The following is a 144179-nucleotide window of genomic DNA, read 5'->3' as shown; positions in this document are numbered from 1 at the left end:
TATTAAAATACGTAAAAGACAGAAACCTAGCCAAAGTGATAATACAGAAGAATTCTCAAAAGAAAACCCAGGAAGAAATGACAGCCAGAGAATTGCTCAAAACAGATATAAACAATATATCTGAATGAGAATTTAGAATAACAGTCATAAGACTAATAATTGGGCTTGAAAAAAGCATACAAGACAGCAGAGAATCTATTGTTGCAGAGATCAAAGACCCAAGAAATAGTCACAATGAATTGAAAAATGCTATAAATGAGACCCAAAATAAACTAGATACAGTGACAGTGAGGATGGAAGAAGCAGAGGAGAGAATGGCTGATATAGAAGATAAAAGTATGGAAGATGATGAAGCTGAAAAAAGAGGGGAAGGAAATTAGACCAAGAGGGGAGAATTAGAGACCTAAGTGATTCCATGAAATGAAATAATATCCGTATCATAGGAGTTCTAGAAGAAGAAAGTGAGAGATAGGGGCAGAAGGTTTATTTGAACAAATTATAGCTGAGAACTTCCCTAATCTGGGGACGGTAACAGGCATTGAAGTCCAAGAGGCACAGAGACTCCCTTCAGAATCAACAAAAACAGGTCAACACCATGACATATCATAGTGAAACTGGCAAAATACAAAGATAAAAAGAGAATTCTGAAAGCAGCTAGGGACAAACGGGCCTTAACCTATAAGAGTAGACACAATAAAGGTAGCAGACCTGTCTACTGAAACTTGGCAGGCTAGGAGAGAGTATCAGGATATATTCAATATGCTGAATATGAAAAATATGCAGCCAAGAATCCTTTATCCAGAAAGGCTGTTGTTCAAAATAGAAGGAGAGATAAAGGCTTTCCCAGACAAACAAAAACTAAAGGAGTTCATGACCACCAAACCAGCCCTGCATGAGATCCTAAGGGAGACTCTGAGTGGAAAGCAACAAAGACTACAAGGGACCAAACACATTACCACAAACATGAAACCTACAGATAACACAATGACACTAAATCAATATCTTTCCATAATCACTCTGAATGTAAATGAGCTAAATGCTCCAATCAAAGACACAGGGTTATCAGAATGGATAAAAAAAAAAAAAAAAAGAAACCAGGATTCATCTATATGCTGCCTACAAGAGACTCATTTTAGATTTGAGGACACCTGCAGATTGAAAGTGAGGGGATGGAGAACCATCTATCATGCTACTGGACATTAAAAGAAAGCTGGAGTAGCCATACTTATATTAGACAAACTAGGTTTTCAAACAAAGACTGTAACGAGAGGTGAAGAAGGGCATTATATCATAATTAAGGGGTCTGTCCATCAAGAAGAGCTAACAATTATAAATGTCTATACACCCAACATAAAAACACCCAAATATATAAATAAACTAATTACAAACATAAATAATTGTATAGATAATATTACCATGATTGTAGGGGACTTTAATACTCCACCAGATCATCTAGGCAGAAAGTAAGGAAACAATGGCTCTGCACGATATGTTGGACCAGATGGACTTAACAGATATATTCAGAACTTTTCATCCAAAAGCAGCAGAACACACATTTTTCTTGAGTGTATATGAAACATTCTCCAAAATACATTACATACTGGGTCACAAAACAGCCCTCAATAAGTATAAAAGGATTGAGATCATACCTTGCATATTTTCAGATCATAATGCTATGAAACTTGAAATCAACCACAAGAAAAAATTTGGAAAGCCCTCAAATACATGGAGGCTAAAGAACATCCTACTAAAGAATGAATGGGTCAGCCAAGAAACTAAAGAAGAAATTAAAAAATATATGGAAGCAAATGAAAATGAAAACACCACAGTCCAAACCCTTTGGGATGCAGCAAAGGCAGTTCTAAGAGGAAAACATTGCAATTCAGGCCTATCTCAAGAAGCAAGAAAGGTCCCAAATACATAACCTAACCTCACACCTAAAGAAACTTGAAAGGCAGCAGCAAAGAAAGCCCAAAGCCAGTGGAAGAAGAGAAATAATAAATATTAGAGCAGAAATGAACAATATAAAATCCAAAAAAAAAACCACAGCAGAACAGATCAGTGTATCTAAGAGCTGTTTTTTTAAAAATAATAAACAAAATTGATAACTCCCTAGCCAGACTTCTCAAAAAGAAAAGAGGACCCAAATAGATAAAATAATGAATGAAAGAGGAGAGATCACAACCAACACCACAGAAATACAATTATTATTGGAGAATACTACGAAAAATTAGATGCCAACAAACTGGACAATCTGGAATAAATGGACAAATTCCTAGGCACTACAAAAACTCAAACGGGAAGAAATAGAAAATTTGAACAGACCCATAACCAGCAAAGAAATTGAATTGGTCATCAAAAATCTCCCAACAAATAAGAGTCCTGGGCCAGATGGCTTCCCAGGGGAATTTTACCAGACATTCAAAGCAGAGTTAAAACCTATTTTTCTAAAGCTGTTCCAAGGAAGAAACGGAAGTTTCCAGACTCATTCTATGAAGGCAGCGTTACCTTGATTCCCAAACCAGACAAAGACCCAACTAAAAAGGAGAATTACAGGCCAATATCCCTGATGAACATAGATGTAAAAATTCTCAACAAGATACTAGCAAAATGAATTCAACAGTATATTAAAAGAATTATCCACCATGATCAAGTGGGATTCATTCGTAGGGTGCAGAGCTGGCTCAGTATTCACAAATCAATCAGCGTGATACATCACATTAATAGAAGAAAGGATAAGAACCATATAAGCCTGTTAATAGATGCAGAAAAAGCATTTGACAAAATACAGCATCCTTTATTAATAAAAACCCTCCAGAAAGTTGGGATAGAAGGAACATACCTTAACAACATAAAGCACCTCAGTGTCTCAGTTGGTTAAGCGTCCAACTTTGGCTCAGGTCATGATCTCATGGTTTGTAGATTCGAACCCCGCATCAGGCTCTCTGCTCTCAGCACAGAGCCTGCTTTGGATCATCTGTCTCTGTCTCTCTGTCTCTGTCTCTCTCTCCCTTTCTCTCTGCCCTCCCCTGCATGTGTTCTCTCTCTCTCAAAAAATAAACATTAAGAAAAAAACCAACAACAACAAGAAGAAAGACCCACAGCTAACATCACCCTCAATGGAGAAAAACTGAGAGCTTTCCCCCTGAGATCAGGAACATGACAGGGATGTACACTCTCACCACTGTTGTTTAACATAGTGTTGAAAGTCCTAGCCTCAGCAATCAGACAACTAAACGAAATAAAAGGCATCCAAATTGGCAAAGAAGTCAAACTTTCTCTCTTTACAGATGACATGACACTCTACATGGAAAACCCAAAAGACTCTACCAAAAAACTGCTAGAGCTGATACATGAATTCAACAAAGTTTCAGGATAAAAAATCAATGTACAGAAATTGGTTGCATCTCTATACACCAGTAATGAAGTAACAGAGATATCAAGGAATTGATCCCATTTACAATTGCACCAAAACCCATAAAATACCTAGGAATAAACCTAACAAAGAAGTAAAAGATCTGTATGCTGAAAACTATAGAAACTTATGAAAGAAACTGAAGAAGACACAAAGAAATGGAAAAATATTCCATCTCATGGGTTGGAAGAACAAATATTGTTAAAATGTTGATACTACTCAAAGCAATCTACACATTCAATTCAACCCCAATCAAAATAGAACCAACATTCTTCACAGAGCTAGAGCAAACAATCCTAAAATTTATATGGGACCACAAAGGACCCAAATAGCCAAAGTTATGTTGAAAAAGAAAACCAAAGCTGGAGGCATCAGAATCCCAAACTTTAACCTATATTACAAAGCTGTAATCATCAAGACAGTATGGTATTGGCACGAAAACAGACACATAGACCAATGGAATAGAGAAACCAGAAATGGACCCACAAATATACGACCAACTAATCTTTGACAAACAGGAAAGAGAATCCAATGGGGGGGCGGGGGAAGCAGTGTCTTTAGCGAATGGAGCTGGAAGAACTGGACAGCAACATGCAGAAGAATGAAACTGGACCACTTTCTTACACCATACATAAAAAAAATTCAAAATGGATGAAAGACCTACATATGAGACAGGAAACCATTGAAATCCTACAGGAGAAAATAGGCAGCAACCTCTTTGACCTCAGCCACAGCGACTTCTTACTTGACATGTCTCCGGAGGCAAGGGAAACAAAAGCAGAAATGAACTATAGGAACCTCATCAAGATAAAAAGCTTCTGCACATGAAGAAAACAATCAGAAAAACTAAAGGGCAACCTATGGAATGGGAGGAAATATTTGCAAATGACATATCAGATAAAGGGTTAGTATCCAAAATCTATAAAGAATTTACCAAACTCAACACCCCAAAGAACAAATAATCCAGTGAAGAAATGGGCAGAAGACATGAATAGACACTTTTACAAAGAAATCCAGATGGAAAACAGACAAATGAAAAGATGCTCAACATCACTCATCATCAGGGAAATACAAATCAAAACCACATTGAGATACCACACCTGTCAGAGTGGCTAAAATTAACAATTCAAGAAACAACAGATGTTGGCAAGGATATGGAGAAAGGGGAACCCTCTTGCACTGCTGGTGTGAATGCAAACTGGTGCAGCCAGCACACTGTCTGGAAAACAGTGTGGAGGTGCCTCAAAAAATTAAAAATAGAATTACTCTAGGACCCAGCAATTGCATTACTAGGTATTTATCCAAAGGATACAGGAGTGCTGATTCGAAGGGGCACAGGTACCCCAATGTTTATAGCAGCACTGTCAACAATAGCCAGATTATGGAAAGAGCCCAAATATCCACCAACTGATAAATGGATAAAGAATATGTGGTATATGTATACAATGGAATACTACTTGGCAATGAAAAAGAATGAAATCTTGCCATTTGCACCAAGGTGGATGGAACTGGAGGGTATTATTCTAAGTGAAATAGGCAGTCAGAGAAAGACAGATATCATATGATTTCACTCATATGTGGAATTTGAGAAACTTAACAGATGACCATAGGGGAAGGGAAGAAAAAAATAAGATAAAAACAGAGAGGAAGGCAAACCGTAAAAGACTCTTAAATATAGAGAACAAACTGAGGGTTGATGGGGGTGGGGAAAATGGGTGATGGGCATTGAGGAGAGCCCTTTTTGGGATGAGCACTGGGTGTTGTATGTAAGTGATGAATCACGGGAATCTACTCCTGAAGCCAAGACTACACTGTATGTTAGCTAACTTTAAAATAAAGAAAAAACAAAACAAAACAAAAAAGACAAAATCAACATACAGAAATCCATTTTTATATACTAATAATGAAGCAACAGAAAGAAAAATTAAGAAAGCAGTCCCATTTACAAATGCACCAAAGATAATAAAATACGTAGGAATAGACTTAACCAAGGAGGTAAAAGACCTGTACTCTGAAAACTATAAAACACTGATGAAAGATATTGAAAACAACACAAACAAGTGGAAAGATATCCCATGCTCACGGGTTGAAAGAACAAATATTGTTAAAATGTCTACACAACCTAAAGCAATGTACACATTTAATGCAATCCCTGTCAAAATACCAACAGCACTTTTCAGAGAACTAGAACAAACAATCCTAAAACGTGTATGGAACTACAGAAGACAACAGATAGCCAAAACAATCTTGAAAAAAAGAACAAAACTGAAGATATCACAATTCCAGACTTCAAGTTATATTACAAACCTATAGTAATCAAAACAATCTGGTGCTGGCACAAAAATAGGCACATAGGTCAATGGAATAGAATAGAAAGCCCAGAAATAAACCCATGTTTACATGGTCAATTAATCTTTGACAGAGGAGGAAGGAATATGCAATGGGAAAAAGACAGCTTCTTCAACAAATGGTGTTGGGAGAACTGGATGGCTACATGCAAAAGAAGGAAAATGTACTATTGGCTTGCACCATACACAAAGATAAACTCAAAATGGATTAAGGACCTAAATGTAAGACCTGAAACTATAAAAATCCTAGAAGAAAGCACAAGCAGTAATTTCTCTGGCATCAACCATAGCAGCATTTTTCTAGATATGTCTCTTAAGGCAAGGGAAACAAAAGCAAAATAAAATATTGGGGCTACATCAAAACAAAAACTTCTGCACAGCAAAGGAAACAATCAACAAAACAAAACAAAACAAAACAAAAACAACCTACTGAATGGGAGAAGATATTTGCAAATGATGTATCCAATGAAGGGTTAGTATAGGTGTATAAAGAAATGATACAACTCAACACCCAAAAAGCAAATAATCCAATTAAAAAATGAGCAGAAGACATGACCAGACATTTCTCCATAGAAGACATATAGATGGACAACAAATACATGAAGAGATGCTCAATATCACTCATCATCAGGGAAATGCAAATCAAAACCACAATGAGATATCACCTTGTCAGAATGGCTAACATCAAAAACATTGAGAAACAGTAAGTGTTGGAGAGGATGTCGAAAAATAGGAACCCTCATGCACTGTTGGTGGGAGTACAAACTGGTAGAGCCACTGCAGAAGATGGTATGGAGGTTCCTGAAAAAGTTAAAAATGGAACTACCTACCCTACAATCTAGTAATTGCATTACTGGATATTGACTAAAAAAAAAAAATACAAAAATACTAATTCAAAGGGATACATGCACCCTTATATGTATTGCAGCATTATTTACAATAGCCCAATTATGGAAGCAATCCACATGTCCATTGATAGATGAATGGATAAAGATGTGATATATATATACCAAATGGAATATAATTCAATCATTAAAAAGAACGAAATCTTGCCATTTGCAACAAGGATGCAAGTAGAGAGTATAATGCTACGTGAAATAAGTCAGAGGACAAATACCATATGATTTCACTCATATATGGAATTTAAGAAATAAAACAAATGAGCAAAGTAAAAAAAAAAAAAAAAAAAAAGGAAAGAGACAAACCAAGAAACATACTCTTCACTATTGAGAACCAACTCATGATCACCAGTGGAGAGGCCAGTGTGAGGATGAGTGAAATAGGTGATGGCACTTAAAGAGTATACTTACCATGATGAGCACGGAATAATGTATAGAATTATTGAATCACTACATTGTATACCTGAAATGAATATAACACTGTATGTTAAATATACTGGAATTAAAATAAAAAAAATGAAAAAATAAAATAATGTTTATGGTGTTTTAGTCAGCAATTTTGAGTGTTTTGTAGCAAAGGTTTTTCAGATGATCTAGACTGAAATATTGCTGGAAATATAATGCCAAACATTTCTGTACCCATCAAACCATTCCTTTTCCTTTTCTCAGCTCTTTACAGTCCCTTGGGAGAAAATATATAGTAAAGATATAAGGGCTTCTCGAGTCAACAGACTTTCTTGGAGTTTGCAAAATCAAAACTGTGTAGCATAACTTCCTTCATTAAGATTCTGCTTTAATCCCTTGGTTGGCAGAGGGGAGGTGTGTGGGGAGATGTGTGAAATAGGTGAAGGGGATTAAGAGGTACAGATTTCCAGTTATAAAATAAATAAGTCATGGAGATGAAAAGTACAGCATAAGGGACACAGTAAATAATATTGTAATAACACTGTATGGTGACAGATGGTGACTACACATATCGTAGTGAGTGCTGAATAATGTATAGAATTGTTGAATCATTATGTTATACACCTGAAACTAATATAACATTGTATGTCAAATATACTTCAGTAACAAAAATAAAATAAAATTAGTTTCCAAAAATTTTTTGGTAACTTGAAACCTTAAAGTTATATTAAAGGCAAATGAAAGTTATTTAATATCTAGATCATTTCCAAATAAAATAAAATATAAAAACAATAATTGCCATTAAAAAAAGATTCTTCTTTAATCCTTGAGAATTTTGGTAACATTTGGTTTTGCTTAATTTTATCCACATCCTCATTTTCTCAGAAATTGGCATTATGGGGGTTCTAATGGCATCTGGAACATCAAATAGCTCTTAAAAGTAAAATTGTGATGGATTGAGTGTGAATGAATCAAACAGGGATTAAATTTCCCTTGAAATACATATGGATTTAATAATTAGCAGGAAAATTCTTTGTAATTAAAAAAATGTTTAGGAGAATGTTTGACATTTTAGAGAAGGCAAAGTATTGCTAGATTGTACTGTTTCAACTTATAGATTTCTTCTGAAACACTGATATCACTGTCATAGACCAAATAGTCCCAATCAAGATGTGAAAAAGTCTAGTAATTCTTGGCACATAGTAAGCATTTAAGAAATTTTAGCTTAATCTCTATTTTCCAACTATTTTAAACACCCCTAAACTTATTTTGATGGAAGAAACTTCTTTCATACCTGTCTTTAGTTAGGAGTTCAGAGTCTAGGAGAGGAGTCAGTGTGCAAACAAATGAAAGCAATAGAGTGTCTATTGTATGGTGCAGAGAAAAGGACGTACTATCTGCACATGCTACCTAAAGCAATCTACAAAGGCAGTGCAGGTGATGCTGGGTGAATCCTAAGAGAAGAATTGTTTGCTGGCTGAACTATTATAAACTATTACAATAGTGCAGAGGCACAGCATGCATAAAGACTCAGAAGTAGGAAAACAGCTTAGAATTTTTAGGAAACTAAAATTAATTTGAGATGCCAAAGTGTAATCTAGGAGAGGGCCACAATGAGGGACAGGGCTGCAGGGACAGTTAGAGGTCTGACTAAAGAGGAGTTGGGGTTCAAGGATCTTGGGTTTTGTACTGAAAGATCAACATTTGATTATTATCATAGCAGCTCTGCACTCACATCATATATATATGTACATATATATATATATATGTATGTATATATATTTATTAATATCACCTTTTTCAAGGCATAATTTATATACAGTAAAATGCACCCGTTTTTAGTGTACAGCCTGGTGACTTGACAAATGTATACACCTCTGTAACTACCACGAACTCAATCTTTAAAATTTTATCATTACCTCAAAAAGTTCCCTTGTGCCCCCTTCTCAGTCAGCCCTACACTCACACTCCTAGGCAACCACTATAGATCTCTGTCATTACATGTGTGTGTTGCCAGGAGTGAGGGAGGGCAGCATGGAGAATTTTTCTCAGACCTGGACATCATAGCACCTCATTCTCCTACAACAGTAACTGGTCCGAGGAGCAGACATTGGCCAAAGAAAGAGTTTTTTTCCCAGAATAAATATAATCTTTTTTTCCACTTGGGATGCAAAAAATGCGACTGTGTAAACTTGAAGCTGCCACACTTTTCTTCCCTGGTGGCATAGAGGAAGTCTTTTGGTGGGAGAGAATAAGAATAATGCATAGGGGGAAATTGGAACAGAGCAAGAGAGAAAGAGAATCCCTACGTCCTCCAGGAATTACTTATGCCTGATAGAGACACCCACATTTAGACAGAATTAGGGCTCTGAAGAACCTAATAAAGAAGGAACTGGAGGCTAGAGAAGAAGGACACAGTGGAGAAAGCTGAAATTCATAAATCATGTCCTGAATTCCAGTGTCAGCTTTTTCTTATGTTGAAATTAGACATGGAAGCTGCCAGCCACACAGAGGGGAAATTGACTTCTCACCATGGAGCAAGGAGATCACTAAGACGGAGAGGTGTTTCCCTACCACTCTTCTCTCTTCACTCATCCTCAGTTCAGGTCAACAGATATGTATTGACATCTGCCTGTGAACAGACCAGTGTGATGGAGTTTGGGGACATAAAGATAAACTAAACAGTCTCTCCCTTCCAAGACATTACATTAGTAGAGGAGAGATAACTCTTTCAACCTGGAGGTAAGGGCAGTAAGAAGCTAAATCTTAGAGAATAAAATGTAAAAGAGATAAGAGCACTATAGGTAGAGGTACAGAGACAAGAAACATTAAGTGTTCCAGAGTACATAGTCAAAGACAGGGAGTAGCCAGAAATAACACTGGAGAAGCAGGAGTTGGGTCAGAAAGGAACTGGAATACCACACCAAGGTTTCCATTTTATGTTGTAGGCATCAGGAAGTTGTATTCGTTTTTTAGAGATGACATAACAAAGTATCACAGACTGGGGGGCTTAACAAATTTATTTTCTTATGATTCTAGAGGCTACAGGCCCAAGGTCAAGGTATCAACAGGTTTGGTTTCTTCTGAGGCCTCTCTTTGGCTTGCAGAAGGCTGTCTTCTCCCTGTGTCTTCACATGGTCTTTCCTGTGTCTGTGTCTAAATTTCCCCTTTTTATAAAAGACACCTGTTAGATTGGATTAGGGTCCACTCTAATGGCTTCATTTTAACTTAATTACCTCTTTAAAGACCCTGTACTCAAACACTGTCATATTCAGAGGTTCTAGAGGTTAGGATTTCAACATATGAATTTTTAGGGGACAGAATTAAGCCTATAAGAAGCCAATGAAGGATTTTAAGTAAAGAGGGACATGAACAGATCTCTACTTTAGAAACATTATTGGTAATAGTGTGGAAGATGGACTGAAGGAGGACAAGAATAGAGGTATAAAGGTTTGTTAGGAGGCTTTTGGAGTTGTCTAAGCAAGAGTTGATAAGGGCTTGAATTAGAGCCTACTTTCAGACTGCTACCTGATTAGAATATAATCCAGATATAGTGGCCTTTGAGCAGTTGATGACTCTTCCCACTAGAACAAATTCTACTATGTAGGATGTTTATACAAATTTGCTTTGAAGGAGAAGGGTAGGTGGAATGAGGCAGTAGGGAGCTCTGTGAAGGATTCTTCAATCATATTATGGTTTTATAAGGCTCCCTAAGTTTGGATCACATTCCTTTACTTGTCACTGTTTCTATTCCTATTATTGTTGTTGTTATTATTATTATTATTATTATTATTATTATTATTTTAAGTAGGCTTCATACCCAGCCCAACACAGGGCTTAAACTCACAACCCTGAGATCAAGAGCCAGACATTAAACCAACTGAGCCAACTACCCCTCTATTTTTAGTCTTACTCTTGTTATGGAGATATATTTTTGATGTGGAAGAAAGACCACAAGTTATGGAGTTGGGATCCTACTTGGACCCTTAACTCTGGCAATTACTAGGTGAGTAACCTTGGGAAAGTCATTTTGTCACTCTGAACTTCAGTTTCCTTTTATGTAAAATGGAGATGATAATAATATCTACCTCACAGATTTATTGAAAGAATTAAATGAGATCATGCATGAAAAGTAAAGTATTTTTTAAAGAGCTGTATACTTATTATTTATTCTACTTGTTACCCCCAAAGGAGATTTTTATGACTGTAGGTGGGAGTGGGAAGCAGATACTCATTACAGAGCATAGTGGTGGCTATGATTTATTGAGTTACCTGATATGAGCTTTAGATGTGAACCCTAGACTATATCTTTCTTCTAGAAGAGGAGCCCCCAGTCATAGGATTTGTTGGGTGGTAGTTATATCAACATCTGAGAAAAATATGACTCTTCTCTGGGCTATTTGGATCTGATTCCCAGGAAAGAAAAAAATGCAGTTTGATTTCAGTAAATGATAGAATTTGAGGGACATGTTTAATATCACTAAAACAAAGGGAAGGAAGCAAATGGACAAAAGCAGAGAAAAAGAGGTGATAGCCATAAGAGGGAGTATGAAAACAAAAGATAAAATCAGGAAAGAAACTAGAAAAGGAAAAAAACAAACACTTTCCCCAAAATGTCTCCTACTTCTACTCCTATTTATTCATGTTTCATTTCTTTAAGTATATGAACCTCAAGGGTAAGGAGAACTATTATTTTTAATATCATTTATGTATGTGTCTGGTTAATGTCAACTCACTATTAATCATACCATTGTTTGCAAGAGATGATTCCTGGAAATTTTGACCTGGGGTTGCTTTTATATATAATAATTAATATTTATGTGAATTATATACCTCATGCAATGCAAACATAGAATATATATCCCTTGATGTAAGATTTAATTTTTTATTAAAAAATTTTTTTTAGATTTATTTACTTTTGATAGAGAGACAGAGCACAAGTGGGGGAGGGGAAGAGAGAGAAGGAGACACAGAATCTGAAGCAGGCTCCAGGCTCCGAGCTGTCAGCACAGAGCCCGACGCAGGGCTCAAACTCACAAACTGTGATCTCATGACCTGAGCCGAAGTTGGACACTTAACCGACTGAGCCACCCAGGTGCCCCTAATTTAATTTTTTTAAAAAAGACAATTTACCCTAGGACAGAACTGTGTCTCTGATAAAGGTTTTGAAGTGAATAAAGTTTTAAAAGCCAAAAATAAAATAAAAAATAAAAAATTATTTAGTTGATCAAACATGATGCTTCTAAAGATGATACCTCAGAGGGGAATGTTTCTTCAAAGAAGTCTGACATGTTTTCACATAAGAAAACTGTTACTTAAATTTGATGCTGAATACTAACCATCTTCCTTGATAATCCATGAAATTCTTATAAACTAGAATGCATGGCAAGAACTGGTCACCAGGTGAGACCAGGGATTCATTTTTCATTCTTTCAACAGATATATATTGAACATAGGACTTTTTGTCGGGTGGTAGGTGGAGTGGGTGAATAAAACAGACATAATACCTGCCCTCATGGACCTTACCTTTATGTAGGAGAGTTGAATAGTAAATAAACTATAAGTAAACATATAAGTAACATATAATTACAAGTTGTGATAATTTTTATGAAAGAAAAGGACGCTTTGCTATGAGAATAATAGTGAGAACTTCAGTGTGGGTGGCTGAGGAAATGACATTTACACTGAAACCTGAAGAATGAGTAAGAGTTAGTCCTGAGAAGAATGAAGACAAAGTAGTTGAGGCAGAAGAAACAACATTTTTGTAGCCCTGAGACAGGAAAGAGTTCATCGTGGAGTTCATCAAAGCTGCCTTGTGTGGCAGATCTTGAGAGTCTATTTCAAGTAAAGCTCAGTAAATAAGACCCTCTTTTTGTTTGTCCCATTCTTATAGTTCATGCTAATTGCCAAGTGTCTTGTGTATGATTAAGGCTGAAATAACTGCTAACAGTTGAAACTGAGCTACCCATGAGAGCAGGGCTAATTCTGTCTCTGATGAGGACAAAGATTGGGAGTGGGTATCTAACTTAAGGATTGTTTTTTGTGCTGGTCTCAGCCTGTCCATAACCAATGTTGTGGTTGGATGGGCATTCTGGTTCTTATGGTTGCAAATGCCCTTCAGCAACAACCATCAGGAAACTGTGAAAAAATAGTTTATAACTTACAGAACCAGGAAATTATACAGCACACCTGGGGTCATGCAGCAAGGTTGTGCTCAGAGAGAGAGAGAACACACTGGCCTGAGGTTCTGCTTTTATTGGGGTCTTGGATGGTGGCTTAGAATTCATAGTCTCCTGCTTTACTGGTGAATTTAAAACATAAGAATGGGAGTTTAAAGTGTGGGAATAGATGGGTGCCTGGGTGGCTCAGTCGGTTAAACATCTGACTCTTGATCTCAGCTCAGGTCTTAATCTCAGGGTTGTGAGTTCAAGCCCTGCATTGGGCTCCATGCTGGGCATGAAGCCTACATAAACACACACATACCTAAATTACCTAGACTGATAATAAGGAGATTTGAAAAAGATCCTTGTTGGAATCTTTTTCCATACAGCACTACAGTACCCATAGGCAATTAATTATGAATGCAGTCATATTACACTAGCTTGGCATGGATTTGCACACACATCATGCTTTTATGGTTATTTCCAAACAACCTCCTGTCCACTCCCAGCTCATATCAGAATCCCACGTGTAGTTCTTCTAATTACAAGAGAAGTAACAATTTCCCAAACTACATTCCATTGCTATTCTTCTGGGTTTGAATGCCCTCTCCAGAGCCTCTTGAACATCAACTACTAACATAACATTTGAAACCAGCCTACAAAATGTCTAACTTACCATTTCCTTCCCTGTCATACAACTTAGCACATGTGTTCCCACCATGCTCAATCCCTTTTCAAGTCTTCTTTATAACTATCTTTGTGTGAGAGAGAGAGAGCATGATAAGCCAGGCAGGGACAGGGGAAGAGGAGAGAGAGAATCCCAAGCAAGCTCCATACTCAGCATGAGATCATGACCTGGGCCGAAATCAAGAGTCAGATGCTCGGGGTGTCTGGGTGACTCAGTCTGTTGAACATCTCACCTCGGCTCAGGTCATGATCTCACCACTCATGAGTTCAAGCCCCTCATTGGGCTCTGTGCTGACAGTTCAGAGCCTGGAGCCTGCTTCGGATTCTGTGTCTCCCTCTTTCTGTGCCCCTCCCCCACTCTCACTCTGTCTGTCAAAAATAAACAAACATTAAAAAAAAAAAGTTGGCTGGAGGGTATTATGCTAAGTGAAATTAGTCAGTCAGAGAAAGACAAAAATCATATGACTTCACTCATATGAGGACTTTAAGAGACAAAACAGATGAATATAAGGGAAGGGAAACAAAAATAATATAAAAACAGGGAGGGGGACAAAAGAGACTCATAAATATGGAGAACAAACTGAGGGTTGCTGGAGGGGTCGTGGGAGGGGGGATGAGCTAAATGGGTAAGGGGCATTAAGAAATCTACTGAAATCATTGCTTCACTATATACTAACTAATTTGGATGTAAATTTTAAAAAATAAAAAAGTTAAATCAAAAAAAAAAGTTGGATGCTCAACCAACTGGATTGAGCACCCCATTTTTTTTTTGTTTTTATGTTGTTGTTGTTGTTGTTGAGCGTGGAGCCCAACATGGTACTTGAACTCATGACACTGAGATCAAGACCTGAGATGAGATCAAACGTCAGACACTTAACCAACTGAGCTACCCAGGCACCCCTATGACTTTTTCTAAGAAAGCTTCTTTGTATCACCTAGGAAGCACGGAGCTTTATATACTTTGTTGTTCTTATTGTCACCTCCATTCAAATATTAGGATAAATACCAGTTAGGACAAACACCTAAAACACAGTTATATTTTAATTTTCTTAGTCTTAGACTAGAATTAGACATAATCTATACATAAATCATATATGATTAGGACAGTAAGGTCTAATTTCAGCACAAGAAGAGAGGCAGCAGAAAAAAGGATAGAATTTTGTCACATTCCTAAATTTAGGCTTCTTTTGCTAAAACTGCATAAAAGCATGTGTCAAGAGAACTCAGCATGATTGTCCTAGAACTTGGCAGCAGGGCTGCACTTGATTCTGGGTAGCTCACATCTGGGAATTACTGTTGGAAAAATGTCTTTGTGCTGTTCCTCTTCTTTCTCACAGACATCTGCTTTAGAGGAGAGATTTGGATGGTGTAAAGTTTCTAAGCAAGTGGGGAAGGCCTAGAAACACAACACTTCAAAGTGAAGATCATAGTTTTTTCTCTTGATGTAGAGAATTCTATGAGATTTAAACTTTTTCCTCTCTGAAAGCTGGTACCAGTTTTTTCCTTCGTAGAAAAGCTGCAGCTCTTTAAAAAGATGAAGAAATTCATTTTGGAAAACATCTGAGGAGAGAACAGCTGGTCTTCAAGATAAGAAAAACATTTGTCAAATGTTCTTTTGCCTCCTACAGGGTAACTATGAACGTTTGACAATTTCCTCTTTCCTGCGGCCAAGTCAAATAGGCATTACAGGACAAACACAGTCCTCCCAAAAGAAGGCCCAATAGAAAGGCTGGGTTTTTCTTGCTTTCTAAGTTGTTCTTGTTTGTTTTCTCTCCACAGGCTTGCCGGAATTTGACTTCTTTGGGGTTAAATGTAGTGGGTGGGGAATAAGGTAACTTGAAGTTTCTACTATTAAACTCTTTTTTTAAAAAAAAATATATATACACAATGGAATACTACTTGGCAATGAGTAAGAATGAAATATGGTCTTTTGTAGCAACATGGATGGAACTGGAGAGTGTTATGCTAAGTGAAATAAGTCATACAGAGAAAGACAGATACCATATGTTTTCACTCTTATGTGGATCCTGAGAAACTTAACAGAAGACCATGGGGGAGGGGAAGGGGAAAAAAATGTTAGAGAGGGAGGGAGGCAAACCATAAGAGACTCTTAAAAACTGAGAATAAACTGAGGGTTGGTGGGGGGTGGAAGGGAGGAGAAAGTGGGTGATGGGCATTGAGGAGGGCACCTGTTAGGATGAGCACTGGGTGTTGTATGGAAACCAATTTGACAATAAATTTCATATTTAAAAAATTTTTGTAATGTTTATTTTTGAGAGAGAGAGAGCAAGCGAGCATGCACATGCATGATTTGGGGGAGGGGCAGAGAGACAGGGAGACACAGAATCCAAAGCAGGCTCCAGGCTCTGAGCTGTCATGTCAGCACAGAGCCTGAGGCAGGGCTGGAACACACAATCTGTGAGATCATGACCTGAGCTAAAGTCAGACACTTAACTGACTGAGCCACTCAGGTGCCCCTAAACTCTTTCTTTTTAAATTTGCTAGAATTGAATAGCTGCTCTTTTATGCAAAAAAAAAAAAAAAAGTCTTTGAAAGAGTTTGTTATTCGAAAGGTATGCTCATCATATTCTAGGAATAGTTTACATTTTTCTCATACCTTCATCCTTTATTTTTTTAAGTGTTTACTTTTGAGAAAGAAAGAGAACATGTGCACACACACTGGGGAGGGGCAGAGAGAGGGGGGGACAGAGGATCTAAAGCAGCTCTGAACTGTCAGCACAGAGTCCAACTCAGGGCTCAATCTCATAAACTGTGAGATCATGACCTGAGCCAAAGTTGGTCACTTAACTGCCTGAGCCACCCAGGCACCCCTACTCTCATCCTTTAATTTGCAGTTTAAAATTAAAGAATCAATACACTCATATTTCTCAATAAAAACTATCCTTGCCAAGTTACCAATACTATGTAATGTTTTAATTGAGAATGACTTAAGCCATACGAGAAAAATATTTTCTTCTCCTTTTACTCATATAGTGAGATATGAAAATCAAATTGGTCCCTTAAGAAAGATGAGATTAGAATTGACAAAGTCATCACCTTTAGATTTAGGAGGTAATGTTCTAGGACTGGAACAAGGTTAGCATTTGGTCCATTCAAGCAAGGCAAGGACTTCAGAACAGAGAGAACAATCCAGGGACTTCCCAGGCCATTTATTTAAGAACTGCATTTTTGACCCTTTTCATCGTTAGCTGTACTCTTCCCTTAAGGTTTGATCTTTCTCAGTTCTTTTAGAGTATAGTTTTATTTCTTGAAGATCTACCAAGAATCCTAGTCACACTAATTCTGTTAGCCTAATATATAAGGATTCAGAGGGTAAAGCATATTTACTTCTTTGGCTTTTACTCCTCATGTTTCCTATTCTCCAGTCCCTCTCTGAGATGATGAGCCCCTCTTCATCTTTCTGGATTTCAATTCTAGTTTCTCCTCTGGGGAAGGTTCTCTGACATTCCCCCTGTGCTATCACTCAGTCCTTCATACTTCACTCTATTTTAACACTTATCAAGCTGTAGGTCAATCATTTATTAGACAGGGATTTTCCTCAGGGTAGAGTCTCTCATCCCTATTTATGTCCCCAGACACTGGTACTGGAACAGTTTTGGTTCCCATCAGGGGATAATTTGCTCTCAGGGTCTTTGCCTGAGTGAAGAGATAAATTGGAGAGAAGAATTTATCAATTAGAAAGTTTGAGGTCAAAATGGAGGTAGCTGAAGTCCTCTTTCAACTCTACACTTCATGCCTCTGAAATCCCCACCTCTAATTCATTTATTCCCCTTGGTCATGAGAAGGATATATACAGCTCTATGCCCATAAAGACCTCATCTTTAACATACCCTAAACCAAACTCCTTGTCTCCCCTGTCCTGTCCAGCTCCTAGTCTGTTTTTGTTCATGAATCCCCCAACTTGGGGAATGACACTACCATTCAGATTGTCAACATCCTCCATTCCTCCCTCTCTAATTGTTTACCAAGTCATGTTGATTTTATTTTCATGGTATATTTTGACTCTAAGTCCTGCTATTGTAGAGAGAACCCAGATGGAGCTCAGCAATCTCCATGAACTAAGAAGATGGAGCTGGAGATCCAGGAAGGCCAATGCAGCTAGAATTCACAGAGCAGAGTTTAGAGAAGAGAAGAGAAGAGAAGAGAAGAGAAGAGAAGGGAGGGGAGGGGAGGGGAGGGGAGGGGAGGGGAGGAGAGGAGAGGAGAGGAGAGGAGAGGAGAGGACTACACAGGGAGAGAGCACTCCAGAGATCTACAGAGAGTCTCCCTTGAGCCTTCAGCTAAATACCGATCAGAACAGGATTTGAGGAAACTACCTGAGGCTGGGTAAAGTGCCACTGGAAAAGAGCAAAGAGAATAATCCTCAGAGTACCAGCTCCAATAAGATAAAATTCACAATGTCTGGCATCCAATAAAAGTTACCAGCATGCAAAGAAGCGTGAAAATATGATGCATGATGAGAAGAAAAGCAATCAATATAAACAGATCAAGAACTGCACAGGAGATAGAATTAGTAGAAAAAGACATTAAAACAGTTGCTATAGCTGTATTCCATATGTCTGAGAAGCTAGAGGAAAGATTGAAAATGTTAAGTAGAGATATGGAAGATATTTTAAAAGACCTAAATCTAACTTTCAGAGATGTAAAATATAATATTGGATATGAAAAATACATTGGATGGGATTAATATCAAATTAGATATTACAGAAGGAAAGATTAAAGAACTTGAAGACAAAGCAGTAGAAACAATATAAAATGAAACACATAGAGAAAAAAGGCTTAAAAGCAAAAAAGAACATCAGTGAGCCGCAGGACAACTTCAGGTGACCTAATCTGTATATATTTGGAGTCCTCAAAGGAAAGTTGGTACAGAAAAAATATTTAAAGATATATTGACTGAAAATTTTTCTAATTTGATGAAAACTATAAAGCCATAGAGCCAAGAGGTTTCAATGAGCCCTAAACACAGGAAACGTGAAGAAAACTATACCAAGGTGCATGCTAATAAAATTGCTTGGTGTTCGTGTTAAAAGAGAACGTGTTAACCCATATTCTTCATCCCCACTGCTTTAGGTTGGGCCTTCTTAATGTTTTAGCTGGACTTTTACTATAACCTCCAACTAATCTCACTACCTCTAATTTCCTTCCATACTAGTCTTTTCCTTTCAACACTATCAGAGAGTTCTTCATTGTTCCCTGAATTAAAGCCAAGCTTCATAGTAGAAGGCAAATAAATCCCCCTTAGCATGACATACCTGACCCTTTTTTCTCTTTCCAACTTCAACATCTCCCCAAACTACATTTGCTCCCATCTTCTAGCCACATGGACCTATTTGTGGAAACAGCTGTCCTGTCTCTAGCCTCTGTGCCTTTGCATGGGCTGTTGCCTCTGCCTGGGAATTCCTTTCCTATATTTGGTTTATTAATCTGTAGTTCCCTCTAATCTATAAGCTTTTGGAAGGCAGGGACTATCTTTCCTCTCTACAGTGCCTGCTACATAGCTCAGTACATATTTTCCAGTGAATGGAATTATCAATTAAAATTATTTTTATTTAAAAACAGCCCAACACTTGGAAAAATCTGTTATTATGTACCTATACATTGAGACTGAATAGAAACTATCTTTATTTTCAGAAGCCAGAAAAGTATCTTTTCAATACAATATGTTGCTGGTTGTTGATACATTTGTCTTTGACTTCATTTAATTTTTTAGCTCATTGAGGTTCACAGAAGATTTCAATTGATGATTGTGTTTAGAAGGAAGACTGTTAGGTTATTGAGCACCAATATTACTAACATGCCTATGAATGGCTATATTTTCTGGATGTCTTAAATACATGGCAATTTCTTTTATGAATGAGCATCTAACATGACTGATCTCCATAAAAAAGACAAGTGCCCTTTTGATAAGCACCAGAGAAGAAAATCACTCAGTGTGTGTGTGTGTGTGTGTGTGTGTGTGTGTGTCTGTGTGTGTGTGTGTGTGTGTGTGTATATATATATATGAGTATATATATATATATATATATATATATATATATACTCCTACAAACAGGAATATTTTTACACACATTCAGAGACTTTCCACATAGGTATTATGGCTTAAATGCAGAAACTTATGGCCCCTTCACTGTCAATGGTCTTATGAAACATACCCATGTGGAAGAAGGCATAGATTAGGGTTTTATAAATTAACAAAGTTAATATTTAAGACCAACTGTATTGAGGCCAGTAGCAATATGGTTTCACTAAATTGCATTTAAGCTTACTAGATTGGAATTCATAAAAAGTGTTATTTTATTAAATTTTTTTAAGTTCCAAGTCTAGCTTTAATTTTCTACACACAGAGGGTTTGGGAACACATATAAACTAGTTTTAATTTCACTCATTAATTTATTCAGGAACATTCAATAAGTACCCACTAAATGTTAGTCACCATGCCAGGTGCTAGAGATGCAGAGATGAAAAAAATAATCCCTGACATGAGTGAGCTCCCAGTCAAGTAGTGATTCTGAAGTGAGATCAGGAAAAGCATATGCCCTTATGAAGATATACTGTAGTTTTCAAGGGCCAATTGTCAAAGTACCACCCTATCCACCCTGATTCTGATGGTAGGGGAGAAGGGTTTGCTCTCTGATGGGAATGTGTTGCATATGAAGACCCAATGGTAGTGAGAAAGACCAAGATGTTAATACAAAATTATAATATTAATGGCCATACAAAGGCTACTATAAGAGTACCCAATTTTACCTAGTAGTATTCAGGAAATATCTGATAGGCAGAAGAAAATATGTGTTTTGAAAGAAGTCTCAAACTCTGGAGATACTGACTTAAGGGTCATCAATTTGTGAGTGGGAATTGAAGCCCTGAGAATGGATGAGATCACTTAAAGAGAGTGTATGAACCTGGAAAATAATGAAGTTGTCGCCGTCGTCATCATCATCACCCTAACCACTTACTGAGTGATTTTTACTATGTGCCAGAGTACTTTACATGTGATATCTCATTTAACCCTCACAAAAACCTTACAAGTTTAGATGCTCTGGAACTTTTGGCAATGCTAACATTTAGGAGGCTGGCAGATGGGGATGCTATCAAGTGGGTCTAAAAAGAGAGCAACCAGAGAAACAGAACGAGGAAAGGGGTGATGCCACAGAAACCAAAGCAGGATAGTATTTTGGGAGGGGAGAGGTCAGCAGGGCCACATGCTGCAAAGATGCCAAGGAAAATGGGTGCAAAGGAGCTATAGGTTTCCCAATTCAGAGACTGAGGTGACCTTATGGGAAGCATTTTCAAGAGTGGTTAGGGAGGGATGAGAAATACATTATAAAGGGTTGAAAAAAGTATGGGATGTGCAAAGCAGAGGCAATTAGAGGAATAAATTGGGCTGGAAAGGGAAAATGGAGTGGAACTTGAAAGGGGAGTGGTACAGAAAGGGAGAAAAGAATAATAGATAAGACTGAAGAGCTTAGCCAAAGTGTCCTATATCCAGAAAGAAGGTAAGAATAGAAGAGAGAGAAAGGATGAGGCAAGGCATGACTAAGAGGTCTAGTGGAAGAATAGGCCTTGAACAGGGAGAGGGGACTCCTAGTGAGGTTGAAAGAAAGGAGTTAGAAGACATAGAGAGGGGCACCTGGGTGGCTCAGTCCATTAAGTTAAGCGTCCGACTTCAGCTCAGGTCATGAACTTGTGTTTCATGAGTATGAACCCCACATCAGGCTCTGTGCTGACAGCTCAGAACCTGGAGCCTGCTTCAGATTCTGTGTCTCCCCCTCTCTCTGCCCCTCCCCTGCTTTCACTCTGTCTCTCTGTCTCTCAAAAATAAATAAAGATTTTAAAAAGTTAAAAGAAATAAAGAAAGAACTTGGGGGAGTTGATAACTAGGGGGTTCTGTTTTGGTCTTAAAAGTAGGAGGCAAAGTCGTCTGCTGCAAATTAGGTGGGCAGAGTGCTTGAAGACAGCAAGGCAAGTTTGTGATGTGGGACATAACTACTTCTATCCAAAACATAGTGTATGATATTCTGAAGACTCTCTGCTGAAGACTTTAATCAGAGTTGGAAATAGTGGTGAATATATCCTAATAGCTCCTCCTTCTCTTTTGCAAAAAACGTGAACCCAGACTGTCTAGATGAATCCCTGCCTTAGATTTTGGGTATGGGGTTTCCTCTGTGGAGGGGAATGGGAAAAGGTGGTATATAGAGGAGTAAAGGATGAGAGCAAAATCATGAATGAGTGTTGAATTCTATTTAATTTTTTTGGATACATACTGAGATGATTATGCAGTTTTGAATTACATTAATAAAGTTTCTAATGTGGAACCATTCCTGTGGTAATATCCTTCTTGAACATGAAATTGAATTTGATTTGTTTATATTTTATTTGGAATTTTGGCAACTATGTTTATGGATAATATTATCCTGTAATTTTTTTTCTCTCACTGTCCTTGTTTTTTAGCTTAGAGGGTATGCTAGTCTCACAAGCTAGCATGATGTATCAACATGTGTAACAAATTTTTTTCACCATTGCTTCTTGTACTCCCCTATTTCCTTCTTGTTTCACTTTTATTCTGGTTTGAGTACATTCCTTAATAGTTCTTTCAGCAAGAGTGTTTTGGTGGTAAATATTCTAAGTCTCTGTAGATCTTTAAATACATTTATTTTGCTGCTACTTCTAAATTGTAGTTTGTCTAGGTATAGACTTTTAGGTTTACCCTGTCCATGAGCATCTCTGGATTTCACCAGTTCTAAACCCACTTTCATGTTCATTTTTCAGTTCAACATTTCTGAACTACATAGATAGTATGAATTTGAACCACATGGATAATTTAATGCATGCTTGGATATCTAGTTTCTCTCCAGTATCTATTTTCTTTCCACAGTAGTGGCTAATGAACCATAATTTCCTTCCGAACCCAGGGTCCCAGAAACAAAGAGATAGGGGTGCAGCTACTTCGGAAAACAGTTTGGTAGCTTCTCAAAATGTTAAATATAGTCCTAGTATGAACCAGCAATTCTACCTAAGAGAAATGAAAACACATGTCCACATAAAAACACCCAAGTATAGTTTACAGTTGTGCCACTAACTAGCAGAGTAAGTCAGTTAAATGCTGTGGGTTAAAGTTTTTTCTTTAAATATGTAAAAGGAAATATATATACTAAATTATCTCAAATAAATATTCCAATAATAAAGTTCTGTGAAATGGAAATGGAAATAAAATTGGAGTGCAGTGCTTAGTAAAGATCTCCCATAATCATATACACTCAAGGATAGAAGATAGAAAGTACTTAGCCTGTTTATTTATCTCATTGTTCTTAGAGAGAGAACAAAGCCTCCCTGGAATATGTCCTCTGGTGTCTAGAAAGCACCTTGGTTGGTGAAGGAAATGACACTGTGAACTCCAGAATACTGTCAGGACAGCTTTCAAATCCAAAGGAAAGACTATACAGGTTAGTAAAAGGAAGATAACTTACAGAGAGAAGAAAATTCTTTTGTGTGCATCGTGCTCTGTGCTAATTACTTTATATACCTATCTCATTTACTCTTTATGTATGATGTAGATTTATTGTCCCCATTTTTTAAATGTAAATTTTTGGATAGAGGGAAAATTGAGGCTCACAGAGTTTAAGAGATTTGAAAACCCATATTCTTATATTTCATCCCATCTCCATACAGAGAGTCAAATTCTTCCATGGAACTTTCTTACTCCTTCCTTGACCATCTTGATCCACCATGATTTCTTCTGCACTTCTCTAATGCATATTACCGATATGCCAATTTCACACCTATAACTTTTTGCCATGTTGATTATATTTGATTCATTTATTAATAAGTAAGCATTTATTGAATAGCCACCATGGAACCCCACTAGGCAATAGGGATACACAGATGAGTGACACAGTCCCCGCCTTCAGGAGTTAAAATCTAGTTGGGGAGACAGCCCCATTAGCAGTTTACTCACACCCCAGTGAATTCTAGGATTAAATCACTCTCTATACTTCTGTCTCCCCCAGGCTAGAACACTCCCGTTTTAGTTCTCAGGACAAAAAAAAAAAAAAAAAAAAAAAATCCTAACAGTGAGCCCGAAAGTAGCAAAACTAAGTTTTAAGGGAAAGGGAAATTTTTTAAATGTTTATTTATTTTTGGGAGAGAGAGAATGCAAGCAGGAGAGAAGCAGAGAGAGAGGGAGAGAGACAGAGACAGAGACAGAGACAGAGAGGCGGAGAATCCCAAGCAGGCTCTGCACTGTCAGTGCAGAGCCCAATGTGGGGCTCAATTTCACGAATGCTGAAATAATGACCTGAGCCAAAATCAAGAGTTGGCTGCTTAACCAACTGAGCCACCCAGGCGCCCCAAAGGAAAGGGGAATTTTAATTAATGAATTACTGTAACACATACTCCATAAGCTTCAAAGCTCCTTCACAGAGGAGGTAATGATTGACTGAGAAACTTAAATTTTTCTAAGTTAATAGAACCTGTCCCAGGCAGAGGGGATTTGAACCAAGCTCCTAGCCTCATGGCAATTCAAAATGGCTGGTGACATACTGTTTTAACCCATCCCATAGTAGGGGGAAAAGGTCTTACTTATCATTTGCTGGTAACTAGGAGGTACCCTTCAGGAACAAAACTATTTCAGCCACTGTTCTAGCCAGTTATGCTACTAACAACGTATTCCTAAGGTAGTCTGCTTGAGTGCAATGATAACTTTCTAATAAGTGGTAAAGGTCCACAAAATAAAAGTTATGTGAGCAAAGTCTGGTATATAGAAAAGTTTCTGCCCAGCTCTGGTTTCTTCCTAGTTCTTTTAGTCAAGTCTGGATCTTGCTCTCTAGCAATGTTAAATTCCATTTTTTTCCCCTTCAGTTTCATGTTCTAGGATACTGAGTCAATCCAATTTAATGAATGCCTTCAATGTGCAAAGCAATATGGTAGATACTTAAAGGAGATAAATATGAATAAGAGAGGATTCCTGCTTCAAAGAGTTGTGAGTCATGTAAATAATCTAGAATATGGACCTGGTAATGTCATGTTCTTGGGAAAGTACTTTTGCTCTCAAGAGGCCTATAAATGAGCCAGATATATGACCTAGTACATTCCACCCCATACTATAAGATAAAAATCACTGCCATCTTCAAGGTACTAGACTGGGCTGTGTTAATGACTAGGTATACTAATAGGCTTGTCCCAGAAATGAATATTGCAAGCATTTTCTGAAGTGGAGCCGAATTCAGACAGAGGATCTCTTGGTCTTACCATGTAATCTGAGAAAGAGAGAGGTCAATCCTTGTTATTTCCTAAAGTATTCACCCCATATTCTTCCTAGAAGTGCCCTCAAGGAATATTTCAACCCAAGCCTCATACCACCTATGAAGCAACAGATGAGGCAGGTAAATAGATTCTCTCTAAAATGCAGAACGTGGGGTTAAAGGAACTGGAATTTACTGAGCATCTACCGTGTGTTACACATATCATATCTCATTTAAAGTTCATGTTAACACTGTGGAGTATCATTGCCCCTATTTCAAATTTGAGGAAACTGAGGTCCAGAGAGGTTAAATAATTTGTCTAAGGTCACATAGTTAGTAAATGGTATTGATTCAACTTGGAGAATGGCACTGGATGAAGTGCTAGTTAAGCAATCTATTAGGGGCACCTGGCTGGCTCAGTCAGCAGAGTATACAACTCTTGATCTCGGGGTTGTGAGTTCAAGCCCTGCATTGGGCATAGAGCTTACTTAAAAAGAGGGGGGTGCCTGGGTGGCTCAGTCAGTTAGGGTCCAACTCTTGATCTTGGCTCAGGTCATGATCTCATAGTTTGTGTGTTCAAGCTTTGAGTTGGGCTCTGTGCTATCAGCACAGAGCCTGCATGGAATTCTCCCTCCCTCTCTCTCTGCCTCTATTCCACTCATTCTCTCTCTCTCTCTCTCTCTCTCTCTCTCTCTCTCTCTCTCTCTTTCTCAAAATAATATAGAAAGAAAGAGAGGGCGCCTGGGTGGCTCAGTCGGTTGAGCGGCCGACTTCGGCTCAGGTCATGATCTCAAGGTCCGTGAGTTCGAGCCCCGCGTCGGGCTCTGTGCTGACAGCTCAGAGCCTGGAGCCTGCTTCGGATTCTGTGTCTTCCTCTCTCTCTGACCCTCCCCTGTTCATGCTCTGTCTCTCTCTGTCTCAAAAATAAATAAACGTTAAAAAAAAAAAGAAAGAGAGAGAGAGGAAGGAAGGAAAGAAAGAAAAAGAAAGAAAGAAAGAAAGAAAGAAAGAAAGAAAAAGAAAGAAAGAAATCTGTTGGATTCTGGTTGTACCAGGGATCTATCATGGCTAAGTGATGTTTCAAATTATCAAACTGCTCCAAAACCATGGACAGGAGGCCCCTTCACAGCAGGCTGAACTCCAGGGAGACCTAGACAATGCCTGAAATTCAATTGCACCAAATCCTTTTTGGTGTCCAATATTAAGTTTTGTGCATTTTAATTTCAGGCTGCTTCCATATTAGAAATGTGTTAGAAAAGTAGCCTTAAAGCAAAATAACTCACACCAGGGAAACTCCTGCTGAGTTGGTAACACTCTGGGAGGTAAAGATCCTTGAAGCAGAGGAGGGCAGGAACAGGAGAATATAGAGGGCCCTTAGCCCTGAAAGCTCTGAAGATCTGGAAGGCCAGATAAAGGGGTCAGAGGGGTAGCCCCACAGCTTGAGATCATTAACAGTCCAGGGTTGCATAAAAAGGAGTGGGAAGACGGGATAGTTTTGGTCAGGCTACCAAAGTCGCTGAACCAGAGCTTGGTCTCTGAGTTCACTGACTCTTCCCACTCAGCAATTTCCACAGGTAAGTCCAAAGGAGAATTACTTCAGGAATCTGATAATTTAACTCTGCTCAACTGATAGAATGGTTTCATCACCAAAATTGGAAAGAAAATGGGTCAATGGTGATGACATGATTTACTGATGAGGTCAACTTATTTTTCTGCAAGGAGCTTGGCAGGAATTCTCTAAAACAATAGACAATCCCCAAATCATTTATATCTAACTTTGGGATTTAGAGTGGCTCTTGGCAGTAGTAGCATTCCTCATTATGTTTAACTTGGGTTGAAAATCAAAATGTGTAGTCTTTGGGAATGCACTGATTAATGAACAAGGGGAACAAAGGGGAACAAGTTGGTTATTTAGAAGTTGCCCTCGATGATCCATTGATAGTCAAAAATGAATAATTCACAGAAGCTGGTTCTTTGTTAGAATCCGGGAACAGAGCCTCAGCACTAAACTAGGGTGGGCAGAAAGATTGATTGGACAGAAGATTTCTGAAATCTTTCTATAGCTGGTTTATGCCCTTTCAGAGAGGAGGGTTTTTTTTTTTTAATATTTATTTATTTTAGAAAGAGAGAGAGAGTGTGAGCGTGGGAAGGGCAGAGAGAGAGGGGACAGAGGATCTGAAGCAGGCTCTGTGCTGAGAGCAGTAAGCCCAATGCAGAGCTCAAACCCACAAACCTGAGATCATGACCTCATGACCGAGCCAAAGTTGGACACTCAACAGACTGAGCCACCTAGGTGCCCCGAGAGGAGTTCATTTTCTTTTTCCTTCTTTCTTTCTTGCTTTCTTGCTTGCTTTCTTAATGTTTATTTATTTATTTATTTACTTATTTATTTAAAATTTTTTTTTCAACGTTTATTTATTTTTGGGACAGAGAGAGACAGAGCATGAACGGGGGAGGGGCAGAGAGAGAGGGAGACACAGAATCGGAAACAGGCTCCAGGCTCTGAGCCATCAGCCCAGAGCCCGACGCGGGGCTCGAACTCACGGGCCGCGAGATCGTGACCTGGCTGAAGTCGGACGCTTAACCAACTGCGCCACCCAGGCGCCCCAATGTTTATTTATTTTTGAGAGAGAGAGAGAGAGACAGAGCATGAGCATGAGCATGAGCAGAGGAGGGTCAGAGAGAGAGGGAGATATAGAATCTGATGTAGGATCCAGGCTCTGAGCTGTTAGCACAGAGCCCAATGCAGGGCTCGAACTCACAGACCGTGAGATCATGACCTGAGCCGAAGTCGGACACTTAACCGACTGAGCCACCCAGGTGCCCCGAGAGGAGTTTATTTTCAATCTTTGTTTTCCTTTGGCATCTAAAGTCCCTTCTCAGAAGAAAAGTAAATTCCCTGCTGTGGACTAGGGCCAGGTATGTAAGGTTTGTCAGTTTCATCTCTGTCTACAGGCCTATTAACTTTAAGGTGGGTTTCCTCATGGCTGAATGTCTAATGATGGTGTTTTCACCTTTCTTTTGGAGGGCCTTGAATTTCCTAAACTGACTTTGAGAAACTCAAATATTTATTTCATAAGTAGTAGATACAGATTTTATGTATCCGTCACTCACGTTATCTGTGCAAAATCAAGAAAATATACTCAAATGGATGCAAACTTAAGGTACCAGTCCCTTATATACAGCAGATAAGGAGGGTTCCTTGATGGTTTAAATGCAAGACACATCTGGAGCACTTCATTATGAGAGGGAACCTACTCTGGAGTTTTTTGCCACTTGAAAATGGGATAGGACCACTTTAAGAGTAAAGAAAGTTCTGGGGTGTCTGGATGGCTCAGTCGGTTGAGCTTCTGACTTCGGCTCAGATCATGATCTCACAGTTCGTGAGTTCGAACACCACGTCAGGCTCTGTGCTGACAGCTAGGAGCCTGGAGCCTGCTTTGGATTCTGTGTCTCCCTCTCTCTCTGACTCTCTCCCATTCATGCTGTCTCTGTCTCAAAAATAAATAAACATTTAAAAAAAATTTTTTTAAAGAGTAAAGAAAGTTCTTTATTAAAAACTAGATCCCCAGGGTGCCTGGGTAGCTTGGTTAAGTGGCGGACTTGGGCACAGGTCATGAACTCACGGTTCGTGAGTTCGAGCCCCATGTCGGGATCTGTGCTGACAGCTCAGAAGCCTGGAGCCTAATTCAGATTCTGTTTCTCCCCCTCTCTCTGCCCCTCCCCCACATACACTCTCTCTCTCTCAAATAAACAAATCTTTTTTTAAAAAATGCTTTAAAAAAAAACCCGGATCTCAAAGTTCAAAAGAGGAGAAAGAATTATTCTTTTCAAGGTTCAGTCCTTAGAACCGATTTTACTTTGCTAATTTATGGCATTTCCATACCTTGCTTAGGCTTTAGGCTGAGCCTGTATCTGCTGGTGGTGGGAGATAAGGGAGTACCTTTCAGAAAACCTGTCTTTCTCTTGGGTTCCTAGGGTCCTATTTGGACAATTTGTTCTAATAATACCATTTTATTCAGTCAGCAGCTCCAGGTATTTATTGAGCATCTTTTATGCATGCCACCCTATCCTAGGTGCAAGAGAGGATGCAAAAAGAGAAATCTGATGATATTTACAAAATGTTGCAAAAGGGTTTACATAAACTTGTAAAGGGAGTGAAGGTGGCCTTTGAAGATCCTGTACTTGGTTATGTTGATTCACTTCTAGTATCTAGTAGCCCCAGTTTTAGCTCCCACATCCCAGGCCTGATTTACTCTCATGCATCAAAATTTTTGTTTCTAAAAGTTTAGGGCTTGTACCAGTGATAGTACATGAGATGATATTGAGTTATATAGGACATGATTTTAGGTGGTAAATGGACAAACGTAAAACAACAAAGAATCACATCATGAGAAAGTAATTCCCTTTGTAGTCTTCTTTGAAGCCTGGATTACAGGTGGAAGAAATTCTCATTTGGGCCTAATATGTCATTAACATTATCCAACATTTATCAATCTCCTTTAAAAAAAAAATAGACCAGGAGGTTTTTTTCTGGCAACAGTAGCTATTTAGAACTTAATGACACTGCTTTATTCATTCATTTTCTTTCCTAGGGTTATATTCTTTTTATGACAAATGAACTGATATGATATAAATTTTCCTTCTTACATCAATGTATTTAAGTTTTGGAAAAGATAGTTGATTTTATAAAAAATTAAACAATAATATAGGTGATATGGGGATGTGGTTGAGATACTAATGCTATTATCGAAATGACTGAAGCTTAGAAACATTTCTTTTCCTCAACTCCAACTCAACCAAGATTACTGTTCTTGACCCATTCCTGCCCTCTGCTTGACCTAAACCAACTCAGGATTGAGATAAAGACTGTTGGGGTGCCTGGATGGCGCAGTCGGTTAAGCGTCCGACTTCAGCCAGGTCACGATCTCGCGGTCCGTGAGTTCGAGCCCCGCGTCGGGCTCTGGGCTGATGGCTCAGAGCCTGGAGCCTGTTTCCGATTCTGTGTCTCCCTCTCTCTCTGCCCCTCGCCTGTTCATGTTCTGTCTCTGTCCCAAAAATAAAAAAATTAAAAAAAATTAAAAAAAAAAAAAAAGACTGTTACTGGGTCAGAATCATATTTCTCCAATATAAACATTACAATAGGGCTTTTAGGTCTTGGGCCTAAAGAGACCATTATAATGGTAGGAATTTTTGAAGAGATAAACAAGATAAGATAGTTGTAGTAAATGAAACTTCCACAATGACAGTATTGAGTGCCACTCATTTGGGCTAATCCTCACAACAACCCTATGAAGCATTTATCAGATGAGGAAACTGAGGCATAGGGTGGTTAAACAAAACATTTTCTCTGTCACTCAACCAACAAGAATAGGGGTAAGATTCAAAAGCCAAGGTTTTTCCACTATACCTTCTGTCTTGGTGCCCAGAACCTCTGTGCGTACCTCCTCGTTCCCCCTGAGTGTAAGATAAAGCAAACCCTAAAAAAGCCACATGGATAAAGTCTGAGGAAATCAAGGAAATGGGAACAAGTATACAATACATGGTGAAACTGAGAGATGTTATGGAAATATGTTCAGAGTGGCAAGGCCACTTAGAGGAAGTGAGGACTCTGTCAGAGTGATACTGTCCTTGTATTCATCTCTCTGCCCTGCCTTCTGCCACACTGGCTCACAAACATCCTTGTAGGGTCACCCCAGCTTTGATGCCTTCTGCTGCCCCCAAGCACTGAGGAAGGAGAAAGTGCTCTTACTACCTTATTTCTGTACCTGGAAAAGATACCTCTCCTCCTAGCCTGCAGTCCTTCCTCAACTGGGGCTGGTGGACTGCTGTTTTAGGGCACATAGAAGCAGACACACTACATCTGCTTCTGGAGACAAGCTACTTGCTGAGCTTCTGTCAGCTCTGCCACTGTCCTTCCACAGCCTTTCTAACCCAAGGTCACAGGTCAGCTGTGCTCTTAACCAGGAGTCTTGGCAAGAGTTTCAAGTCCCTTGGGACCCCTGGCTGGCTCAGTCAGTAGAGCATGTGACTCTTGATCTTAAGGCTTGAGCTCAAGCCCCATGTTGGGCATGTAGCCTTCTTAATTTATAAACAAACAAACAAATAAATAAGTAAAAGTTCCAAATCCCTTCAGGAATCCTACTCTGTCATGTTAACTCAGAGCTTCGAGTCAATAGCTGGAAATTAGAGCTTCGAGTCAATAGCTGGGAAAGACACAGTGTCAGGGAGAAGGGCTGGGGCCCATATCCTGCCCATCCAAATATACTGAATCTATCGCAGCCTTGGCATCATCACAATCACAACGGACTTAGCCAGTTAGTTTACAGAGCCCCTGACATGGGAATTGAGTAAGGTATAGGTGTGAAGGCAGCTGGTAAACTCCGAAGCCCCAGAAAAATGTATATGATGATACTACAAAAGGTTTCCTAGCCCATTCCAGAGTTTAGTCCTTGGATCTCTTTCCTTTTCTTTATTCCTACTCTCCTTGGGTGATTTCATCTGTTTCTCTGGTTTTAATTATGATCTATAGGCCAGTAACATCCAAAATTCGCATGTCTAGCTTACATCTCTCCCTAAAACTTTACCTTTTATTTTGAATGGATTCCTAGATATCTCTATTTCAGTGTATACCAGAGATACTTTAAAGTAAACAGAACTCACCTCCTTCCTCACTAAGCCTTGCTCTTCCTTTGGAATTTAGCATCTGATTGGTAATTCCATCAGCCACACAGTCACCTGAGCTAGACACTGGAGAGCCTTCACTGATTTTTCCTTTGCTTAATCCCCTTGCATGCAAGGCCCTTAGATCTGTTGTTTCTTCCCCAAACTCACTAATTCAGGTGCTCATTTTTCTTTCCCCTGTATGATTCTGCTTTAACTTAGATTAGTTTCTCTGGTCTCCTGTCTCCAGATGTGTCACATCAATCTCCCCTCCACACATCTGCGAGCATATTTGTAAAATTAAATCTGACCATTTGTTTCCCTTGTTTAAAACTCTTCAGCAACACTATAGGATATGATCCGGGCTCCTTAATCTGATATATTTAAGGCTCTCTCTGTCTGCTTCTTCTGACCCTTAGGGCCCTTCCTGCCCCCACCTTTGTTTCCCTCCTCATTACCTTTGCTATTGCTGGCCTTTCTGTCTTAAAGGTGGTCTCCTTCTGTCGTCAACCTCCTATCCCCACATAGATAATACTATTCATCATTTAAGATTCAGTTCAGACATCACTTCTTCCAGGAAAGAAGACTTCCCTGTCTAGTCCCATCCCCTGGTCCATCAGGTGCTTACATATCTTATATGTACCTCTATCAGTGCACAAACCTCATTTATTGTTGTTATTTACTATCTCTTATAATTGCATTATACTTCTGTGTCTCTTCTCCTGAACTGTAAGCACTTTGCAGGCAAAGACAATGTCTTTATATCCTCCATTTCTAGTATAGTGCATAGCATAAACTAGCTCCCCAATAATTGTTTGAATGATTGAATGTCAGAAAAATATTCTTAGGTTTAAAAAATCTCTATTTAATAGGGCACCTGGGTGGCTCAATTGTTAAGCGTCTGACTTGGGGTCAGGTCAATTTCTCACAGTCCGTGGGTTCAAGCCCCACATCAGGGTCTGTGCTAACAGCTCAGAGCCTGGAGCCTGCTTCGGATTCTGTATCTCCCTCTCTCTCTGCTCCTCCCTTGCTCATGCTCTCTCTCTCTCTCTCTCACTCTCAAAAATGAATAAACATTTAAAAACAATTTTGTAATATCTTTAATAGTAAAAACAGAAAATATTAGCTAAACCTTAGTTACCTGGCATTCTCTTGCCCCAAATCCCTGAGCATTTTAGCTAGTGAACTAAATCAAATTTTCTGAATATATTTATGCCAAAAAGTACATAGTGCCACTGCAAAAAAATATTCCTTAAACATGTCCGTGCCCAATTTGGTGATTACAGGTCTTGGCTTTTCCCCTTGTCTTGGCACTACTGGGTCTCCAAAGAGCTCCAGCTGGAAGAGACGCACACATCTCAGATAGTCTTCTCCCCAAACCAGGTGGGGGGCAGAACTCTGGTGTGGCCACCTGGGGGCAGTGCAGACTTGCAGGTAGGTTTCACAGCAGAGCTTGGGGAGCCCTAGTCCTGAGCAATCCCAGTTTTGTGTGCTATTCTGTCCAGCAAACTTTCCTCCCACTTCCAAGGGACCTTGGCCAAGTCTAAGCTCCCACTTTGACTAAGCTCCCACTGAATTGGTAAGAGAGGGACTGGAATAGGCAACTTCATAGAGTAGCATGCACACCCATACGCACATATCCTGGAACACTTCCAGCTTCCAACTCCTGAGAGGCAGGTTAACAAATCAAATTAGAGGTTTCTTTAAGGCAAGAAACCTAAATACTTTAAAGGAAAGGGTGAAGGCTGGTGTTAAACACTGTTAACAGGTAACCCTTCGTTCCATGACATACAGTCACAGAAACATTGCATTTCTTAGTTTTCTAGATTAAATATCCTTGGCTCCCATCCACCAGTGGGTAGACAGTCCAAAACTCCAACCTTAGTCCTTTTTCAGGGGCTTATAGGTATTTGGGGAAACTCTCTAATCAGTGCCTGCCACCTTGGAGCTCTTTGCCCAGGACAATTGTCTATTCTAGGACATTTTCGCTAAGCCTAGCTAGGGGCATGGAGACTTCTGCTATGGCTCCCAAATAGCAGTGCCTTTCCTCACCTCCCTGAGCACACTCATCCCCATCACTCATGGTTCTACCATCCCAGGGGTCTGTGGGAGAGTAGGAGCAGGACCTGGCTGCACAAGGAGACTGCAGTGCCCTTTAGCACCATCAGCTCCAGAGCCAGACTCAGGAAATTCTCCTCCACCCTCCTCTAATCCTAAAAGCACTTCTTACTCTCAGAAAGAAAAAAAAAAAAAAAAAACCTTTTGTCACCTCTGAGACTCTGGACTGATTTCAAAAACAAAAACCTATTGAAGTTTGTTTGTTTGTTTGTTTGTTTGTTTGTTTCTTGAGATGAGAGAAGTCCTGGTCTTCAGAACAAAAGGACCTGGTCATTCTTTTGGGATGGGGAGTATAGAGAAAGGTAGGAAAAATTCGTTCTTTCACAAAGAACAAAAATAGCTGACACCACAGAAAATAAGACCATAATTCATCAAGCAGTGTAGCCCATCAAACACTGAAGAAGAGCCTATCTCATACCTTGTTCCAGAGTGTGGGGCCTCTCCAGGAAGAGGCAGTAGGCCAAACTGTAGGTGGAGATCCATATTATCTTGTTCCAGCCTCAGACTGCTTCAGATTGGAAGTAAGCTGCAAACAGGCTCTGCCATCTTCTGCTAGGTTCTGGATTAACCGGGGAGGGCGTTGCTGGTACATCCAGGTTCCAGTTCCCAGGAGCTGGTCTGGTTTAGGCCATCTCATTTCCTGGTCTGAGGAAGGACTTTGAAGAGAGAGACAGAGACAGAGTATGAGCAGGGGAGGGGTAGAGACAGAGGGAGACATAGAATCTGAAGCAGGCTCCAGGCTCTGAGCTGAGGTGGAGCTGTAACTCACGAACTGTGAGATCATAACCTGAGCTGAAGTCAGACGCTTAACTGACTGAGCCACCTAGGTGCCTCTAAACTTTTTTTTTTTTTTAATGTTTATCCATTTTTGAGAAAGAGAGAGAGAAAGACAGTGTGAGTGGGGGAGGGGCAGAGAGAGAGGAAGACATAGAATCCAAAGCAGACTCCAGTCTCTGAGCTGTCAGTGCAAAGCCTGACACAGGGCCTGAACTCACAAACTGTGAGATCATGAGCTGAGGCAAAGGTGATGCTCAACCAACAGAGCCACCCAGGCGCTCCTGAATTTTACAGTCTTGATGCATGTCTTGCTTATCTCACCCTAGTTTGTCCACCGGCTGCCCCTGCCTGAGCTATGTGGAGCCCTTGTAGTTCAAGGGAAGTGGGGAGTGACCCACTATGTGTGAGACAGTTGATGGGACACAATCATCTCACCCTAACCTTGGGTGAGAGTTGGGGGCCCAGTATCCAGTATCCTGGCCTACCACTTCTCCCAGGCCCTCAGCTGGACTGTATTAAAGCTATACTTGTGAGGTGCATTGAGATCTCTGGGCATCAAGCCAAGAGTCCTTTGATTGATTTTTGTCATAGATGGAGAGAATTTGCTAACATAACTCCATTCATTAGGGTTCATAGAAAGATCAGTATAGAATCTTGGTTGTTTTGGTATGACTAAATCCACATCCTTCAGCATGGCCCATAATAAGACCAGCCCTTCACCACTTCATTTCATCCATATTTCTAGCCTCATCTCTGGCCATTTCCCCATGTACACTCTGCTCTCATCTCAGGAAACAATTTGGTCTGCCTGCTGTTTTCCAAGTATAACAAGTACTTTCATGCCTCCATGTCTTTGCTTGTGCTGTTTCCTTGCCTGGAATACCCTTTTTCTTCCTCTCTGTCTGATGAATTCTTTACTTATTTTGAAGACCCAAATCAAATGTCATCTCCTCTATAGTTTCCCCTGATATGTTCCCCTTAATGAATTTCATAACACTTCTGAAAGACCCATTTTCATGTAGTTGTTTCTTATGTGTCTCCTTATCAGATGGTGAACTCAGTGAATGGCTTGAGAACTCAAGGAAGAGCAACTCCTGATTTTACTTCCTCTCCTCTTCTTCTTCAACCTATGATTTCATTCATCTTTGTACCCGCAGCTCTTAGCATAATGCTGGGCACATAGGAAATACTTAACAAAGGTTTGTTGACTATGATGAAAGCTGGAAGGCATCAGACAAAATGTGGTTGTTCTTTTATTTTCACTTTCTATTTCCCCTTCTCAGAAGATTGGTTACTGGTCCCAGTTTCCTCTCATGATCATTTCTGTTCTTTCTGGCCTATGCATACCATTCCAATTTTACCTAGCTTTCCTTGGCTAGCTCTCCTAGTCTCAACACTCCACTCATGTATTCCATTGTTCAGCACATATTTATTAAACACCTTCTGCTCCGCAGGCACTATTCTAGGCACTGAAGATACAGCAGTGAACAAGATGGAGGGGATATTTTCATGGAGTTCGCATTATGGTTGTATAACTTAGGCTGAAACAAGTAAACAAACAAGATACAGGTATACCTTGGGGATATTGCAGAGTCAGTTCCAGACCACCACAATAAATGAATATCTCAAAGCAAGTCAAATGAATTTTTTGGTTTTCCAGTGCATATAAAAGACTCTTCATTGCAGTCTATTAAGTGTGTATTATGTCTAAAAAAACACGTACAGGGTGCCTGGGTGGCTCAGTAAGTTGAGCATCCAACTTCGGCTTAGATCATGAACTTGCAGTTTGTGAGTTTGAGCCCTACATTGGGCTCTGTGCTGACAGCAGCACAAATAATAAATAAAACATTATTATAAAAATAATCTCAAACATAAATAAAACATTAAAATAATTCAAAGAAATAATAATAAATAACTAATATATAAGTAAATAATAAAGATAAATAAAACATTATTAAAAATAATCTCAAAAATAAATAAAACATTAAAATAAAATAAAGTAATTCTACATGGACATACATTATTAAAAAATATTTTGTCTGGTCTCATGAGTGGCTCTGTTGGTTAAGTGTCCAACTCTTGATTTCAGCTCAGGTCATGATCTCACAGTTCAGGGGATCAAGCTCCACTTTGGGCTCTGTGCTGACAGGACAGAGCCTGCTTGCTATTCTCTCTCCCTTTTGCTCTCTGCTCCTCTCCTGCTCACACGCCCATGCACACGGGCACACTATCCCCCTCACTCTCTCTCTCAAAATAAAATAAATAAAATAAACATTTTGTTGCTAAAAGGATGCTAGCCATCATCTGAGCTTTCAGCTAGTCTTGATCTTTTTGCTGGTGGAGGGTCTTGCCTTGATGTCGATGGCTGCTGACCGATCAGGGTGGTGGTTGCTGAAGGTTGGGGTGGTTGTAGCAATTTCTTAAAATAAGACAACAGTGAAGTTTGCCATAATTGATTCTTCTTTCACAAATAATTTCTCTGTAGCATGCAATGCTGTTTGATAGCACTTTACCCACAGTAGAGCTTCTTTCAAAATTGGAGTCAATCCTCTCAAACCCTGCCACTGCTTTATCAACTAAGTTTATGTAATATTAAAAAAAATTTTTTTTTTAATTTTAGAGAGAGAGAGAAAGTGGGGAAGAGGGGCAGAAGGAGGGAGAGAGAGAGAGAAAGAGAGAGAGACAGAGAGAGAGAGAGAGAGAGAGAGAGAGAGAGAGAGAATCTTAAGCAGGCTTCACACTCAGTGTGCAGCCTGACATGGGGCTTGCTTGATCCCATGACCCTGGGATCATGACCTGAGCCAAAATCAAGAGTTGGATCCTCAACCAACTGAACCACCCAGGCGCCCCACTTTGCTAACCAGTGCAAGAGGCCTAGCTTTCAGCCTATTTCAGCTTTTGACATGCCCTCTTCAATAAGCTTAATCATTTCTAGCTTTTGATTTAAAGTGAGAGACATGTGATTCTTCCTTTCACTTGAACACTTAGAGACCACTGTAGGGTTATTAGTTGGCTTAATTTCAATATTGTTGTGTCTCAGAGATTAGGGAGGCATGAAGGAAAGAGGAGGGAAAGAGATGAGGGAACAGCCTGCTGGTGGAACAGTCAGAGCACACACATTTATCAATTAAGTTTGCCATCTTATATATAAGCATGGTTGGTGGCACCTCAAAATGATTACAACAGCAAAGATCACTGATCACAGATCACCATAACAAATATAACAATAATGAAAAATCTTGAAATATTGCAAAAATTACCAAAATGTGACATAGAGACATGAAATGAGCAAATGCTGTTGGAAAAATGGTGCCAATAGACTTGTTCAATGCAGGGTTGCTACAAACTTGCAATGTGTAAAAAATACAATATCCACAAAGCACAATAAAGTGAAGCACAAAGAACAATAAAATAGGGTCTGCCTGTAATATCAAATAATGATGAGTCCTAGGAAGGAAATAAAGTGATATAACAGGGAGTGGAATGGGGATCACATGAGAGAGGTTGGTCAGATAAGCCCTCTCTGAGGAGGAGACATTGAAATCTAAGGACAAGAAGGAGATAATTACATGGGGATCTGCTAAAAAAAACAAACAAACACAAAACAAAAAACATTCCAAGTGGAAAGGTCAGCAAATGCGCAGGCCAAGACAAGACCAGATGACTGGAAATTATAAAGCATGATAGAAAAACACAAAATATTACTTACAGGTTTTCCTTAGCCTGTCACCATCCCTTCATCCCTTTCACATAAGAGCATCTTTGATCCCTTCTGAAAAGTGATTGACTTCCTCTAACCTTCACCTTCCTTACTGATCAAATCACAGAATTTTCTTCTAGCAAATCCCATTGAAGCTCATCTGACGTTAATTTGACTATAGCTATCTTGGTGACTGAAGCACCAATCTATGGGATTAGAATTTTGTGTGATCCCTTCGGTCAGATACTACTTCCCTTCCCCATCTCTTCCAGAAGGACTAGGTCCTGCGCTCTTATCTCTGGGGAGGATTATCTCACCAGAGATAGAATGAGGCGGAAATCTGGGGGTAGCATGGAGGGGGAAATGTCAGTTCTTTGGACAGACACCCACAGGTGCCTGAACCTGCAGTCCACCTCTTTGAATTTAGGAACGTACCCCCCCCCTCCACACTGCATGTTACCATTGGGCTGTTATGCCCAGCTGGGAGAGAATATCCAAAAGAGCTGGCATCCTCTTTTAGATGCCAGAGCAGTTGCTTAAAGAGGCCAGAGTGCTTCCTGCCACCGGAGACATGAAATGCTCTCAGTAAGCCAGGAGCCAGAATCAAAACCATATGGTTTGCTTTGCAGTAAAGATCACAGGGCCTGGAAAACTAGAGGAAGGAGGGCCAGCCAGGGGACAAGCTTTTTGGGGTAAGGGGGGAGGGTGCCTACCCTAATCCTGGCAGACCTGTACTCACAAGTATAGCCCTCCTGCCTAAGGGGCCTCCTGTCCTTGAACTCCTGGCCCATTCAGACTCTCCTCATGTCCAGACTGGTAGAAGTTCAAACAATAAAGGCTGGAAGAATGGGATTACTACTCCCTGGAACATCAGGATTCCCTAAAAGCCTCCTGACCAGATGCCCCCAAAATGGAAACTGTCCCTGTTTGTTCTTGTCTCTAATTAACTGACATATCCCACATCTTAAAAATATTTTTAAAAAGCAGCCCTTATCTGCTTGCTTACCATGTATCTAAACAGATTCATATTCTTTAAGAGGGGGTCTTAGATTTTTCCAAGGTGCTCCTGAGGGAGAATCCATAAGCATTCAAAGAAAGCCATGCTAATAACCCCTTCAAAAAGGATAGACTACATGGACCCAGTGTGGCAAGACTGGATTTGGATCTGCTTGGGACGTTAAATGTGAGAGCTTGTGTTAGTCCAGTGGGTTCCTGTCCTTACTGATTTATGAGCAGGGATTGTTTATGGACCAACTGGGGAGAAGGTGCTGCATGTCTGAAACTGGGGTAGCCAGCAGTGTCTTTTCCTTTGCAGACCAAGACCTAGGCACCTGAGGAAAGGTTGAATCCAATTCCCACTGTCCGCCTACTATCTCCCTGTTCCCCAACCCAACCCATGGCTTCAGTGGCTCCATGAAAAAAGCATGCCCATTTGCGTGAAAAGTTCTATGTTCACATGTTCACATGTCCCCATGTGAATGCAGAAGAGTTTGATGGAGATGCCTTTGTTTTAGGGCCCAGGCTGACCCATAAATGGGAGGAACATTCCAGGTAGCCCATTGATATAGGAAAGGGGTAGACCCTAGTGCCTTAGAGTTGATAGCCTGCCTCATAAGCCTCTCTCATAATCTCTTCACCCAGGGCAGATCTGCAACTTGCTGGGTCATGGAAGAAAAAGCAGAAGCAAAATAAATAAAAGAAACATTGGGTTTTCCTAACTTTCTTCTACAACTATTTTCTTGGATGGGAAAGGAAACAAAAAATCTGATAAACAGGATGGTTCTCCTTCTGGGCTTCTGTTGAAAGTGAGTGTTTACAAGGTTCTGGGTGATGAGTGATTTGAGGGTAGGACTTTGTCTTAAGCTTCCCAAAGTTATAAGGTTGACCCCTTCCCTGCCTGCCAAACTCCCTGACTTGCTCCCCTATATGTTAAGGAGCAGACAGCAAGCTTCTGGAGCCCTTGGGCTCCAAACATGCCCCTTGATACTAGCCATTAGGGGCACCTGGGTGGCTTAGTCAGTTAAGTCCAGCTTCAGCTCAGGTCGTGATCTTAGGGCTCATGAGTTCAAGCCCCACATTGGGCTCTCTGTGGTCAGCATGGAGCCCACTTGGGATCCTCTGTTCTCACCCCTGTCTCTGTCCCTCCTCAGCTCTCTCTCTCTCAAAAATAAATCAACATTAAAAAAAATACTAGCTGTCAAATACATGGGCCTAGAAACTTCAAACATGTACTTACAGAAGATTTAGAAAAGCTGGAGCCAAGGCTTTGCTCATCTTCTGATATTATTTCTCATTGCCCTTCAAGGACTACACACAGAACCCAAGGGACTGGCTATTTGGGTGAGTTCAGTGAGGCATTGCCAGTCATATTCTGGTCAGCCACAAAAACAGTATTAAATTAAGTTTCAGACAAGCTCACTAGAGTGTATTAGCCACTACTGGGTTGGCAGCATTCTTTTGAAGTTTTGATCCAAATAAGTTATATTTTTATTTTTATATGTTTAATATTTTCTTGTATAGACCCCATCATATTTATTTATTTATTTATTTATTTATTTATTTATTTATTTATATTTTTGGGACAGAGCGAGACAGAGCATGAACGGGGGAGGGGCAGAGAGAGAGGGAGACACAGAATCGGAAACAGGCTCCAGGCTCCGAGCCATCAGCCCAGAACCTGACGCGGGGCTCGAACTCACGGACCGCGAGATCGTGACCTGGCTGAAGTCGGACGCTTAACTGACTGCGCCACCCAGGCGCCCCAGACCCCATCATATTTAAACTTCACAATAATACTATGCTTTGGAAAGGGAAAGTTGAATATCACAGTTATATACATAAGGAAACAGACACAAAGAGATTTAATGACTTGCCCAAATTTATCTAGCTCTGTTGTTACCAGAGTCAGGACTAGAACGTTGATTTCCTAACTTCCAGTTCAGTGCCTTTTCCATTCTGCCTTAAGAGCAAATATTCTCAAAAAAGTTGCATTAAGACAGCGGGACTTGGCAATCATTGGACCCCTTCCCTGGGCTCCCATTATAATTATGGGGTCTTCCTTTTTCAAGGCAGTGTTCTCCTTTGCCAGAATGTGCCACCCCAGGTTCATATGCTGTTCCTGTGCATGGAAACCCACAATCAAGTTACATACCATTATCTCAATTCATTCCCCTGTATCTCCATTGAGGATATTATTTACCTCATTACTGATAAAGAAGCTGAAGCTCAGAGAAACCAGATAGATTAGCTTAAAATCCTAAGGCTTGTAAGTGGCAGAGCTGGCATTCTTTCCCTTTACCCTAGAGATACAGAAACATTAGCCATAAATGTAATCAAACATAGATCTTCTCCTCAAGACATGAACATGTTTGTGGACTTGACTGCATGAGTCATATTCTAGGGATGGGACACCAAGCAATTAGTAGAGAACCTCCAATTTCTCCAGAAGTGGCAAATACTCCTCCCACTGGGTATCCACACAGAAACATGTAAGCATGCTCACGTGGCATATGCTGCCCCACCTCCTCCTGCCAGGGATTTGGTCACAGCTACAGCATCTTGACAACCTATTTAAACCAACTTGCAGTAACTGGCAGCAAAGTATCATTCCCTGGCAGGCTGAGTCATTGAGCCACTGCAGACTTTGGAAGAAAGAATCATTAGCTGAAACATTCAAGAACCAGGGGGTCCCAGAGAGGTATGTAATAAATTCCATCCAGATGTTGGGATTGGCTTTTTTCTTTCTTTCTTTCTTTTCTTTTCTTTCCCTCCCCCAATCACACTGAAAGAGTGAACAAGTTGTTTTCACCTTATCAAACAAGGTGGGAAGAACATCATTTCCTTTATTCTTGGGTGGGTCTGCACCAAAGGATCAAGAGGGCTAACAGAATCTGGGTAATTCAGGGTGGCATCTGAACTATCAGAGAGCACTGTGTACACATGAAAGAATTATACAGATAGGTAAATGATATTGCACATACTTCAGCAAAATCCAATTAGAGGTCTCCAAGTGCATTGCAATTTAGAGCTTCCACACTATTTTACCTATGGTGTAGGCAGCCTGTCTGTTTAAAATCCTTCTAAGAAATTATGGCTGTACAAACTGGTCCAACAAATAGCTGAATATGGACACTGCTCTGTTAGGGGAAGGCAGACCTAGCTGTAAGTATTATATTTTATCTCATGGCCTGGAAGCTTTGTCATGCTTTATGGCTAATAATCGGGTTATTAAATAACTCAAAAAGTCCTCTCCAGCAGTCCAGGCTCTACTGGGGTTAACTTTTGCTGTGGGGCTAGGATGAGGAAAAACAGATCTTCCCAAGCTGCAGCCTCAATTGACATCCCCTTCACCCCACACCTGAGCTCCTGCTCCCTGGAAAAGAAACCTGAGTAAAGACAGCTGTGGCAGCAGAGAAGGGTTCTTCTTGGCAGTGGCTGCTTCTGACTTCAGAGATGTGGACATTAAACTAGAAAGCAGTGCTGAGAGAGAGGACCAGGAAGTAAATGACACTGGGAAATGAGAAACTCAGGGAAGAAAGGACCTGCCTTTCCTCCTCTCAAAAAGGTATGCTTTGTAAGGTTCACCTTTTCATCTGGACTGGTGAGTCTTGAGAGTTTTAGTCCTTACACTACTTGAACAGAACAAAAGAATCTTACCTGTTTAATGGATTAAATAAACAAGCCAGCAAACAAAAGAAAACATTTTTGAGGTGTTTTTGCTGAATTCCTGTCAATTATTTATATTCCTTTATATTCCTTTAAACATGCTTGTTTTGGTTCTTTTAAGTTTTGATTGAAATCCGCAGTGGAAAGTATGTTTCAAAGGGGGGAAAAAAACACCCAACACACTTCTGTGTCTTGCATTTTGACCCAGCCCACAAAACTATTGGAAGAATCTTGCAGACCCACCAGAGATCCCCGGATTCACTTGGAGAATCATTGATCTATAAACAACGTCTTGATTTCAGAACCCTTCTTTTGATCTGGAATTATCTGTTATTGACCACAGAACTGCTACTGACGATTCCTGGGACAGGGGCCTGTATAGTGAGAGGTGAGCCCCAGTGTGGGAAGAAGAAATCTCTTTCTCTTTCTCAGCGGGTGTTTTGGTACAGTACGATATCTATACTTAGTATATCTATGGACTCAATTTCTTCTCTTTTCCTCCTCCTTCCTTCTTCTTTTATACCTTCTGGTTTTTGTTTGTTCATTTCTTCTATAGTAAAAATTTCCCCCAAGCCTTGGTGCCTAGGTGATTTTTGCCTGGCATGTTCCACTAATTGGAGTTTTGGAATCAGTTTCTTATTTGGGTGCATAATTTTTCTAAATATTTAAGCACCTAAATTATTGTAAAAGCAGCTGGCCACTGCCCATGCCTTGTAGGCAGATAGGTGAGATGGCACCAGAGAAGAGAGGGCTTTAGGTCTCTACCCTTCACTGTGCCAGAACTCAGAGCTCTGTTGAGATACATGTGGGAAAGAAGAACCTTCATGGAGGGAGCGGCCATGTTGCAATGAGCCGACAACACAGACAATGTGAAGAGCAAATCCAGGGAGAAATGGAACCCTGGAAGCATGAAGTTACAGATCTCCTAACCAGGCTGTGCCCTGAGAATGCGATAGTTCCTTTGGTCAAACTGCTCTGAAAATAAAGGAAAAGACACTGACTCACGTTGAAGGTAAGGAGAGTGTCTGCATCTTCTCTGCTTAAACCACAGGGATCTGATTAAGGATCGGGACACTAAACACTGATGGCTTCACTTTGGGCACAATCGTCGGCAGGAAGGCCCCATGCAAAGGTAATTATCAGGAATGGGGGCCCATTATAGCCTTTTGATTTGGTCACTCAAACATCCTGTCAGACAGATGTAGAAAGGAGATCGACCCTTACCCCAAAAGAAGTAAATCATAGGTTGAAGTATTTGGTTTCAGTATCTGTCAGGTTGAGGCTTTGAAAGGCAGACCTGTGGTCTAGGAAACTACATTCGGGATTCTATTACCTTGGGGCTCTGAAAATTCAAGGATATAAGGAAATGTATAACCCAGATTGAGACAATTACTTTTAATTGGCTGTTTTGCTGTCGAGTGCAATAACCCCCATTTTGTGTAACTGGCTCTGAGTTAGAATGCAGTCTTTCTGGGAGAAGGGCTGTTTTTGGTTCTTCAAGAAACTCTGGAGGAATCTCAAAAGTTAAAATAACCTAAAATTTGCCCCATCTCTTGGTTACACCATGCATGTTTGTCTCTTCCAAGCACTTCTGCATATGGATGGGTAAGCATTCTAACAAAGATGCCGTTAGAGTCCGGGAGAGGGAAGCAAAGAAGCCAAGTATTCAGAGTTGAGCAAAAGACGTAAAGAACCAGAGCCAGGACACTAGTCAAAAAGAGAGAGGGGTTCTTATAAAAGAGAAATAGAAAATAGGAACTAAAAAATCAGATAGGGGGTGAGGGATAGGGAGAGCCCAGGGTCTCATCTTTGATTGAAATAAGAAAGAATATAATTCAGAGAGGAAAATATATACAAAGAAGTAGATTATGATTTGAGAGAAAGCAGACTTCAGTTGGATAGGGAAGATTTATTGAGACTTTGGGGAGAAAATTGGAAAGAACTGTAAAGCTATAGTATATCCTATTTAAACATCTGCGTAGCTGGGTCTGGGGGCCAAAATAATCCCTCTAGCCCCTAGAGGTCTGTGTGTTGCTCATAGGGCAGCTATCTTGAGGAAAAAGAAGAAAAGTGGGAATGTGGCAGAGGGTGGAGAGTTCCATAAGCCCCTCTAATGGCCCCCACAAGGCAGGGTTCAGCCATAAATTGCCTGCTAGGCAGCCACCAGTTTCGTCTCCATCTGTTCTCCAAACCCGTGCTTACAGATTCTTTCTTTGTATTCAGGTGTTTTTAAAAAGAATCAGCTTGAAGCGAAAGTACTAAATTCAAAACATTCTAAACCACAATTTGAATCTTGTTTAAGAGAAGAAAGGATGAGAAGTGTGACTCTATTCATTTGTTTAGAAATAGTTGTTGCAGACGGAATCCCAGGCGTTACATGTTTTAATCTTCCCTTGGTTTATTCTGCTCTCAAGTGCCATGGGGGCCTCATTCAGTTGTCAGTAATTGGGCTTTTAGAAGGGAGAAAAGCAGTTATTTGAAATTGACTCCTTATGTCCTATAGTTGCACCACCTGACATTTGCTTCCAGGGAAGTGTATGCAGTGCTGACTGGCCATCTGCTTTAAGTGGGTTCAACTGTGAAATAAATTAAGAGGCCATCTCCATCCTCGCCATCACTTTAAATTAGGGACACAGAGAAAAACTCACTAGACCCTAGTGAAGGCATTCATGGCTTGGAGCCTAGCCTCAGAGTGGTCAGGTGGCCTGGCTCACAGGGGTCCTCTTTCACAAAGCTCAGGAGCAGAAATGAAGGGACCAGTTTCTGGTACTGCATCTACCTTAACTGCCTGTGAGGCTTTAATCTAGTCATTGAGCTGCTCAGGGCTGCCATCCTGTGCATCCAATGGGAAAGCGAAGACTAGCCTCCCCTACTTGCAAGGATGCTTGTGGATAAGATGACAACCAAAACTATCTGCCTTAGCTGGGGTAGAGAGAACCAGGTCAGAGAGAGAGAGAGAGAGAGAGTACATTGTGGTAACTGACTTTATCACTTCATTGCTTGCTTTTTAAAATCCTCATCTCCTTCTCTGAGCTCCTGAATAGTCTGGAAATATTTTTATTTTCTTTTAAATAAAGTTTTCATTGAAAGTTTTTCTGTTTTTGTTGAGCAAAAAAGTCTTCACCATGTGAACACACCCAGGAAACCAGAACCTAGATGTAGAAATAGGACATTATCAGTGGCACCTGGGTGGCTTAGTCAGTTAAGCATCTGACTTTGGCTCAGGTCACAATCTCACAGTTTGTAGACTCGAGCCCCACATCAAGCTCTATACTGACATCTCAGAGCCTGGAGCCTGCCTTGGATTCTGTGTCTCCCTCTATCTCTGCTCCTCCCCGGCTCGCACTCTGTCTCTGTCTCTGTCTCTGTCTCTCTCAAAAATAAATAAACATTAAAAAAAAAAAAGAAAGAAATAGTACATTATCAGCACCCAGAACACCCTCAGGCCTTTTAAGTCCCTTTCTTTCCAAGGGTAACCACTAATTTGACTTCTAACACCATGATTAAGTTTTGCTTGTTTAGGGGGCTTTATATATATATGTGTGTATGTACTTTTTAAATGTGTGACTTCTTTTGCTTAATACTGGGTTTATAAGATTTGTTTATTTTATGTAGTAATATTTTGCTTATTCTCTTTGTATGGTATTTCATGAATTAGTATGCCACAATGTGTTTATCCATTCCCTTATTAATGGATGTTTAGGTTTCCAGTTGAGGGCCATTATGAACAGTTCTACTGAAAACATTCTTGAATAGTTTTTTGATGAATATATGAATATATTTCTGTTGAGTTATCTAGAAGTGGAATTGCTGGGTCATAGGACATGTGTAAGTTCTATATTAACAGATACTGCCAGTTTTTCAAAGTCATTTTCCCAAGACCAAAATCATTTTACACTCCCACCAGCCATGTCTGAGACTTCTGTTTTTTCTACATCCTCACCAGCACTTGCTATTGTCTCTTTTACATTTAGCCATTTTGGTGGATATTTTGTGGAATGCTTTTGTTTGTAATTTTAATTTTCTTGATGAATAAAAAAGTTGAACATCTTTTAACATATTCATTGGCCATTTGGATATCTTGTTTGTGAAATATTCAAGTCTTGAGCCTGTTCTTCTGTTGGATTGTCTGACATCTGTATTGGTCTATAAGAATTCTTTAAATATTAGATACTTGTGTACGTGTTGCAAATATCATTTCCCATAATGCTCTCAAGTCACATTGGAGCTTGAGGCAAAACAACAGAGAGGTGCCTGGGTGGCTCAGTCAGTTAAGTGCCTGACTTCAGCTCAAGTCATGAACTCATGGTTTGTGGGTTCAAGCCCCATGTCAGGCTCTGTGCTGACAGCTCAGAGCCTGGGGCCTGCTTTGAATTCTGTGTCTCCCTCTTTTTCTGCCTCTCCCCCACTCACAGTCTGTCTCTCTCTGTCTCTCAAAAATGAATAAACATTTTAAAAGAAGCAAACAATGGAAATACTGATCCTATCTTTATTTAAAATTTTGATATTTTGGTCATCATGGGGGTTTTTTGGCATTAATTTTTATTTGTAAAAATATTACATTAATATCTTGCTTGTCTTGATTACTGAATTTTTGGCACCTCCTTAAAAATTTGTGTCCACACCAAGTACTTCACTTGCCTCACGCTAGTCCTGGCTCTTATTCCATTCTGCATCTTGTATTTTTACTCTCTTTATAGTGTTACTTGTTGAAAAGGAGTTCCTAATTTTAATGAGGTCCAATTTTTCATAGTTTTATAGTTTTCTTTTCCTTTATAGTTAATACCTTTTATTTTTTAAAATGTCTGATGTCTGGGGTGCCTGGGTGGCTCAGTCAGTTAAGCATCTGACTTCAGCTCAGGTCATGATCATGATTTGTGGGTTCAAACCCCATGTCAGGCTCTGTGCTGACAGTTTGGAGCCTGGAGCCTGCTTTGGATTCTGTGTCTCCCTTTCTCTCTGCCCCTCCTCCACCCACACTCTGTCTCTCAAAAATAAATAAACCTTAAAAAAAAGAAATTATAAATTTTTAATGTTTATTTATTTATTTTGAGAGAGAGAGAGAAAGAGCAGAGAAAGAAAGGGAGAGGGAGAGACAGAGAGGGAGAGATAGAGAGAGAGAATCCCAAGCAGACTCTGTGCTGCCAGCGCAGAGCCCAAAGTGGGGCTCCAACTCACAAACTGTGAGATCGTGACCTGAGCAGAAATTAAGAGTCTGATGCTTAACTGCCTGAGCCACCGGGCACCCAGTTAACATCTTTTTTTTTTTTTTTATTCTGTTTAAAACATTTTTCTTACATAAATTCATGAAGATATTCTTCTATGATTTCTTCTAGAACAGTTCTGTCCAATAGAACATTCTGCAGTGATGGAACTGTTCTCTAGATGTGCTGTCCAGTATGGTAGCTACTAGCCACATGTGGCTCCAGAGCACTTGAAATGTGGCTAGTATGTCTGATGCCCTGAATTTTAAATTTTATTCACTGTTAATTGAATTAATTAATTGCGGCTAGTGGCAAAGTAGTCTATGTTGTCCACCTGGAATTGATTTTGGGGTATGGCATGATGTCAAATTACCTTTTTTTTCCCCCTCTGTATAGATATTCAGTTGACCTAGCATCATGTCCTGAAAAGGCTGTTAATTTCTCAGTTTTATAATTAACCAATTGTTTGCATGTGGATCTGACTCTGGAATGTCCATTCTTTTCTATTTGTCTATTAGTATGTCTTTCTGCCAATTCCATACTGTTACAATTATTATACATGATAGAATAATTTCTTTACTGGTGTTCCCCAAGACTGTCTTAACTAGTCTTAAACTTCTGCATTTCCAAATGAATTTTAGAAAAACTTTTCAAATTCCACCAAACCAAACCAAACCAAACAAAAAACCCTCCTGGGAGTTTTTGGGGGGATTGTATCAAATCTATACATTAATATGGGAATCTTTTTTTGTTTGTTTTGAGAGAGGGTGCAAGTGAGCAAGGGGCAGAGAGAGAGGGAGAGAAAGAGAATCCCATGCAGGCTCTGCATTGTCAACACAGATCCCAAAGCAGGGCTCGAACTCACCCAAGGTGGGGCTTGAACTCACTCAGTGTAGGGCTCAAACTCACAAATTGTGAGATCATGACCTGAGCCGAAGTTGGATGCTAACCAACTGAGTCACCCAGCAGCCCCTAATAAGGGAATCTTTATTAAAATTTCCTATCCATGAATATGGTATAGCCCTCCATTCACTGACGTCTTATTAAGATTTTTTGATAATGTTTCATAGTTTTCTGTGTAGAGGTCTGGCAGTTCATTCACTGGGTTTATTCCTTATTTTATATTTATTATAGTTAGGTAAGTAGCATATTTTAATGTCCAGCTTTTTTTAAGTTGTTTTTTTTTTTATTTTAATTCCATTATAGTTAACATACAGTGTTACATTAGTTTCAGGTATACTATAGTGATCCAATAATTCTCTATATTACACAGTGCCCATCATAATAAGTATACTCTTTAAAACCTCCCCCCACCTTCTCTCTGGTAACCATCAGTTTGTTCTGCTTATTTTTTTTAAGAGTCTGTTTATTGTTTTTTTTCCTCTCTCTCTTTTTTTTCCCTTTGTTTGTTTAGTGAATTCCACATATGAGTGAAGTCATATGTATTTGTCTTCCTCTCACTGACTTATTTTGCTTGGTATTATATTCCACGTCCTCCCATGTTGTTGCAAATGTCAAGATTTTATTATTTTTTATGACTGAGTTATATTCCATTGTATATATACACCACATCTTCTTTATCCATCCATCTATTGATGGACATGGGGTGCTTCCATAATTTGGTTATTGTAAATAATGCTGAAAAAACATAGGGATTCATGTATCCCTTTGATTAGTGTTTGTATATTTCTTGGGTAAATACCCAGTAGTGTGATTACTGGATCATAGAGTAGTTTTATTTTTAAATTTTTAAGGAACCTCTGTACAGTTTTCCAGTATGGCTGCTCCAGTTCATATTCTCACCAAAAGTGGACAAGGGTTCCTTTTACTCCACATTCTCTACAACACATGCTGATTCTTATGTTTTTTATTTTAGCCATTCTGACAGGTATGATGTGATATCTCATTGTAGTTTTTTTTTTTTCATTGTAGTTTTGGTTTGCATTTCCCTGCTGATGAGTGATGTTGAACATCTTTTCATGTATTTGTTGGCCATCTGTGTGTCTACTTTGGAGAAATACCTGTTCATGTCTTCTACCTATTTTTAAATTGGATTATTAATTTTTGGGGTTCTAAGTTTTATAACATTTTATGTATTTTGGATACTAACCCTTTATTGGTTATATCATTGCAAATACAGTAAAACCTTGGTTTGTGAGCATAATTTGTTCTGGAAACATGCTTGTAATCCAAAGCATTCATATATCAAAGCAAATTTCAAGAACCATTGGCTCAGTTGTGATCATGTGACATTCAGCATTAGGGATGACTCATATTGCAAGACATCTCTTGTTTATCAAGTGAAAATTTATCAGAAATATTTACTCATCTTGTGAAATACTCACAGAACAAGTAACTTGCAATCCAAGGTTTTACTTGGATTTATCTTTTCCCATTCCATAGGTTGCCTTTTAGTTTTCTTGATTATTTTCATCACTGTGCAGAAGCTTTTTATTTTGATGTAATCCCAATAGTTTATTTTTGCTTTTGTTTCCCTTGCCTCGGGAGACATGACTAGAAAAATGTTGCTATGCCCAATGCCAAGAAGTTACTGTCTATCTTCTCTTCTAGGATTTTTATGGTTTCAGGTCTGACATTTAGGTCCTTAATACATTTTGAATTTATTTTTGTGTGTGATGTAAGAAAGTGGTCCATTTTCATACTTTTGCATGTAGGTGTCCAATTTTCCCAACACCATTTGTTGAATAGATTATCTTTTTCCCATTGCATATTCTTGCCTCCTTTGTCAAAAATTAACTGACCATATAATTGTGGGTTTATTTATGATTTTTCTATTCTGTTCCATTGACCATTGTGCCTATTTTTTGTGCCAGTGCCATACCGTTTTGATTACTACAGCTTTGTAATATAACTTGAAGTCTGGAATTATGATACTTCCAGTTTTGTCTTTCTTTTTTTTATTTTTTAAAAGTTTATTTATTGGGGTTTCTGGTGGATCAGTCGGTTAAGCATCCGACTTTGGTTCAGGTCATGATCTTGTGGTCATGGGTTCAAGTCCTGTGTTGGGCTCTGTGCTGACAGCTCAGAGCCTGGGGCCTGCTTTGGATTCTGTGTCTCCCCCCTCTCTCTGCCCTTCCCACAATCACACTCTGTCTGTCTCTCTTTCTCAAAAATAAATAAACATTTTAAAAATTTAAAGTTTATTTATTTATTTTGAGAGAGAGAGAGAATGAGAGAGCATGCGAACATGAACAGGAGACGGGCGAGAGAAAGGGAGAGAGAGAGAATCCCAAGCAGGCTCTGCATTGTCAGCGCAGAGCCTGACAAGGGGCTCGATCTCACAAACCATAAGATCATGACCTGAGCCAAAACCAAGAGTAGGATGTTTACCTGACTGAGCCACCTAGGCACCCCCAGTTTTGCTTCTTTTTCAAGATTGCTTTGGCTATTGGGGGACTCTTGTTGTTTTATACAAATTTTAGGATTGTTTGTTCTAGTTCTGTAAAAAATGCTGTATTTTGACAGGGATTGCATTAAATCTGTAGATTGCTTTGGATAGTATAGACATTTTAACAATACAGTAAAACCTTGGTTTGTGAGCATAACTCATTTCAGAAACATGCTTGTAATCCAAAGTACTCGTATATCAAACCGAATTTCAAGAACCATTGGCTCAGTTGTGATCATGTGACATTTGGCATCCTATACTAATATTGCAAGACATCGCTCATTTATCAAGTTAAAATTTATTAGAAATATTTGCTCGTCTTGCTGAACACTCACAGAACAAGTTACTCAAGACCCAAGGTTTTACCATATTTTTTTTCAATCCATGAGCATGGAATATTTTCCATTTGTTTGTGTCATCTTCAATTTCTTTCCTCAATGTTTTACAGTTTTCAGATGACAAGTCTGTCACCTCCTTGGTTAAGTTTATTCCCAGGTATTTTATTCTTTTTGATACATTGTAAATGGGATTTTTTTCTTAATTTCTTTTGGCTACTTTATTATTAGTATATAGAAATGCAACAGATTTCTATACATTGATTTTGTAGCCTACAACTTTCCCAAATTCATTTATCAGTTCTCGTAGTTTTTTGGTGTAGTCATAACTATTTTCCATATATAATATCATGTCATCTGCAAATAAGGAAAGTTTTACTTCTTCCTTACCAATTTGGTTGCCTCTTTCTTGTGTGATTGCTATGGCTAGGACTTTGAGTACTATATTGAATAGAAGTCATGAGAGTGGACATCCTTGTCTTGTTCCTGACCCTAGAGGTAAAGGTCTCAGGTTTTCACCATTGAGAATGATGTTGGCCGTGGGGTTTTCATATATGGCCTTTATTATGTTGAGGTATGTTCCCTATAAACCTACTTTGTTGAGAGTTTTACCATGAATGGATGTTGTGCTTTGTCAGATGCTTTTTCTGCATCTATTGAAATGATCATATGGTTTTTATGCTGTATGTGATGTATCACGTTGATTGATTTTCAAATATTGAATCATGCTTGCATCCTTGGAATAAATCCCACTTGATCATGGTGAATGATTTTTTTTAATGTATTGTTGGATTTGGTTTGCTAATATTTTGTTGAGGATTTTTGCATCTGTGTTCATCAGAGATACTGGCCTGTAGTTCTCTTTTTCTTTATCTGGTTTTGGGGTCAGGGTAATGCTGGCCTCATAGAATGAATTTGGAAGATTTCTTTCCTCTTGTATTTTCTGGAATAGTTTGAGAAGAATAGGTATTACTTCTATTTGAATGTTTGGTAGAATTCACCTGTGAAGCCATCTGGTCCTGGACTTTTGTTTGTTGGGATTTTTTTTTTATTACTGATTCAACTTCATAGCTGGTAATCAGTCTGTTCAAATTTTCTATTCTTCCTGATTCCATTTTGGGAAGTTATGTGTTTGTAGGAATTTATCTATTTCCTCTAGGTGTCCAATTTGTTGGGATATGATTTTTCATAATATTCTCTTATAATTCTTTGTATTTCTGTGGGGTCAGTTGTTATTTTTTCTCTTTCATTTCTGATTTTGTGTGAGTCCTCACTCCCCTATATATACATACATATATATATATATATATATATAGTTAAGTCTGGCTAAAGATTTATCAAGTTTGTTGATCTTGTCCAAGCACCAACTCCTGGTTTCATTGATTTGTTCTGTTGTTGTTGTTTGTTTGTTTGTTTCATTTAGTTTCTATTTCATTTATTGCTACTGTAATCTTTAAAATTTTTTTTAACATTTATTCATTTCTGAGAGACAGAGACAGAGTGTGAGGGGGGAGGGGCAGATAGAGAGGAAGACACAGTCAGAAGCAGGCTCCAGGCTCTGAGCTGTCAGCACAGAGGCCGACGTGGGGCTCAAACTCACAGACCACGAGATCATGACCTGAGCCGAAGTCAGACGCTTAACTGACTGAACCACCCAGGCACCCCTATTGCTACTATAATCTTTATTATTTCCTTTCTTCTACTGGTTTGGAGTTTTGTTTGTTCTTCTTTTTCTAGCTCCTTTAGATGTAATGTTAGGTTGTTTATTTGAGATTTTTCTTGCTTCTTGAGGTAAGCCTGTATTGCTATAAGCTTCCCTCTTTCCCAGCTTTTGCTGCATCTCAAAGATTTTGGACCACTGTGTTTTCATTTTCATTTGTCTCCATATATTTTTTTATATCCTCTTTGATTTCTTGGTTGATCCATTCATTATTTAGTAGCATTTTATTTAGCCTCCATGTATTTGTGCTCTTTCCATATTTTTTCTTGTGGTTGATTTCTAGTTCCATGGCATTTGTGGTCAGAAAAGATGCATGGCATGACTTTGATATTTTTGAATTTTTTGAGACTTGGTTTGTGACCTAATATGTGATCTGTTTTGGAGAATGTTTCATGTGCACTTGAAAACAATGTGTATTCAGCTGTTTTAGGATGGAATGTTCTGAATATAATTGTTAGATCCATCTGGTCCAATGTGTCATTCAAAGCCACTGTTTCCTTGTTGATTTTCTTTTTGGATGATCTGTACATTGATGTAAGTGGGGTCTTAAAGTCCCCACTATTACTGTATTATTATCAATAAGTTCTTTTATGTTTGGTATTAACTGCTTTATATATTTGCATGCTTTCATGTTGGGTGCATAAATATTTATAATTGTCATATCTTCTTGTTGGATTGTCCCCTTTATTACTAAATAGTGTCCTTCTTTGTTTCTTGTTACAGTCTTGGTTTTAAAGTCTGTTTTGTTCAACGTAAGTATTGCTGCCTTGGCGTTCTTTGACATCCATTTGCATTATAAATTTTTCTCTATTCCCTCACTTTCTTTTTGTTTCATGTTTATTTATTTTGAGAGAGAGAGAGATTGTGCAAGCAGGGCAGAGGGCAGAGAATAAGGGAAAGAGAGAGAACCCTAAGCAGACTCCACACTGTCTGCAAGAACCTGACTTGGGGCTCAGTCTTACAAACTGCAAGATCATGACCTGAGACAAAACCGAGTTGGATGCTTAACCTCGGTTAAGGCAACCCTCCCCTCACTTTCAACCTGCATGTGTCTTTAGGTCTGAAATACGTCTCTTGTAGGCAGCATAATCTATATGGGTTTTTATTTTTTATCCATTCCATCACCCTGTCTTTTGATTGGAGCATTTTGTCCATTTATGTGCAAAGGAATTACAGTAGATCTGTATTTGTTGCCATTTTTCAGTTTTTATTTTAATTCCAGCTCTTTAACATACAGTGTTTCTTTATTACCATTTTGGTACTTGCTTTGTGGTTGTTTTTGTAATTCTTCTCTGATCCTTTCTTCTCTTGCTCTCTTTCATGGTTTGCTGGCTTTTTTTCAGTGATAATACTTGGATTCCTTTCTCTTTATTTTTTACATATCTATTACTCATTTTTGATTTGTGATTACCATTAGGTTTGTATATATCATTTTCTGCATATAGCAGTCTATATTTAAATTGATGGTTGCTTAAGCAAGTTAGGCAGTGAGTGTCAGTACTGAGCTAGTTCCTGCAGGTGTCTGTGTGTTTATAATGAGAGGTAGGGGAGGGAGACACTGCTTTCCAGCTCCTTTTTTCCTGGAGAAGACCCTCAGTGATGCCTGCCCCTCAGGACACCCTATGAAATGTGTAAACAACTCTCCCTCCCATATGCCCCAGGTGTTTTGCAAACTTGCTCCTTCTACAATGTATTCTCTGTGCTGTTTGTCATGGGTATCTTTAAGGATGGGGACTCAGCTTTCTATTGTCCTTCAGGTTCTCCCAGAATTGAGCCTGCTGATTTTTTAAAATTCAAGGCTTCATGTCCCACTGATTAAAAGACCTTAAGAAATTCATCCCCTCACTTTCAAAGCCAGATGTTATGAGGATTCATCCTAGCTGTGCATGCTCCCTGGTGTGATAGTGTATTTCTCTCCATATTCCATGCCCAAGCCCACTTCCTCCCACCCCACCCCAGCAATGGTGGAGGCCCATTTCATTTCCCACCATGTTTCTGTCCATCCTACCTTCTCAGTGCAGCCTCTTCTCTACCTTATTTGTGGAGTTTGTCCTGCCAGTCTTCAGGTTGTTTCCTGGGTTACTTATGCTCATGTAAGTGTTATCTACTTGCATCCATGGACCAAGGTGAGCTTAGGATCTTCTTACTCCACCATCTTCCCAGCCTCCTGTATTAAGTTTTACAATCTGAAAGTGAGTCCTTCAGCTTTGTTCTTCTTTTTCAAGATTGTTTCGCTATTTGAGTCCCTTGATATTCCACATGAATTTTAAGATTTTTTTTTTCTATTTCTTCCATAAACATCATTGGGCTTTGGGTAGGGATTGCATTGGATCTGTAGACCACTTTGGGTAGTATTGACTTCTTAACAATATTAGGTCTTCCAATCCATGAGCATAGGATATGTTTCCATTTATTTATGTCTTCTTTAACTTCTTTCAGAAATGTTTTATAGTTTTCATTTTATAAGTCTTCCACATCCTTGGTTAACTCCTAAGTATTTTATTCTTTTTGATGCTATCGTAAATGGAATTATTTTGTAACTTCCTTTTCAGATTGCTTATTGTTGATTCAGAAATGCAACTGATTTTTGTGTGTTGATTTTGTATTTTTGTGTGGAATCATTAGGGTGTTATACATATAATATCATCTGCAAACATATATCATTTTACTTCTTTCTTTCCAGTTTGGATGCCTCTTATTTCTTTTTCCTGCCTAATTGCTCCGGCTAGAGCTTCCAGTAATATTTTAAATAGAAATGGCAAGAGTGGTCATCCTTGCCTTGTTTCTGACTTTGCAGGAATAGCTTTCAGTGTTTCACCATTGAGTATGATGTTTGCTATGGGTTTTTCATATATGGCTCTTGTTATAGCCAATATGAAATTATATTGAAATGTATGAAATTATATATGCAACTGTATTGTATATGAAGTTGTATTGTAGACTTCTTCTAGTCTTAGTTTTTTTAGTGTTTTATTTTTAATCATAAAAGGGTATTGAATTTTACCACATGCTTTTTCTGTATCATTTGAGATGATCATGTGGCTTTTTTGCTTTCATCCTTGCATTCAGGAATAAATCCCATTTAGTCAGGGTGTATAATCTTTTAACACACTGCTGAATTTGATTTTCTTGTACCATGTTGAGGATTTTTATATTAATGTTTATAAGGGATATTGGTTTGTAGTTTTCTTGTAGTGTCTTTGTCTGGTTTTGATATCATGGTAATGCTGGCCTCATAGAACAAGTTAGGAAGTATTCTTTTCACTTCAGTTTTTTGGAAAAGTTTGAGAACGATAGGTGGTCTTTTTTTTTTTTTTTTTTGAGAGAGAGAGAGAGAAAGCACAAATGAGTGAGGGACAGAGACAGAGAGAGGGAGAGAGAGAGAAGTGGGGCTCACCCAATGCAGGACTTGAACTCACAAACCATGAGATCATGATTTGAGCTGAAGTCAGGTGCTTAACTGACTGAGGTACCCAGGCACCCCAAGAAGGATTGGTAGTCTCAAATGTTTGTAGATTTCACCAGTGAAGCCATCAGATCCAGAGTTTTTTGCTAGAAAATTTTTTTTATTACTGATTCAATCTCCTTACTAGTTGTAGCTCTGTTCAGATTTAGTATTTCTTTGTGATTTAGTCTTGGTAGGTTTTGTGTTTGTAGGAATTTGTCCATTTCATCTAGGTTATCCAATTTGTTGGCATACAATTGTTCATAGTACTCTCTTAACTCTTCTTTATTTCTATAGAATTGGTAGTAATGTCCCCACTTTCATTTCTGATTTTAGTAACTTAAATCTTCTCTTTTTTTCTTACTTTTCCTAGCTAAAGGTTTGTTAATGTGGTTGATCTTTTTGGAGATCTAACTTTTGGTTTCATTGTCTATACTGCTTTTTTATTTTATTTATCTCTGCTCTAATCTTTATTATTTCCTTCTGTTAAATTTGTGATTCATTTGGTTTTTTCTAGTTCCTTAAATTGTAAACTTAAGTCATATTTGAGTTCTTTTATGTTGTTTTTTTTTTAACGTTTATTTATTTTTGAGACAGAGAGAGACAGAGCATGAACGGGGGAGGGGCAGAGAGAGGGAGACACAGAATCTGAAACAGGCTCCAGGCTCTGAGCTGTCGCACAGAGTCCGACGCGGGGCTCGAACTCACGGACCACGAGATCATGACCTGAGAGCCAGAGTCAGACGCTTAACCGACCAAGCCACCCAGGCGCCCCCTTTTATGTTTTTAATGTAACCATTTATAGCTATAAATTTCCCATTAGCACTGCTTGCATTGTGTCCCAGAAGTTTTTGCATGTTGTGTTTTTTGTTTTCATTCATTTCTAAGTATTATCTAATTTCCCTTGTGGTTTCTTCTTTGATCTATTGCTTATTTAAATGTGTTGTTTAATTTCCATAGATTTGTAATTTTCTAGTTTTACTTCTGTCATAGATTTCTAACTTAATCTCATTGTGTTCAGAAAAGATACTTTTATGATATCTACCTTTTAAAATCTCTTGAGGCTTAATTTGTGGTCTAACATGTGGTCTATGCTGATAAATGTCCCATGTTCATTTAAGAAGAATGTCTGTGCTCTTGTTGGATAGAATGTTCTGTATATGTCTATTAGATCTAGTTGATTTATTGTGTTGTTTAAAATCCTCTGTTTATTTATCTTCTGTCTGGTTTTATTTTTTATCATTTATGGAGTGTGGAATATTGAAGCCTTCAACTCTTATTTTTATGTCTGTTTCTCCCTTCAGTTCTATCAGCTTTTGCTTCATAATTTTGATGCTATGTCTCTCATTTGGTAAATAAAATGCTTATAATTGTTTCATCTTCTTGTTGTGTTGAACCTTTATTACTATATAATGTCCTTCTTGTATCTTGTAACCTTTTTTCATTTAAAGTCTATTTTGATATCAGTATGGCCACTCCTACTCTCTTAGTTACTATTCGTATGGAATATCTTTTCCTATCTTTTCACTTTCAGTCTGTGTGTCTCTTTGAATTTAAAGGGAGCCGCTTGTAGACATATTGTAGACATATTGTAGCATATTGTTGAGTCATGTGTTTTTATCCATTCTGTCAATTTCTGTGTTTTGATTGGAGAGTTTAATCCATTTACATTAAAAGTAATTACAGATAAGGAGGGACTTAATGCTGTCATTTTGCTATTTCTTTTCTATATGTCTTATAACTTTTTTGTCCCTTACTTGCTGTATTACTGTCTCCTTTAATATTTAGTTGGCTTTTTGTAGTGAAGTGTCTAAATTTCTTTCTCATTCATTTTGGGTATATTCTATAGCTGTTTTCTTTGTGGTTACCATGGAGATTACATTTCACATTCTAAAGTTATAACACTCTAATTTGAACTTGTACCAGCTTAATTTCAATAACATACAAAAACTCTGCTCCTTTACAGTTCCATTCCCACCCCTTTCAGTTGTTGATGTCACAAAATTATGTCTTTATACATTGTGTGCCCCAAAACACTAACTAGTAATTCTTTTAAATTCATTAGTCTCTTTTTTAGTTTATTTATTTATTTTGAGAGAGAGAAAGAGAGCACGAATGGGAAGGAGAAAGAATCCCAAACAGGCTCTGTGTTCTGGGCTTAGCCCAATGTGGGGCTCAGTCTCACAACTGTGAAATCATGACCTGAGCTGAAATCAAGAGTCAGATGCTCAACTGACTCAGCCACCGGGTACCCCATTAGTCTCTTAAGTTATGTAGAAAACAAAATGTAGAATTATAATTCAAAATTATAATAATACCAGCTTTTAGAGTAATAATTATTTTTAAATGTCTCTTAAATCATTTAGAAGACAAAATTAAAGTTACAAGCCATTGTTAGAATAGTTCTAGCTTTTATAACACCCATGAACTTACCCTTATTGAAATCTTTATTTCTTCATACATCTTCAAGATACTGACTAGTGTCTTGTCTTTTCATCTTGCAGGACTCCCTTAAGCATTTCTTGCAGGGTAAGGTCTGGTAGTAACAAACTTCCTCAGTTTTTATCTGTCTAGGAATGTCTTTATTTCTACCTCACTTTTGAAATACAGTTTCACTAAATAGGATTCTCAGCTGATAGCTTTTTTCTTTTAGTACTTTGAACATATCTGCCCACTGCCTTCTGGCCTTTAAAGTTTGTGCACTAAAATATGCTAATTATATTATTGAATATCCTTTGTATGTGATGAGTAGCTTCTCTCTTGCTAATTTCAAGATTCTACCTTTGTATTGGTCTTTTGAAAATTTGATTATAATGTGGGTCTCTGAGTTCATCTTAATTGCATTTGTTGGACTTCTCGTTTATGTTCATGCCTTTATCAAATTTGGGGAGTATCTAGTCATATTTCTTCAAATATTCCCCCTGCCCAATTCCCTTTCCAACCCAATCCCCTTCTCTTTCCTCTCCTCCACCCCTTAAAATGCATATGTTGGTTGACTCAATGGTGTCCCACTGGTCCCTTAAGTTCTGTTCACTTTTCTTCCACGGTTTTTCTTTCTGTTCCTCAGATTTGATAATTTCCACTGTCTTCTATTCACAAATCTGTCTTTGACTTCCTTTAGTGAATTTTTCTTTAGTGAAATTACACCATTTCAGCTCCAGAATTTCTTTTTTTATGTTTATTTATTATTTATTTTGAGAAAGAGAGAGAGAAAGAAAGAGCGTGAGTGGGGGACGGACAGAGGGAGGGGGAGAGAGAGTATCCCAAGCAGACTCTGAGCAGAGCCTGATGTGGGGCTCAAACCTACAAACTGAGATTATGACCTGAGCCAAAATCAAGAGTTGGATGCTTAACCAACTGAGCCACCCAGGTGCCCCAGGCTTCAGAATTTCTTTTTGATTTCTTCTTAAGTTTTCCAGCTCTTTGTGGACATTTCCATTTTGTTCATACATTGTTTTCCTGAGTTTTCCCACATCTTCCTTTAGTTCTTCAAGCATTTTTAAGATGGTTGTTTTTTTTTGTTTTTTTTTTTTTAACATTTATTTATTTTTGAGACAGAGAGAGACAGAGCATGAACGGGGGGAGGGCCAGAGAGAGAGGGAGACACAGAATCGGAAACAGGCTCCAGGCTCTGAGCTGTCAGCACAGAGTCTGATGCGGGGCTGGAACTCACGGACCGTGAGATCGTGACCTGAGCGAAGTCGGACGCTCAACCGACTGAGCCACCCAGGCGCCCCAAGATGGTTGTTTTAAAGTTAGCTAGTATATCTGACATCAGTTCTTTTTCAGGGACAGCTTCTGTTGATTTGTTTTTGTTTCCTTTGTGTTTTTTTTTTTAATGTTTATTTATATTTGAGAGAGAGAGAGAGAGAGAGAGAGAGCGAGCATGACCAGGGGAGGATCACAGAGAGAGGGAGACACAGAATCCAAAGCAGGTTCTAGGCTTCGAGCTGTCAGCACAGAGCCCAACTTGGGGCTTGAACTCGTGAGCCATGAGATCATGACCTGAGCTGAAGTCGGATGCTCAACTGAATGAGCCACCCAGGTGCCCCTGTTTTCTTTTTTTTCCTTTGAATGGCCATTTTTCTTATATCTTTGTATTATTTGTGATTTTTTTTTGAAACTGGACACTTAAATCTAATAATGTGCTATCTGTGGAATTCACATTTCCCCCCTTTCCTAAGGTTTTCTGTTTTTGGTTATTTTTTATTTTGTTTTGTTGATTGTTGTTAGCTGTTTCTTTGCCCAGGATCAGCCTGAGGCATAAACTTAAGGTCTTCTTAGGTCTTTTCTAAGCCTTTTTTATGGTCACTTTTAAATTTCCCTTGTATATACAGTTGTTTTTGAATGTACTAGTCTTTAACGTTTGGCTTCCAAAAAGGTAAAAAGAAAGAAATGAAAGGGGGAATGGATTATTTAAATGTCCTGAAAGTCACTTTGGCTATAGAGCAAGGGGCTTGCAACAATGAGAGGGAGTACAACATTGACAACCCACTTTTTTGTCTGCACATCTGTGATCAGAAGCAGGAATCAGCAATCAGAGCACAGATCCTAGTTGGAGGACAGGGTTTTTTTTTGCCCACCCTGGTTTAGCAAGCCATATGCAAGCTCCTCCAGGAAAACGTGCACAGCTGCCTACCATAGGTAGCTACTACTGTGCTAAGAGCCAAAATTAAGCACAACTTATTTTGCAAGCTTTCCCCTGGAAGTTGTAAGCCTTCAATAGTTACATTAGACAAATTCTGTCAGTTCAATTGTTGTCTAGGTGGGGAAACAGATTTCTTGTGCTTCTTACTCCACCATCTTCCTGGAATTCTCTGTAGAAGTTCTTCATATTTTGTGAATACAAATCTTTTGCCATGTATATGTATTGGAATATTTTTTTCTCGGTTGCTTGCTTATTCACTTTCAAACGGTGTCCTTTGGTGCACAAAAAAAATGTAGTTTTCTTTTTTTTAATTTTTAATGTTTATTTAGTTTGAAAGGAGGGAGAGTGTGTGTGTGTGATGGGGGAAGAGCAGAGAGAGAGGGAGAGAGAGAATCCCAAGCAAGTTCTGCACTGTCAGTGCAGAGCCCAACATGGGGCTTCAACTCACAAAACCATGTGATTATGACCTGAGCCAAGATCAAGAGTCAGACATTTAACTGACTGAGCCACCCAGGTGCTCCAAAATTTAATTTTCTTAAAGTCCAATATTTCACTTTTTACTTTTATGGTTAATACATTTTATGTTTATGTCTAAGAAAGCTTTGTCTATTCCATGGTTGTAAGGATATTCTTCTAGAAGCTGTATGGTTCTAGCTTTTACATTTAGGTTTGTGATACATCTTGAATTATTTTTGTGTATGGAGTATAGTAGAGATCAGAATTCTTTCCATAGAGATATCCCATTGTTTCAGCACAATTTGTTAAGTAGACTCCTTTCCCAATTGAATTGACTTGATGCCTTGGTTGGTAATCAATTGACTGTATATGTCTAGGTCTACTTTTAGACTTGACTCTGTTTATTAATCTATTACTATATACTTCTATTGTAAGTCTGCTGTAGCTTTATGCTAGATTATGAACTCAGGAGTATAAGTATTCTAACTTTGTTCTTTTTTTCAATATCATTTTGGTTCTTCTAGGTCCTAGGTCCTTTGCATGTCCATATAAATATTAGAATCACATTGTCAATTTCTTCAAAAAAGCTTCCTGAACTTCAGGGATAACTTGAGCTTCTATATGATATTATATCCCTTCATAGAGGATTTACTTTTATTTCTGTCAAACAGATGGGTTAGAGCCTGAATACCTTCATCTAATAAATGTTTGAGAAATTTAAAACTGAGCTTCAGTCCTTATGAGGACTGGTCTACTTCCAGTTCTTCATTCCTAGGGTAAAGTCCTTTGTGGTCCCTATTGAAAACCTGGGGTGCTTACCAGGGACCTTCCTCCTTTTCATGCTCTTTACAATAATTTTTTGTCTTGCCACTCCTGTCAGGGAAATTGCTGAAAGCTCTTTTCACCTTCTCAGTGATGTTTTTGTTTTTGGAATCAGGAATTATCCTTAGGGTAAGGTTTCCCCAACACCAGCTCACCTTTTTTAGCTTCTTTTTTCTTCCAGATCTTGGACCAGCAAATTCTCATTGCTTTGTTAACTTTTCTGTGGAGGTTTGGTTTCAGCATTATTGGGATGGGGGGTGGTGGTGGAATCTATCACAGACTCTCAGACCAGAATGAGAGATGCCACAAACAGAATGTGATAATTTGGAGCGACTCACAGAGCTTTATAAATTTTCTACTCACTTACTCTCCCCAGAAAATGGGAAGTTGGAGATAATATCCCCTTGCTCATTACCTTCATTCAGCCCCAGTGAGGCAAAACAACATCACCCATTCATCACTTTCCATTGTGAGCTATAGCAGCATCTGGGATTTATAGCTTGATAATACTGGAGAGTATTTCTCCTGTTTGCTTTTACATGTTGATAGTGGAATCTGCTCACTATAGCTTAATCCAGGAACTTTTCACTAAATTGTCATTTAACAGGGGAAATCAGGTAGGTGGGGGTGAAAGCAGCAAGAAGAGAGGAGAATGTGCCCTATTTAGTGATTTTAACTTAAGCCTCTGAAGTTTCTCAAATCAAATGTGAGGATAGCTGGAAGCCTATGGCTCTTGTACACAGATGTACACACATAGGCAGCCATATAGACATCCATATACACACTCCCAAGTACATTCATGTTACACACTCAAATGTATATAGATACATTTGAGTGTGTACATTCATGTTACACACTCAAATGTATATAGATATAGACTAATAGTTCTTGTGGAACAGGTAGTGTGGGAACATGAAACCTAATCTTAGACTAGACTAGATAATATCTTGTAATCCAGTAGATACTGTGTGACTCAGGTGACCCTCTTGAGGAAGGATAGGATCAAGAAGCAATAGCTAATTTTGGTTGATGCCTATTATGTGCCAAGTATGGTGCTAAGATACCTTATATATATTATCACATTCAAGTCCCATAATGATCCTACAGAATATGTACTGTTATTCTAATTTTTTAAATATTTATTCATTTTTGAGAGAAAGAGACAGAGCATGAGCAAGGGAGGGGCAGAGAGAGAGGGAGACACAGAATCCAAAGCAGGTTCCAGGCTCTGAGCTGTCAGCACAGAGCCCAACATGGGGCTTGAACTCAGGAACTGTGAGATCATTACCTGAGCTTAAGTCGGACACTTAACCAACTGAGCCACCCAGGGGCCTCCTGTTATTCCAATTTTTAAAACCAGTGTTCTTTTATTTTTTCTTTTCTTTTAATTAATTAATTAATTAAGAGAGAACATGAGCAGGCAAGGGCAGAGGGAGAGAGAGAATCTTAAGCAGGCCCTACATCCATTGCAGAGCCCAACACAGGGCTCGATCTCAGGACCATGAGATCTTGACTGGAGCTGAAATCACAAGTCGGACGCTTAACCAACTGAGCCACCCAGGTGCCCCCCCAACTCCGTTTTTAATTTAGGGCTCTAAAAGGCCTTACCAAAGGTCAAATAGTTAGTGCATTTGCAGAGGCATGAGTCTAATAAGCTTTGGAGCCAGGCAAATCTAATTCTGCCTGGCTCTAAAGTTTTTTCTCTCAAAGTATGAAAAAGAGGCAGAAGTTCTTATTTAAACAATTAGACTATACAGGAGTTTCTAAACAGAAGTATAATTAATGAATTTGTTTATTATTTCTCTCTCATAGTGGCCACCAGCATTAATCTCAGTAAGTCTGTTGAGCTTTACCAAGTGCTCAGTAAGCAGGGTTTGATGGGCAAGGGTAAGGTTATGAGTGGGTGGTGACAGGAACAGAGCACAGAAATATTAACATTAACAAACTTTTTCTGAACACCTAAACACTGAGCTTATTTATTCATAATACAAAACAAGAAGTGTAGGCTAGACGCCTGGGTGGCTCAGTTGATTGGGCATTTGATTCTTGATTTTAGGTCAGGTCCCCATGGAGCTCCACACTGTCAGTGCAGTATCAGTGCTTGGGATTCTCTCCCCTTCTCTCTCTGCACTCTGCCCTACTTGGACATGTGCATGTTCCCCTTTATCTCTCTCTCTCTCTCAAAATAAATAAACTTAAAAAAAAAAAAAACAAGACGTATAAAACATGGTCCCCACCCTCCAAAGCTTAGAGTCTAGTTATTTTAGAGGTCATTTATGTAGCATCTACATGTACAATCTAGATACCTATTAAAAGTACAGCTAATACAAAGATAAGTAAGCCTGGGCCTTCAGTCTAAGAGTGACAAACAAGCACTTTCAATATAAGATATTGAGTTAAAAGTAAACACAGTTTCTCAGGAGAACATGGAGAAGGGGGCATTTACCTCAGTATGGGCAATCAGGGAAGCAGGAAGAAATGAATCCTGGACTAACATGCGGGAGGCAGAATGAATGCATCTGAAGCACTTAGCAAAGAGCACTGACAATATATGTGTTCTGAACAGAATGACACTGATTATATGGCACCAGAGAAAGCCAAAGAATATTCCATAACTGAATTGTTTCCTGAATAACTTCAGGGTGGGAGTATCAGGCTACTAGCCTTTCCTTCTCTTCCCTCTGCTTTTGCAACTCCTAAAGCCCATTCTGTGTTGTGGGGAGTTTTTCTCTCCTCCTTTCCCTCTACTTCCCTCCCTTCATTTTATCCTTTTCTTTTTTGTTGTTTTGTTTTGTTTTGTTTTACCCAAAAAATATGGAAGTCATAAGAGCTGGAGAGACTGGGGAAGTCTTTAAACAAATACTTGAATGATTTATTATAATTAAATGTAAAAAAAGAGGGCATTGAAAGGGAAACAAGTGCCAACTGTTGAGTCAGTTGGACCCCTATCCTGAGTCCTTATACCATGCTTGGGAACACTGAGATAAATCTGTCCAGTGGGTTGAAATGAACAGGACGTTTTTGTGGGCAATAAATGGGAAGCCTGTGTGCAATAGTGGGAAATAAAGTCCAATAAGCAAAATGGGATACATTGTAAAGGACCCAGAAAACAAACAGAGGAGTTTAGACTTGAGATGGTTAATACCACGAGTCCTTTTAGGCTTTTGAGCTGGTAGGCAGGGAGTAGTAGGTGGGAAAGATTTGAGAGAAGGAAAACTGGTATCACACAGACTAACAAAAGGCTGTGTGTGAGTCTAATTTTTGTGATAAGGGTCTCTAGGGTATGGCAGAAGGAATAGAAAGAAAGAAGTAGGGGACATTTTAAAGAAAGAATGGACAGGGTTTGTGGACAAAGAGAATGTTTACCTTTAGGATATCAGTGTTTACCTTAGAAATGCCATTAGAGTTTATGAAACCTAAAAGAACTGGGGTTGGGAATGGTGGCTATAGAGAAGGAGGTAAATGAAAAAAAGACTGCAGACTGAGAATAAGTCTATAACTGCTGTGATCTGCAGCTTGTAAATAGTCCAGGCCTTAGGAGTCTTTCTGTGAGGGCCTATGAAGTACCTTTTAAAAAACTGGTAAGGGCTCTGAGAATCACTGTTTAGAGGGTCGTATATATCAGATTGAGCAACTCTGAAACTAGAGACAGAGCAGGGAGCATTTTAGAATGTTTAGCATGAAGAGAAACTTGTAAAAAACATGCTTTAAGGACCTAGATCCTGAGATCCAGACCTGTAGATCTAAAGTGGGGCCCAGGAATTCTTAACAAGCTCTTAAGGTGATACTAATGCAAAAGATGCTCAGGAGAAACTTGTGAGAAACATTTAGGGAAAGATAAGCTGCCTCCTCAGGAGCATTGGGCTGGTGTTTGCTTGTATGCCTTCTCAAGATCCATGTGACTTCACCACATCCAGCTTCAGGACTGCCAGACCGTTCTTTCTAATCAAGGCTATTCTGTTCCACAAGCCATGAAGTAGAAGGTGGTACTCATGTTCCAGAAGACTGGCTTAGGCAGGCCTATTGAGTGGCTCTAAAGGCGTCTATAAGACGTCAAAAGGGTTTTTAAGAATGATCATCACAACATAACAATGAATCAGAAACATGTGTACATTTTCTTCAATGACCCTGTAGAGACTGGAGTAAAAAAGGAAGAGGCTTTCCAGACTTAAGGATCTAGTAGAATGGACTTGCTTGGGAAAATCAAGCAAGACAACTGAAGAGGACTCCTGGGATTGTCCCACTAGGACTTCTGAGATGACTGTAATGAAATTATATAAAAGGGTGGAAGAGTATTCTCTGTGGCTCCCACACTGGCCTAATCCCAGTTGAAATTGCACAACAAGACGGGCTGGCAATCTTTGAAACACAGTTTTCTCAAATGAACCTCAGAGGAAATTTTAAAAATAAAAATTTCTTGGGATTTAGGTGAAGATTGTGTTAAATTTGTATATTAATCTGGGGGCAATTTTTTTTACCATAATAATTCTTACTATCAAGGAAAATACCTTGTCTTTCCACTTATTCAATTTTTTTCTGTGTCTCTCAGTAGACATTATAGCTTTTTTCATATACATCCTTGTAATTGCTTAAATGTATTCCTATTTTATTTTTGTAATTCTTTCTGCTGTGAATGAGATACCTTTGTTTTGCTATTATCATTTTTAAGTAATTATTGGCATATACAAACACCATTGATTTTTTAATATTTTGTAACTACAACAGTAGATCTACAACCATTTTAGAATTTGTGTCTCAATAATCAACTGACCATATTAGCAAAAACACTCTGTGTATTATGTACATAATTTATATTAATTAGCTATTGCATTTTCTTGACCACTGTGAAAATAAATTGGTTTCATCAAGAAACACTTTTTAAAAACATCATCATAAATTATCTGCAAGACAGTTCCATCCAAGAAAGCCACAAAATTTAATTTTAGACAAGTGACAGCTTTTCAATAAAGGAACAATGTCCTCACTAGGCCTATAGTTTATCAAATTTGAATACCTATGCAGAACCTGATGGTACTAGTAAGACAAGCGCCTTTGATAATAATGGTTACTGTTTATTGAGATTTTACTATGTATCAGACATTAGGAGAGAGAGAGAGCATGAGAGCAAGCAGGGGAGGGGCAGAGAGAGAGAGAGAGAGAGAGAGAGAGAGCGAGCCTCAAGCAGGCACCACACTGTCAGCATGGAGTTTGATGTGGGGCTCAAAACCACAAATCGTGAGATCATGACCTGAACCAAAATTAAGAATCAGATGCATAACCAACTGAGCTACCCAGGCGCCCCTATGTTAGTTATTTCAGTTAATGCTCACAACAACTCTAATAAATAGGTATTATTATTATTCTCATTTTACAAATGAGAAAACTGAAGCTCAAGGAGGCTGTCCATGGTTGTATAGCTAGCTAGCAATAAAAACAGAATTTAAATCCAGATTGTCTAACTTCAATGTCATGCTTTTGACACTAGATTATTTTCCCCTCTTTTGCTAGTAGACAATAGTCAGTAGTGCCACTTCCATTTCCACCCCCTTGATTCTTGGACCTGTAAATCCTGGCTATCAGAGAAACATATATTCAGAACATATACAATTTTCTGGAGAACCTTGCCACAGCCCTGCAAGATATTGCCACTTAGCTGGTATTGTCACTGAATCATTCCACCATTCTAGCAATCCTACTACTTCAGGATGGTAAGAAACATGATACTTAAGACCAATGAATTCCATGAGCATTGGCCCACTGCTACACTTCTTTTGCTGTGAAATGAGTTAATTGGTCAAAAATAGTGGAATACTATTGACAGTGGATAAGGCATTCTATAAGTCAATGGATGGTAGTTTTGGGAGAAACACTGTGTGCAGGGAAGGCAAATCCATATTGAGAGTAAGTATCTATTCCAGTAAGAATAAAATGCTGTCCCTTCCATGATGGAGTTGATTTAATGTAATCAACCTGCCATCAACTAGCTGGTTGATCATCTCAGGGAATGGTGCCATATTTAAGATTCACTGTTAGTCTCTGCAGCTGGTGGATTGGAGGCTTAATGGTGGCCATAGCCAGGTTGGTCTTGGTGAGTGGAAGTTCATATTGCTGAGCCCATACATAACCTGAAATGCTCTCATAGTCACATACCCAGAAATAATGGTTAGTCAAATATCTGGGCACCCTGTGGTCTAGTCAAGTTGACACATAAATTAACAATTACAGTATTGGCCTAAGGATAGACATATAGATTAGTGGGATAGAATTAAGTGATTAGAAATAAATCAATTCATCTTTGGTCAATTGATTTTTGACAGACATGTCAACATCATTCAGTGGCGTAAAGGACAGTCTTCAACAAATGGTGCTGGGACAACTGGATAGCCACAGGCAAAATGTTGAAGTCAGACCCCTACCTCACACTACATGCAAAAGTTAACTCACAATAAACCTAATGAAAGAGCTAAAATTATTTTTTAACTAAGTTAGTCTTTATTTTATTTATTCGTTTTAATGTTTATTTATTTTTGAGAGCACGAGCAGGGGAGGGGTGGAGAGAGAAGGGGACAGATGATCTGAAGCAGGCTCCATGTTGACAGCAGAAATCCCAATGCGGAGCTCTAACTCACAAACCTTGAGATCATGACCTGAGCTGAAGTTGGACGCTTAACTGACTGAGCCACCCATGTGCCCAGAGCTAAAATTATTAAACTCTTAAAAGAAAACATATAAATAATAGGAAACCATAGGAATCTTCATCATATTAGGTTAGGCAATGGTTTCTTAGATATGACACCAAAAGTACAAATGAAAAGAAAACAGATGAATTGGGTTTCAATAAAATTTAAAAATCTTGTGCTTCAAAAGACACCATCAAGAAAGTGAAAAGATAACCCACAGAATGGGAGAAAATATTTGCAAATCATTTATCTGATAAGCATTTTTTTATTCAGAATATATATAGAACTCTTAAAATTCAACAATGAAAATACAAATAACCCTATTGTAAAATAAACAAATGGGGGCACCTGGGTGGCTCAGTCAGTTAAGCATCAGACTCTTGATTTTGGCTCACATCATGATCTTGCAGTTCATGGGATCAAGCCCCACATCAGGCTCCAGGCTAACAGCGTGGAGCCTGCTTGGTTTCTTCTGTCTCCCTCTCTCTCTGCCCCTCCCTTGCTCATGCTCTCTCTCTCTCCCTCCCAAAATAAATAAATAAACTTAAAAAATAAAATATGGCACCTGGGTGGGTCAGTCAGTTAAGCATCTAACTTTGGCTCAGATCATGATCTCGCAGATCGTGGGTTTGAGCCCCACATTAGGCTCTATACTGACAGCTCAGAGCCTGGAGCCTGCTTCAGATTCTGTGTCTCCCTCTCTCTCTGCCCCTCCCCCACTCACATCTGTGTCTCTCTCAAAAATAAATAAACATTAAACAAAAATTTTTTTAAAAACTAGATACATAATTTTTATTAATAGGGAATGTTACACAGTGATTGAAATTTTGGTTGTATATCTACATTTCCTGATGTGAAAAGATGTCCACAACATGTTAAGTGAAAAAGCAGACTACACAATTTGCATGTTGTCATTATAACTACCATCTACTGACCATTAACTCTGTTCTAGCCAGAGGACTAAGAACTTAACATGCATTTTTTTATTTATGCCTGTAACTACCCTGTGAAGTATGTGCTACTATTTGCTGCATTCAACAGATGAGGAATCTGAGGCACAGAAACCTGGTTCAAGATTTCAAGCTCATCAATGGAGATTGTAACTGAATATTACTCATTCCAGAGCCTAATTTCTGAACCTTTCACTATATTACACTATTTCCTCTACCTATACTATGATTCCCCCCTCCCACATTTTTTAAGGGTGTGTGATATATATGCAGGTTAAAGAGCTGGAAGGAAATACATTCAAATAATTATATAGCTAATTATGGGTACTGGATTTATATCCTAGATTCTTATATATTATCTGATTTTTTAAAATGAGCATATATAAACATATCAACTTTTGGGGGGCACCTGGGTGGCTCAGTCAGTTGAGCGTCCGACTTCGGCTCAGGTCATGATCTCACAGTCCGTGAGTTCGAGCACCGCGTCGGGCTCTGTGCTGACTGCTCAGAGCCTGGAGCCTGTTTCAGATTCTGTGTCTCCCTCTCTCTCTGACCCTCCCCCATTCATGCTCTGTCTCTCTCTGTCTCAAAAACAAACGTTAAAAAAAATAAAAATAAAAGAATGCAACTGATTTCTGTACACATTGATTTTGTATCCTGCAACTTTGCTGAATTCATGTATCAGTTCTAGCAGACTTTTGGTGGAGTCTATCAGATTTTCCATGTGTAATATCATGTCATCTGCAAAAAGTGAAAGTTTAACTTCATCTTTGCCAATTTTGATGCCTTTAATTTCCTTTTGTTGTCTGATTGCTGATGCCAGAACTTCCAACACTATGTTAAACAACAATGGTGAGAGTGGACACCCCTGTCATGTTCCTGATCTCAGGGAAAAAGCTCTCAGTTTTTCCTCATTGAGGATGATGTTAGCTGTGGGTTTTTCATAAATGGCTTTTATGATGTTTAAGTATGTTCCTTCTATCCCGACTTTCTCGAGGGTTTTTATTAAGAAAATTTGCTGAATTTTGTCAAATGCTTTTTCTGCATCGATTGACAGGATCATATGGTTCTTATCTTTTCTTTTGTTAATGTGATGTATCATGTTGATTGATTTGCGAATGTTGAACCAGCCCTGAATCCCAGGAATGAATCCCACTTGATCATGGTGAATAATTCTTTTTATATGCTGTTGAATTCGATTTGCTAGTATCTTATTGAGAATTTTTGCATCCATATTCATCAGGGATATTGGCCTGTAGTTCTCTTTTTTTACTGGGTCTCTGTCTGGTTTAGGAATCAAAGTAATACTGGCTTCATAGAATGAGTCTTGGAATAGCTTAAGAAGGATAGGTATTATCTCTACTTTATTTATTTTTTTTTAATTTTTTTAAACGTTTATTTATTTTTGAGACAGAGAGAGACAGAGCATGAATGGGGGAGGGGCAGAGAGAGAGGGAGACAGAATTGGAAGCAGGCTCCAGGCTCTGAGCCATCAGCCCAGAGCCCGACGTGGGGCTCGAACTCATGGACCGCGAGATCGGTGACCCGGGCTGAAGTCGGACGCTTAACCGACTGAGCCACCCAGGCGCCCTTATTATCTCTGCTTTAAACGTCTGGTAGAACTCCCCTGGGAAGCCATCTGGTCTTGGACTCTTATTTGTTGGGAGATTTTTGATAACTGATTCAATTTCTTCGCTGGTTTTGGATCTGTTCAAGCTTTCTATTTCCTCCTGATTGAATTTTGGAAGTGTGTGGGTGTTTAGGAATTTGTCCATTTCTTCCAGGTTGTCCAGTTTGTTGGCATAGAATTTTTCATAGTATTCCCTGATAATGGCTTGTATTTCTGAGGGATTGGTTGTAATAATTCCATTTTCATTCATGCTTTTATCTATTTGGGTCATCTCCCTTTTCTTTTTGAGAAGCCTGGCTAGAGGTTTATCAATTTTGTTTATTTTTTCAAAAAACCAACTCTTGGTTTCATTGATCTGCTCTACAGTTTTTTTAGATTCTATATTGTTTATTTCTGCTCTGATCTTTATTATTTCTCTTCTTCTGCTGGTTTTGGGTGTCTTTGCTGTTCTGCTTCTATTTCGTTTAGGTGTGCTGTTAGATTTTGTATTTGGGATTTTTCTTGTTTCTTGAGATAGGCCTGGATTGCAATGTATTTTCCTCTCAGGACTGCCTTCGCTGCATCCCAAAGCATTTGGGTTGTTGTATTTTCATTTTCGTTTGTTTCCATATATTTTTTAATTTCTTCTCTAATTGCCTCGTTGACCCATTCATTCTTTAGTAGGGTGTTCTTTAACCGCCATGCTTTTGGAGGTTTTCCAGACTTTTTCCTGTGGTTGATTTCAAGCTTCATAGCATTGTGGTCTGAAAGTATGCATGGTATGATCTCAATTCTTGTATACTTATGAAGGGCTGTTTTGTGACCCAGTATGTGATCTTGGAGAATGTTCCATGTGCACTCGAGAAGAAAGTATATTCTGTTGCTTTGGGAGGCAGAGTTCTAAACATATCTGTCAGGTCCATCTGATCCAATGTATCATTCAGGGCCCTTGTTTCTTTATTGACCATGTGTCTAGATGATCTATCCATTGTTGTAAGTGGGGTATTAAAGTCCCCTGCAATTACCACATTCTTATCAATAAGGTTGCTTATGTTTGTGAGTAATTGTTTTATGTATTTGGGGGCTCCCATATTCGGCGCATAGACATTTATAATTGTTAGCTCTTCCTGATGGATAGACCCTATAATTATTATATAATGCCCTTCTTCATCTCTTGTTACAGCCTTTAATTTAAAGTCTAGTTTGTCTGATATAAGTACGGCTACTCCAGCTTTCTTTTGACTTCCAGTAGCATGATAAATAGTTCTCCATCCCCTCACTTTCAATCTGAAGGTGTCCTCAGGTCTAAAATGAGTCTCTTGTAGACAGCAAATAGATGGGTCTTGTTTTTTTATCCATTCTGATACCCTATGTCTTTTGGTTGATGCATTTAGTCCATTTATGTTCAGTGTTATTATAGAAAGATAAGGGTTTAGAGTCATTGTGATGTCTGTAGGTTTCATGCTTGTAGCGATGTCTCTGGTACTTTGTCACACAGGATCCCCCTTAGGATCTCTTGTAGGGCTGGTTTAGTGGTGATGAATTCCTTCAGTTTTTGTTTGTTTGGGAAGACCTTTATCTCTCCTTCTATTCTAAATGACAGATTTGCTGGATAAAGGATTCTCGGCTCCATATTTTTTCTGTTCATGACATTGAAGATTTCCTGCCATTCCCTCTGGCCTTTTAATGCCTCTCTCTGCCCCTCTCCTACTGAGCCAAACTCTCAAGTAACAACAGATATGATTACTGTCACTATAGTTTTCACTTTCTATAATTTTATATAAATGGAACCATATAGTATGCACTCTTGTGTTCTGTCCTTTTCACAAAGCAAAATTTTTTTGAGCTATATCCATGTGGTTGCATGTGTTTATAGTTAATTTGTTTTTTATTGCTGAGTAGTAATCCCTTGTATAAAAATACCACAAGTTGTTCATTCACTTATTGATGGACATTTGGGTTATTTTCAGATTTTGGCTACTACAAATTAAGCTGCTGTGAGCATTCATGTACAAATCCTTGTACATGGATAAATACATAGAAGTAGAATGTCTATGCTACGTATATGTTTATCTTTTTCGACAACCGCTAAACTGTTTTTCAAGAACTGGCAAAGTGGTTACACCATTTTACATTCCCTCTAGCAGTGCATCAGTTGAGAAACACTCCTCCACAGGTCTCTGACATTCCAGTATATCTTGCTGGGTATGCCAAGAGTGCAAGGCCAGTGCTCGGGTGGCGCAGTCAGTTAAGCAGCCAACTCTTGTTTTGGGTTCAGGTCATGACCTTACAGTTTGAGCCCTACATCAGGCTCTGCAGTGCACAGCCTGCTTGGGATACTCTCCCTACTCTCTCTCTGCCCCTCCTCCCGCTTGAGCACTCTCTCTCTCAAAATAAATAAATAAACTTAAAAAAAATAAATTAATTTTAAAAAAAGAGTGCAAGGCCCTGACAGTCCTTTATCCAGGCTGTTTCTCAGGATTGTATTTGTAGTGAGCAATCTTTTTTTTTTTTTTTTTAAGCTTATTTATTTATTTTGAGAGAGAGAACGAGTGGGCAAGGGTCAGAGAGAAAGGGAGAGAGAATCCCAAGCAGGCTCCATGCTGTCAGCACAGAGCCTGACACAGGGCTCAAACCCACAGCCATGAGATCATGACCTGGGCCAAGATCAAGAGTCTGACACTTAACTGACTCAGCCACCCACATGCCCCTGCAGTGAGCAATCTTGAGGGATGACTTAAAGTCACCCTCTGGGGCAAAGCAGAGACTTGCTTATTCCTTGCTATAAAATGGCAGGTTCCTCAAGCTCAGGATTCCTCTGCTGTAATGCAACCCACCACTTGCATAAGCAACCATCTGGGCCTTCCAAGTGACCCCGTGGTACTTGTGGGGCAAGGGCAACCAATGTAAACATGCTTCATGTTGCTTGCTGTGCAGTGGGCAATAAAGTACTTTGTTTTTGACCTAGGAGTCTGTGTCTTCTTCTTCTTCTTTTTTTCTTTATATTTCTTTATTTACTTTCTTAATCCCAATATAGTTAACATACAGGGTTATATTAGTTTCAAGTGTATGACATAGTGATACAACAATTCTATACATTCCTCAGTGCTCATCAAAATAAGCGTACTTAATTTCCTAAATCTATTTCACCCATCCCCCCACCCACCTCCCCTCTGGTAATGATCAGTTTTTTCTCTATAGTCGGAGGCTGTTTTTTGGCTTGTCTCTTTTTTTATTGTTTGTTTGTTTTGTTTCTTAAATTTCACATATGAGTGAAATCATATGGTATTTTTCTTTCTCTGACTGACTTATTTCACTTAGCATTATGCTCTCTAGATCTTTCTAGAGCCATCCATGTTGTTGTAAATGGCAAGATTTCATTCTTTTTTATGGCTGAGTAGTATTCTGTTATATATCTGATATAACATATCTATCTACTTATCTACCTATATCACGAGTAGGGGGAGGGGCAGAGGGAGACAGAGGATCTGAGGCAGGCTCCATTCTGACAGCAGAGAGCCCGATGTGGGGCTCAGATTCATGAAATGTGAGATCATGAACTGAGCCACCCAGGCGCACCCCGCCCCCCACATCTTTGTCCATTCATCTACAATGGATGCTTGGACTACTTCCATAATTTGGCTATTGTAAATAATGCTTCAGTAAACACAGGGGTACAATATCCTTTCAAATTAGTGCTTTCATATTGTTTGGGCAAATGCTCAGTAGGGGAATTACTGGATCATATGGTAATTCTATTTTGAATTTTTTGAGGAATCTCCATACTGCTTTCCACAGTGTTTGCACCAGTTTACATTCCCACCAACAGTGCACTTTTTCTCAACATCCTTGCCAACCATTGTTGTTGCTTGTGTTTTTGAAAAGGATTTTTAAAAATTTTTTTAAATTTATTTTTGAGAGAGAAACAGAGTACAAGCAGGGGAGGGGCAGAGAGAGAGGGAGACACAGAATCCAAAGCAGGCTCCAGGCTTTGAGCTGTCAGCACAGAGCCTGGCATGGGGCTCAAACTCGTGACTCCTGAGATCATGACCTGAGCCAAAGTCAGACGCTTGACTGACTGAGCCACCCAGGTGGCCCTCTTGTGTTTTTGATTTGAACCATTCTGACAGGTGTGAGGTGATAGCTCATTGTGATTTTGGTTTGCATTTCCCTGATGATGAATGATTTTGAGCATCTTTTCATGTGTTTGGTCATGTCTTCTGTCCATTTTTTAATTGTATTTTTTTGGAGGGGGTGTTGAGTTCTTTATATATTTTGGATACTAATCCTTCATCAAATATGTGCAAATATCTTCTCCCATTCAGTAGGTTGTCTTTTGGTTTTGTTGATTGTCTCCGTTGCTGTGCAGAAGTTTTATTTATTTATTATTTTTTCATTTATTTATTAATTTACATCCAAGTTAGTTAGCATATAGTGCAACAATGATTTCAGGAGTAGAGTCCTTAATGCCCCTTACCCATTTAGCCCATCCTCCGTCCCACAACCCCTCCAGCAGCCCTCAGTTTGTTCTCCATATTTAAGAATCTCTTATGTTTTGTCCCCCTCCCTGTTTTTATATTATTTTTGCTTCCCTTCCCTTATGTTCATCTGTATTGTACCTTAAATTTCTCATATGAGTGAAGTCATATGGTATTTGTCTTTCTCTGACTGACTAATTTCGCTTAGCATAATACCCTCCAGTTCCATCCACGTAGTTGCGAATGGCAAGATTTCATTATTTTTGATTGCCGAGTAATACTCCATTGTATATGTATATACCACATCTTCTTTATCCACTCATCCATTGATGGACATTTGGGCTCTTTCCATACTTTGGCTACTGTCGATAGAGCTGCTATAAACATGGGGGTGCATGTGCCCCTTCGAAACAGCACACCTGTATCTCGGGTAAATACCTCATGGTGCAATGCTGGGTCATAGGGTAGTTCTATTTTTAATTTTTCGAGGAACCTCCGTACCATTTTCCAGAGTGGCTGCACCAGTTTGCATTCCCACCAGCAGTGCAAAAGAGATCCTCTTTCTCCACATCCTCGCCAACATCTGTTGTTGTGTGGATTGTTAATGTTAGCCATTCTGACAAGTGTGAGGTGGTATCTCATGGTGGTTTTGATTTGTATTTCCTTGATGATGAGTGATGTTGAGCATTTGTTCATGTGTCAGTTGGCCATCTGGATGTCTTCTTTGGAGAAGTGTCTATTCATGTCTTTTGACCATTTCTTCACTGGATTATTTGTTTTTTGGGTGTTGAGTTTGGTAAGTTCTTCATAGATTTTGGATACTAACCCTTTATCTGATATGTCATTTGCAAATATCTTCTCCCATTCCGTCGGTTGCCTTTTAGTTTTGCTGATTGTTTCCTTCACTGTGCAGAAGTTTTTATTTTGATGAGATCCCAATAGTTCATTTTTGCTTTTGTTTCCCTTGATTCCAGAGACGTGTTGAGTAAGAAGTTGCTGCAGCCAAGGTCAAAGAGGTTTTTGCCTGCTTTCTCCTTGAGGATTTTCATGGCTTCCTGTCTTACATTTAGGTCTTTCATCCATTTTGAGTTTCTTTTTGTGTATGGTGAAGAAAGTGGTCCAGGTTCACTTTTCTGCATGTTGCTGTCCAGTTTTCCCAGCACTACTTGCTGAAGAGACTGTCTCTATTCCATTGAATATTCTTTCCTGCTTTGTCAAAGATTAGTTAGCCATACGTTTGTGGGTCCGTTTCTGGGTTCTCTGTTCCGTTCCATTGATCTGAGTGTCTGTTCTTGTGCCAGTACCATACTGTCTTGATGATTACAGCTTTATAATACAGCTTGAAGTCCAAGATTGTGGTGCCTCCTGCTTTGGTTTTCTTTTTCAAGATTGCTTTGCCTATTTGGGGTCTTTTCTGGTTCCATACAAATTTTAGGATTGTATGTTCTAGCTCTGTGAAGAATGCTGGTGTTATTTTGATAGGGATTGCATTGAATGTAGATTGCTTCGGGTAGTATTAACATTTTAACAATATCTGTTCTTCCTATCGAGGAGCGTGGAATATTTTTCCACTTTTTTTGTATCTTCTTCAATTTCTTTCATAAGCTTTCTATAGTTTTCAGTGTATAAATGTTTCACCTCTTTGGTTAGATTTATTCCTAGGTATTTTACAGTTTTGGTGCAATTGTAAATGGGATCGATTCCTTGATTTCTCTTTCTGTTGCTTCATTGTTGGTGTATAGGAATGCAACTGATTTCTGTGCATTGATTTTATATCCTGCCACTTTGCTGAATTCATGGATCAATTCTAGCAGTTTTTTTTCAATATATGAAATTTATTGGCAAATTGGTTTCCATACAACACCCAGTGCTCATCCCAAAAGGTGCCCTCCTCACTACCCATCACCCACCCTCCCCTCCCTCTCACCCCCCATCAACCCTCAGTTTATTCTCAGTTTTTAAGAGTCTCTTATGCTTTGGCTCTCTCCCACTCTAACCTCTTTTTTTTTTTTCCTTCCCCTCCCCCATGGGTTTCTGTTAAGTTTCTCAGGATCCACATAAGAGTGAAACCATATGGTATCTGTCTTTCTCTGTATGGCTTATTGGCTTATTTCACTTAGCATAACACTCTCCAGTTCCATCCACGTTGCTACAAAGGGCCATATTGCATTCTTTCTCATTGCCACGTAGAATTCTAGCAGTTTTTTGATGGACTCTTCTGGGTTTTCCATATAGAGTATCATGTCATCTGCGAAAAGTGAAAGTTTGACTTCCTGTTGGCTGATTTGGATGCCTTTTATTTCTTTGTGTTTTCTGGTTGCTGAGGCTAAGACTTCCAATACTATGTTGAATAACAGTGGCGAGAGTGGACATTCCTGTCTTCTTCCTGACCTTAGGGGGAAAGCTCTCAGTTTTTCCCCATTGAGGATGATATTAACATTGGGTCTTTCATACATGGCTGTTATGATCTGTTTTAGCACTGGAAGAAAAAAATGGCTGTGTGAAATATATTAAGACACCATAGCATTTTCCTAAGGGATTTCAAGAGTAATTTTGACTATATGCAATCTTCATGACATATTAAATTTAGAATCTAACCCTAGGTTATGATATGTCTTCACTATATTTAATCTGCTGTCACCCTTTGGTCCTATATATGTGTGTGTGTGTGTGTTGTGTATGTGTGTTTCTGTCACACATGTGTGCATTCTATAACTAAAAATGGAATGATAGCCAGTTTATATCCTCAGTGAAAAAAGAACAATTTGTGGGGGCATTTGGGTGGCTCAGTTGGTCAAGCATCTGACTTTGGCTCAGGTCATGATCTCACAACTCTGTGAGTTCGAGCCCCATGTCAGGTTCTGTGCTGACAGCTCAGAGCCTGGAGCCTGCTTCAGATTCTGTGTCTCCCTCTCTCTCTGTTCCTCCCCCACTCACACTCTGTATCTCTCTCAAAAATAAATGAACACATTAAAAAATTTTTTAAAAAGAACAATTTGTGAATTATGTTTATGTCTAAGTCTATATTCTCATTATTAATTGTTTAAATGATATCTTTAGTCTTGTTATAATTTTTGTTAAATGAACTTCAGTTTTGACATTGTATTTTAATTTAGCTTTTCCATTCAACAAATATTTATTGAGCATGTACTAATATTAAGCATAGTGCTAGTTGTCCCCACTATGTTAATTCCTCAATAGCCACAGAAATTTTTGTGAAAATCTTCTTCCTCCAAAGTCATTTAGAAGTGATGAAAGAACCAGACCATGGGGGGGACAAGGTAGAGTCTGATCTGCAAACATTGAAAGGGAAACAGTGCAAATATGTCCTAAAGCAGAAAATGTGAAGTCTGAATGAGATTTTATTGACTTTGTAACATGTCTGGCAAAAGGGTACTTGGTGCTTCTAGGAAGATTTGGCCATCCTTAGGAGATGTTCCCTTTTTTTTTTTTTTTTAAGTTTATTTATTTATTTTGAGAGAGAGAAAGAGAGAGAGAGAGAGAGAGAAAGCAAGCAGGGGAGGAGAAGAGAGAGAAGGAGAGAGAGGATCCCAAAAAGGCTCTGTGCAGCATGGAGCCCAGTGCAGGGCTTGAACCCACCCATGAACTGCAAGATCATGAGCCAAAACCAAGAGTCAGACATTTAACTGACCAAGCCACATAGGCGCCCCATTTGGGAGATATTCTTGTTAAAGTTAAGTGCTGAAGAATCACTGGCATCAGAGGAAAACACCTCTTCTACTGCTATAACTTTAACGTCGTCTCTCAGGTACTGGGGACACTCACTGGGACTGAAGTAAAAAAAGAGCACTGCACTAATGACTGGAAAGAACACATTTTTTTAAAGTATCCTTAAGGGGGTGCCTGGGTGGCTCAGTCCGTTGAGCCTCTGATTCTTGATTTTGGCTCAGGTTATGATCCCAGGGTTGTGGGATCAAGCCCCATGTCAGCTCTGTGCTGAGCATGGAGATTGCTTAAAATTCTCTCTCTTGCTCTCTAGCTCTCTTGCTTTCACTCTCCTCCCTCTGCCCTGCTCCCCACATTGAGCTCTCTGTCTCAAATTAATTAATTAATTAATTAATTAATTAATTAAAATAAATAAATAAATAAATAAAGTACCCTTGGAACATTTCTGAGAACTGAGCAAAAAATAGTCTATACATTTTTAAATGATTAGTATCCCACAGATCATATTCTGGGGCCGCAATGCAATTAAGTTAGAAACAAATAATTGATGGAAAATTTGGAAAACCTCCCATATTGGGAAATTTAAAAACATAATTCTTAACTATCATAGGCTAAAAATGAAATTATAATAGAAACTAGAAAATACTTACAACTAAACAGTAAAAAATCTACTCTGTATCCAAACTTGTGGTATACAACCAAGCACTGTTTAGAAGGAAACTCATAGCCTTAAAGGAAAAAAGGAAGAAAGTCTTAAAATTTAAGAACGAAGCATCCAACATACGAAATTAAGGAACAAATAGTAGGATAAACACAAAGCAAAAGAATAAGTAATTTTAAAAAATGAAGCAGAAATTAATGACTAAGAAAGCAAACATATAATAGAGAAGGTCAACAAAGCCAAAATTTGGTGTTTTGAAAATATCTCTAGTAATATTAATTAAGTAAACAAGAGAAAAGGTGAAAATCAACAATATTATAAATGATATAAGGTGATATGATAGGCAGTAAAGAGATTAAATAGGTGCAAAGAATAGTACAAACAATTTCAGGCCAAAAAATTTTGAAAACATGAAATAGATAAATTCCAACTGATTGATGTAGAAATAGAAAACCTGGGGGCGCCTGGGTGGCGCAGTCGGTTAAGCATCCGACTTCAGCCAGGTCACGATCTCGCGGTCCGGGAGTTCGAGCCCCGCATCAGGCTCTGGGCTGATGGCTCAGAGCCTGGAGCCTGTTTCCGATTCTGTATCTCCCTCTCTCTCTGCCCCTCCCCCGTTCATGCTCTGTCTCTCTCTGTCCCAAAAATAAATAAACGTAGGAAAAAAAAATTTAAAAAAAGAAAAGAAAAGAAAAGAAAACCTGAACTGTCCTATGACCATTAAAGAAATTGGATCACAGTTTAAAAGTCTTACCACACTCTATGATGTACTTTCACGGGCCTAGATGGTAAATTCTATCAAGCTTTCAAAAAATAGACAATCTTACATAAAGCTTCCAAAGAATTTTTTTAACACATTTTTTTTTAAAGGAGGGACACTTCCCAGTTCTTGTGAGCTTGTGAGGGTAGAATAACTGATATCAAAACCAAGCAAAGATAGTGATGGAAAACTATCCACCACTATCAGGAAGAAAACCCTGTATTATGTCACCAAATTGGGTTTATACTAGGAATGCAAAGTTGGCTTAATAGTGGAAAATAAATTAATCTAATTCACCACATTAACAGATTAAAGGGGAGAAACCATTTGATTGTACCAATTAATGAAGAAAAATCCAAGATCAGTTCATGTTTAAAAAAAAAAAAGGTGGAGAGCCTGGGTGGCTCAGTTGGTTAGGCGTCTGACTCCTGATTTCAGCTCAGGTCATGATCTCACGGTTTGTGAGTTCAAGCCCACATCAGGCTCTACACTGACAGTGTGGAGCCTGCTTGGGATTCTCTCTCTCCCTCTCTCTCTCTCTCTCTCCCTCTCTCCCTTCTCTCTCCATCTCTCTCTCCCTTTCCCTCTCTCTGCCCTTCCCCTGATTATGCTCTCCCAAAAATAAATAAACAAATAAAACTTAAAAAAGAAAAATAGAGAAAAAAGAAAAATTAAAAAAAAATTTTTTTTCAACGTTTTTTAATTTATTCTTGGGACAGAGAGAGACAGAGCATGAACAGGGGAGGGGCAGAGAGAGAGGGAGACACAGAATCGGAAACAGGCTCCAGGCTCTGAGCCATCAGCCCAGAACCTGACGCGGGGCTTGAACTCACGGACCGCGAGATCGTGACCTGAGCTGAAGTCGGACGCTTAACCAACTGCGCCACCCAGGCACCCCGGTTTGTCTCTGTTTTTATATTATTTTTGCTCCCCATCCCATATGTTCATCAGTTTTGTATCCTAAATTCCACATATGAGTGAAGTCATATGATATTTATCTTTCTCTGACTTACGGACCGTGAGATCATGACCTGGCTGAAGTCGGACACTTAACCGACTGCGCCACCCAGGCGCCCCAAGAAAAAATTTTTTAAAAGAGAAAAAAGGCAACAGAAAGGAACCTCCTTAATCTAATGAAAAGCATATATAATACCACATATAATTGTGAAATGTTGAAAGTATATTCTTTGTTGAAAGATTAGCAAAAATTCATCTTATTCAACATTATGCTGAAGACCATCACCAATACAATAAGAATAAAAAATAGGGGTGCCTGAGTGGCTCAATTGCTTGGGTATCTGACTCTTGATTTTGGTTCAGGTCATGGTCTCATGGTTTGTGAAATCTAGCCCCACATTGGGGCTCCCCTCTGGCAGCATGGAGACTGCTTAGGATTCTCTCTCTCTCTCTCTCTCTCTCTCTCTCTCTGCCCCTCCCCTGCTCATGCTATCTCTCTCTCAAAATAAAATAAACTTAAAAAAAAACATTTTTTAAAAATCTTTTTAAATGTTTATTTTTGAGAGATACGGAGACAGTGTGAGTAGGGGAGAGGCAGAGAGAGAGGGAGACGCAGAATCTGAAGCAGGCTCCAGGTTCTGAGCTGTCAGCACAGATCCTGATGCAGGGCTCAAACTCACAAGCTGTGAGATCATGACCTCCATTGAAGTTGTACACTGAACTGACTGAGCCACCCAGGCACCCCCAAAAAAGGTTACTTTAAAAAGAATAAAAAACAAAAGGGGCGCCTGGGTGGTTCAGTTGAGCATGTGACTCTGGCTCAGGTCATGATCTCATGGTCCATGAGTTCAAACCCCACGTTGGGCTCTGTGCTGACAGCTCAGAGCCTGGAACCTGCTTCGGATTCTGTGTCTCCCTCTCCTGCTCACACTCTGTTTCTCTCTCTCTCAAAAATAAATAAACATTAAAAAAAAAGATATAAGGATTGGAGAGGAAGAGAAAGAATGGTGATTTTGGTGGATGTATGTCCATCTATGCAGAAAATCCAAGAGAATTTATAGGTGAATTATTAGAATTAAGAGAATTTATCAAGGTTGGTGGGTATAAATCAGTTTATAAAATGTATAGCTTTTCTATATGCAACAATAATTAGTAAATAGAGTTTAATAACACAACAGCAACAACAAAAAATAGGAATAAATCTAACAAAAGTTGTGCAAGTCCTATAAAAAAATTTTAAAACTATATTGAAAGACATTGAGGAATACCTAAATAAATGGAAAGATATGTTCACATAAAAATACATTGTAGGGGCGCCTGGGTGGCGCAGTCGGTTAAGCGTCCGACTTCAGCCAGGTCACGATCTCGCGGTCCGTGAGTTCGAGCCCCGCGTCGGGCTCTGGGCTGATGGCTCAGAGCCTGGAGCCTGTTTCCGATTCTGTGTCTCCCTCTCTCTCTGCCCCTCCCCTGTTCATGCTCTGTCTCTCTCTGTCCCAAAAATAAATAAACATTGAAAAAAAAATTAAAAAAAAATACATTGTAAAGATGATATTTCTCATCAGATTGATTTATAGATTTAATGCAATTTTGATAAAAATCCTAATAGTCTTTTTTTGTGTGTGGAATTTGACAAGCTGTTTTTATAATTTTTATATAGAAGAGCAAAGGACAAGGAATAGCCAAGACATTCCTGAAGAACAAGGTCAAAGGACTAGCCCTACCAGATATCAAGTTTTACAAAACTATAGTAATTATGACAGTATGTTTTTCTTTTTTTTTAAGTTTATTTATTTTTAGTTGGCAGGTGGGAGGTGAGGGGTGGGCAGAGAGAGGAGAGAGAGAATCCCAAGCAGGCTCCACACTGTCAGCACTGAGCCCATGCAGGACTTGAACCCATGACCCATGAGATCATGACCTGAGCTGAAATCAAGAGTTGGACACTTAACCGACTGAGCCACCCAGGCACCCCAATTATGATGGTATCTTAAGACAAACAGCCCAATGAAACAGAATAGAATTCCCAGAAACAAACCCATGCATATGTGAAAACTTGATTTATGACAGAGGTAGCATTGTAGAAAGGAAGGAAAAAGATGGATTGTTCAATAAAATGTGCTGGGGGATTATTCACAATAGCCAAACTATGGAGAGAGCCTGAATGTCCATTGACTGATGAAGGGATAAAGAAGAATGTGGTATATACATATATAATGGAATAATCAAAAGAATGAAATCTTGCCATTTGCAATGACATGGATGGAGCTAGAATATATTTTGCTAAGCAAAATAATTCAATCAGAGAAAGATGAATACCATATGATTTCACTCATATGTGGAATTTAAGAAACAAAACAGATGAACATGTGGGAGGAGAGAGAAGAGAGGGAAACAAACCACAAGAGACTCTTAATGATAGAGAACAAACTATGGGTTGAGAGGGAGGTGGGTGGGAGATGGGCTAGATGGGTGATGGGCATTAAGGAGAGCACTTGTGATGAGCACAGTGTGTTGTGTGTAAATGATGAATCACTGAATTCTACTCCTGAAACCAATATTGCACTGTATGTTAACTAAACTTTAAAAAAAAAATTAAGGAGAAAAAAAAGCAAAGTTAATGATATTTGGAAATTTAACTTAGAATAAGGCCACAAAAAATGATCTATTTTAATATAAATACATGATTAAAAAATATATTTTTAAAGTATAAAAATAAATAAATTGTGCTGGGACAATTGTTATGATATAGTTTATACTATATACAAACATTAATCCTAATTTGACTAAAGATTTAAATATGAAGAACTCTGAATAGATAATTGAAAATATTAAATTTTATTTTGTTTTATTTTTTAATTTTTTTAATGTTTACTTATTTTGAGGGGAGAGGGGCAGAGAGAAAGAGAGAGAGAGAATCCCAAGCAGGCTCCACATCTAGCACAAAACCCAGTGCTGGGCTCTATCTCATGATCATGAGATCACAACTTGAGGCCAAAATCAAAAGTCAGACACTTAACTGACTGAGCCACCTAGGCACCCCAAGGAAGACATTTTTTGATAGCAGTGTTGGGAGCCTCTTAAAGGGCACCAAAGGGGATCTAGGCTCTTGTCTCTGTAAGGGAAGTTCAGGCCTCACCTCTCCTACCTACTCAGGAGAGATGGGTATGGCTCTCACCTCTCACCTCTCCTCTCACCTCTCACCTACTCACCTCACCTCTCACCTCTCACCTCACCTCTCACCTACTCAGGAGAGATGGGTATGGCTCTCAGAGGCAGTCTTGTCCCCAGAAAAACTATTCCAGGGGTGCCTGGGTGGCTCAGTCAGTTTAGCATCAGTCTCTTGATTTTGGCTCAGGTCATGATCTCACAGTTCATGGGATCGAGCCCCCCATTGGACTCTGTACTCATAGTAGGATTCTTGTTCTCCTTTTTCTCTGCCCTTCACCTGCTTGCACACACATATGCTCTCTCCCTCTCTCTCTCTCTCTCTCTCAAAATAAATAAACTTAAAAAAAAACCTATTGCAGTCATTTCTAGTTATGGTGCAGAAACAGTGCCATCAACCACCACAGGCAGACCACAGCCCCTACCTGGTTTACCCCACATAAGGAACTATATATATAATGAGGCAGCCCAATGGCTTGTTTAGAGTCTCTCCTGGAAAAAATGTGCAATAGGTCAGCATTTCATAGTTTTTATAAATAGTTCACAAATATCCCCTCATCGGGCCTTCACAACCCTGTGGCATGCCCCTAGATCTTGAACTTTCAAAGTCCACACTTGTTAGAAGTTATCCAGTCATCTATGTCATAACCCTTCTGTGAAAACTAGCCAATAGCCTCCTGAAAGATAAGTCACTCAATTCCACCCAATGTTGGAAAACTGTGAGTGTCCTCAAAACTAATTGAAATGTCAATATTCTTGGAAAGAGAGTTTAATTATCTATACTTGAACAAAGAACAATTTTTTTAAAACCAAGGGCACCTGGATGGGTGTCAGTTGAGTGTCTGACTCTTGATTTCACCTCAGGTCATGATCGCAGTGTCATGAGATCTAGCCCTGCTTTGGACTCTGCACCCAGGATGGAGCCTGCTTAAGATTCTCTCTCTCTCTCCGTCTGCCTCTCTCTCTCTCTAAAATTTAAAAAAAAAAATGCTTCTCAGCCTTTTGGCTAAGATCAAGTGTAAAAATTTTTTAAAATGTTTAATTAAAAAAACTCATAATGCATCAGAAGATATCTGTAAGACCTCAACAAACTTTGAGAAAGAGAAGAAATTAATACTTATTAAGCAAATATTATGTGCCTGGCACTGTACATGGAACTGTTCATGGGTGCTTAATAAGTACTTGTTAAATGAATGAATTTCTCACAATAATGTCATTTTCAGATGAGAGAGTCAGAGAGGTATATTAATTTGTCCAAAATTATACAACTAGCAGAGCTGAAGTTCAAGCTCAACCTTTTCTGGCACTTGTTCATTCAATATACCTTCCTGCATTTGAAGAGTTGGAATGGTAGAAAAGGCAAATAGAATGTTTCCCCTTTTTTATTTTAAAGATTTTATTTTTAAGTAATCTCTACACCCAACATAGGGCTTGAACTCACAAACCTGAAATCAAGATTTCATGCTGTAGTGACTGAACCAGCCAGGCACCCCTAGAAAGTTTCCTCTTGAAGAGAATGTTTATAGCATGAAGTCAGAATCAATAGTTGTAAATGCAGTAGTTTCAAATTATCTTAAATATTTATTCATTTGATGGTGAAAAGCTTCTCAATATGCATATGGTAATATATAACATAAGTATTAGTGTTCTTAAAATGAATGAATGACTAAAAAAATGTAAGATTCTATTTACTGTGTTCTCTTCATAGTTTACTGTGAGGAGTGATCATTATTTTTGATTATAAATATTGATTTCATTGATTAATTCTAAATTTCTAATAAGCAAATCAAAAGCATTGTGGAAATATAAACAGACTTTTACTTATCTTTGAGCATTCACGAATTTTATGAAGACAGGATATCATAAAACAAGCAAACAACCCTAACAATGCAAATATAAACAGAACAATAATAAGGGAATTTGCTGTTTATTCTTCCCATGGTTTTCAGCTAAACTAAATAGATGATAGACATCTAGTTGTTAAATCACCATATCTAGAAGGTCTACAAACGTGGGAATAAGTCTGAGTCCATTAGAGCATAACAGACTCTCATTTGTTCATAACATTTTAGAACTGGATCAGACCTAAAGGAGATCAGCTAAATTCACTAGAGAAATTCTCACACCTATGCACCAAGAAATTATATTCAATGGTGGCCACTGACCTAACTGCCCCTCTATAAAAACTATTATACTAAAGTTAAAATGAATGAACTAAATGTTTGAGTATCCACATAGGTAAATCTCAAGTGATAGTAGCAAAGACATAGTGTTTACTATATGCAGGCATTATTTTATGTTTTAACTTATTTAATTCTCACAGAAGCCCTATGATGTTATTATATTACTATCCCTATTCTACATAGGGGGAAACTGAGGCTCAAAGAGGTTAAGCAACTTAACCAAGATCATGCAAATAGGATATAAGCCCAGGCTGTCTGCCCTGGAAGCTTAGTGCTTGATCACCAGGCTATACTACTTCTCAATTGTATGATACTACTGAAAAATCAAGATGCAGAAGGATCCATACAGTATGAAACCATTTATATAAATATTTTGAATCCTGTGTTTTTACAAAATCATATATGTAGAAGTATAAAAATATTAATGGGAGTGTTACCAACTCAGGATAGTGGTTACCTGTGGGGGGAGGAGGAGAAATTAATGAGGAGCTATACTTATAACATTCTATTGCTTTGTTTAAAAACTGAAGCAGGGCACCTGGCTGGCTCAGTAGAGCATGCTATTCTTGAGCTCAGGGTTGTGAACTTAAGCCCCACGTTGAGTGTGGAGCCTACTTAAAACGAACAAACAAACCTGAAGCAAATATGGAGAAAATACTAACATCTATGGTGAGCACATGAGTGAATATAATACAGTTTATGTGACTTGTCCAAGGTCACATACCGTAAGTCACAAAGATGATTTGGTTTTATTTTTTTTTAATGTTTATTTTTGAGAGAGAGAGAGCATGAGCAGGGGAGGGGCAGAGAGAGAGGGAGACACAGAATCTGAAGCAGGCTCCAGGCTCTGAGCTGTCAGCACAGAGCCTGAAGCGGGGCTTGAATCCACAAACTGCAAGATCATGACCTGAGCCTAAGTCGGATGCTTAACCAACTGAGCCACCCAGGCGCCTCATGTTGTTGTTGTTGTTGTTGTTGTTGTTGTTTAATGTTAATTTATTTTTGAGAGAGAGAGAGAGAGAGCATGAGCAAGGGAGTGGCAGAAAGACAGGGAGACACAGAATCCAAAGCAGTTTCCAGGCTCCAAGCTGTCAGCACAGAGCCCAACATGGGGCTCGAACTCACAAACTGCGAGATCATGACTTGAGCCAAAGTTGGACACTTTGACTGAGCCACCCACGTGCCCCAAAGATGATTTCTTTTTAAAGATCATCTAGTCTAATTCCCTCATTTAGGATTTGGTGTCAATCTGTTTTTTCAAGGGCCTACTGGGAGTTGGTGGCAGGAGCCAGGTCCCCAGTCTTGCAGGACACTTTTCACCCTCAACCCTACCCACATCCTTCCATTCTTATACAATCTGTTTTACCTCCTGAATTTTCCCTGAAGTTTCATGGATTTCCTGCCGGACAACTTGTGTTTTTCCTATTGGCAATTACTTTTAAGGAAAAATAATTTTTAATTGTTCACTTAACATTCCATTGCTCCATACTCAAAGAGGATTATATTTAGAGTTGTAAGCCCCAGTCAACACAGAGCCAAAGTTTTCTCTAGGAATTTTATATCTTTTCTCCTTTCTTTTGCTCTTTTTTATTCTTCTTTCCCACTTAGCTTCAGCTCCCATAAACCTCTATTCCCATCACCTAATATCCATCAAACAGAGGATGTTGCTCACTCCTCCCAACTCCATATTAATATTACTTATATATCTGAAGGGTTTACTTGGTGGGACATATAATGCATTAAAAGAAAACATTCACATATATGAAGTGCTTCATAGTTACAAAATATCTACATGATCACATTTAACCCTCTTTTTGGCCCAGGGTATTAGGCAGATGAGATAACAGGTTCAAACAATTTATGTTGACTTTCCCAGGATCACAGCGAGAAAGTAACAAAGTCTGAGCTCGAATCCAAGTCTCTTGATTCTTCACTTCTCTTTCCAATTGTCCCTGTTTCTCTTCAACATTCTCTTCAACAAATGGTGTTGGGAAAACTGGACAGCTACATGCGAAAGAATGAAACTGGACCACTTTCTTATAGCATACACAAAAATAAATTCAAAACAGATTAAAGACCTAAATGTGAGTCAGGGATCGATCAAAATCCTAGAGGAGAATCCAAGTCTCTTGATTCTTTGCTTCTCTTTCCAATTGTCCCTGTTTCTACAAACCACCAAAAAGAAGTGGGCCCTTAAAAATAAGGATAAGTCAACACATGCAGATTGAAAGTGAACAGATAGAGAAATTTTATCATACTAATGAATATGTAAAGAAAGCCAGGGCAGCAATACTTGTATTGGGCAAAATAAACTTTACAAAGTCTGTAACAAGAAACAAAGGAAGACATTACATAATCATAAAGGGACTAATCCAAAAAGAAGATCTAGTAACTGTAAATATTTATGCACCCAGCATGGGAGCATCCAAATACACAAAGCAGTTAATAACAAACATAAAGGAACTAATCAATAGTAATACAAGAATAGTAGGGGACTTTAACGCCGCATTTACATCAACGGATGTATCATCCAAACAGAAAATCAGCAAGGAAACAGTGGCTTTGAATGACACATTGGACCAGATGGATCTAACAGATATATTCAGAACATTCCATCCTGAAACAGCAGAATACACATTCTTTTCAACTGCACATGAAACATTCTCCAGAATAGATCACTGATTAGGCCACAAATCAAGTCTCAACAAATTCAAAAATGTCAAAGTCATACCACACATCTTTTCTGGCCACTACACTATGAATCTAGAAATCAACCACAAGAAAAAATACAGAAAGAGCACAAATACAGGGAGGTTAAATAATATGCTACTAAACAATGAATGGATCAATCAAGAAATCAAAGAAGAAATAAAAAATATATGGAGACCAATAAAAATGAAAACACAATGGTCCAAAATCAGTGGGATACAGCAAAAGCTGTTCTAAGAGGGAAGTTTATAGAAATACAGGCTTACCTCAAGAAGCAAGAAAATGTTCAAATAAACAACCTAACTTTACATCTAAAAGAGCTAGAAAAGGAAGAACAAAACCCCAAACCAGTAGAAACAAATAAAGATTAGAGCATAAATAAACAAAATAGAAACTTAAAAAAGACAAAACAAAAAACAAAAACAAAACAAAACAATAGAATAGATAAATGAAACCAGGAGGTGGTTCTTTGAAAAGATCAACAAACTTGATAAACCTTTTTAACCAAACTCATTCAAAAAAGAGAGGGGGGGGGACTCAAGCAAAATCAGAAATGAAAGAGGAGAGGGGCGCGTGGGTGGCTTAGTCAGTTAAGCATCCAACTCTTGATTTTGGCTCAGATCATGATCTCACAGTCATGGGATCAAGTCCCACATCAGGCTCTGCACTGAGAGTGGAGCCTGCTTGGGATTCTCTCCCTCTCCCACTCTCTCTGTTCCTCTCCCACTTGTGCTTTCTCTCTCTCTCAAAATAAATAAACATTAGAAATGAGAGAGAAAAAAATAACAACTGATACCACAGAAATGCAAAGGATTATAAGAGAATATTATGAAAAATCATATCCAAATAAATTGGACACTTAGAAGAAATAGATAAATTCCTACAAACACATAACCTCCCAAAATGGAATCAGGAAGAATAGAAAATTTGAACAGACCAATTACAAGCTATGAAATTGAATCAGTAATCAAAAAACTCCCAACAAACCAAAGTCCAGGACCAGATGGCTTCACAGGTGAATTCTACCAAACATTCAAATAGAGGTAATACCTATTCTTCTCAAACTATTTCAGAAAATACAAGAGGAAAGAAATCTTCCAAATTCATTCTATGAGGCCAGCATTACCCTGACCCCAAAACCAGATAAAGACACTACAGAAAAAGAGAACTACAGGCCAGTATCTCTGATGAACACAGATGCAAAAATCCTCAACAAAATATTAGAAAACCAAATCCAACAATACATTTAAAAACAATCATTCACCATGATCAAGTGGGGTTTATTCCAGGGATGCAAGCATGATTCAATATTTGAAAATCAATCAACGTGATACATCACATACAGTATAAAAACCATATGATCATTTCAATAGATGCAGAAAAAGCATCTGACAAAGCACAACATCCATTCATGATAAAACCCTCAACAAAGTAGGTTTAGAGGGAACATACGTCAACATAATAAAGGCCATATATGAAAAACCCCACAACTAACATCATTCTCAATGGTGAAAAACTGAGAGCTTTCCCCTTACAATCAGGAACAAGACAAGGATGTCCATTCTCACCACTTCTATTCAATATAGTACTTGAAGTACGAGCCACAGCAATCACATAAGAAAAATAAAAGACATCCAAATTGGTAAGGAAGAAGTAAAACTTTCACTATTTGCAGATGACATGATACTAAAATGGAAAACCCTAAAGACTACACCAAAAAACTACTAGAACTGATCAATGAATTCGATAAAGTTGTAGGCTACAAAATCAATGTATAAAAATCCATTGTTTCTCTATACACTAACAATGAAGTAGCTGAAAAAGAAATTAAGAAAACAATCCCATTTCTAATTGCATCAAAAAGAATAAAATATCTAGGAAAAAAATTAACCAAGGAAGTGAAAGGCTGTCCTCTGAAGACTATAAAACACTGATGAAAGAAATTGAAGACAGCATAAACAAATAGAAAATATTCCATGCTCATGGTTAGGAAAAACAAGTATTGTTAAAACATCTGTATTTCCCAAAGCAATCTACAGATTTAATGCAATCCCTGTCAAAACACCAACAGCATTTTTCACAGAACTAGAACAATCTTTAAATGTGAATGGAACCACAAGTGTCCTTGATTAGCCAAAGCAATCTTGAAAAAGACAAACAAAACTGGAGGTATCACAATTCCAGGTTTCAAGTTATACTAGCACAAAAATAGACACATAAATCAATGGAACAGAATAAAAAGCCCAGAAATAAACTCATGATTATATGGTCAATTAATCTTTGACAAAGGATGCAAGAATATGCAACAGGAAAAGGACATTCTCTTCAACAAATGGTGTTGGGAAAACTGGACAGCTACATGCAAAAGAATGAAACTGGACCACTTTCTTACAGCATACAAAAAAATACATTCAAAACAGATTAAAGACCTAAATTTGAGACAAGAATCAATCAAAATCCTAGGCAGTAACCTCTGTGACACAGGCAGTAGATCTTCTTACTATATATGTCTCCTGAGGTGAGAGAAACAAAAGGAAAAATAAACTATTGGGATTTCATCAAAATAAAAAGCTTCTGCACAGTGAAGGAACCAATCAACAAGACTAAAAGGCAACATATGGAATGGGAGAAGATATTTGCAAATGACATATCTGATAAAGGGTTAGTATCTAAAATATATAAAGAACTTATAAAACTCAACACCCAAAAAACAAATAATCCAGTTAAAAATTGGCAGAAGACATGAATAGACATTTTTCCAAAGAAGACATACAGATGCCTAACAAACACATGAAAAGATCCTCAACATCACTGATCATCTGGAAAATACAAATCAAAACTACAATGAGATATCATCTCACACCATTCAGAATGGCTAAAATCAACAACACAGGAAACAACAGGCATTGGAAGGATGAGGAGAAAAGGGAAACCTCTTACACTGTTGTTGGGAATGCAAACTGGTGCAGCCACTCTGGAAAACAGTATGGAGGTCCCTCAAAAGGTTAAAAATAGAATTACCCTACAATCCAGCAATTGCACTACTCAGTATTTACCCAAAGGATACAAAAATACTGATTTGAAGGGGTACATGCACCACAATGTTTATAGCAGCATTATTTACAATAGCCAAATTATGGAAAGAGCCCAAATGTCCATTGACTGACGAATGGATAAAGGAGGTATGGTATATATATATACAATATAATATTACTCAGCCATAAACAAGAGTGAAATCTTGCCATTTGCAACGACATGGATGGAACTAGAGAGTATTATGTTAAGCAAAATAAGTCAGAGAAAGACAAATACCATATTATTTCACTCATATATGGAATTTAGGAAACAAAATAAATGAACATCGTGGGGAAAAAAGAGAGGCAAACCAAGAAACAGAGTCTTAATTATAGAGAACAAACTGATGGTTATTGGAGGGGAGGTGGGTGGGGTGATGGGTTAAATAGGTGATGGCAGTTAAGGAGAGCACTTGTTGAGCACCACATGTTGTATGTATGTGATGAATCATTAAATTCTACACCTGAAACTAATATTGCACTGTATGTTCACTAGCTGGAATTAAAGTAAAACTTGAGGGGGAAAAAAAGAATGAAACTGGGCCACTTTCTTACACCATACACAAAAATAAACTCAGAATTGGGGCGCCTGGGTGGCTCAGTTGGTTGAGCATCCAACTTCAGTTCATGATCTTGCAGTTGACAAGTTTGAGCCCCACGTCGGTCTCTGTGCTCACAGCCTGGAGCCTCCTTCAAATTCTATGTGTGTCTCTCTCTCTGCCCCTTCCCTGCTTATGCTCTGTCTCTCTCTGTCTCAAAAATAAAATAAACATTTAAAAAAAATTTTTAAATAAATATTAAAATGAAATGAAATGAAATAAAATAAAATAAAAATAAACAAACTCAGAATGGATTAAGAACCTGAATGTGAGACCTGAAACTATAAAAATCCTGGAGGAGAGGGGCGCCTGGGTGGCTCAGTCGGTTGAGCGGCCGACTTCGGCTCAGGTCATGATCTCGCGGTCCGTGAGTTCGAGCCCCGCGTCAGGCTCTGTGCTGACCGCTCAGAGCCTGGAGCCTGTTTCGGATTCTGTGTCTCCCTCTCTCTCTGACCCTCCCCCGTTCATGCTCTGTCTCTCTCTGTCTCAAAAATAAATAAACGTTAAAAAAAAACTAAAAAAAAAAAATCCTGGAGGAGAGCACAGGCAATAATTTCTCTGGCATTGGCCATTGCAACACTTTTCTAGATATGTCTTCTGAGGCAAGGGAAACAAAAGCAAAAATAAACTATTGAGACTACCTCAAAATAAAAAGCTTCTATACAGCAAAGGAAACAACCAACAAAACTAAAAGAGAATTAGAGAAGATATTTGCAAATGACATATCTGATAAAGGTTTAGTATCCAAAATATATAAAGAACTTATACAACTCAACATCAAAAAGAAAAAAAAGTCCAATTAAAAAATAGGCAGAAAACATGAACACATTTCTCCAAAGAAGATATACAGGTGGCCAACAGACACACGAAAAGATGCTCATTATCAGGGAAATGCAAATCAAAACCACCATAAGATATCACCTTGTTCCTATCAAAATAGCTAAAATTGAAAACATAAGAAACAGCAGATGTTCAAGAGGATGTAGAGAAAAAGGAACCCTTGTGCACTGTTGGTGGGAATGCAAACTGGTGCAGCCACTGTAGAAACAGTATTGAGGTTCCTCAAAAAATTAAAAATGGAATTACCATATAATCCAATAATTCCACTGCTGTTTACCCAAAGAATACAAAAGCACTAATTTGAAAAGATATTGTACCCTTATGTTTATTGCAGCATTATTTACAATAGCCAAATTATGGAAGCAACCCAAGTATGCATTGATACATGAATGGATAAAGAAGATGTGAGATATATATATAGGATAGAATATTACTCAGCCATTAAAAAAAGAATGAAATCTTGCCATTTGCAACAACATGGATGCAGCTAGAGAACATAATACTAAGTGAAATAAGTCAGAGAAAGACAAATGCCATATGAGTTCACTCATATGTAGAATTTAAGAAACAAAACAAAGAAAGAAAAAAAGAGACAAACCAAAAAACAGCCTCCTAACTATAGAGAACAAATTGGTGGTTACCAGAGGGAAGGTAGGTGGAAGGATGGGTAAAGCAGGTGAAGGGGACTGAGTACACTTATTTTGCTGAGCACTGAAGAATGTATGGAATTCTACACCTGAAACTAATATAACACTGTATGTTAACTATACTGGAATTTTAAAAATAGATATAGAGATACAAGAAATAATGATAAATCAATGTAGAGCTGTGCCACTTCCTATCACACTCTTCCACTGCTATCCCCACAAAAATAGATAATGCTTGCTGCAGGGCTGTATATTAAGGTGCTCCCTTCTACAAAGCTTTTAAGCTTCACATCACCCAGGGGGCCATAAATTGTGACCTTGTAATTCTAGTTTGTTCAAGTAAAACCCAAGTCAATAAGGAGAAGAAGAGAGCCACAGCCTAATAACCTACAAAACCCGCAGAGGGGCAGAGGCTTCAACTGATGAAAATGTACATAGAACTTTGAAAACTATGAGACCAATATTGAAAGTCTCCAAAGAAGTTTTACTAATAAGACAAGCTAAGCCTCAGGAATCTGCCTTTGCCCATCTAGGGTTTAACCTCTCCACCAAGTGCTCCTTAGCCCACCCAAAATTTCTGAAAGAAGTTGAATTAAACCCTTCTTTGGCAGGATTTGTTTTTCCAGGTTAACCCCTTAAGCCAAAGTTTCATTCCATCTCCTGGATCCATTCTGAAGTAAATTCTCATTAAATCTTTCCCATGAGTATTCTCAGTGCAACCACTTCCTTTTCAACTTCTCCTAACTTCAGTGTCAACACCAATTCCAATTCCAAGACTGGAGAAAAACATATGGAAATCGGACAACAAATATAGGGGTATTAGACATCCTCGTGGCCACCAGGATGAATATGAAGGCACGGTCTTTGCTTGGCTGAAAGCAAAAGGATGAGATGGGAAGCCAGCTGCCAAGAGTTCCCCAGGTCTTTTAAAAATCTCACTGCAACACATCTCGCTCTGCTGCCTAAGGACATAGAAGACACTCAGCTTCAGCTTCCCTTACGTTACAGAGGCTGATTAAAGGGCACTGTAAGTAGGAGGAAAACACTTTTCTTCTGCTGCCTGCAGAGATCCCATCTTTTCTGGGTCTAAGTTTCAAATGACCTGAGTCGCTAGAGATCCTCTCTGTAAAATAAATGCTACCCTTTACTTTTGCTTCTTTTGTAAAGCCTAGCCTGCTCTCCTGGTCCGCTTACTGCTGCTTTTCACCTGATGAAACATTCCTTCTTCTCATTGTGCATCAGTGAGAATCTTCCTGCCCGCGAGATGGAGTGAAGTTTGGAATCATTTTTGTAATATGATTGGTGGTTTTCTTTTTTTTTAATTTTTTAATATTTATTTATTTTTGACAGAGAGAGAGAGACAGAGCATGAGTGGGGAACGGGCAGAGAGAGAGGGAGACACAGAATCCGAAGCAGGCTCCAGGCTCTGAGCTGTCAGCCACAGAGCCTGACGCGGGGCTCAAACTCACAGACTGTGAGATCATGACCTGAGCCGAAGTTGGATGCTCAACCGACTGAGCCACCCAGGCACCCCATGGCTAGCAGTTTTCTTGTTCTTGTCTTTGAAATTAGAGACAAGCAAGCAATAAGCATCTTTTGCGGCAAGATCAGAAACAAAGTTCCTTTGGCCTCTGTTCCTTGGGGGGAAGCATATGAGGTTTAGTTGGCAACTTAAATGTGCTTTCAGAAAGAGTGAAGCTGCTGTTACTTTGGAAAGTTTGAAGAACTTCTTAGGTGAGGCGCCTGGGTGGCTCAGTTAGGGTTGGGTGCCCGACTTTGGTTCAGGTCATGATCTTGTAGTTTGTGGGTTCAAGCCCTGTATCGGACTCTGTGCTGACAGCACAGAGCCTACTTGGGATTCTCTATATTCCTCTCTCTCTGCTCCTCCCCTACTTGCGTGCTCTCTCTCTTTCTCAAAAATAAATAAACAAACATTAAAAAAATAAAGAACTTCTTAGTCATCCCTTATTTCCTAGTTTTCAGGAAAGCTAAATAAATTCGTTTCACTTTATGGGTCAAGGTAGTTAGGAGTTTAGCATAAAGAAAGAAATTTACATTCTGCTAACTAGTAACTTCTTACTTTTCTTTACTCTGCTTTTTCTATTTTCTAGCAGTAAAAAATTAATTAATCAATTAATTAATTAATTAATTAAAATTCCTTAGAAAGAAGTGCTCTAAAATCACACCTCTAACCCCAGAGTAAAGTTTTAGCACTTCTGTAAATGTCTTCAGAAAGTCACTTGTAGTATCAGATTTCTAATGATTCTCACAGAGCAGAATTTAGGATTTGGGATCAATCTGCCTGTGTAGAACTGGTTCATTTCATATTTAGTAGAGCCAAAACAGACAACCAAAATTCTGTTTATGGCAGAGCCTCCTTTTTCCTTTCTAAATATTTGAGATTTCAGTGTGGATGCCCATTTTGGCACATTTTATTGCCCACGAGAAAAGCTCAGGTTACTATTTTCAATTGCAGGTGTATTTTCTCCACTTTAGCAAATTGGACATTTGTTCTGTCATTTTCATTGGAGAGATGCTAGGAGAAGGAATGGCACGCTGGAGGAACTTTTGGTTGTCTTTGATTATTTGGGAGGACTTTGTGGGATCAGGAGATCTTGACCCACTCCAGAAATACTTGTACAGGCATCTGTTCAAAACCTTTTCTGCCTTCTCTCGGAACTAATTCATACATACTCTTAAGATTTGCTCAGCTGTATTTCCTTGGTTCTGCCTTGATCCTTTCCTGCAGAAAATTTCATTTGACATCAAAGCCTCTTCCCTTCCATCTACTGTAAAGTTGTTGAGAGCTGTAGCAAAACCATCAGCCTAGCTTCAGGCCATGCTTAGCGCAGAGTGTGACCCTAGTCAAAGGAATTTAGAAGATCAGAAGACAGCATGGTCTAGGGCAAAGAACTGGGAAAGAAGTGGTTTCTGGAGGACAAAATCAAAATCAGGGAAGTCCCTACTGAGGATTTGTTGAGTGATGAGCACTAAATCAGCCTGTAGGGAATGAGGTCAGGAGATCAAAGTAACCATTTTAGCAGTTCCTATAAGCATTGTGTTCCTTGTATACTGTGGGAACAACATCTGAGAAGCCTGGACTCTGACCCCTATTTCAGTAGAACATGGAGACATTTCATGCTGACAAGCAGCTGCCTGGATGATTTCTGTCCTTTGATTCTTGAGGAGGAACACAGCCTTAAGCTTTCTCTCAAATTCTAACTCAGGGCCTCTTAGGGAGATGCTGGGCCTCCCACATGGTTCTTGATCTCAGAAGAATCCTGAAGCAGACTGTCCACCTAAGACCAAAACCACCCACTAGAATATTATTCAGTTTGGGGGAGTGTAGGTGGCTCAGTTGATTGAGCATCTGACTCTTGATTTTGGCTTGGGTCACAATCCCATGGTCATGGAGTTGAGTCCCATGTCAGGCTCTGTACTGAGCATGGAACCTGCTTGGAATTCTCTCTGTCTCCCCCTCTGCCCCTCCCCCTGCTCGTGTGCACTCTCTCTCTCTCTCTCTCTCTCAAAATAAATAAATAAAAACATTAAAAAAAAGAATATTATTCAATTTGGTATCTGTTAGGCACAAACATTAAATTAGTCAATTCAGTCACAATATTCAAATTTGTCTGTATGTATAGAAACAGCCTAAGAAATCAAATTGTTTTGGTATTGTTAAAGAAAAAATTCTTAAATGGTAAGGAAGACTTTATTCAGGACTCTTTCAATAGGGATAGTGCAATAAGGGATGGAGCTCAGGCTCAACTCTGAATACAGCAAAGATAGTTGGAGATTCATAGCCAATGAGCAGAGTGAGGGTCAGTAGATGGAAAATTACTAAAAGGGGACATCAAAGATAGGAGGAATTCTTGCTAACCTGACCTAAAAGGACTAGGTGGCTAAATCAGTTAAACCTCTCTGATTCTTGATATCTGTCTCAGGTAGCCATCTCACCATTGTGAGATTGAGCCACACTTTGGACTCTGTGCTGAGGAGGCAGCTTGGGATTCTCTCTCTCCCTCTCCCTCTGCCCCTCCTCTACTATGGATTCTTTCTCACTGCCCCTTCCCCACATGTGCTCTCTCTCTCTCTCTCTCAAAATAAATAAATAAACTTTTTTTTTAATTTTTTTTTCAACGTTTATTTATTTTTGGGACAGAGAGAGACAGAGCATGAACGGGGGAGGGGCAGAAAGAGAGGGAGACACAGAATCGGAAACAGGCTCCAGGCTCTGAGCCATCAGCCCAGAGCCTGACGCGGGGCTCGAACTCCCGGACCTCGAGATCGTGACCTGGCTGAAATTGGACGCTTAACTGACTGTGCCACCCAGGCGCCCCTAAACTTTTTTTTTTTAAGTGGGGGATGAGGAACTCAATCAGATATCAAGGGTGAGGAGATTCTCACTAAATTGACAGGTTTCTTTTTTTTTATGTGTATTTATTTTGAGAAAGAGAGCACATGTGCATGGGGGAGGAAAGAGAGAGAGAGAGGAAAGAGAGAATATCAAGCAGGCTCCGTGACATCAGTGCAAGCCCGATGCAAGGCTCTATCCCACCAATTGCGAGATCATGACCTGAGCTGAAATCAAGAGTCGGACATTCAACCGACTGAGCTACCCAGGTGCCCCTAAATTGACAGGATTCTTACTAAAACTGTGCTAGGCAGGCCAAAGACAGAATGAGGGCCAAAACTGAGGCCTAGTTGAGAAGTCTTAGAGGAGTCTCAAGTTTGGTCCTTGTCAATATCCACAAGCTTTCTTCTCTCCTTCTGCCTCATTTCCCATCCTGCTCCCTCAATGCTACCAGCTACATAAGAGAAGTCTCTATTTTCCTCAACCGACCCTTCCCAGACTCCCTCATTATTGAAAAACAGAGCTTGCCAGACTCTCAGGACTCCAGGTTCAACATCTCAGCTAGTAGATGTGTTTCTGACTCATTCCAGTTCCTGATAGCTAGGGTCAGTTTACCCTGATGAAAGAGTCAAGGCCCTCCCCATTTTCGGAAACTTGCTTCCCAGATGTGTGGGGAACCATCTCTGACAGACTCACTGGCAGCATTTGTGGTCCCCACCCCTGTGCGGAGATTTGTCAGTAGAGAAGGAAGAGCTAGTGATTAAGCAAACACATCACCCTTTCCTTAGCTGGAACATTTTTAATCAATCTGACAGTCAACAACTTCCACTAATGGGGAGGATACAGAACTGAAGGAGTTCTAAAACCAGGGTGTGAAAAGCAGAGTAGATACTGTTTTGTTTTGTTTTGTTTTGTTTTGTTTTGTTTTTTATTTCTACCTTGGCAAGCTGGACTGAGCTAGGATGGCAGGTCACCAAACCAAGGAGTTTATAGTTTTCCTCCTTTCCACTTCAGGAAAAGGTACCAACCTTCTTGTGTGACTTGAGTCAGGCAGACTTAGGATTGACTTCTCTCTCTGCACTCACTACTTCTGTCCTTTGGGCTGCTCTGGGTTTCAGTTTCCTCAGCAAAGATATGTACTTTGTTAAGAGGAGTAAATACGCGAAACAGGCCTAGAACAGAGTCTGCCATAGAGCAGGTACTCAATAAATGGAAGCTATTATGATTTATGTCCCTGCCTCTGTCACTAATTAGCAGTTTGAGTTGTCTTACAGTGCAAAGAGCAGCCTGGTGGAAGAAGTTCTACCCTTGCCTCTTACTGATTCAAGTGTCTGCTTAGGAAACTTTCCTAGTCCGAGCTAAATTAATGTTTCTCACACATGGCTGTGCATCACAGTTGCCTGGAAGCTTATTAAAATATGTCTCCCAGAGAGTGCCTGGGTGGCTCAGTCAGTTAAGTGTCCAACCTGGTTTTGGCTCAGGTCATGGTCTTCCGTTTTGTGAGTTCGAGGCCCACATCAGGTTCTGTGCTGACAGTGCAGAGTCTGCTTGAGATTCTCTCTCTCTCTCTCTCTCTGCCCCTCCCCTGACTGCTCTCTCTGTCTCGAAATGAATAAATAAACTTAAAAAAAATTTTTTTTAAGTATGTCTCCCAGGCTCCATTCCTAGATTCAGATTCAGTGGGCCTAGGACAAGGTTTGGGTTTACTTCTTGCAAAAGCACCCAAGAGAATGGATAAACAAATGTGGTACATTTAAAATGAAATACTAATCAGCAATAAAAAAAAAAAAAGAACAAACCACTATGTACGCAACAAAGTGGATAAAACCTCAAAAATGTTCAGCAAAAGAAATGTCAGACATTTCATTCAGATTTCATTTCAGTATGATTCAATTTTTATGAGTACAAAAACCAGAAAAAAAAAATGATCTATGGTGGTTGGAGTCAGAATAGAGGTTACCTCTGAGGGGTAAAAATGGGTATTGACCAGAAGGAGGCACAAAGAACTTTCATGAGTGAAAGGAGGGTTTTATACCTTGAACTGAGTGGTGGTTACATAAGTGTATATAAAAGTTAAATTTTGTCAAGCTGGATACTTAAAGTTTGTGCTTTTTACTGTATGTAAATTGTATCTTAACACAGTACTGTGAACAGGGTGGCAAAAAGCTCCCCTGATAATTCTAATGCATAGCCAGGCTTAAGTTCCTTGAACAAGAGCCTTAAAGTCTCTTCCAGTTCTATAGCCCTATGATTGTTATATCCTCATCATGGCCCCCTTGCCAGGCACTTTTATCTACAAAGTAAATTATCTCTTTTACCTCTTTTGGTCAAGTACAAAATCAAAGATATTAAGAAAAGCAAGGGTGCTATCCTAGCACTCAGATAAGGGATGCAGTTGAAACTCAAAATTTGTCTAAGCCCCAGTATGATAGAACAAAGGCCAAGGAAAAGACATGGAATCATAATCAAATCTGACTTTTAACCTTCCCTGTTGGCCTGAAGGGACCAGGGAAATCTGAAGATTTTCTGTTGTTGGTTTTCTTTTTCACCCATTCATTCATTCAGTTATTCACCAGATATTTATTGAGTGCCTGCTGTGTGTCAGGGATTGCTTAGCAGTGAGGGTAGCAAAATGAATATGACAACAGGGTCCCTGCCCTATGGGAGTTTAAATTATACAAAAGAAGGAAAGCCAATATGAAGATAAACATAGATAATTGCTCATTTGTAAGAGCTATGAAAGATATGGATGTTGGGATAGACAGAAACTGGGGAAAGGACACTTTTGGATAAAGTAGTCAAATAAAGAGGTGATATTTGTAAAAAGGTCCAAAGGTTGCCAGTGATCTAGCTATGTGAAAATTTGAGGGAATCAAGTTCAAGGCCAGGGAATGAACATTTAGGGCTAAGGGAATGACAGTAAAGGCCCTGGGATAAGAAATAGTTTAGCATATTCTAGGAACAGAAAGGAGTACAATATGTCTAGAATATAGTGATTGAGCAGGAGAGTCTATTAGATGAGTCCAGAGAGAATAACAGGACTTTGCAGGAAATATTTATTTTACTTCAAAAACAACAGGAAGCTCTTAGAGGTTTTAAGCAAAGAGTGATGCATGATTTGAATCATGCCCTCCATCCCCCATCACTCTGGCTCCTATTGGGGGAATGGATGGAATAGGACAAGAAAGGAGACAGGATATCAGTTAAGAGACATTCACAGTTGTCCAAGCAACAATGTTTGTGGGTTGGCTTAGCGTAGTTTTGGTTAGCAGTTCAGCAGGGATGCTGAACCTCTGGGACTGGGTTAACCAAAGACAGAGCAAGAACTAAGAGGTTGGTGAATTCCTCATGCTCAGTTGGCCTTGTCATTCTAATATTTTCCCCAAGTGTCATGGATGACATTGATTAAAGGATCCCTTGGCATGTTGGGTTCAGTCCCTCAAGTGCCTTTCTTCAGGCCCATTCATAAGCAGGCAGTCTTGAGAAGTGAGCCAAATTTATGACCAAGACGTCTCCAGGCCCTTTCCATCAGTCCCTTCTTCCCTTTTGGTGTCCCATCCCTACCTGCAGCAAAATCTGCTCTCCTGACACCATGTCCCAAAGTTCTCTGGACCCTTCTTTCTTTGATTCTCCTTCTCTTCCCCTTCTCAGAAGTTTGCCTAATCCAGTAACACTAACTTCCCATGGCATTCAAAAAATATTTGTTGCTTGATTGGCTGGCTATCCTGGAACAAAACTAGGTAGATAAAACATATTGACACCCTCATTCTACCCCAGAAATTATCATCACTGATAAGCCCTAGTGAACATTAAGGAATTAGCCAATAGCCCTAATGGAGCCTCCTAAGCTCAGCACAGCCAGGGCACCTGTCGTGGATATATATCACCTGCTGCTCAGATGGGTCAAAGATGTGTAGGGTGGTAGGATCCCTATGCAGCCAATGAACATCTGGTATAGGGAATATAGGTAACTATGAATGAGTGATATTTTTTCTCTGGCTCTGACCTTCAGTGTTTGGTATAGCTAATTTGACTGAGAAACAAAAACACCACAAAAATGGTGTGTTCATCTCCCAGGTTTTGTTATATCAGAAACAGTGGCTGATGAACCAGAAGGGTAGAAGGCTTCAAAACTGTCACAGGGCAGAGAAGGGTAAAAGGATGATACACTATGAGAAAGCCCTATATTTTGGTGACAGAGCAGTAGGTGCTGAGAGCAAAGAGGGAAGAGTGTCCTGCAAATTCCACAGCCTCACTGTCACAAATCAAATATAACTCTCCATCCATCATCTTTAAATTCTTTGATGCTATGTCAAGTAGCATTCAATATTTTATTTCTATCATCCTTTATTTTTTATTACAATGTAATAACATTCTTGAAAAGGAAATTCAAATACAGAAGTACATGAAGAAGTGCATTTCTCTACCTCACTCTCCATCCTTAACTCCACTCCTAAGAAGTAATCATTATTAAAATTTTAATGTGTCTCCTCCCACGCTTTTTTCTTTGCATATGTAAGCATATTTACTTTTGAGGGAGTTTTGATATTTGTTCACAAATGGGACCATAGTGTTTATATTCTTTAGTTTGCTTCATTATTATATTTCTTTATTTTATACCAGCACTAGTCTGGAATGATATGCCCCTTCCCACAAGTACATTTCCCCAATTATAGAACTCAATTATTGCGTGAACAGAGAAAAAAAAAAAAAAAGACAGTGTCCTCTGCTCTCATGTACCTGTGATTCTGGATAAGCCCCACTCAGGTTGCAAAGAAGGGGTTGTGAGCTCTTTAGGTGCCTAAAACCCCCTTATGGATCCAGAGAAAGCTATGGACCTTCTCTCCCAGAAAAATGCACATATGGGCAAAGTTTTGCAGACAATTTCAAAGTTAAGATTCCCTCCTGCTTTAATTTCCCTTTCTTCCCAAGTATGTGTTTCATTCCAAAAGACTGATCAGCAGAGAGTCTCCCTCCAACACCCCTAGCCTATATGAGATGCCCATCCATGTAAAGCCCTACAAAACACTACTTTTTTCCTCCACAGGGATGAGCTTAACCCAGACTCCCGTACCCTTTGCCAGTGGTGCTTGGCAGGACTGGTAGAAGCCACTATTACAACAAACAGAGCCCAGTCACCTTCCCTGCAATGCCAACTTGCTGGCTTCCTAGATACCCTGGCTCCCCTCACTGATGCCATGAGCAAAATCCAGGGCAGGCTGTCAAGGCTGCACCTCATTAACATCTAGTATGGCCAGCAACTAATATTGGTCACTCTTTTCAAGAAGACTCTGCTGCCTTTACCTCTTCCTCAGTTCTTATCTCTCACTATATCTCTGTCCCAATAGGTCGTTAGCCCCTCCTCATTATTGGGAAATTATAATCCTTTCCTTTGCTTTGGGGACTAAGGCCTTGACCCTAGAGGATTAAGATATCAGACTATACCCAGTACCATAGCTAAGGGGATTTCTACAGAGCACACTGAGTATGCACTCTATACTGATATACTGTCTACTCATTTTGCCATACTCAGAGATGATCTGGATACTATTACCTCCCATATTCCCTCAGTCAGAGCCCTTATAGTGTGCATGCTGAACACACATACATACACACATGCACACACACACATCAAGACTCCTGAGGTACACAGCCAATTGCATTTAGCCATGACTTTCTGTGGCCTCTTTTCCAGAGTTTAATCAGATTCAGTCACATTAATGCATTTACAAATCCCTTGACTCTTAAGGATACACAAGTGACCTTTGCAAAATCTTTATTCAACTGTTTAACCTGCCCCAACACCCAGGAAGCAAGAATCAGAAATCACTGATTTGTAGAATTTTAGAATAGAAAGGTCTTAAGATTCTTTCATTCATTAAACAAATCTTTATTAAGTTTCTACTCTGTGCCTCATAACATATATTAAGTCATGTAGTCCTATCCTCTCTTTAAAAAAAAAAATTAAGTTTATTTCTTTATTTTGAGAGAGACAGACACAGCACAAATAGGGGAGGGGCAGAGAGAGAGGGAGAGAGGCTCTGTACCACCAGCACAATGCCTGACATGGGCTCAAACCCACGAAACCACGATATCATGACCTGAGCCAAAAACAAGAGTCAGTCGCTCAACTGACTGAGCCACCCAGGTGCCCCCCATCCTCTCTTTTTACAGATGAGAAAGCAGAGGCCCAGATGGGCCCAGGGTCACACAGCCACTTATATAGCAGGTACATCCAGGTGACCTGACTCCCCTTTCTGGATTCTTTATATCCACCATGCTGAATAAAAACTCATCTTAAGTCATAAGCAGTAATTTAAAGCAGATGACAAGTTTAAGAGAAGGTATTGTCATCAGTGATACCACAGATCAAAGAACAGCCTTCACCACTACAGAGTGGAAGGACAAATTACTCTTGAGAACACAATTGCATAGGTGGTCATTGCTGTCAGCATTATTATCCTGTATTAATAGCAGGGAGTGGGTGTCCCATGTTGAGTAGTAACAGCAATGAGGGTTTGTAAAGTCTATAGTCCTTTACCTGAAATTGTAAAATTCCCAAACTCTGAAAACTATCAGTTTTCTTTTATCTTTGGCAGAAAAATCTGACCCTACCTGAAGTATCTTGGCAACAAAACCTATCCTCAATTGACGCAAATTAATTCATAGTCTTTGTTTATCCTGTTTATTATGAATATCCCCACCTTTTTGGCTGCAGAAGTATCAGTATTTATTATGGGTGTACCCAGGCCCATTGTATGTGGTTTAATATAGTATATAGATGATATTTGTTTTCTAAAATCCATAAAATTCTAAAAAAAAAAAAAAAATTCTGACCCTGAGGATCATGATACAACTAGGCATTATGGACCCATATTACATTTAGAATATACATATTGCTCCCCAGGATTAGTGCGAGGAACACTCATTTTTAGCCCTCTCCCAACACACAAATAAGATTAATTCCACTGAGATTTCACCCTTTCCAGACTCCATTTAGCTTAGTTTTAATTTAGTTCCACTAAATTATTTAGGTTCTAAGAAATTGTATTTCATTAATTGCAGTTTATTAAGCTGAGAGCTGGGAGGAGTAGGGTAGAAATTGCCAGGCGGCTGTAAGGAAGCCCAGGAGTGGGCAGGACCAGTATGAACAGATTGTTTTATTCTCCTCTCACCCACCATGGTTTATGGCAGGGCAGAGAGAACTTTGGGAAAGCAGCCTCAGTTTTTTCCCAGACCAGAGGGAACAATGCACAGAGCAGGTAAGGCATGGAGATCCCACACTCAGAGAAGATGAAGATGCTTCTGAAGTTCTCAACCCTGATTAAGCCAAATGAAGGCATTCATGGGAAGGAATCCACTCTGGGCTCCATCTGCTTCATCAAAATCCAGCTAGCAATAAGTCAGTAAATCCAGTCAGCCTATGTCAATAGGTCCATCCTTCTCACACAAACCACACCTGTACTCATTCCCTCTGGGCATGGGAATACAGCACATGTGACAACATATACACTTGTCTGAAGATGCCATCTATCCCTGCATCTTTCTCAGAGAGTCTTATGAGCCTCATTCTCTGCACCATAGTAAAATCTCTGCCACTGCAAGGTACTATTGGGGCCTTTCTTTTTTTTTTTAATTTTTTTTTTCAACGTTTATTTATTTTTGGGACAGAGAGAGACAGAGCATGAACGGGGGAGGGGCAGAGAGAGAGGGAGACACAGAATCGGAAACAGGCTCCAGGCTCTGAGCCATCAGCCCAGAGCCCGACGCGGGGCTCGAACTCCCGGACCGCGAGATCGTGACCTGGCTGAAGTCAGACGCTTAACCGACTGCGCCACCCAGGTGCCCCGTATTGGGGCCTTGCAACAACTCTGCCCAGGCCTAGGTTCTCCTGGGACCACTAACTATAAAACCCAGCACCCCACCCTCAGAATGGCAGAGACCAACTGCAATGCATTCCTTTTCTCTTTGCTTCTATATCCCTCTTTTCCTTGTCTCGCTTCCTCTCCCCATCTCTCCTTTTCTCTCTTGTTCCTTCATCAGTTCCCCTTTCCTGTCCTAAGCCTTTCTGGTCCTCTGGCTCCACTGGGACACTTACAAATGGGGTCAGAGCACCAGCCCAAAGAGATACAAGGAAAGCAAAAGGGCACATCCTCTTGCCAGAACCCCTGACCCACCAGCCTGACTGCCTTCTCTGTTCCACTCAGGCCTTCAAGGATGAATATCCTCCGCCTACTCCTGGCCACCCTGCTGGTCTCCCTGTGCCTCCTCACTGCCTACAGTCACCTGGCACCTGAGGAAAAACCCAGAGATGACAGGAACCTGAGGAGCAACTCCTCCATGAACATGTTGGATCTCCCTTCTGTCTCTATTGTAGGTAAGTAGCCCAGCTTGACCCCTGGTCTCTGGACTCCGGTCCATGAGAAGGGGCTGCAAGATGTCAAACGTGCTCCCCGGGCTGATACCAGGATTCACTGACATAGGTCAGAGCTCTTTCGTGTAATCCTAGAGGAACAAAGTATTCCTTGGCTCACATGGTTTGGAAAAGCTCTGCATACCACCAGTCTAATATGCAGCTTCGCACATTAGACGCTCCGAGAGACCCTGAAGTCAAGACACTTCATGAATTTGGTTTAACTTGGCATTTCTGAAACTAACTGAATCAAAGAACTATCAACAGTAAAAATTTTAGAAAATGCTGCAGAATATAACCAAGTGTAGTATGAACTAGTCCTTTCAGTGTTGAGATGGAGAATGACTGCTCAGGGGAAAATACCAGGGGCATTAGGGCCTGACATTGAACATCTTCTAGTTCAATTTCATCTGATAAAAATAATAATAACAGATATACTCCTTGTATGCTAGGCACTGGGAAGTGAGTACTATTTTAATTCCTGTTTCACGGTTGAGGAAATTGAGGCTTAGCAAAGTTAAGTGACTAACATGAGATCACACAGTTCTCAACTAGCAGAGCCAGAATTCAAACCCAGGTGTTTAATTCCAGAACCCAAGTTCAAAACTAATATCCCTCACTGCCTTGCCTCTCACTAGGAAAAGAGAATATTCTAGCCGTATCAGGGAAGGAGCAGGGAAGGGGATGGGGTACATCACTGATCAATCACCTTTGATGTGCCAAACTTCTCACTTTATAAAGATACTTTGTTTATCCTCAAGACAACCCTGTAAGGTAGATTCTAGAGTACCCTATTTGCAGGTGAGAAAATTGGGTCTTAAGGAGGTTAAGTAGTTTGCGTAAGGAAATAGCTGGGGGTTTTTTGGTTTTGTGGGGTTTTTTTGTTTTGTTTCGTTTTGTTTTGGTTTGGGTTTTTTTTTTGAGAGAGATAGAGCGCACGCGCACAAGCTGCAGAGGGGCAAAGAGAAAGGGAGAGAGAGAATCCCAAGCAGTACTGTCAGCATGGAGCCCAACATGAGGCTGGAACCCACAAACTGTGAGATCATGACCTGAGCCAAAATTAAGGGTCAGACGCTTAACCAGCTGAGCCACCCAGGCATCCCAGGAAACACAGGTCCATCCATGTACATGACACTGAGAGTCCATTTTTCAGGGCCTTCTTGGATTTCCTCTTTGCCTTCCCTCAGAGGACATTGGCTCCAGGTCAGCAGCCAGGCTAACAACAATCTGCTGGCCTAAGTCCCAAGTTGTGATTCATGCAGCCAACCCCTTTTCTCCCACACCCTGAGATTTCCTGGAGCCCCCTCCACTCCTCCCACTTTACTGTAGCTCATGGCCTCCAGAAACATCTGGCTTTGCTCCTTCTGTCTCTCTTTGAAGCACTGAACAAGAAATCCAAAAAGATCAGCAGAAAAGAGGCGGAAAAGAAGAGATCTTCCAAGGTAGGACTGGGAGTTTTCATTGTGGGGGTGGGACCAGACTTAAAAGGGAATTCTAGCTAGGAACTAAATGAAAGACTTTCCAGATTTTCATGAACAAAAGAAGCTGAAAGCTATCTAAAGGCTTCCTGCCCTCAAGCCCTGAACCAGACCCCCATAGAAGCCCAGAGAGCTAAGGTTCACTGAGCAAAATAGCTTACCTGCTAAAAAGCATCTTCTTATAGTAGCTAGCCCCCTGACTGAAATGTCACCATCATTCATTCTTTTGACTGAATGCAATGTTTCCTAGACCTCTGTTATTTCAGAACTATTTCCCACAATTTTATTTTAAAGATTTATTTTTAAATAATCTCTACATTCAACATGGGGCTTGAATTTATAATCCTGAGATCAAGAGATGCATGCTCTACCAACTGAGCCAGCCGGGAACCCCCCACAATTTTTGCCATAAGTGAGTTTCACCTATTTGTTTAAAATTAAAACTTAAAAAAAAATCTATCTATCTATTATATATATATATATATATAAACTATGACAGAAAATTAATATCACTTGCCATAAAAATAAGTTTAATGAAACCAAAAGATTTTTAGTGGAATTTAGCTGGATGGGGTCACCTGCCAAATGCTCTAAATCTGAGGCTTATTGTTAAGAGTCAGATTAGAAAGTGTGGGGAAAGCATTAATGATATATTGGCACCAAACTGAGCCTTTAAAATTGAAAGAGATTGAAAAAGGAATCCTTTCTCATTATGTGATTTAATGTCATTTAATACTCATGTACTACCTAAAATCATACTACCATGGTACAGGTTCCCACCCTTTGGGAAATACTGGATTAAGGCATTGTTGAAATGCACAAATTATTCCAGTCTTAGACCTGGCACTGTGTGACCTTGAGAAAGTCCCTGTTCCTCTCTAGACGTTTTGTTGAGTGACAAGCAGATCAGATGATTGACATATAAGAATACATGGTTCACAGATATTTTTGCATGCTAGGTTCAGGGAAAAAGAAGTGAACAAGAGGCATATATCCCTGCTAGTTTACATTTTTGTGGGGAAACGAGACAAACAGCAAGTAAACCAATAAATAGATAAAATAAATTCAGATAATGATAAACACTGTAAAGGAATTAAAGCACGGCAATGAGAGTGAAGGGAAGAGTGGTCTCAGAAGCCCTCCCTAAGGAAGCAGCACTTAAATACTGAAAACTTCAGTAACCTCAAGCAGCAATGCCTAATAGAAATAAACTGTAGGCCACGTATGTGAATTCAAGTTTCCTAGTAGCTACACTGAAAAAAAGGAAAAAGAAGCACGTGTCATTAAGTTTAGCATTTTATTTAACCCAGTGTATCCAAAATATTATCATTTTAATATGTGACCAATATAAAAAGTTAGATATTTTACATTATTTTTCTATGTGTGCTAAGTCTGAAACCTGGTGGTGTATCTTTACGCTTACAGTACATCTCAATTCCGATGGTAACTTTTAATAAAGTCAGCTGTAGTCCTAACAAGAACAATTTTTTAAAGAAAAAAATTTTACGCTGCTTCTATTTTTAAATGTAAATTAATATTAAAATTAAATAAAATTTGAAACTCCTGTTCTTCAGTTGCACTAGATACATTTCAAGTACCTGTACTGAAGAGCACAACAAAGAATGGTTTCAGGAAAGTGGGTAGCCAGTTCAAAAGCCCTGCAGCAGGAACTCTGCGCTTGAGAGCAAGGAGGGAAGGAGGGAAGGCGAATGAACAGTGTGGTAAAACAGCTCGGAGAGGTGGGTGGGGCCACACCAGAGGGCCTCGAGGGCCTAAGTGACGTTTATGGTTTATTCTAAGTTCAAAGAAAACCTACTGAGGGCTTTAAGCCAGAGTGGATGCCATCACAGGTCTTCGGAGAGGTCCGTTTGGTGCAATGGAGGATGGACTGTAAGTGGGCCAGAGCAGCAGACTAAGGATAGTGGCCTGGCTCAGGGTAGCGAGGTGGTGAAGTGAGTGGATCCGGATTTAATGGGAAGGCAGAACGGACAGAGATTGGGGATACATTGGAAGGAGGAACACCCAGAACTGAGTGGGACCCCCCAGGGAGAAAAGTGGGCCAGGCGCAGCCAGGTAAGTAAGTGTTACTGGGTTTGGAGGCAGGGGATAGGTGACTGGGGGAGGCAGGGATCCGCTAGGGTCCCCCGTGGGCATGCTGTCGAATGGATGGTGGGCTGTGGGTACATATGTGTGGTCTGGGGCCTCCACTGCCCAGAGTTCCCAAGGCTGAGGTGAGGAGGGGTGGGGCGGACGTGGCCGGATTGAGGAGCCCCCGCTTTTCCCCACAGAAAAAGGCTTCGATGAAGAACGTTGCTCGGCCTCGGCGGCCCCGGCCTCCGCCGCCCGCCCCCTGCGTGGCCACTCGAGGCAGCTGCAAGCCGCCGGCGCCCGCCTGCTGCGACCCGTGCGCCTCCTGCCAGTGCCGCTTCTTCCGCAGCTCCTGCTCCTGCCGAGTGCTCAACCCCACATGCTGAGCTCACCCGCCTCCAGGCCAGCGGGGAGGGGCAGAGCGCCAGCTGGGAGGGGTAGGGCGCCAGCGGGGAAGGGTAGGGTGGGGCTCTCGGGGGTGGGGGTGGGGGCCCTCCCTGGGGTGGGTGATTTCCAACAGGTGTGGCTTCCTTGCATTTGGCGCGGGCGTAGCTACTTACGTTGCGAAGGAGCTTTTCAGGAGGCGGGGCTTCAAGGAGACTTGGCTTGGGCGGGGCTAAAATCCAAATATATGTAGGTTGCTCAAAGGTGTGTGGCTGTTTCTTTAAAGGACCCCAGAGATTCTTTTCCGTTCCTTGAGTCCCCTTCACTGCAGAAGACCTGGACTGCGCAGGCTGTATCTCCTGAGGGGCCTGAGAAACCGGATTTCCCAGGCCCTAGGGCAAGCGCATGTCCGTTGGAGACAAGTGCTGCCCCCTACCTTTAAGCCTGGGAACACACGAAGCTGCCTGTCCGGAGCTGGCTGTGAAGGTGCACACGCAGTTGTGTCTTTCCACAATGTCAGCTTTATTCAGTCATAAAGCAAGGTTAACATAATTATAAAGCAGGTTCAGGATTCCAAATTCAATGACATTTCACCACGTGTTTTACTTGACTTTTTACATGTCAGACAAAGCACAAGACAGGTCACATAACAAGCAATGTAGAACGCGGGGAGGAAGCTAAGGAACCAATTTTTGACCAAGCAGTTGGGATAAGGCCTCAGTCAGGTCTGGGTCAGCTCTCCTGGGTCATCTCTTGCACTTATTGCTTATTATGTTCAAGCAGTGAAGAAGCATCTGTGTTCTTTCCAGAGATCAGTCAGGCAAGCCTTCAGCTGCCTTTTTGAAGTGTTCAGACATAGAGACGTCAGTGTCTGAGAAGTCTGACAGTTTGCTGCCAAAATCCTTTTTAAACGGGATTTAATCAGTCTTGGGCCTTTGCTGACCTCCTCTGTTTCTGTTGGTTGTAACTCCTGAATGTGTCAAAAGCTGGTGCTGGTCTCCAAGATATCTGGTTGTACCTGCAATGCCCTTAGCTGCTTGCATCATTGCTTGACAGTCACCTGTTTGACACAGGCCCCTGCTTAACATGAGCAACACCATCTTGCTTTCTACATTCCACCCCGTGATTTCTCATGACAAATCTGTAAGGGTCATGCAGGAATCAAGTCTTAAACCAAGTCAGCAGTACTAGTTTGCTAATGTGGAAGAGGGCAAATCCAAATCATTCAATCATGTTTTCAATCAGAATCAAACAAAATCAAATAAATCTGAAATCGTATGAAATGTCAACTGATATCATAAAACAAAGATCACATCAAATCTAAGCAAGTTACATACATTAAACTGAGTCAAATAAAGCAAAATTAAGTAAGGATTAAATTTTAAAACTCCAACTTAAAGTCACATCTAATAAGAATTAAATCAAGTCAAAAAGAGAGGAGAAAAACTAAATCTAAATGTAATGAAGGTAAGTTAACAAATCAACAATGCAGTCAAATAAATGAAATAAGAATCATGTTGCCAACTATGGGCAGATAAAAGTAAAAAATATACATGGACTCTTCAGCATAGGCTCTTGGCATGTCTAGAGAAGAATGGTGAAGGTATGGTTAATCATAGTCTTTTTGTGATTTTTCCTTCTTAAGCCTGAGGGTGCATAACACTTTAATAGCATGTTTAATAAGATATATAACAAAAATAATAGCTAAAAGCAAAAGATTTCCTTAATGGATTTCCAAACGTGTATAGAGAGATAATCCCTTTAAGTATTTTAAAGGGTTATAGTCAGGCCATGAGCCAAAACAAATCACATTTGAAGGGTTTTGTTAACAACTCTGGAAAGGACCATTTATTATATGTGTTTTGAATATTTTTGTTCAATGCAGCTAAGTTGGGGTTAATGACTCCTGCGGCCACCTGAGTGGGCTGTGCAGCAAGATTAAAGTGGGTTAGCTTGTTGGTCGAAGTTTTATGGGCTACTTTGAGCCTTTCTAATTTTTCATCTAGAAATTTATCAATTTTGTTAATTTTTACCCAAGGTATTTCTGTTATTTTAGTAGGATAAGATGTTGAAAAAATTTTATGTGAATATTGTGAGACAAAGGTACCCATTTTGGTAGTGCTACTAAATGTTACATTAATAGCATACAATATTTTAACACACTCATTGTCTATGGTGATGATAGATAGTATCATTCATTCTATATGATTAAAGAATGTGACCTCTGAGAAGCTATTAGCACAAATTATCCAATGAAAGTGTCCCATGTCCAAAAGTAAATTTTCTTCTTTTTTCTTTTTTTTAATGTTTTTATTTATTTTTGAAGGAGAGAGAGAGACAGAGCATGAGTTGGGGAGGAGCAGAGAGAGAGAGAAGGAGACCCAGAATTCGAAGCAGTCTCCAGGCTCTAAGCTGTCAGCACAGAGCCCAATGCAGGGCTCAAACTTACAAACTGTGAGATCACGACCTGAGCCGAAGTCGGACACTTAACCGACTGACCCACCCAGGTGCCCCTAAAAGTAAATTTTCAATGGCTGTTCTTGTTAAAGGAAAAAGATTAGCATTGATTTCCAGTTCATGCCATGTATAATACATGCTATTAGACCACTGAAATACTATCTCTTTGGGTAGTAAATATCCACCAATCTATAAGGATGTTTGTGGTGCCAGAAGTGCTATGTTGTAATGTATTTTTGGTGGTATAGAATATGTGTCATGTGCTAATAAGCTTTGACCCCCTAATCATCTTAATGAAAATTTACCTTGTCCTATATTGTCACAACCTGATGGTCTGGAGGTGTCTAATTGTAAGAAAGGCTCCACCCAGTCAGAAAAATACAATAATGTTTTTAATATCATTCCATGCTCTGTACAGTAGGTTATTGATTATGCAACAATTATTTTTTAATTGTTCTCTTATGTAGAAATTTCTAAGATTAAGTAACTTTCGTTGGAGGGGCTGAACTTTATGGTCAATGTTAATAGTTAAATTCCAGTTGGTAGGCATGATAATCATGCATAGTTGAGACAATCATGCATAGTTGAGACAATGGAATATAATTCTCTGAATGCTGAGGAGATCTTGGAACCTAAATTTCCTACTGAATTAAGTATTTGTTTTGGGAGAGAGAGAGAGTGCACACATGAGTGGGGGGAGAGGCAGAAAGAGAGGAGAGAGAGAATCCCAAGCAGGCTCTGTGCTGTCAGCGAAGAGCCCAATGCAAGGCTGGATCTCACGAACCATGAGATCATGACCTCAGCTGATATTAAGAGCCAGATGCTTAACCAACTGAGCCACCCAGGCACCCCTGGATTGTAGGCTTTCTAAGTCTAATCCTATCAATGGGTGGTGGGTCAGGCCGTTCATGGATAGTTGTTCCCAGTTCTGTGGCATAAATTTTACATTCAGGTTGTATATCAAACAAATTGAATTGTTCCTTTTGGAAGGTTATTTCAATTCTCTGTGGCATAGGTTTGTATACAATTCTCATAGGGTCAAGTAATTAGGTTCAAACACACTTGGCTTGAGTTTTGGTGTTGGGTTGGTAACGCCATGTGTCCATTGTGGCTTCCAGTGGAAAGTTCTCATACAGTGTGTAATATTCCATCATCCTCTCTCAGTAATACATGGGCCTGGACTATTGGGTAATATACCACATTTGTCAAAGGTGACTCCTTTAGCTATGTAAACTGGTATAGATGACTCAGTTCTGGTTATATTCTCATAGATAGAGTGCCTTGCTGACCATGTATGTTCCACACCTCATGCATCTGATGGTTGGATCAATAAAAAGGAATATTGTTGCATGCCTGGATCAAAATGTGTTGCTAAATTTGCATTAAAATCAATTCCCAATGTTCCCCACCATGCTGGTGATTTTCCTTGTGTAATTCAGGTTTTATTAATCAAAGGATAGTAAAAATGTATTGAATCTAATTGTTATAATGGACATACTGGTATAATCACTTCCTTTGTTGTGTTGTATAGGTTGACTTCAGATTTTGGTATTAGGGTAGCATTATATATCCCAGCCATATTAAGTAATTTGCAAAAAGATGTGTAGGATGATGTGTAGAAAGATAGGTAGAAATGGGGTTGGAGCAATTGAGTTGTGTCCTATACCATGTAGGCGTGAAAGGACCCAAGGTAATTGGACTTATAGCTGCAGTGCCCTTAGCTGCTTGCATCATTGCTTAAAACAGGCCCCCCTGCCTGACCTGAGTGACTCCATCTTACTCTCTACACTGCCTCCAAAACTGGGGAATGCAGACCAGCTAGGCAGAAAGTAAACATTAAGGAATCACCAGTCTTTTACACTTTCCCCCTTTTAAGGAGCTCCCTTGACCCCTGAAAAAATAAGGAAGGCTAAAACTCCATACACAGTCTCACTAGGCTTTCTGTCCTGGGGTCTCTGCAGATGAAAACTGGGGTGACTGGTTGTGACATGGGTCCTTTAGGCCAGAAGTCTCTGGCCTGAGGATCCTAGAGCTTTAGGAGGCTCCTGAACAAAGGTACCCCTTGTGCCCACTCCTCCCTTTCTCCTAGGGGTTGCCAGAGGTTCTGAGGCTTGGGAGAAGTTTCTCCCAATCCTAGGTGAAATGAACACTGACCATCTGTCCCAGGCATTTTTAGCTCTGAAGGCCTAGAATAGGCCCAAGTAAGAAGCAGGGGTTCAGGAATACTTCCTCAATCCCTACCCCAGCTCTGTCAGCCCAGTAACCAGGCAATGAGCCCAGGCTTGGTGAATAGGCAGCAACCTTTGTCCAGTATTTTCAGGGGGACTGTTTCCTAAAATGTCCCAAGCAGTTGCCTGAAATTCCATTCTTAGAGATCCTTTAAATCTGTGAGAAACTGAGTGCAGCATTATGCCTTTAGAAAGGCTCTGGAAGCAGGAGCACCTGAGATACTGGGGAGACAGAGGGTAGAGGTACAAGTAGTGTCTATGATTGGGGCGCCTGGGTGACTCAGTTGATTGGACGGCCGACTTCGGCTCAGGTCATGATCTCGCGGTCTGTGAGTTCGAGCCCCGCGTCGGGCTCTGTGCTGACAGCTCAGAGCCTGGAGCCTGTTTCACATTCTGTGTCTCCCTCTCTCTGACCCTCCCCTGTTCATGCTCTGTCTCTCTCTGTCTCAAAAATAAACGTTAAAAAAATTTTTTTAAAATAAAATACATAAACTTAAAAAAGAAAAAACAAAAAACTAATGATGATGATGATAAAAAATCACTTTCCCAAGTCACCTAATTTGGTGACATCATATTTACAAGTCACTGGGTGAGCTGATGTCTCCCCAAATCAAAAAGTAGAGCCTTGTGACTTTGGGGAAAAGTTTTATTTTTCTTCTCTCTCTTTTTAATAAAAATTTAATCTCAACCCAATTTATTTTTTAACTTAATTTTTTTAAAATGTTAATTCCAGCATAGTTAACATACTGTGTTCTATTAGCTTCAGGTGTACAATACAGTGATTCAACAATTCTATATATTCCTCAGTGCTTATCAAAATAGGTGTACTCTTAATTCTTTCACCTATTTGATCCATCCTCCCATCCACCTCCCTTCTGGTGACCATCAGTTTGTTCTCTATAGTTAAGAAGCTTTTGGGGGGGTCATCTCTTTTTTATTTGGCTCCTTTGTTTTTGTTTCTTAAATTCCACATATGCGTGAAATGATACGGCATTTTTCTTTCTCTGGCTTTAGATCCATCCATGTTCTTGCAAAAGGCAAGATTTAATTCTTTTTTATAGCTGAGTAATATTCTGTTGTATATATTTATTCCATATCTTCTTTATCCATTCATCTATTGATGAACACTTGGGCTGATTCCATAATTTGGCTACTGTGAATAATGCAATATAGGGGTGCAGTATCCTTTTGAATTAGTGTTTTTGTAGTCTTTGGGTACTCAGCAATGGAATTTTTTTTTAATGTTTATTTTTTGAGAGAGCGTGAGCAGGGGAGGGACAGAGAGAGAGGGAGACACAGGACCCGACACAGGCTCTGCCCTGTCAGCACAGAGCCTGATGCAGGGCTTGAACCCATGAACTGTGAGACCATGACCTGAGCCAAAGTTGGATGCTTAACTGACTGAGCCACCCAGGGACCCCTTCTATGTTGATTGATTATTTTTGAGGCAGAGAGAGAGTGAGCACACAAATGGGGGAGGGGCAAAGAGAGAGGGAGACACAGAATTCAAAGCAGGCTCCAGACTCTGAGCTGTCAGCACAGAGCCCAAGGCGGGGCTCAAACTGACCAACCACAAGGCCATGATCTGAGCCAAAGCTGGACACAACCTACTGAGCCACCCCAGGTGCCCTATGTTGAATTTCTTGAGGAACCCCCATACTGTTTTCCACAGTGGCTACACCAGTTTGCATTCCCACCAAAAGTGTGCAAGTGTTTCTTTTTTTCCTACATCCTTGCCAATACTTGTTTCTTGTGTTTTTGATTTGAACCATTCTGATAGGTGTGAGGTGGTATCTCCTTGTGGTTTTGATTTGCATTCTCCCGATATGGAGCATCTGTTCATGTGTCTGTTCATGTCTTCTGCCCATTTTTTTTTTTTATTTAAAAAAAAATTTTTTTTTACGTTTATTTATTTTTGGGACAGAGAGAGACAGAGCATGAACGGGGGTGGGGCAGAGAGAGAGGGAGACACAGAATCGGAAACAGGCTCCAGGTTCTGAGCCATCAGCCCAGAGCCTGACGCGGGGCTCGAACTCACGGACCGCGAGATCATGACCTGGCTGAAGTCGGACGCTCAACCGACTGCGCCACCCAGGTGCCCCTTCTGCCCATTTTTTAAATTGGATTGGGGTTTTTTGGTGTTGAATTGTAGTTACATGTTTTGTGGGGTTTTTTAATTTAAAAAAAATTTTTTTTTAGTGTTTATTTACTCTTGAGAGAGAGACAGAGCATGAGAGGGGGAGGGGCAGAGAGAGAGAGGGAGACAGAATCTGAAGCAGGCTCCAGGCCCTGAGCTGTCAGCACAGAGCTTGACCTGGGGCTCAAATCCATGAACTGCAAGATCACGACTTGGGCCAAAGTCAGACACTTAACCAACTAAGCCACCCAGGCGCCCCATTTTAATGTTTATTTTTGAGAGAGATAGAGCATACGTGCGCAGGAGCTGGGGAGGGGCAAAGAGAGAGGGAGACAGAATCTCAAGTAGGTCCCACACTGTCAGCACGGAGCCTGACACGGGGCTCGAACTGACGAACCATGAGATCATGACCTGAACCGAAATCAAGAGTTGGACGCTCAGCCGACTGAGCCACCCTGACACCCCAGTTCTTTATATATTTTATACTAACCTTTTATAGGATGTCATTTGCAAATATCTTCTCCCATGCAATAGGTTGTCTCTTAGTTTTGGTGATTGTTTTCTGTGCAGCTTTTTATTTTGATGTAGTCCCAATAGTTTACTTTTGCTTTTATTTCCCTGCCTCAGGAGACATACCTAGAAAGTGTTGCTATGGCCGATGCCAGAGAAATTACTGCCTGTGCTCTTCTAGGATTTTTATGGTTTCGGGTCTCACATTTAGGTCCTTAATCCATTTAGTTTATTTTTGTGTATGGTGTTAGTGGTCCAGCTTCATTCTTTTGCACATAGCTGTCCAGTTTTTCCAACACCTTTGTTGGAGATGGTCTTTTTTCCATTTCATTTTCTTGCCTCCTTTGTTGAAGATTGACCATATAATCATGGGTTTATTCCTGGGCTTTTTATTCTAGTCCATTGATTTATGTGTCTATTTTTGTGCCAGTACCAGTACTACTACAGCTTTGTAATAGATCTTGAAATCGGGGATTGTGATACCTCCAGTTTTGTTTTGTTTTTTCCAAGATTGCTTTGACTATTTGGCGTCTTTTGTGGTTCCATACTAATTTTAAGATTGCTTGTTTTAGTTCTGTGAAAAATGCTATTGGTATTTCGATAGGGACTACATTAAATCTGTAGATTGCTTTGGGTAGTATGGACATTTTGACAATATTTGTTCTTCCAATCCATGAGCATGCAATGAATACTTTCCATTTACTTGTGTCATCTTCAATTTCTTTCATCAATGCCTTATAGTTTTCAGAGTACAGTTCTTTTATCTCCTTGGTTAAGTTTATTCCTAGGTATCTTATTCTTTTTGATTCAATTGCCAATGGGGATTGTTTTCTTAATTTCTTTCGGCCTACTTTATTGTTTTTTCTTATTTTTTCTCTATTTATCCCCATATCTATCAACATCTGGAATTCTGCATATGTATGCATGTCAGAGGTTGCAAAGGAAAGTAGACATGGGACCTAGGGTGAGGGGACAGACTGCTGCACCTGGGAAACTGGGAAATAAAGGGTGGGGGGAGCCTGATGAGAGGAAAGGAACAGTCAATTCACTGATGAGCCAAGAGCTGCCCCTTTGGAATCCCAAGGCAGCCCATTTACCAGTCTTAAATGATTTGGTAATTAGTTGATCTCCATGTGACAGAGCATCAACCCACCCCACTCCACCCCTGAAGGCCCAATACCCCAAGTAATCTTCAGTAGTTTCACCCAAGCCAGAATCATGGAACCCCTGCACTGTGAACATCTCTGGAGGGTCTGAGACATGCCTCCTTTCCCCAGGATGCCTCTAAGGTTGTTTCCTGACTTTTGCCACAGACCCAAACCTGCTACTCACAGACTGAGGCCCTGTGATCTGCAATTATCATAATATCACACTAACAGTGACTATTAATTGAGCAGCTACTTCATGCCTGGATGATACCCAGCTTCCCAAATTCACTTCTTGAGGTAGGTATTGTAAATAAGGGTACTGGAGCTCAGAAAGGCTAAATATTGTGCCTAGACTTTACACCTCCCTGCTGATTCACCTCCAGCCCACCTTAATCACTAGGCCACTGAAAGCCAGGCATAGAAGGTTCTATCTGCCTACAGCCAACACTTTACAGCAGACTCGGCCCCAAGGTCTTTCCCCATTTTTAAATTTTCCTGCAACCTGATACCATCTGTCTTCTCTACCTCAGGAGGACTCTTGAAATTGCCAGGGACAGCAACCTAGTTCCAACAGGCTAAAAGAAAAAGGGAACTTTGTTGTTGCTCACATCACTAAAAAGTCCAGAGGGTATTTCTAGTTAGTATAAAGCCTAGATGCTGATCCTCTGGAATGTGTCACTCTGTCTCTCGATTCTGTGTGGTGTCGCCCTCAGGCAGGCTTCCCCTCATGAGGACAAAGAAGCAGGTCTGGGTTCACATTCCTGCCAATCCTGGTAGCCCCAATCAAGAGTGCTCCTTTTCTCCATTTTCAGGGAGTTCTGCAGCTGCCATCTGCTGTGCAACAGGCACAGAGGCAAATTGTATGACTGCTATACAGTGTAGGCATCACCTGGGAACTTGCTAGAAATGCAGATTATAGGGCCCAATCCCAGACCTACTGAATCAGAAGTTCTGGGGGTGGGCCCAGCAATCTGTGTTTTAACAAATTCCCTAGGTGGTTCTGATGCACACTAAGTTTTCTAACTACTGGGTTAAGGAACAGGCATTAGTGGGGTTACACACGTCAACAGTTAGTAGAAGAGCAGGCACAGGTCCCCGTGGAGAGACATGCTGAGGCAGGGGATTCTGTTGGACACACTGTAGGTGTATGTTCCCACCCACCTGTTTCTTTTCCTTGTAATAGGGCAAGTATAAGAACAAGTGTGAGTGCAGGCAGACCATTAGAGTGTTATGCTGGGTAGATTTGGGTACCAACTATATGGGAGTTGTCAGAAAAAGCCCACTGCCTAGCACTTGGGGACCTTTGGGACTCTTGTGAGATTGTAACTCCCCCAGCCTAGAAGAGGAAGCCAGTTGTCCTGGGGGAATCTGGGTCCAAGCACAGCTTTCACTGGGTCCAGGCAGCCCATGGTAAGCTCCGGGGGTCACTGTTGGACAATGCTCTACATTGCACCACACCACATTTCTAGTAAAAGTCCTAAAAAGAGCCCTGCAGTTGAGTCTGGACTTAATTTGAGCCATGCACCTGTTCTTGAACCAATCTGGAGAGCTGATAGATGAGGAACTGGTTGAAGCTGACCCCTGGCTGCCTCCATCACTGCAAGCAGGTTTCCTAGCCTTATCCCTTGGGGTAGTCCTGAGTGGGTCTCTGGGATGAGAATCTGGATTCCTGAGGTTTCCTGAAAATTCAGGCCTGCCCAAAGCAGAGGTGAACCCTGCCTGCTGCCTCTTGTAGTTCTCACTGGTATCAATAGGCCCCCATGACCTTTCCAAGCTCATTACTTGTCCCCACCAGGACTTGATAAGGATGCCAGCAACTCTAGCCTAGCAGGGCCCTCCCATCACATGGATGTGGGCAGAGGGGCCTGGTATCCAGGAAAGAGCTGACCTGGAGGCAAGCTGGACACCTGAATCTACAGGATGACATTGTGTGTCACTTACATTCTCTGGGCCTCCACGTGTCCATATACAAATGGTGGATTTGACTCTATAGATGCTTTAAGGCCCTTCCTAGTTTTTTTTTTTTTTTAATAAATATTTTTTTAATTTTTATTTATTTTTCAGAGAGACAGACAGAGCATGAGTGGGGGAGGGGCAGATAGAGAGGGAGATACAGAATGTGAAGCAGGGTCCAGGCTCTGAGCTGTCAGCACAGAGCCCAACGCAGGGCTCGAACTCACATACCATGAGATCATAACCTGAGCTGAAGTCAGATGCTTAACCAACTGAGCCATCCAGGCGCCCCTGGCCCTTCCTAGTTCTAAGATCCTATTATTTTTAAAGCACTGTCTAATTTTCCAAGTATTCTAAATTCTCTGCCCTCAAAAACAGCTCCCTCACACCCACTGTACTTGACACAGCACTTTAAAACTTGACATGAGGGGCGCCTGGGTGGCTCAGTTGGTTAAGCGTCCGACTTTGGCTCAGGTCACGATCTCACAGTCCGTGAGTTTGAGCCCCGTGTCGGGCTCTGTGCTGACAGCTCAGAGCCTGGAGCCTGCTTTGGATTCTGTGTCTCCCCCTCTCTCTGACCCTCCCCCGTTCATGCTCTGTCTCTGTCTCAAAAATAAATAAACATTAAAAAAAAAAAAAAACTAAAAAAACTTGACATGAAACTTTCCATACGTTACATCATTTGTCCTCAAAACAGCCACGAGGCAGATAGGTCTATCCCTGCCTCAAGTAACATAGGGGTTAACAGCAGACCCATGTCTCCTCCTTTCAAAGACCATCCCACTGCTCCACAACCCCTGCCCCCCCCTGCCCTCACTCCCTCCCCCAAGGGCCTTAACCTCCTTTTTACCTTTCCTGGGGAAAAAAACTTCCAGCCATGGCCAAGCTGGAGATACTACAAAACCCTTAGCCAATTCCTTCTTTAACCCATGAAGCTTTGATGGTAGAGCCCAGACATCAGGAGTGGGGCATGGGGACACATCATCTTTCATTTTGGGTACCTGGTCAGTGTCACACATGTGACAGATTAGCAGACCTGAGATCAGAGGTAAAGCTGAAACCAGATGTGAAAGGAGAGGTTGTTTTATGGTTTCAGGTTTCGTTTTTTTTTATACAGTCTAGTTTTATTGAGTTTACCTGAGGCCATTCCCACATGCTTCTACATACAAGTATACAAACATTTATAGCTTAACAAATGAAAATGTTGAAAGATACATTATACCACAGTGTAGTGTTTTTTTTTAAGAACTGACAGGACATCTCCAAAGACGAAAGGGGGGGAGGGGGGTGGGGAGTCCTGAATAACAGAAACCAGAACTCAAAGGGGACGGGAGGTAGGGGACTGCATGGGATCTCCCAGGAGGGAACATCTGGAAAGGTATTTCCTATGTCTAGAAGGAGACAGACTTGAGGGATGGGAGTGCATTTACACACAGGCAGGGGCCTCTTGGAGCAGAGCGACTGCCATATGACCTAGAGTGTTTAACCTTCCTGGCTCAGATGAACAGTGGCCTAACCCCTCTTTTCCACTAAGAAGCTATTGTCCCAAAGACTACCATGGCAGAGCTGAGGTGGGTGCGGTAGGCAGTACTTTCTGGTGGAAGTCTTGCCGTTAGGTGACTCTCGTAAACCTGAGCCTGTGGGTATGGATTAGGCTTGGATTGAGGACTCAGAATCCTACCCAGTACAAAAGCCAGCTCACTCTCGTGGCCCTTCTCAGAGCCTGTTTCCTGATCTGAAAAACAGGAATTCAAGTCCCTCCCAGGTTATCATGAGGAATAAATAAGCACTTACAGAGCACAATGCCTGACACACAATTAGGTATGCAAGAGACAGTGGTGGGCATGGTAATGGGATCTGTTTTGACCACTGGTATCATGATCAGTTGAGAAGTGGGTCCTATATCATTTGTTACTGGTAATCGTTGAAGTACCAAAATTTGTACAATTATTTACGGTGGAATCGCATCATATATGCAAGTAACTTATTGTTACATCATCTTGGGTCAGGCTGCTTGGCCCCTCTGAACCTCTGTCCTCATTAGTAACATGGGAAATAATACCACCTTATAGCCAGAGGCCAAAAATACAAAAATGAACAAACCGTATTTGTGGAATGTTCAGTCAAATAGGGACATTTCGGGAGTCTGTGCAGCTCAAGGATTAAAACCAGGTCTCATCTTAGTGTTTGAGGCCTATTCTGCCTGTCCCCCAGGCCACCTTTCTAGCCCCTTACCTCATATCTCCCACTATAGTATAGCCAGACAACTCTTCCCTACCCCATCCCTGCAACTCACTCTTGCTTAAGCTGTTCTTCTGCCTAGAATGCCCTCGCCTTCAATTCCTCCAGTTAAAAATCATCAGTTCTTTCAAAATCCATTTCAAGCATCACCTCTTCTCTGCTGCCTTTCTCCTACTGCTGCCAGGGACTGAACTCTAAAGCTGGGCAGAGAAAAAGAAGTGCCAGGAGATGGCAAAGCTCTCTTGTGTGTGCATTCTCCCTCTAGCTCAAGATCTCAAAAGGCTAGGGTCAGGTCTCAAACATCCCAGTATCCACAGCAGGCCCTCCATCCAGTGGATGAACCTGAGAATAGTCTCCAGTTACCCTTTCCAGGTGGGTTCTTATTTTGCTTTGATTTCCAAGACCAGCACAGAGTTCAATATATGACCACTTAGGCAAATAGGAAGGAGCTCAATTTCCTTTAAGTGGCCTCTTACAAATTTTAGGAAAGACACTTAACCTCTATGAGTCTCCACTCTTATCTATAAGATTAGGATAACATTATTACTAAGCTTGTTGTGAGAATAAAGAAAATCAACTACAAAATACCCAGCATCCAGTAGGTACTCAATAAATAATAGTCCCTCCCCCACCCACACACACAGGAGACAGGAGAGGAGAACTGGATCAACCCAAAGTGTAAATGGGGAGAAAAGGAAATATGAATTGGAACAGAAAAATATAAGGTAGAGGAAAAAATATGAATAGAGATTATAATAAATATAAGTGGCCTAAATTCACCTATTAAATGATAGTCTTTAGATTAAAAAAACAGGCTTTTAATAAGAGACATACCTGAAGACACAGAGTTCTCTCTTCACTTTACTCATTCTTCCAAGCCCAAGAGTTTGTCTGCAGCCGTTATCACCCTACACTGCAGAACAACCCCTCGCCTTCATCAGCACAGAACTATTATTACTCCTTACTCATGCCATATATTGTTGGCTATGGATTACCTATATAATAAAGACTCAAAATTCTTTTAGGCACCAAATTTTTAATTTACCCACTTTCTTGCTCTCTTTTAACATTATAAACATTAATTAAACATTATAAACCAAATTAATATTTTTGATCCAGGGTTGTGATAGGAGCCATCATGTTACAAAGAGGTGGCAGATCTCTGCCTGCTTTTATGATTCTCTGGCCTCTTTCAACTTCTGGCTGTCACATCTCTTGTCCTTTTTTGGTTTTCCTATAACACTATATTCTAACCTCTGTAAAATAGGAACTGAAAGTACTGACCTCATTGTTCTGAGAAACCTCTTAAACAATAGAATGTCCAGCACTAAGCCAGGCTCTCAGGGACAAACTCCCAAGAGTTCCTCCCTGCCCTTTGATATAGTTCATTCTCATCAGTCATGGGCTGAGGAACCAGTGAACCAGTAAATTAGAACATGAATATAAAGGCCATAGGTCAGGGGAGGGCCTAGATGGAAAAGTGCATGGGTTTTGTGACTACCACTGCCAACTTCCAACCTAAGTAAGGACTGACTGAGTGAGCAGTTCCAAAACCCCTCTGCTCATGGCTCCCTATGGTTATCTCCTGTGTACCTCTATCATGACCAGGGCTTCAGAAGGGGCTTCTCAATTCACGATGCCACACTTGAAGCAGTATGAGAGATGCAGCAGCAGAGGTTAAAGACTGAGTGACCAGCCCCAGGAAGTCAATGGGGGACATTAGCAAACCTATTTCAAAGTTGGTGCCATTTGCTCTTGATGAAGAGAAGTGGAACCCCAGCAAGGCCAGAACCTTATAGAGAGCAACTATAAGGCAAACTACAGGCCTGGTTCTCAGTAGCGGTAATGATCAGGCTTGAAAGGGCCATCACGGGACAAGCCTAGGTACTTGGCCTGCTTCTCAGTCAGCTTGGTCAGCTTCACATTCAGCTTACCCAGGTGGGCTTCAGCTACTGCTTCATCCAGCTGGAGAAAAACACAGGGAAGACCTAGAATCAGTGCCATGCTGTGCGACCCCGTACCTGCATCCAGCTACCAATAGAGACAAGAAGTATTCTGTGGGAGTATCTGTCATATGTGTTACAAATACTACCTCATTCTATCCTCACAGCCAGCTCAGTGGATGTGTTATTTTTGGCTGCCCAGCTCCCTTTACTCAAGAGGGAACCATGCTACATACTCCCCTCCAACTATCCCTGGTTGGACCATCAACTACATCTCTTTCCTCACCCTCCACCAACACAAGCAACTAACCAAATGCTCCTCTGGAATATATCTATGGACAGAACATATATTCTATGACAGGTAGAGACAAGGACTGTTCAATTCCTAAAAAGGGAGGGAATCTTAAACAGTGAGAATATCAGTCTCAGCTCACCAGTGGCAAGTCTATTTGACAGATGAAGTGAATGTAAAGAAGAAAACAGCCAAGGCAAAGAGAAAGACGAATCCCTGGATCCAGTGTCTGAAACTTAGACTCCTCCGTTACATAGCCAAGACTTCCTTTTTAGATTAAAATGGTTGTGACTGTTTTAAAATATATCCTTAAGTTCTTTGTCCATAAATTCATAATACCCTTTCCATCACGAGGTAGAGCCCAATTCCTCACCCTTTGAGTGGCTTACTTCTAATGAACAGAATAAAGCAGAAATGATGTCATGGGACTTGGAGACAAGGTCCTGAAAGGAACTTGCAGCTTCCTCCTTTGCCTTCCTGTGGATCATTCACTCTAGGGGGAAGACCAGCTGCCATCTCATCACGACACTTAAGCAACCCTATGCAGATAGACCCATGTGGTGAGGAATTGAGACCTGCCAACATGGACATGAAGTGGATCTTCCAACCCAGTCAAGCCTTCAGATGACAACAGCGACTCACTGGGAGTCATACCCTGCTTTGGGCCTCAGTTTCCTCCTCTGTTAAATGTAGAGAATGATTTCTGCCCTGTGGAGGACACTGTGAGGACCTCTAAGAGGGTAGAGATGCAAACCCACCTTCTTGGGCAAGAAGTGGACCCCAACAGGATACTTGTCAGGGTGAGTCCACAACTCTATCTGTGCCAGCACCTGGTTGGTGAATGAGTTGCTCATCACAAAGCTGGGGTGGCCCATGGCACAGCCCAGGTTGACCAGCCGGCCTTCAGCCAACAGGATGACACGGCGCCCATTTTTCAGCCAGTAGCGATCCACCTGCAAGTGGGCAAAGCAGCAGTGAGGGTTGGTAGGGCACTGTTGCCAATGTCCACCACTGCCTTATCCTACCCTGTTGTTCAGAAAGGCCTTCCTGCCTCCAATAGTGTCTGTGAAGGGCCTGGACTGTCCTACAACAACCTCCAGCAAGTGGGTGGCACTCACAATTAATAAGAGCTAATATTTATTAAGCAACTCTGAGCTAGAGATCTCATGGGTCTGCTGTGAGAATTTAATGAGCTGAACAAGTAAAGTACTTAACATATGGCTTGGCAGATAGTAAGCACTTGGTAAGTATTAGCTAATAATTATCATTAATCCCACAGGCTAAGAACATACACAAACTATATGCGTGTGTGTGTACTTATCACATCTGATTCTAATAACAACTCTGTAAGTACTATTATTATCCCCATTTCACAGATAGAGAAACTGAAGTTAAACTAAAGAAGTTAAGAGAAACTAAAGGATTAAGTTGTGGGGCACCTTGGTGGCTCAGTTGGTTAGCATCCATCCGATTCTTGATTTCAGCTCAGATCACGATATCACAGGTCATGAGATCGAGCCCCTACACTAGGCTCAGTGCTGACAGTGCAGAGCCTGCTTGGGATTCTCTCTCCCCCTCCCCCACTCGTGTGAGTGCATGTGTGTGCATGTGCATGTGAGTGCTCTCTCAAAATAAATAAACCTTAAAAAAATAAATAAATAAAGGGTTAAGTTGCTGCAGTTTGAGCCTGGACATTTTGAGGACAGATCCATGTTCTCAACCACCATGCTAAATAAAAATTGAATGGAGTGGTGCTCAACATTGGCTGCCCAGCAGAATCATCTTGGGTGCTTTAAAAAATGGGGATGTCTTGGTGTCACCCTAAGATTTTGATTTAACTGGCCCTGAAACCGGGCTCTCTTCCTCCCCCATCCCACTGCCCAGGTTGCCACAGCCTCCTCATCTACCCTTCTTGGTGACTAGCCCACAGTCATGTCCCCCACAGTCTCCCATCTGCCCACCCTACTAAGGCTTCTCACCTGGGGCTTGATGTTCACCTTCTCCACAGCATTTTCATTCAGCCACTTGACATCAATCTCTACATCAAAGTGTCCGATGTTACACACAATGGCATCATCTTTCATCTGCTCAAAGTGCCTGTTGGGGAGTGCCAACCCATGGAAGACCGTCAGGGACAAAGAGCAGCCCTAAGCCTCCTTTGCTCCCTGAGACCCCCAACCTGGCACCTACCGGCCAAGGATGATGTCAGTACAGCCCGTGGTGGTGACAAATATGTTGCCCTCCTGACAGGCCTCATCCATAGTGGTCACCTCATATCCTGTGCAGAGACGGTGTCCACGGGTCATCCAGGGTGGCCCTGACCCTCCTCTGGCCCCAGTGGCTGATAGCCAACCCTCGCCCTGTCATACCCTCCATGGCAGCTTGCAGTGCATTGATGGGGTCGATCTCCGTGATGATGACGCGGGCCCCAAAACCCCTCAGGGCCTGGGCACAACCTTTGCCCACATCGCCATAGCCGGCTACCACTGCCACCTTGCCTGCAATCATCACATCTGTGGCCCGCTTGATGCCATCTATAAGAGACTCCCGGCAGCCATACAGGTTGTCAAACTTGCTCTGAAAGAAGAGGGGCAAAGGGGTGATGGGGGCAGGCAAGGCCCCTGGGCCTCAGACCTACTCTCAGCATCCTGGCCTAGTGGGTCTTGGACTGATCACTTTTTCCCCACCAGCTAATGCACTCATATGCCCCTTGCTCTGATTAGCCCAAGACGTTCTCCCTAGCCTATGCCAGTCTAGAAGGCTTCCTAAGGATCAACCGCTAGGAGAGACTTGCTTAGAACCTGCTTCACTTTCAAGCTCTTGGTGCCAGCCCTAAAACTCACTGTACAGTTCTTTCCCTCTTTAATGGACTTATTACCCTCAGTTATCACTCCCTTACCCCCCCTCAAATGAAGGCTAAGTCCCTAGCCTGCAGCCTTCCCAGGGACCTTTCTTCAGAGGCCTACAAGCTGCAATGGGAACCAACAGCTGAACACGACACTGATGCACGGACTCACCTTGGTGACAGAGTCATTGACGTTGATGGCAGGCACCTTCAACTTCCCGTTAGCCACCATCTTGTATAGGTTGTGGACCCCTGTTGTGGTCTCTTCAGAAATGCCTCGGATGCCTGAAAAAGAACGGAGGGAATGAGCCCAAGGCCAGGAAGGGACTGCCCAAGGGATAAACGGGGTGCCTCTGGTATGAGGCCACAAGAGCCTCAGAAAACCCACACCTCAACTCACCCAAATTCCTCATCTTTACCCCCCAAAGCTGCTCCTCTTTCTGAGTTCCCATCTCCGTGACTGATACCACAATCGCCCAATCCTCCAGGCTAGCAGGCAAGAAGAGCCATCACCATCATCAGGCCAAAGGATTCCATCTCCCAGCAATCCCAAGCTCTCCATTCCTGCCGCCACTGCCCTAGTCCCCACCACCACCATCTCTTGCATGGTCTCCCAGCCACAACCCATTTTCTACACAGGGGCCAGCAGTCATTTTTAACGTATATGTTTTCAGAGAAATCTTTTAAATACCATCCACTCACTTCTCTTTGCTCTTAGGATCAAGCCCAACTCTTCTCTCTTGGTCTGTTGAGTCTGATTAAAGTTCCAGCCACATCCTGCAACTCTACCCAGTGAAGGAAGCTGCCATGCTGACTTCCTTTCTGTTTCCTGAATAGTCCATCCTTTCCTGCCTCAGGGCCTGTGCATTCACTACCTCCTCTACATTCCTCCCCACACTGCTTTTAGCAAAACTGACTCCTTCCCAGTTGTTCCCCGCCCTGGCCTATGCTTGCCCTTGAACCAGACCTTAGCCAGGCCTCCCCCGCCCCACCCACCACCACCTAGCCCCACACCATCAGAAATCAGGTGGCCAGGCCCCAGCATGTCTGCAGGAGCCTGCCATCCTCCCATCTTCCACAGAATCTGCTGCTAGAGGCAGTAGGAGTCCTGCCAGGCCTGCTGCTTTCACATGGGCAAGAACCACCAACACCCTGCCCACCCACCTGCCCCACTTACCTGACAGGAGCTGTGGGTACTTGGTGTGAATGAGGTTCGTGAGGTCACCTCCATCATCCAGAATCATGTTGAGGGGCCCGTCCTTGAAGTACAGCGTCTGCTCAATGCACCACAGGTACTCCTCATCTGTTTCACCCTTCCAAGCGTACACTGGAGTTTGAGTGGCACAGCACATCAGGGCCTGGCCTTCCCCACTGGTGCCTGCTCCAGGAAACCACCTGAGCAGGGCCAATATCACCTACCTAATTCCCACCTCCAGCCCTTCTGAGGACTCAGGCAATGAAAAGAACACAACTTAGAACCAGATAGATCTGAGTGCAAATTCTGGTTCTACACTCACCAGCTGTTGTGACTCAGCAAATCACTTCACCTCTGTGAGCCTCAGTTTCCTCACCTCCAATGATACTGATTAAGTGAGATGGAGGTCAAGATATAGGTATCTGGAAATAATTATTTCCCTCCCTACCACTTTCTGTCTGGGCCTCAGCAACTGGGACCTCAACCTAGTGACCAGGGCTCCCACCCACAATGCCTACTGCTGGGATAAAGGCACTACAGTGTTACTGAGCCACACTCAAGTGGACCCATGAGCCAAGATCCAAGAGTCATTCTGCACTGCCCAGCAGTCTCTGTGGTAGATTGTCCCAGGCTAAGTCTGGCCAAAAAGTGATAAAGAGCAGCTACTATGCATAGAGCACTTTCTCTGTGCCAGACATTATTCTGACTGCCTTACACACCATCTAATTTTTCCTCACAGAAACACTCTGAGGCAGGCATTACTATCACCATCATTTACAGCTCAGAGAGGAGCTAAGATGTGCCTAGGTCACGCAGCATGGGCATTCCAGAACAGGCATCAGAATCCAGGACTCCTGACTGCCAGCCCAGACTGGGACACTGGTATGGGGCTCTCAATAATCTCCTGTGAGCAAACAACAGTGGCCAAGGAGGCCCAGATGCCACTCCCCCAGACTAAAGCAGACAATGGTCTTGAAAACAAGGCCCTTCCCAGAGAAGGGTCATAGAGCCCAAATAAGGCTGAGGAGTAGGGGAAGACATGCCAGTCCAGGGTCTGGAACGGTCCTCCTCCATCCATTTCCTTCTACCTATGGCTGGTTAGAAGGAATTATGAATGTCCTATTTAATCACCATCAGAGCTAACCACTCCCCTCCCCAAGCCCTGGCAGATGTGTGCCTGTTTCTCTAGCAGCTTGTGATAGTCTTTCCTCAGGTTCCTAGACCATCAGACCCTAGGCAATGGACCTCTGAGGCTCTTTTTCTACCCAGTATGCCTCCCTGATTCTTTTGGAAATAGACCTACATCCTTCCTTTAAGGAACTTCCTCTCTGTAACATCATGTGGTTCCCAACCATAAGATCCCACCCTTCCTGGTTACAGGATTTGAGATGGGCCAGTAAGTGCATTCCATAGGATTTTAGATGATAGTGGGACAAAACAACTCTTTCCTTAAATCACTAGACTAGAATTCTACGACCATGACTTCTCTCCCCTGCCATGGGAAAACCTGTCAGAGTAGGAGTCAGTGAACCAAACAGGGAGAAGCAGAGCCCCTTCATGCATTCTCACAACCCCTAGCAACAAACAGGACTCACCAGGAATGCCAGCCTTGGCAATGGCAGCCGCTGCATGGTCCTGGGTAGAGAAGATGTTGCAGCTGGACCATTGCACCTACAACAGCCAACAAGACAGGGCTGCTGGTCACAGACAGCTCAGAAGCACTGGGGTCACTGGACAGGGATAAAGCAAAGCCCTGGACAGAGAAGGGAGAGGCTCAGGATCTAGTCCCAGCTGGCTCTTCAACCATAGGCTAGGGACAACTGATAAGTAGATGGGAGCCAGAGCATTGACAAGACCTGATTTAGGCTTTAAAACATCACGTGGTACTATGTGGAGGGTAAAGGGCTCCACCAGGAAGCAAGGAGACAAGTGAAAAGGCTGCTGTAAGAATTCAGCAAGAAATGCAATGGTAGCAGTAGAGGAGATGGTGGGTACGTTCTGAAGGTTGAGAGAACAGAATTTGCTGCAGGATTAATTGTTGGGGTGAGAGAGTAAGAGGAGTCAGGGATGATCCCAGGTTCTAGAAGTCTGGTGTTTCCATTTACTTACATGAGGAAGACTGAAGGAAGAAGAGGGGAATAGGAAATCATGAGTGTGGCCATGTTGAGGTTCAGAAGTCTACTAGATCTCTAAGTGGAGAGGACTGACACATCAGCTGCCGGATATAGAAGTCTGGAGTTTCAGGGAGAAGTCCAGGCTAATACATATATTTGGGAGTCAGCACCATACAGACAGTATCTAAGGCCACAAAATCACATCACTGGGTGTGAATGTTGAAATATGAGGTCCAAGGAATGAGCCTTGGTGTACTCAGTTGGTTTTGGCTGCTCTTCCCTGCCCCATCTTGGGAAACCATCTTACTCCAAAACTCCCAGACAGATTGGAAGAGCTGCCAGCTGTTGGTACTTATAACCCAGGCTGAAACAATCAGAGCACACCATCCTTCCGGCACCATGTTTGGTCCATGGCAGGCACATGACCCTGGGAGGGCCAATGAGAACCAGTCCTTACATGACTCGGTAGGCCCTTGGTGTTGAGTTTTTCCTACCAGAGCTCCTCAATCAGGAGGATGTGAATTGAGGGAACTCAGAAACTATCTTCCCAGTCAGGGAGGAAATATCATAACAATAGTCACCACAAAGGGTGGTGGCACTGTGACAAGCTTGGAGCCTCTGCCAACCGGAAGGGACATCACATTGGACTTCCCCCGCCCCCACACCAGAAATGCCAAGGGACTCACCTCAGCACCCAGAGCTACGAGGGTCTCAATGAGGACAGCTGTCTCCACAGTCATGTGTAGACAGCCAGCGATGCGGGCGCCCTTCAGTGGCTTGGAGGCCGAGTACATCTCCCTCATACGCATCAGACCCGGCATTTCATTCTCCGCGATGTCCAGGGCCTTGCGTCCCCAGGCGGCCAGGCTGATGTCGGCTGCAGGGCCAAGGTGGACGGAATTTCCATGAGCCGCCTCATCCCACCAACCACAAAGCACCACCACTTTCACTTATCCACTTGTGGACACAAAACACTAAGTTAGGCAGCTCACAGCCTTGTGAGAGAACACATTTAATCAAAGAATCACACAGGTATGTGAAAATTACAACGCAGGTAATTGTCCCTTAAAAATTGGCTATCGGGGTGCCTGGGTGGCTCAGTTGGTTGAGCGTCTGACTTCAGCTCAGGTCATGATCTCACGGTTCATGAGTTCCAGCCCCACGTCGGACTCTGTGCCGACAGCTCGAGCCTGGAGCCTGCTTCGGATTCTGTGTCTCCCTCTCTGTTCCTCCCCTGCTTGCACTCTCTCTCTCTCCCTCTCTCAAAAATAAAGATTAAAAAAAAAATTTTTTTTAATTAGCTATCAACCTATACGTACCTCCCACTACCCTTTCTGCTGCCACCTACCAACCTCCTCATTTCCTAAAGACTGTAGCTCCTCGTGCTCCATCTTCCAAGTCATCATTCTCAGTGACTTCCTCCAATGCCTTGGGCTCAACACATTTGCTTCATTTCCTTGACCATATGAAAATGCTGCTTCCCCAAGACTGATGTTTCTTTCCACTTGGAGGAAACTCACCTGTGTAACTAACACTCTTGGCCTCTCTGCCCTAAGGGAAGCAGAGTGCCTTGTCTGACTGGTAAACTTGAGAGGAACAAAGGGCATGCTCAGTTCAGCTCTCCCTTCTTCTGCAAGCAAGCAGCAGCCAGCCAGCCTACAGGAAGCAGTTCTTCCATACCTACCTAAGCTCACCTTGCCTGTACCTGGAGAGTAACTACTGAATTTGGCCTTTTGTTAGCAGGATCATCAGACTTCAACACTAATCCACACCCTCTGGCTTTGATGCTATTAGTTATGAGGGTTAAGTTTTGGCTTCTATCTGCCACCCCAAATGTTTCAAATTTGTCCAAATTCTCAGACAGGAAAGAAGGATACTCTAATGCTCTCTCACCATCTCAATACTCTTCTAATAATCTCACCCTCTTTCTCTCCCAGGCCACACCAACCCATTCTGTAGGTCAGTGGTTGCAAACTTCCCTGATCCGAGTCATCAGGCATACTTGTAACACCTCCCTGAGGAAAAAAGATTCAATAGGTCTAGGAAGAGAGCTGGGACTCCTGGTGATTTTTATTATTAGGGAAATTTGGATCCTGACAATCACCCAAAGAGGTGGTGGGTGGAGGGAAAGGACTGTAGAGAATTTAATAACAAATAATAACACTAAAACAGTCTGCCCCCTACTGTATTAACTACTGTGCATTCAGAGATGAAATATTCCTCCCCCATGGGAGGAACTTACTCCCACAGTGCCTCAACACACAACCCCCTTCCCCTATCACCCTCTGGCCCCACCCCCACCCATCCACCTTGGCAGGCCATTACCAATGCTACTCTCCTTTGAAAACCTTGATTTCAAGCAAACAACTCTGGCCATGTCCCATCTTTCCAATCCTCTCTCCCTCTGGAGCCCTAACTCCAGTAAGAGTACAGTCAGTCAGGTCAGAACCTCTAATGCATTAATCCTACCAATTTCCACAGTCCCTCACCACACCATCTTCCTATTCTCAACTTCTTCCAGAGGTTAAGATTCCACTGTCTCCTCTGAGAACTCCTTGGCAAAACTCCCACCCTGGTTAAACCCAACCTTCCACTGCACCCAAGCCAGAGAGCCCAGCAGGAGGAAAATCACCATAAGAAGACCATAAATCTCAGGGGACACTCCGCAATCCTAACACATTTTCATAGTAAATTCACTCTAATGCCTCTCCTTATCAACTAATGACCTCACTTCACAATTCACTGAGAATAATTCAGAGCTATGCCATGTTTCCTCCATGGAATCCATTGGTCCTCATCTGTAGCTACACACCAAGCATTCTTTTGGTACAAGAGAGTGGTCTCTGCTAGGTGGGGCTTGATCCCATGTACTCTCACCTCCTTGCAGACCTCACTACTTCAGTGAACTGTTCTTCCCAAGGTCACCCAAAACTGGCCTAATCCTACATCTAATGGTCAACTATCTATGTTCACGTGTCTCCCTGAAGCACTGCTCCCACGAATTTTGCCCTCCTTCTGAAATCCTGTCTTTTCTTGGCTTCTATGCCTATCCTTCTGTGGTTTTCTTCCTGCCTTCCAGGCTCCTTTTCCTATAACTCACTGTAATGTTTCCAAGCCCTCAGGGCTCCATCATCTCCCTCTTTCCAGAAGAGCTCATTACATTACAGGCTTTAAATACCTTCCCTACAGCAATGGCTCCTACCCAAACTTCCAGCCCAAACTTCTCCCCTCAATTTAGGACTCCTATAATCCAACTTATCTACTCGCCATCTCTACTTGGATGACCAGCTATATGTATTATGTGTTGGGTTTGAGCCCCTGGGACTCCCGGTCCTCCTTCCCAAACTTTTACTCCCCCAACCTTCCCATTTTAGGAAATGAAACCACCATTCAACCAGCCACCCCAGACAAAACCTTAAGATTTCTTGATTCCTCTTTTCCCCTTTCGCCCCCTTCCAACCCATCTGCAACGTCCCAACACATCTTGCCACGTTGGATCACTGAAGCAGCCTCTTCACTGGTCTCCCTGCTCCCACATGCTATTCTTCCCACAGAAGCCAGAGGAAGAAGCGTTTTAAAATTTAAGTTATATCACCTCCACTCTTCTGCTTAAGTAAAAAACAAATCTCCACTGGTTTGCCCTTACTTTTGAATAAAATCCTAACTACTCACTGCCCACCCTTCTCCCCCACCTCTCCACCCTTTTTCTCCTCACCAGCTGTTCAACCACACGGCCTTCCTTCAGAGAAGCTAAACTCATTCCCACTTAAGGGCTTTAATCCAAGCAATTCTCTTAGCCTGAAGGCTCCTCCCCAAGCACCTGATATAGTATCTGGCACAGAGTAGATATTCAACAAAAACCTAGAAACAACAAAGAACTTGGTGTATATATTCTTGCTGGAGGAACAGAGAGTGCACCAGGGTGACTCTACTGGTAGAGGGAGTAAGAGGATGAGTCAGGACTTTAGTCCCAGTGAGGTGGGAAGCTCCAAAGTTTTAAGGGGAGTATCATGACCAGATCTGTCTTTTGAAAAGACCCCTTTGGTTGCTGCATGTGTCTATGGAGCAAGAGACCAGAGAGGAAGGAGGAAGATTAGAACTGGGGAGGTGGCCATGCAGACAGATAAATGTGCAGATCTCACAAAACGGAGAAAATACCATGACATTATCCAGATCCATGTCTGTCCTATACTTATCCTCTAGTCACCTTTGTATCTCCAGTGCTCAGCAGGGCCTGGCACAGAGAAAAGCAAACATTTACTAACCATTCCTGGTTGTTAAAAAGGAATGAGAGGGGGGTCCATGAAAGGGGCTGGCACAAGACAGGCGTGGCAAGAAACAAAACAAATGGGAACCCAGCATTTGCATTTACCTATGAAGAAAGAGCCCAGAGAGGGGTTTACCCCAGGTTCCACAGCCAGTCAATGGCAGAGGTGGGGGTGGTGGCCAGGCAGAGGTGTCAGAGCTACAGACAGAGGCCCTTCTCAAGGATCAAGGATCATGGGAGGGGCCCAGCAATAGCAGACAATAGGCTTTGTCCTATCCTGCTAAGCTCCAACCCCTCAGCCACCACAGGTTCCTCCAGCTAAAAATAACTCCTTCACTTGCCCTCAGGACAGGCATGCCAGCCCCTGAGTTTTCCATAGATCCTTCAACTCCAAGGGCATGGAGGAGGGTCTAGTGTTCCAAGTTCTGGGTTTTTTTGGTGCCCAGGTTGCTAAGGAATTATAGAAGTTGCAGGAGCACCTATCTAGGGCAAACCAAGAGGAAGAGCCAATACCCCTTCTGAGCCTGTTTCTTCATCTGTAAAATGGAAATAATAATCTCTAACCTTGCTATGAGCCCTGAGGACTAAAGATGTGATGTGGGGAGCACCTGGGTAAATCAGTAGGTTAAGCATCTGACTCTTGATTTCAGCTTGGGTCATGATCTCACGGTTCATGAGTTCAAGCCCTGCATGGGGCTCTGTGCTGGCAGTGTGGAGCCTGCTTAGGATTCTTTCTCCCCCTCTCTGCACCCCCCTGCTCATGTTCTCTCTCTCAAAGTAAATAAACTTAAAAAAGAAAAAAAAAAGATGTGATATGGGCAAGGTCTGGCATAAAATGCCTTTCCTGATGGCAGCTTCCTTCCTCCAATTCTATCCACCCAACTCCCCTACTTCCAAATGCAGCCTTACCTCCTCTCACATAACCCAATGCCCTCAACCCTGACCAGCTGATCTTTCCACAGTATGAGGAGCCCACATTCTAGCTCAGGCACTGATGTGCCCTTGACTTAACCTTTCTGTACTTCAGTTTCATGGGAACAATAGTCTATTCTGGCCACTTGATAAGCTACTATTTCTACGAAATCTTTGCAAGTCCATCCTACTAGTGCCTCAGTTTCTTTCTCTGTATAATGGGATAAAGTCCACCTCCAAAGGTTATCTTGTAAACACACAAATCAGCAGATACACTGCAAGTGCTCCATAAATCCTGATGCCTTTCTCCAGGTCTAATGGTGTCTTGAATTTACTTTAAAAACTGCTAGCAGCCTGAACAAGTTTGTGCTGAGAGTGCATTAGGTTTGTTCCAGCTGTGTTCACTTATATACAGTGGTGAAAAGGTGTGCTTAGAGGCAAACAAGGCCTACATTCATATCCTGCTAGACCAACTCACAGCTGTAAGATCCTGAGAAAGGCACCTTTATTCCTGCGTCTCAGTATACTCATCGTAAAATGAGAAATAGTCCCTTCTCCAAAAAAGTCGTGAGAACAAAATGAATTAATCTACAATAAAGATAGAAGGTGGTGCCCATCCCACAGTAAACTGCCCGGTGAACATTAACTATCAGTTTAACTGATAAATTGCAAGGATTTTTCTAAGCACTCCCAAGTTTTCTTAGAGATTCTCTGCACGACTGTCCCTGTCGGCCAGGAGAGTGACCCTAAAGGTTGAGTAACGAACCCAAAGTCTCCTGTGAGGAGACTAGTGCCGACCTCAGGCTCGCTCTCCAGGCCTCTCCTCCCACGCCTGAGGGACTCCATTGCCCTCGCCTTCCCTACAGGAGGCCCAGAGAGGGGTGGGCACTTGTCCGGGTCCACCCAGCTGGCAGGATCGTGGCCTCCTGGAGTAGGTCCCAGCAGGTGCCAAAGGTCCCAGGCCGTGGCCAGGTGCGCGATCCCCGCCAGTCCCAGGCTCTTCCGAGCGCAACACGCCGCCAGTTGGCAGCTCCGCAGCCCGCGCTGCTGCACGGGGCCTCGCGCGGCACGCCGGGACTTGTAGTCCGTGGCCGCCTCTGACTACCGCCTCGCTGGGACGTGAGAACTCCAGCCCCCAGGTGGCCTCGCGCGGCCACGATCGCGCAGAGCCAGCGATTCAAGGGGTCCTGAGAGCCCCGCGTCGGCCCCGCGGCCGCCTCCCCAACAGGCCCCCAGCGGGCGTGGAGTCGATCCGGCCGGCTGCACTCCCGGAAACTCACCGACTTTGTAGGGCAGTTTGTCTGACATGCTGGCAGTGCTTCCGCACAGAATGGTGAACACAGGCGAAAGGGGCCAGGCCTGCGGCTACAGACTCGCACAGGAAGGGCGGCGCTGAGCAGGGATCTGTGCGTGGCGCCGGCGCCTTTAAATATCTTCCTCTAGTTTGCATATTCAGGATCCCGCTAGAGCTGAGTGGTCCGGGGCGGGGCCCAACGCAAGGGGGCGGGGCCGGGACTGGAACGGACTTCGATCCCTGCTGGGGAGAGAAACCGTTTTTGTCCACGCTGGGTTTGGAAGGGAGCTCAGGGAGAGGCCTGAGAGCAAACCTGAGGCCGTTCTTTCTTTCATTCGTTCAGCTTGGAAATCCGAAGTCAAAACTGAGTGGAACTGCCCTTCTAACCAGTTCACTTACCTGAGCCGCAATTTTCTCTTTAGTAAAATGGGCCAAATGATACCACATGGATTATACGTAAAGTTGCAATATGTCAAGTACCTAGCACACCCCAGATCTTCCACCCTGCTCCCCTCCAGGTAACCACTATCCTGAGTTTAGGTAAATTTGTATGCATTTTAGTACTTTAACTACATATGTGTAAATCAAACGTTTCATAGAATTCTTTCTGTATTTGACTTTTATATAAATGGTACCATACTGTACTTAGCCTTCTGCAACTTGCTTTTTTCTGTCAATACTATGTTTGTACAAGTCACGTATATAGCTTAAATGTATTTATTTTTGCTTTTTCTGCCGGATATTATTTCGTTGTATACGTGACATGATTAATTTATCTGTTCTATTTGCTCAAGTTATATACAGTCTATCGCTATTGCATACATACATGGAGCAATGGACGTTTCTGTACTTGTCTCTTAGTGCACATGTGTGGGTGTCTCTGGCGCAGGAATGTACCTAGAGCTGGAGTTTATGGGCTGACACATTGGTAACTTTCCTAGATATTGCCAAATTGCTTTCCAAGGTAGTTTCACCATTTACCCTCCCACCGGCAGTATCTGAGAGGGCCTGTTTTTCCACATCTCTGTCATCACTTGTCAGCCTAACAAATATGTGTTGACCTGATGGGTGTGAAAATGTATCTACTTGTGATTTTAACTGGCCACCTGAAAACTCTTTAACATCTTTCAAGGAACCGCCCCCCCCCCCCCCCCTCCATTCCCCAGCTGCCATCCATTTTCTTCCTCCCCTTCTCAGACTTTTTCAGAGTTGCCCCTTTCTGGATCTGCACTTCCACACCTCCCACTCATTTCTCAGGTGTGTGGCCTCTACCCCCAGGCCTCTGCTGAAATTTCTGCAGCTAAGGGCATCAGGGATCCTGGCTGAATCCAACAGATGCGCCTCAGCCTGCATTCCCACTTCCCAGCGACACACAACATGCCTTCGGTTTCCACTTTCCTGTCTCTCCTCCCAGTAGTTATTCTTGTTCACTTAGTTCCTTCTCTGACCTTAGCAACTTAATTCTTCTCTCGTGCCCTCAAGGGCTGATGTTCCTTTTTCCTCTTACTCTGCTTCTTCTGCCTGTGCCATCTCACCCACACTTAAGGCTGTTGTGACCATTTCTATCCAGTTGGTCCATGTGTCCATAAAACACTGCCTTGCCCTGAAAGCCACCTGTTTCCCTTCTCAATCACAGGCCCCTGCACCCCACCCCTGGAGTTATTACTACCATGAATTTTGTCTTAATCATTCCTTTGCTTTTCATAACGGGTTTTACTACCTATGTGATTATCCCTATACAGCACATTGTTTAGTTTTGACTGTTTTTGCCTTTGTGTAAGTGAAATCATGCTGTATATATTCTTCTGCAACTTGCTTTTCTCTCAACATTGTGTTTGAGTCCTTCACATAGATGCTGTAACTATGGTCCATTTATTTTCTGTATCATCCATTGTATGAATATACCACAATTTACTAATTCATCATTGTTGATCGGTGCAGCACGTGGATGGCTCAATCGGTTGAGGATCTGACTTCGACTCAGGTCATGATCTCGCAGTTGGTGAGTTCAAGCCCCGCACAGGGCTCTGTGCTGACAGCTCAGAGCCTAGAGCCTGCTTTGGATTCTGTGTCTTCCTCTCTCTGCCTCTCCCTCGCTCACACTCTGTCTTTCTCTCAAAAATAAATAAACATTAAAAATAATAATAATAATGAATTGTTGATGAGCATTGAGTTCTAGTTTTTTCTACTACGAATAATACTCCTCTAACATTCTTCAGGTATGCTCATGTCCAACTTAACTAGATAGTATTAATCCCTTTCTCAAAATGGTTGCATTAGTCTGTACTCCCACCAACTTTAGATAAAAATTCTTGTTCTAACTCCTTACCAGCACATCCTATTATAATATTGTTATTTTTTGCCAACCTGGCAGGTAGGAAATGATCTCTCATTGTGGTTTTAATTTGTATTTCTGTGACTACTAATGAGGGTGATTACCTATTCATATGTTATTTATTCATATGCATCCTATCATGATCCTTTCTCTGTAAAAGTTACATTCATGTCTTTGCCATTTTAAAAAAAGATGACTGTTTTTTTTCTTTTCAATTAACAGGAATTCTTTGCACATTTTAACCATATGTGTTGCAGGTATCTTTCTCTGGGTTTGTGGTTTGTCTTCTCACCCTCTCTCTGTTGTTTTTTGATAAGTAAGAAATTCTTAGTTTTAATGTAATCAATTTTCTCTTTTTCCTTCGGATTAGTGGGAGTTTTTGTCTTGTTCTAGGAAATCTATATGTCCCAAGGTCGTAAAGAATCTCTCCTGTACTGTCTTCCCAAAGTTGTATAATTCAAATATGTATGTAGTAAGAGGTAGAAATTCTGTTTCATTTTTTTCCCCATATGAATAAGCAGTTGTCCCAGCACCACTTATTGAATAGTGCATCTGTAGTAGACTCTAAGTCTAAAGTTCTCTTTTGGTCAGCAAAAGAGCAGACGCAGGATTAAAGCAAGAAATGGCTAATGTCCAGGAAAAGACAAGAGGCCCAAACAAAGGTCCTTGCCCCGTTTTTATTAGGATCAGAAGGCTTACAAACATGGCGATGGATGTGCACAAAGAAATAATGAATCTGTGAACATTAACTTGTGGACATGAGGGAAAGGGGATCTTGAGGATATTTGGGGTTAGGGGTTTGGGTTAAAGAAAAAAAAAATCCGGGTGCCAGGCAGTAGGGAAGAAGGTTGTTTACGATGGACATGAGGCGGCACTACTGTTTATCTTAGAGGAAGAGACAGGGGAAATAAGCTCAGGGTTGACAAGGGACGTTTTCTTTTGTTAACCATTTCCACTCTGGGCTCCTTTGCCTGCAGTGCAGCAGTCCATAGTCCAATTCACCAGTTTACCTAACCTGGCCCTATTCTCCTGTGAAAGCAGCTTTTCTGCTATAGTACTAAATTGGGGGTGCTTCTACCCTGAATATCTAATCTTGTTTATTTCATATTCCTATGTATTGGGCACCTTTGTGCCATTCCTATTTTAGGCCTTTGCCTCTCCCTCTCTATTCTGGGGGCTCTGCACCTCCTCCTCTATTTTGGAGTGCCTTTGCACCTCCTTATTTCTGGTACCTTTATGCCTCCCTATTTTCGGGGTACCTTTGCACCCCCCTATTCTTGGGGTACCAATCTGGTTTACCCAAACTCAGGTTTGAGCATTTTATGACTTTGTATTTGTTTAAGCCTTGTCCACCCATTGATGTAAGCCCGGGGGATTCCTAAGCTTATCCCCCACAGTTCCCCCTTTTTGTTTTTCTCGGTTCTTTTAGCTTCGTGTTCGGGACCGTCATGACA

At 40.7% G+C, this 144179-nt stretch overlaps 2 protein-coding genes across 5 annotated transcripts; one reads left to right on the top strand and one right to left on the bottom strand.

Annotated features, from left to right (window-relative positions):
- Window positions 1-41962: 41962 nt before the first annotated feature.
- On the top strand, window positions 41963-112918 carry LOC122496350 (agouti signaling protein). Of its 3 annotated transcripts, none has more exons than XM_043602547.1 (4): window positions 41963-42134; window positions 108699-108868; window positions 110285-110346; window positions 112671-112918. In XM_043602547.1, exons 2-4 carry the CDS (start codon window positions 108709-108711, stop codon window positions 112854-112856), a joined length of 408 nt encoding a protein of 135 aa, XP_043458482.1. In that variant the 5' UTR covers window positions 41963-42134; window positions 108699-108708; the 3' UTR covers window positions 112857-112918. The 3 variants fall into 3 exon arrangements, with proteins under 3 accessions (XP_043458482.1, XP_043458483.1, XP_043458484.1); XM_043602548.1 differs by lacking the exon at window positions 41963-42134 and adding an exon at window positions 42800-43001; XM_043602549.1 differs by lacking the exon at window positions 41963-42134 and adding an exon at window positions 43211-43490.
- A 13626-nt stretch (window positions 112919-126544) lies between these two features.
- AHCY (adenosylhomocysteinase) lies at window positions 126545-140537 on the bottom strand. Of its 2 annotated transcripts, none has more exons than XM_043602545.1 (10): window positions 140377-140537; window positions 134604-134794; window positions 133399-133474; window positions 131786-131935; window positions 130781-130893; window positions 130133-130340; window positions 129954-130041; window positions 129743-129860; window positions 128522-128716; window positions 126545-127493 (listed from the first exon to the last, which is right to left on the bottom strand). In XM_043602545.1, the coding sequence occupies exons 1-10, from the start codon at window positions 140402-140404 to the stop codon at window positions 127362-127364; spliced, it is 1299 nt and encodes a 432-aa protein (XP_043458480.1). In that variant the 5' UTR covers window positions 140405-140537; the 3' UTR covers window positions 126545-127361. The 2 variants fall into 2 exon arrangements, with proteins under 2 accessions (XP_043458480.1, XP_043458481.1); XM_043602546.1 differs by lacking the exon at window positions 140377-140537 and adding an exon at window positions 139895-140048.
- Between the last annotated feature and the right edge of the window lie 3642 nt (window positions 140538-144179).

Source organism: Prionailurus bengalensis, chromosome A3 (genome assembly GCF_016509475.1).
Source record: "Prionailurus bengalensis isolate Pbe53 chromosome A3, Fcat_Pben_1.1_paternal_pri, whole genome shotgun sequence".
Lineage (NCBI taxonomy): Eukaryota > Metazoa > Chordata > Mammalia > Carnivora > Felidae > Prionailurus > Prionailurus bengalensis.
The sequence above is the reverse complement of the archived record's forward strand: the minus strand, read 5'-3'. Positions and strand labels throughout refer to the sequence as shown.

Coding starts and splice junctions, on each gene's coding strand:
- AHCY (XM_043602545.1), bottom strand. CDS start 140,404: ATGTCAGACAAACTGCCCTACAAAGTCG. Junction 131,936..133,398: donor TGCCAAGGCTGGCATTCCTG/GTGAGTCCTGTT, acceptor CTCAAACTCCAG/TGTACGCTTGGAAGGGTGAA. Junction 128,717..129,742: donor AGGTGAACATCAAGCCCCAG/GTGAGAAGCCTT, acceptor GCCCACTTGCAG/GTGGATCGCTACTGGCTGAA.
- LOC122496350 (XM_043602547.1), top strand. CDS start 108,709: ATGAATATCCTCCGCCTACTCCTGGCCACCCTGCTGGTCTCCCTGTGC. Junction 108,869..110,284: donor CCCTTCTGTCTCTATTGTAG/GTAAGTAGCCCA, acceptor CTCTCTTTGAAG/CACTGAACAAGAAATCCAAA. Junction 110,347..112,670: donor AAAAGAAGAGATCTTCCAAG/GTAGGACTGGGA, acceptor TTTTCCCCACAG/AAAAAGGCTTCGATGAAGAA.